A 144,179-nucleotide genomic window follows, 5' to 3' on the forward strand; every position below is an offset into this window, starting at 1 on the left:
GAGATCTCTACCTAGTCTGTGAAATTACACTGAGTGTTAATATGTGGTTTTTTTTTAGTTGAGAGTTCCTTTAAACCACAAAACTGATAATTCTTTTAGTATTTTTCCCCTTTGTCCTTCCAATAGTATACATACTCACATATCTTTTCTTTAAAAAAAAAAAAAAAGCCATATATCATTTTGCCGGTTTAAATTTTTCTTCAAAATAAACTTAAAAGTTCCTTACAATATTGGTGTTGATAAGTTTCAATCTCTGGCTTTTCATTGTGGTTTTTTGCCCTTTCACTCCAGTTACCAAATAGCTTAAAAAACCCCAAAAAACAACACCTTAAATTTCACTTGATTTCATTTAAATTTGTTTTTCTAATTACAGTGTGATTCACTTACAGTTCCACTGAAAATATACAATGGTTACATGTTTTTAATCTACAGAGTTGCCTACAATTAACTATGGCCAAGAGCGACTTAAGTCCTGTTCCATGGGTTTTTCATATTCTACTAGAATGAATAACAGTTGAAACTAATTTCCCTCCATCAGTTCTTTCTGTTGTATATGTGGAAATCCCAGCTCAAGACTGATGATGAAAGTCTACATTCTCAAGTGTTCTCATATCCTGAATTTAGACCATGACTTACTAAGAAATAGAGCTTCCCTGGTGGCTCAGCGGTAAAGAATCTGCCTGCAATGCAAGAGACACAGGATACTCAGGTTCTATCCCTGGGTCCAGAAGGAGAAGGAAATGGCAACCCACTCCAGTATTCTTGCCTGAAAAATCCCATAGATTTAGGAACCTGGAAGGCTACAGTCCACGGGGTTGCAAAAAGTAGACACACAAGTACCTTCTTAAGAAATAGTTCTAGGGCGGAAAAAAGCCCCTTTGAGGTGAGTGAATAGAAGTAGCTCTGCCACCTCCCTGCTTTCCATTCAAGTTCCTTCTCCCAATTCTTTCCACCGTCAGTGTGCAAAATCCTAGCAAGGCTAAAAAAAAAAAAAACCAGCTAAAGAAGGAAAATAATGCCACAATCTGAGAATGGTATTAAAAACCTGTTTCTACAAGAGTTAGCACATGGCAATAGGTGCTAAATAACTTGAAAATGGAAACATCCATTGGGTTAGCAATGACTAAATTGAAATAACAATAGAAAACCTTTTTTGAGAGCTTCCCATGTGTTTAGTAATGCACTGAATGAATGATTGACATGGATTTGGGCTCATTTTATTACTACAATTCTATTAGGCTGGAGCACTCAGTTACTTAATTAAATAGTAATCTAGGTGTTGTAGTGAAGGTATTTTGTAATTGCCCTTTGATCTGCAATCAATTGACTTAAAGAAGATTATCTGTGATAATATGGTTATCTAATTGGTTAAAGGCCTTAAGAGCAAAAAATGGTTTCCCTAAGAAGAAATTCTGCCTCAAAGTTGTAGCATTAACTCTGCCTAATAGCCTGCCCTACAGATTTCAAACTCAAAACTACAGCAGCTACCTGATTTTGCAGACTGCTGGCGCACCATACAAACTTCCAGCTTGCCAACCCCCTTACTCATAAGAGCCAATTTCTTCAAATACTGTCATCTATCCATCTATCTGTCATCTATGTCCTATTGGTTCTGTTTTTCCTGGAGAACCCTAATACAGGTAGACATTTATTTCCCCCCATTTTAAAAACAGAGATGCTGGGGTTTGAGAATAATTTGCTGATTAATAGGTGGTAAGCAGAACCTGAGCTTCAACACAGAAGCTGATTCAAGAGCCCTTGAAAACAACCATCGTACTTGTGATTAAGGAAGATGTTGCTGTCTGGAGGTGTCACTGGAGTCCTGTGCCCAATTTCTACTAATTTTTAAAGGGTCATTCAAGTACAGTGCATCTGCCTGGAGAATCAGATAGCCCAGAAGTTTAAATGAATCTGAGCTGATGAACAGCGCATAAATCCGTTCTTCTCAAGAACACAAGGGGCACAGTGTGCCCCTCCAATCTCGCCACCTTACAACTCTTCACATCTACCTTTTTGCTGCCCAGTTATCCTAGCCAAGGTCTGTCTAGCACACTCAGGGTCCTACTAGCAGAACATAGTCTCCTTAAAGAGACCGTTCTTTGGGAGAGATCACAGGGAAACAGAACAGAGTATTCATTCAAAACCCCCTTCATCTCATGTCTACCTGCTGTGGGCAAATAGCTGGAACTGCTCTAGTGACTGCCTGTCGCTGAAACCAGATGATGTTCTCAAGCTTCCAGACTGGCATCACAATCCTGAAGCCAGATACATTACAGATACATGCACTTGTCACCGGAGCCCAGCATTTCTGGGGGTCATTTTCCTGCAGAACTAAAATCACACATTCTTCAAATTATAGGTGAATCCTAATTCCATGACTCATTAGGGTTGATTAGTTTTTAAAGCAACACTTTTAAAGAAACTTCTAAAAAAATAAACTTCTAGTAAGTCAGAAAAAGACAATTATCATATGATAACAGTTATATGTAGAATCTAAAAAAAGATACAAATGAATGTATTGACAAACAAAAGCAGACTCAGACAACAAATTTAAATGGTTACCAAAGGGGAATGGTGGGATGGGGCGGGATAAATGCGTTTGGGACTAGCAGATGCAAACTACAATATACAAGATAGATAAACAACAAGGTCCTACTGTATAGCACAGGGAACTGTCCTCAGTATTCTGTAATAACCTATATGGGAAAAGAATCTGAAACAATAAATATATGTATAAGTGAATCACTTTGCTGTACAGCAGAAACTAACGCAACACTGTAAATCAACTATACTCCAATATAAAAACAACATGGTAAAGCAACTACAATAAAAATTAATAAAGTAAGTAAAATTAAATAAACTGACTTTAATCCAATAAGTGAAATGGGATTATCAATAAAAATTTTTAAGTAAAAAAAAAAAAACCCAGAAATAGATTCACAGACATAGAAAACAAATTCATGGTTACCAAAGGGGAAAGGAGGAGGAGGGATAAATTAGGAATTTGGGATTAACAGATACACAGTACTATATATAAAACAAACAATAAGGACCTACTGTATGGCCGATAGATATGTACGATATATGCAATATCTTACCATAACTTATCCTACAATGGAAAAGAATCTTAAAGAGAATATATACATATCCAGTTTACTGTACACCTGAAACTAACACAACATTGTAAATCAACACACTTCCATTAAAATAATAAGGAGGCATCTTCTGAGAAGACAGCTTTTGAACAGAAATGTCCAGTTGAGCAAAAAGTTCAGAATGGCCCAGGTTGTAGGGGCTCAAAAAATTAAAGAGGATCTAAGGGAAGTGAGACAGGCTGAAAATAAATTTAACCTAAAATAAATTTAACTGCCTACTTACCAGGAACACAAGAACGTTTACTTTTAGAGAAAGTCTAGGTTACACTGCTGTGGAATCCATGAATTCGCAAATGATAAAAGGAAAAAAGAGAGAGGCCCCTGATGAGCGTGGGTGGTGCAGCTGCAAGACAATGAGGTTTTCGAAAATGCCGCCATTTGTAAAATGAGTTTAAAATAATATTTTGACAAGACTTCACGCCTATAAAGGGTATTAATTAGTTTGGAATGTCCTGCAGTGTTTAGATGCTTTGTATTTTGAACACACGGACTGATTAGTTAATCTGCAGCTGCTTCTGGGTGCTCAGCAATTCTTACTGTCTTGTTGCTAGGAGATGAGGACTTGCCCGAAATCGCCAGAATGATGGGTCCTGTGAAGAGCTGCTGGGCTGTGCCCACTGGCCACAGTGCCACCAAGTGGTCAATCTGTAAAACGGTGGGACCAAGTTTTCCACCGCTCTAAGCGATGGACATTAGAGTAGGCTCCGGGAGTTGGTGATGGATAGGAAAGCCTAGCGTGCTGCAGTCCATGGGGTCGCAGAGTCGGACAAAACTGAGCAAATGAACTGAACTGAATCACAGCTCTCTAAGGTTGGCGCTAGTACTAAAGAACCCACCTGCCAATGCAGGAAACATTAAAAGATGCGGGTTCAATCCCTGGGTTGGGAAGATCCCCAGGAGGAGGGCATGGCAACCCACTCCAGTATTCTTGCCTGGAGAACCCCACAGACAGAAGAGCATAGCAGGCTACAGTCCATAGGATCGCACAGAGTTGGACACGACAAAAGCAACTTAGCACACAAAGGTCATCTCTGTTCCAGAGAATCAGCAGGTTCACTAAACAGGGGGGAATTGTTTATTCTCTTCATATTCTTCCCAACACAGTGAAGACTTTTTTTTCTCCAATGAACGCACCATGCCACAGCCAGCAGGATGGTGAATTTAAAGAATGTTGGACTGGTTGGCAGAAGGCATTGTAGTTTCCCCCTAATTTGACCTCTTTTGGACTTAATTTTCTCTTCTAAACAATGGGGGAGTTTGGGTTAGGTCTCCCAACATCCCATTCCTTCTACTCTACAAGTCTAATTCTTTGCTTTTTTTCCACATGTGGTTTTCATAGAGGAGCATAACCTGGAAGCTGACTCTGGTCCAGAAGCTCTAACAGATCTTGCTTCTGTTGCTTCAAAGTGAGTTTGGCAGGTGGCAGCAAAGCTGGAGGGTGAAGGGAGGCGCTATGCCCACCAGGAGAGGCAGAAGTGCCGACCTTATCTGGCAACTGACTCTGCTCTCCACATGCTTGGTGGAGGCCCAATGGGTAAAATTGTCCTTGCTGAGAGCACTGGCCAGAGCTCCAGCCCTGGCTCCTGGCACCCTGGGGAAACCTGTGAGGAAAGGTCCATGGGAAAGCTGATGGACTCGGAGCAGCAGGCTGGTGGGACTACCGCTTTCACTGAAGATTAGAAGGAGAAATCCGAATCCTACCTCAAAGGCTGCAGCCCTGCCCCTTCCTCTGAGTTTATGGGCACCTGGAATTGGCTCCAGGGAATTGCTCTCCTAGGAACCTTGCTCCCCATCATTGATGCTGCTGCTGCTGCTAAGTTGCTTCAGTCGTGTCCGACTCTGTGTGACCCCATAGACGGCAGCCTACCAGGCTCCCCCATCCCTAGGATTCTCCAGGCAAGAACACTGGAGTGGGTTGCCATTTCCTTCTCCAATGCATAAAAGTGAAAAGTGAAAGGGAAGTCACTCAGTCGTGTCCGACTCCCAGTGACCCCGTGGACTGCAGCCTACTAGGCTCCTCCCTCCATGGGATTCTCCAGGCAAGAGTACTGGAGTGGGGTTCCATTGCCCTCTCACTCCCCATCATTAGCTTTCTTGAATTCCTGTTTTGAGGCCATATGAATCCATATTCATGAGGCACCTCATCATGTGCCTGGTAAGGAGACTGGAGTCGTTTTCTTACTCCCCACAATAGCCTGCCTCCCTGTGACTGGTGCTTGGCAGGTAAATATGAGTTATGGTGAATGTTGTTCTTGTATTGCTGAGTGCATGCATGATAAGTTGCTTCATTTGTGTCCCACTCTGTGTGACTCTATGGACTGTAGCCCTCCAGGTTCCTCTGTCCATAGGATTCTCCAGGCAAGAATACTGGAGTGGGATGCCATGCCCTCCTCCAGGGGAAACTTCCCAATCCAGGGATCGAACCTGCATCTCTTAAGTCTGCACTGGCAGGCGAGTTCTTTACCACTAGTGCCACCTGGGAAGCCCTTGTGTTGCTGGGATTTATGAAAATCTTTATTAATCTGTATATTACATCCAGTTTCCTCCAAATTCAGGATCAAGTGAGACAACAGGATTCCTAAATATTAAACTAAAAAAGTACAGTGAATTAACAACATGCTGAGAAAATATAGCTGAATTATCATAGGTCTTGAGACTTTAGAGCTCTTGCTTTTGTGATTTGATTAACTCTATTTGTTATTATTTGGGGGGATTTTTTTCTAAAAATCTAATCTCAGTAAGACTTTGCATAAGATCCTCTCACTGAATTTCCACCCACTGGGGTAACTCACAGAACGTTAAAGACAGAATAGAGTTTAGTAATCATCTAGTTATTTTCAGTTTAACCGAGACCAAAAATATATACATAAATAAAATTAAAGTAAATCAAATTTTATTTTTTACAATTTAACTTTTAAAAATAAATAAAAGTACTGCAGGGTCTCTTCTATTTTTTAACAACTATGAATCATAAAAGTCAAGGGCCAAGTGACATCAAGCTCTGACTCACTTTGTCATTTTTGAATATCATATGTGGAGGAGAAAGAAAAGGAAGAAAAAATACAAGGTATTCTTTTTATCTTTTGACCTGGTTGTTGAAGGCAGCACCTCCACTTGAACACATCAGCTCTATGATGTTTTGTGGATAGAATATTTTATTGTTCTCATTCTTTGCCCCCCAAAACCAAGCCCAATCATATCTTGTTTCCCTGTGTCTACGAGACAGGATATACCAGTTTGTTTCCAATCTCAGATGTTCAGCACCACAAGCCCAGGAACCCAGCCAAAGCCAAGGAAAAGGTGGGGGCCAGCTCACCAAATTTCTAGGCTCTCCTGTTAAGAACATCATGCTCTCCTAGACCTCAGATTTCCACCCAGGCAGCAGCTGTTAGGCCCACAGAGGTCTGGATGGGCTTGACTGCTCAAGTGTTCCCTAGAGAGACATCTGTCATGTCAAGGAAAGAGCCACAGACCTGCAGCTAGGGGATTGAGTGTGAAAACCAGTTCAGTCACACTCTGACTTAAGCAAGTCCCATAATGCTGAGGTCCGATTTCCTCATCTAGAAAACAGAGATGATCATAAGAACATCACAGACTTTTTTAAGAGGATAACATGAGACAATGCAGGTAAAGTTGCTGAACTACTGATATTATTTGATATTATTATTTGCAATTCTTGTTAACTAGGGTGTGAAAATGCACACCAATCTTGTTTGTAAACCTGTTATTGTTTAAACAAAACATTTTTAAAATGTGCTCGTCCTGGATTTGAAATAATGGAGACCCGACAACCAAAGAAGAAAATCTCAAGTTACCTCGGCCACAGAAGAGTGTGAGCTTGGCGAGGGTATGATCACGTGTCCTGAGAGAGAGATGAGGGACAGGAAGTACTGGCTGGAGAAGCGGCCTCATGTCTACATGTTCAGGAGAGAGAAAAAACTGCTCCTTGCCCTTGCTGTCCCAGAGTTTGGGGGCCGCGCCAGGAAGCCGAAGGTGTCTGCCTGAATGGCAGAGCGCAGAGAAATGGCATCTGCATGACCCCTGTTGGCAGTTTCTGGGCTTGCCCAGCCAGGTTTCCTGCACATTGCTTGCATTTGATTCAGAAGGGAGGTAGGCATCCTGGACACAGCTGAGATGGGCCTGGGTGTGAGGAAAACAGCACGGCGACTTCAAACGCTTCAAGGCATCATCAGCTGGTTTCAAGAGCGAATGAGAATGAGAGACAGAAATAGGCCAACCAATAAGCTTTCTTTCCCTAAGCATCTTCATTAAAATTCAATCACAGACGGCTACCTGGGCAAGTTCTAGTATATTCTAACATATGGAGTGCTCTCCATTAACAGATCTGGACAGAAGGTAATGTAAAAACATATAAAATAACACTTCCTAAATGTTGCTCAGCAGAAGAAATACAAGTCTCTGAGATGTGTCACACAGGAGATTTGATTTGGAACAGAAGCCTATGGTTAACAAAAATTCAGTAGGGAGGAGAAAAAGGAAACAGAATAAAATCAGGTTAAATCATCAATCAAAGACTGTTTATGCTTTTTGGACCTAATAGTAAATAAAAAGTCAGAAAGCATTCTTTTTTTTTTTTTAATGCATGTAACTAATATAGTAAAGGGACCGTTGACCATAAATAAGCTCAAGGTGAAAAGCTTCCTCTAAAACAAAAAGCAACTAAATTAAAAAAGACAAAAACTAAAATCAATAGTGAATGCATTCTACATAAATAAAACATTTCCCTCAGAAAATTGATTGAAAAAATACATAAATAGCTTGTTTTTATAGTTAAATTTTTAACCTCTGCTGCATAATAATAATTGAAAGAATTCTGAGAAATCAGACAAAAGTATTTGGTGGATTTGAATTAATGGGCCAAGCAAGCTTTTTTCCCTTGGCTTCCCTGTCAAACGAATCATAGATCGAGTCTTTGGTTATAGTTCTGGCCGATGAAGGGATTTCTGAGATGCCGACATAGTTTTTTTTGGCCATCCTTGAACTGGTTGTGATAGTATAGGCATTGCTTCGGTAACACTTCATCGAGGACATGCAGAAAGTCTCTTTCATGCCTCTCCTAAAATTGGCATTATAAATGGAATACAGAGTAGGTTTAGAGGCTGAGGAACTAAAGGATATCCACGTGATAGCAGTGAACACAAGGGAACTTTTCTTATAGTCTCGTTCGTGGGGGTGCCACAGCTGAGCGACATGAAAAGGCAGCCAGGAGAGCAAAAACAGCAGATTTAAAATAAGGAACATCTTGATTGTTTTCACTTTTGTCCTTGGGACAATGTTCATGGTCCGCCTCACTGTCCGGCCATCAGTGCCGATTCTCCAAATGTATTTTATGACCTTCTGGTAAAAGAAGATTATGAGGATGCACGGGATCACAAAGCTCACCAAGAAATGGATGACAGTGTAGGCGGTTCCTTCCCAGGAGGAGGGAAGGAAATAGTTGCAGTGGTTGTCCCAGCTGGAGCCATAGAAGAACAACACAGGGGTCACAAAGGTCGCCTCGAAGATCCAGGATGCTGCGATCATCTTCTTGGCTTTCTCTCTGGACACCTTGAAGCTCAGTGGGTAGACGATGGTGTAGAACCGGTCTATGCAGATGGACAGGAGCACATAGATCTGGACACCTGGGGTGAGATACTGAAAGTAACGCACCGCCCTGCACATGGCGCTGCCCAGGGTCCAGCGGCCGGTGGAGAACTGCAGCAGGACAAAAGGCGTGCTGGCCACGCTGACCAGAAGGTCAGCGCATGCCAGGGACACCACAAAGTAATTGGTGGTGGACTGAGTCCTCCTGCTGCGGTGGATGACCAGACACACCAGGGAATTGCCAAAGATAGAAAACAACCACAGGGCCCCAAAGGAGATGCTGGCGGTGGCCACTTCTCCAGGGCTCGGTCCGTACTGTGGATCTGTTCTGTTGCTCCTCCAGCTGTGCTCTGTCAGGTCTCGGCTCGGCAGAGGGGTGGTCGTCTCTGCGCAGCTGTGGTTGTGAACAGGCACCGGCAGTGTAGGAGCAACCAAAGGTGGCTTGCTGTTATCCATTCTGTGAGCAAAAACCATATTCATTTTTCCCCTCTTAGTTCTGGATAAGGAAAGAAGAATGAGGCCTCCTGTTAAAACAGTGTTACAAGGATTGATTCCTAAGGCTAACAATGATTTAGGATGCTTAGGTCAGTTGTCATTTGTCAAGGAGGACTTGTGCGTTGGTAGGAAAACTTGACTACTACCCAGAAAAAGCTCTGGCTCTGCTTCTCTTTCATTTTAGGGCTGTTTCAGCTGAGCCCAGCTCAGGGTCTCCCTGGCCTCCCCTCTCTCCTGACCTTCGTCAAATGTGGTGGAACGCACAGCAAGCCCCAGTCCTCACTGACCCTTGTTCCCTTCACGCGCTGGGGATCACAGAGCGGTAGGGATCTCAGATCTGGCTCACTTTCAGGGTTTACCCCCAAATGAACTGCTGGAATTCTGGGAAGCATATGAGAAGTTCCTGAATGTCCTAACACTAAAGTAGTGAGGCTGCAAGGGAGGAAAACTTGGGCAGATGGAAACACAGATGTCAGCTATGGAAATAGCTAACAGGAATGTGAATGCAGACTGGCTGGCTACTGGGAAGGACCTTGTCCTCACTTACTGCAGAATTCCCATTACAGAAGCATCGTGGGAGTACATGGAGCAAACGTAACACTTTCACGTGAGCCAGAAGTAGCTCATTTAATGACACAAAAACACAGCCTATTTTTCCCCAAATGATGTGCCACCTATTGATGACGTATTTGATGCTGCTGTTGCTACTGTTTCATAAAATGACACCGACTGAGAATGTGCAAGATGTCTCCTAAAGGATGTAAAACCAGGCTGCTAGAAACCTCATGGCATTCAGATAATTATAAGTAATCTACTCTAGCTTTACCCAGCCTTTAACTTTTTCTTACTACTATTCAGTTAGGGGAAAAAAGTTACACTTTTTAACAGGGAAAAACACTGTATCATTGTGAGCCATGCAATTAAAATTGAGGTGACTGTGGCTGCAGCCATCTTGAAGGTTTAATTTGGTCTGAATCTAGTAAGCAGAAAGAGAAAGCACAGCCACTGAATCCATAACAACCAGGGCTGGGGCACAGGGCAGGGCGCCCCAGCAACAGGCTCTGCCTCTTGCCCTTCCCCGGGGGCGGCTGTCACTACACCTCACAAAGAAATGTTTCTGTGGGGTCAAAGGACAGTTCCTAATGACCCATTTTTCCTTGAAGGATATTTGCAGTGATTTGTGGTAGGGAGAGGATGTTAATATATATTGTCCTCACCAAGAAACCCCATTCAACAAAAGTCTGAAGCTCAGGGTGATGTACAAATGGCCAGGTCCATGTTCCCTTCAAGGCTTTTTTTGTCCATGAAGCAGCCCTACTTAATTTCTTAAAGAGAAACATAAGTTAACTAGCCACTTTAATAACTAAAAGACCTTTAAGCATGCCTGGCTGGTTGACAGTAAGTCGTAAGACTAGCAACCATACTTTCCATATAAAAAATTAGGACACAGTCTGAAAACGGGACGAAAGATCTAAAATTAGCACTGTCCTTGAAAATCTGTAATGCATGTGTCATCCTTACAAAATCAAAATCATCTTTTCACCTTTATGTGCGTAAAACCTACAACACTGAAAAAAGAAAAAAAAAACTAAATTTTTTTTTAAAGATTTAAAGTTTAAAAGGACTGATACTGAAGCTGAAGCTCCAATACTTTGGCCACCTGATACGAAGAACTGACTCTTTGGAAAAGACCCTGATGCTGGGAAAGATTGACAGCAGGAGGAGGAGGGGACGACAGAGGATGAGATGGTTGGATGGCATCACTGACTCAACAGACATGAGTTTGAGTGAACTCCGGGAGTTGGTAATGGACAGGGAGGCCTGGCGTGCTGCAGTCCATGGGGTCGCAAAGAGTCAGACACGACTGAGTGACTGAACTGAACTGAAAGCTTAAAAATACAAGAGACAAGCAACATTCCCAGAGAGAAAGGGCTGTTCTAAATTTGTGGGGGAATGCCTGTGGCCTAAATAAAACAGGAGCTGGTGGCACGGGCACTTTTCTGTAGTTCCACACACACTTTGAAGCCTCTGAACTTCCTTCTGCTTCTTTCTTCCTCTCATAGCAAAACTCTGCAGATGAAACTCAAAATCACCACCACCCCCACCACCACTGATGCGCTGCAGGGGCCTTCTTCTGTCCCTTCCTCCTGCAGCTTTACAACAAGTGTGTCTGACCCCCGCCATACACACACACACCTCCACCCACCCACACACACACCCCCACCCACACACACACATACCCTCCGGGAAAGGGGACAAGGGAGGGGCTTCCCTCGTGATCCAGTGGTTAAGACTCCACACTTCCACTGCAGGGGAAGCATGTTTGATCCCTCTCCAGGGAACTAAGATCCCACAAGCTGTGGGGTGTGGCCAAATAAGAAAAAGAAATGGGACAAGACAGCCTGAGGAGTTGTTGAGTCTAGGTCTCACCTGATTGATGGCATGACTTTTCTGATTGGACCTAAAAGTGCTGCACCTCTGTTTACTCATTCAGTACACCAAGAAACTATGCTAGGTGCTAGGAAAACCAATGAAAAGTAAGGCCAGTAAAAGGGTAAATGTATAAATAAGCTGTCTGCCATATTATAATGAAATTCTAAAATAATTATAATTGACAGATAAGGAGCTAAGTGGCAGAGAAAAACAGGGACCCAATTTTGCTTGGAAAAGGGAAGAAAAGGAAAGGCTTCACAAAGGAGACCAAGGTGTAAGCCAGGGACCTGGAGGAGAGGTCCCTTCTTCAGAAAGACAGGGGTTTAAAAAAGAAAAAAAAGTCCCAAACATTCCAAGGGAGAGAGCGAGCATGTGGAATAACTTGGGGGTCATCCTTCTAGGGCTGACCTTTTGGGGGCCCTTTTCCCCTTCAGTTCAGTTCAGTCGCTCAGTCATGTCCGACTCTTTGAGACCCCATGGACTGCAGCACGCCAGGCCTCCCTGTCCATCACCAACTCCCAGAGCTTACCCAAACTTATGTCCATTGAGTCAGTGATGCCATCCAACCATCTCATCCTCTGTCATCCCCTTCTCCTCCTGCCTTCAATCTTTCCCAGCATCAGAGTCTTTTCCAATGAGTCAGCTCTTAGCATCAGGTGGCCAAAGTATTGGAGTTTCAGCTTCAACATCAGTCCTTCCAATGAACACTCAGGACTGATCTCCTTTAGGATGGACTGGTTAGATCTCCTTCTAGTCCAAGAGACTCTTAGAGGTATAGTTTTCTGCAGACCATACTGCGCAGACCATACAGTCTCTAAATGCCCTACAAGCAAACTGACCTACATTTTTCCTGTGGTTACAATGAGAAGTCATATTTTCCCCATTCATGGGCTGAAATGCAGTCACCCGGTGGGTGAGAACATTAACATATGCAGAATGGCTGTGGTTCCCTCTTTCACAGAGCATTTTGTTACTCCTTTTCCCGGTTTGTTTTGCTTTAGAGCCATGCTGGATGTTCCCAGGGAGCTTTACAAAATGCTGATGCTGGGGTCCTTCCCTAGGGATTCAGATTTAATTGCTCTGGGATGCAGCCTGGGCATCAGGAGGTTTCAAGAGTTCCCCAGGTGATCCCCATGTGCAGCCCGGATTAACAATCACTGCTTTAGAATTGCTTCCACATTTCTGTCTTCTCCCATTAACTATGGGGTCCTGGGAAAAGGGCGTTATTCTTTGTCTATGCTCCACAGCTTCCTCTGAAGTTCTTTACATTAATAACCGCTTATTAGCTATTGAATGAATTGACTTCAGAAAGAGAGAGAGCTGAAATACAGGCCTCCTACTCTAGGTGGCTCTGCTAGGAGAATTAAAAGCAGAGATACAAAATCACTGTGTGTTCTCAGAGAGCTGGAACGCTGGTGACCATGGTGACAGGGGGAAACACAGCTCCTGACAAGAGCAGGGCAGGTGAAACTGAAGTCACCCAGGTCAACTCTCGTTTAAGGGCGAGTAAAGGCAGTTTAGGCGACCTCAGACAGCCTCCTGTACCCACTCGCAGAAAACATGGTCTGCCATATTATAACTAACTGAATTCTAGAATTCTAAAGTAAATGTTAAGAAAGCTCTCCCCTGCTCCATTAATTTGGAAATAAATATATCTTTAAGGGAGTATTTCTGAAATACAGAGGCTACGTAATTAGTAGTTGTGTCTGGGTCATCCATATTCAGTAATTTTAGCAACAACAGGAAAGCCATCTTCACCTCTTTCCAGCTCATCCTGTCTCTTCCCAACCAGCCCTGAGACTACCACATGACACAGCGGATTGAGCTGAGACTGAGGGTCCCTATTCATATAAACCTTTCTCTATGTATTTTTTTAATTTAAATTTATTTATTTTAATTAGAGGCTAATTACTTTACAATGTTGTATTGGTTTTGCCATACATCAACATGAATCCGCCACAGGTGTACACATGTTCTCAATCCTGAACCCTCCTCCCACCTCCCTCCCCATACCATCCCTCTGGGTCATCCCAGTGCACCAGCCCCAAGCATCCTGTATCCTGCATCAAACCTGGACTGGCGATTCGTTTCTTATATGATATTATACATGTTTCAATGCCATTCTCCCAAATCATCCCACCCTCTCCCTCTCCCACAGAGTCCAAAAGACTGTTCTATACATCAGTGTCTCTTTTGCTGTCTCGCATACAGGGTTATTGTTACCATCTTTCTAAATTCCATATATATGTGTTAGTATACTGTATTGGTATTTCTCTTTCTGGCTTACTTCACTCTGATTATATAATAGGCTCCAGTTTCATCCACCTCATTAGAACTGATTCAAATGTATTCTTTTTAATGGCTGAGTAATACTCCATTGTGTATGCGTACCACAGCTTTCTTATCCATCTGCTGATGGGCATCTAGGTTGCTTCCATGTCCTGGCTATTATGAACAGTGCTGCGATGAACACTGAGGTACATGTGTCTCCTTCAATACTGGTTTCCTCAGTGTGTATGCCCAGCAGTGAGATTGCTGGGTCGTATGGCAGTTCTATTTCCAGTTTTTTAAGGAATCTCCACACTGTTCTCCATAGTGGCTGTACTTTTATCTATGTATTATCTAAGAGAGGAATTATCCATCTGTTGGGCTCTAAGAGATGTGTTTTAATATACAGGTGGGGAAAATGGTGGACATGAGCTGACATGATATAGAGCTAGGGAGTGAGCGACCTCTGTAATGATGGGGCCTTGCATCTATATATAAAATGATATGTCTGTCACTTCATATTGTAATTTTTATTTTGAGTGCTGTCTCCCCCTGTTGGGTTATGAATTCCTTAAGGACAGGGACTGTGTCTTTACTTCTATATCCCTGCAGCACATAGATATTAATAAAAGTTTACTGAATAAATAAATGGGTAGATATGTTAAGAAAAATTATCCATCATTTGAAAATAAGGCACAGAGAGCATAGCATAATTTTTTAATATCATGCTAGGACACTGTTACATGGGCTTCCCCAAGGATTATTTAATTCTCTGGAAGAATGTATCTGTTCTTGATTTTGCTATTTACAATATGACTAGCACCCAGACATTACATGTAAACATGCAAATTTGTTTAGTAGAAAAAATAACCCCAAAGGTTATAGATTTATTGCCCTGTAGGACAATAACCAGTTTTGTGCCTCCTAGCAATCTTATGCTCACGTTATTTAAAGAAACAAAAAAATAGAAACACCCCCCCAATCCCTATAAATATCCATTTATTCAAATGTTCTTGGAAGCAACCTTATTATCTCATCTGTTCCTTCAGTAATAAGTTAATGAATTTTTGACATTATGTTCATTTCTATGCTTGAATGAGAATGATGATGAATGAGAACCATGACTTTAACCTTTGGAAAACTGTATTTTGATGGGTATATGAATGATTAGATACTAATGAGAGGACCACAGAAGAGAATCAGAGGGGCACAGACGATAAACTTCACAGTTTGCCAGAGGCTATTCCCAGATAAGTGTATCATTGCTGGGTAGGTTTCTTCCAGACTCAGGAAACCCTAACAACTGATTTATTTTTCCCTCCTGAAATTATACAGATTCAGAGATATTCCCATAATACAGGAAGAGTATGGCAAATTAGAATTTTATGTTAAATTTATATATGATTTGGTTGGGAAAAAAATGAATGGAAACATTTTCTGTAGAATTAGCCACACAGCCTGTGGCTAATGAGCAGTGAGATTAACTGCAATGAAGACAGGAGTTATAGTAGCATCAATACCACCAAGAGTTAGTACTTTTTATGTGTGTGTGCTTTTTATCTGTCAGGTATTTCATATGGAGAGACCTTCCAGAGAAAGAGGTAATATTATTAGCCCTATTTTTCAAATGAAAAAACTGACGTTCTTCCCCAAGGTCATACAATTGGAAAGTGCTCACCCAAGACTGCCTTGCTCCAAAGCCCATGCTTTTTACCACCACTGGCACCTCATCTCCCAGGGGAGCCACAATGGGCTGATCTAAATTTGGAGGGTCAAACTGGCTGTACACAGACTTCTCAATCAAACACGAATACAAAATTCCCCCACAGACTCTTGCAACCCACAGATACATCTGTTCAATATGCTAGCTCATAAATATGTGACACAGTGAACATGTGGGGGGAAAAATCACTCCCACTATATACTGCAGGGAGGCTTAGCATCAAAAGTGCCGTAGACATGCTGGTCTGGAAACACAGCCTTTCTTCAGAATAAAGAATGTGAGAGTGTTGAAAATCCATTATCAGATGATTGACTGCTGCCTTTTAAATGTAGAATGAAAGCACAACTCTAGACTTCAGTTTGAATTGAAGTGTAGAAAAAGTCTGAACAATTCAGTATCACCCCAAGTAGGAAATTCTCTTTTAAATTTTAACTGCTGTAATTTAAGAAATATGATGGTGGTAGATATTTTCCTTAAACCTTTCACTGTTTTGTAGGCTTGATTTGCCTACATATGAAATAAGATTGGAACAGAGATGGGCTGGGACTAGCTTGCATGGGGCTCCTCAGAGCACATTCCTTCCCAATTCCAAGTTCAATGACATCATGTTGGCATCATGAATCAGCCAAGGTAGGAACAGTCGCACCGTGAGACTGACAACCACCACAAATAGGCTCTTTCCCTGCAGAGCCAGTAGTTACCAGCCCACCACTTCCAGTAGGGCAGTTCACAGACCAACCTATCCAAAAGTCCTGAACTCACACGCAGCCCTGAATTTACAAATGGCTAAGGAGGTCACACAGGTTCTTTGGAAGCTTCCTGAGTTCCTATCTTGCTTCCTGGCTCTGAGCTATGGCTCTGGTGTGGACACTGAGCTAAGCACTTTATAGAACTATGTAAGGCCCAGGTAGCTACCAGCATGACTGTGGTGGGGGAACAGGAAAACCAGAAAGAGACAAGACATGTCTCTCATAATGTGCCACACAGACAGGGCTGCCAGATGAAACACAGGAAGCCCAGTTAAGCATGAGTTTCAGATAAATAACAGATAATTTTTTAACATAACTATGTCCCGTCCTATATTTTTCTTACCTAAATCTGACAAACCTACACACCTAGAACATAATCTTCTGCTGAGAGACACTTTGTTCCAGCTCACAATATAGGCTTACTGAAAAGCAGATATGTGTACAGGCTTTGAAGCAGACTGAAGTAGGAGTACTATCTCTGTCACTCATTATCCAGTTGTGTGACCCAAAACAAGTTATCTAACCCTCTTGATTCCAGTGTTCTCATCTGTAAAATGAGAATCTGTTCAGTCGTGTTTTTGTGATCCCATGGGCTGTAGCCCACCAGTTTTCTCTGTCAGTGGAATTTTCCAGGCAAGAATACTGGAGTGGGTTGCCATTTCCTACTCCAGGGGATCTTCCCAACCCAGGGATTGAACCTGCATCTCTTGGATTTCCTGCACTGGCGAGTGGATTCTTTACCACTGTGCCACCTGAGAAGCCCAGAAGATGAGGATAATTAGTCCCTATTTCATTTGATTATTATGAAGATTAAATGAGATAGTATATGCTCAGGAGTTAAATGAGTTATTACAAGTCAATCTGTGTGGTACGACACCCTCAGTAAGTGTTATCCTACGATAGTTCTAAAACACACCTAGCTTGGTGTCTGACACATAGCCAGTGCTGAAAATATTAGCACTACTGTTAGCCCATAAAAGTCTTCTAAGCCATATGACAAGCAAATTTTAGTAACCACAGCACACATCACACCCTAGAGTCATATTACTAACATTGGTCACATAATTTAGGATTGTTAAGGATGAATGGCTTTTGTCAAGGGCCTGAATACCTCATCACTGACAACACTGCTTTTAAGGGGAAAGTCACTGAGATCCAAATAAACAAACATAATCTTTCTCCAAGTTCCTTTACGTTGGGGATTTGTGTGTGTATGTGTGTGTATGTGTGTGTGTGTGTGTGTGTGTGTGTGTGTGACATATTTGCCAGATAAGGGCTTCCCTGGTGGCTCAGAGGGTAAAGCATCTGCCTGCAATGTGGGAGACCTGGCTTTGATCCCTGGATCGGGAAGATCCCCTGGAGAAGGAAATGTACAACCCACTCCAGTATTCTTGCCTGGAGAATCCCATGGACAGAGGAGCCTGGTAGGCTACAGTCCACAGGGTCACAAAGAGTTGGACACGACTGAGTGACTTCACTTTCTTTTTGCCAGATGAAACTTTTTCCTATACCCTGAACCAAAATATGTATTGATAATCTAACTAGACTGTGTCTTTCTCAAAAGCATACAGACACTATCCTGCTTAAATTATTTCCTTTAGATAATTCTGAATAATTGCAAAAGAACCTCATAATTCCAGTGAAAATTAAGTTTCTTCTCCACCATCTGAGACTCCTGGCATTGTGATTTATAAGCTTGAAATTTTCCCTAATGCCCTTCTCTCTTTCTTCTGGTTATATAATATATATAAGTATTTCTCCATAATATTTTCAGGTCTGCGCTTTTCAATCTGTTTCCCAACTGAGATCAAGCAGTTTCCTGAGATCAGATGTGGCACATTTTCTCTTTGTTTGAATATTTGTTCTGCTTTCAAGGAGAACATGATTTTTTTTGAACAGGAAAGGGTTTTCAAAAAAGCCTCTTCTAACATCTCAAATGCAGGAGACCTGGGTTTGATTCCTGGGTTGGCAAGATCCCCTGGAGAAGGGCATGGCAACCCACTCCAGTATTCTTGCTTGGAGAATCCCCGGGACAGAGGAGCCTGGTGGGCTACAGTCCATGGGGTTGCAAAGAGTCGGACACAACTGAGCGACTAAGCACACACACAACATCACAAAATATCCCAAAATAATGACATTGCTGGTGAGAAATTCTAGATATCTAGAGTTAAGGAACTATATTCTTCTTTTGGAGAAGGAAGTGGCAACCCACTCCAGTATTCTTGCCTGGAAAATCCCATGGACAGAGGAGCCTGGTGGGCTACAGTTCATGGGGTTACAAGAGTCAGATACGGCTTAGCAACTAAACCACCACCACCACGATTCTTCTTTCATTACCTTTACCTTTTTTTTTTTTTCACATAAATTTGAAAATATTAGAAATAAACAGAGTCAGCATTCTTGGTGTGATTTCCAGAAATCAGGAGGGCTTCTATCCCCTCTGCTTCTCTCACCATTAGAGCAACATTCTTTTAGGGTCAAAGTCCCATTTTAGTATACATGCTGCTAAGTGAGCACCAAAGGTCCACTTAAAATGTAAATGCTTCTTAAAGAGTAAATTTTAAAACTTATTATCAGTAGAACAGTGGTGATATCTGAGAGCCTTTCTATCCTGGAGAGCTATGATCTTAGTGAAAATGAGAACAGAAGAGATGCCAGAAAGCCAACGCCACAAGCAACAGTCAGGATCTGGAGAGAATGAAGGTGGGGTGTCACATTGTGGGAAGGGATGGGTGGAGGCTGAAAGGTTGAAGCTGAAGAAGATAAATGCCATCGACTTGACAGTTTTGTGTGGGTATGGCTGGCACTGGAGAGATATATGACCCACAGAAGTCCAACAGAAAGGAGCCCAGGCTTCACCCACATGGAGGTTTACGTTGATCACAGGGGCAATCCTCCCCAGACTCTCTGTAGACCTAGCTGCAGGAGGAAATGTTAGGTCATACCGGCTCCTCTTTGGGGGAATGTATAAAGGACACGATCCAGTATTTCCCACCCCAGCTGCCACTTAGTACGGATCTATGTGGAAGCCTGAATAACACTTCCTGTCTCTCTACTGTTCTCACAAAGTCTGTGGTCAGATAAAATGCAAAAGAAACAAACAGCAATAAACTTCACCCTAAGAAATGACCACTTTGTTATGACAGTATATATACACAGCAGTCCTCAATCACATGTTATCTGATATTTTTTATCATCTAGGAGAAGCCAGGATTGGGCTAATTGCTGGAGATACAGAGGTAAACTAGAGCTCTCCTCTAGTGGGAGAAATAATATTACATAGCTAAATAAGAAAAAGTACACAATTAATAAATGGTTAGTGCCATGGGAAAAAACAAAGCAAAATGAAGGTTCAGAATGGGCAGGAAAGGGATGGCAAGTGGGTGGTTGGCTGGTCACCCAGTGGCCATTCCCAACACCTCCCCTGCCTTCCTGTCTCCAGAGGCTGACAAGGAAAGATAATCACCTTCCACCAACCCTTGCAGCTAGGGGTGGTCATATCAACATCATCTCCTCTGGCCACTGAGACAAGAGAAAGCCTCCTTGTAGGGTGCTGGGAGGCTCGCGAAAAAAATCTTTCTTAAAAGGAAAAGGGCATGTCGGGAGTGTTCTTTCTTATGAGCCTGGCTATCCCTCACTTTCTGCCTTTGTAAACTGTCACATAATGATACCAGTGCAATTGGTGGTATCTTATGAGGTTAAGGGACGTCCTAAGACTCTCAAAGATACCACGCAGTGCTCTGACATTACAGAGCTGCCAGAACACCTGCCTCCAGACTACTTATTAAGTAGTCCTTGATTTCTTAAACCCTTTTGAGTTTTCTGTTCAGTTCAGTTCAGTAGCTCGGTCGTGTCCGACTCTTTGCAACCCCATGAATCGCAGCACGCCAGGCCTCCCTGTCCATCACCAACTCCTAGAGTTTACCCAAACTCATGTCCATTGAGTTGGTGATGCCATCTAACCATCTCATCCTCTGTCGTCCCCTTCTCCTCCTGCCTTCAATCTTTCCTGGCATCAGTCTTTTCAAATGAGTCAGCTCTTCGCGTCAGGTGGCCAAAATATTGGAGTTTCAGCTTCAAAATCAGTCCTTCCAATGAACACCCAGGACTGATCTCCTTTAGGATGGACTGGTTGGATCTCCTTGCAGTCCAAGGGACTCTAGTTTTCAGTTATTTGCCTCTAAATGCAGGATCTTATTTCAGATAGTCATCAGAGAAGGATTCTCTGAAATGATACTAGAGCTAAAATCCCATTTACAGGAAGCCAGCCATGTGGAAATCAGAATGCATTCTAGGCAAAAGGAAGAATGAGTCCAAAGGTCCTGGGGCAGGAACAAGCTTGTTATGAGGCTGGAGTATCTGAATGTGGAAGAAAATGGTGGTGGTGGTGGTGGTTTAGTCTCTAAGTCGTGTCCAACTCTTGCAATCCCATGGACTGTAGCCTGTCAGGCTCCTCTGTCTGTGGGATTCTCCAGACAAGAATACTGTAGTGGGTTGCCATTTCCTTCTCCAGGGGATCTTCCCCACCCAGGAATCAAACTCAGGTCTCCTACATTGCAGGCAGATGATTTACCAACTGAGCTATGTGCCTCACATAGCTCAAGAAAGAAAATGGGCAGGGATTAGGTCACATATAGCACTGTAGGGCACAGGTGTTATTCTTATTGCAGTGAAATCCACTGCAAGCTTTAAGCAATGGACGAATATGAGTATTACCAGATTTGTGTTTTAAAAATACAACTTTAGCTGCTGTGTGGGTAGCTGAGAGTAGAAGAGGAGAGAACTGTTAAGAGGCTCTTACAATTACCTAGGTACATGATGACCAGGGCAGTAGCAGTGTAAGTGGAAAAAAGTAGATGGATATTGAAAACCTATTGGAGAAAGAGCCACCAAGATTTGCTGATGTGTGACGGGGTAGGGGATGGAGATGATTCTTAAGTTTAGGATGTGAGACGCAGAAAGAAAAAGTTTGGGGAACTGGACATCAGCAATTCTATTTTGGCTGAATTAAATTCCTATTGGATATTCAAGCAGAGCTATCCAGGTGGCACCTGGACATATAAGTTTGGAGAAATGTCCTTCAGATTCTTTGCCCATTTTTATTAATTCATTCATCATTCCATAAGCATATTGTAAGATCATACAATGCGCCAGAATGTACTGTGCTAAGAACTGGATATACAATGGCAAACAAAACTGCGTCCCTACCCTCATGAAGGTCAGAGTCTAGTTGTGGAGGGGTGGAGAGAAGAGTAAGAAATAAGCACAAATAAAGACAGTAAGTTGTGGGCTTCCCTGGTGGTCTAGTGGTTAAGAATCCATCTGCGAATGCAGGAGACATAAGAGACTCAGGTTCGATCCCTGGGTCGGGGAGATCCCCTGGAGGAGGGCACAGCAACACACTCCAGTATCCTTGCCTGAAGAATCCCATGGACAGAGGAGCCTGGCAGATTTATAGTCCATAGGATTGCCAAGAGTCGGACACGACTGCAGCGACTTACCACGTGTGCACAGGAAGATCCCATATGCCGCAAGGTAGCTAAGCTCGTGCACCGTAACTACTGAGCCCACGCGCTAAATCTATTGAAGCCCACACTCCCTAAAGCCCGTGCTCCCCAACAAGGGAAACCATTGCAATGAGAAGCCCACGCACCCCAACCAGAGAGTAGCCCCCACTCTCCAAGACTAGAGAAAGACAGCAACGAAAACCTAGCACAACCCCCCAAAAAGACAGTAAGTTGTTAAAAGTTGTATGAAAGAAAAGAGCTATTTTAAGAGCTTGGCAGGAGGCCCCTTTCTTGGGCTTCGAGACTGGGGAAGTCATGGAGGCAGGAGAAGCAGGGACAGAGGCCAGGGTCCTCTGCAGTAGACTCGCCAGGACTGCTGCTGCAGACAGAACACAGGCCAAGGAAATCCAGTCACCACTGGATCCCCAGCTTCCTTTCAGATCTGAACAATGTTTCAGGCTCCTTGGGGCCTGGCCTTAGGACTGCTCTTGTGACAGGCTGTTGTTCTTAAGGTGACTCAGAATTCTTTGCCCCATCACATGGGGGCAGGGAAGACAGAAAGGAGTAAGCGGGGCCTGGAGGGGCAGAGTACTTCTGGGTACCTCCTTTCACTCTGGTACCACAGAGGGGCTCCCCGTTCTCCCTCCCTACTCCCCATTATGTGCCCATCAGGTGCTCTATAAGCAAAGAGAGGTAAGGAATCCGGGAGGAGAGAGGTCTGACACCCCTCTGAAGGTCACTGCTCCACGGGGTCAGTGGCTGCCCACTGGTAAGTGCAACCGGAAGACCCCACTGCCTGGTATAGAGAGAGGTTAAGTCATTGAGATACTGATGTGCGTGCACTGTGCTCCTTGCTGGGACTTTTTTCCTGTCCTCTGCTGAGAATGAGCCCAGGGCTCAGCACTCTCTAGTCTTAGAGGAGAGTTTCTTACCAGGCCTGAGACAAGCCTGTTTCCTTGGCTTTTGTTTTCTGGATGCTGGGTTCTCTGGTTGGCAGGGGAGGGGGTGGGATTTCTGCAGTTCTGTACAGGGGAGGAGGGAGAAACTAGGACCTCTGAAACAGGAGTGTGGCTGTGCCCCCTGGAGTCCTGCAAAGGGGAGTCCTGGATGGGCACAAGGGATCTTTTGAGGATGATGAAAAGGTTGTGAAATTGGATTATGTGATGGTTGTACAATTCTGTAAATGTTAACAAAAATCACTGAATTGTACCCTTAAAACAAGTGAATTTTATGGCATGTAAATAAAGCAATTAAAAAGAAAAGGCAGGCCTGGGACCCTTGCCTCACTTCCTCACTGTGCTCCAGGTAAGGGACAGGTGGTGATGGAGGTTTGCAGGTAGGGAGGTGGGTTCAAGGAATGGAGTTCCCCAGCTGGAAGAGAGGCCACTGCTCCAGGTCAGGGGTGGGGCAGGGGGCTATACTGATCCAGCAGCTTCACCAACCTTCAAGCACACACACCAGTTCAGGCCATACTTACATCTCTGGCTCTGAGGTGGAGGGACCCACATGCAAGAACCAGGGGGAAGCCTTGGGGAGCTACGGGTGGCCCCCAACTGACAGCCATCAAGGAAATGTGCCCTTAGTCCTACAAGGACGAGGCACGGGATCTACCAACCACAGATAGGAGCTTAGAAGGGGAATCAGCCCTGGGGCCTCTACAAAGAGTGCTGTCCTGTCAACACCTTGAAGCCTTGTGAGACTCTAAGCGGAGAAACCGGCCAAGCCCACCAGACTTCTGGTCTGCAGAACTGTTACATAATCAACGGCTGCAATTGTGTTGGCCAAGTTTGTGTTCGTTTGTGACAGCAGCAACAGAAACATGCAATACAGATTTGTTATAAAACCGAGTGTGAACAACGAAACTCATACCAGCCATTCTATCACCTTCCACAACCCTACCAGTATCTAGGATATCAGAAACCCCCCAAATCTTAAAGAACGTAGTACTTTCTACTTCACCTTTAATGTTAGACTGTAGGCCGAGACACCCAAGCTATAATTCTGATTATAAGCACCGAACGGCAAATTAAGAGACCCAGGTCTTATTTTTATATCAGTGTAAGGACCTCAAGTAAATTAATCTCCCTGAATCTCTGTTTCCATGTCTGCCACAAAAATGAGTTGGTCCAGATGATTTCTGAGGTCATGTTCGCTGTATGAACCAAAACTGACAGGCAGACATCATAACGAGCAACACGCATTCATTTAACTTAAAAGCCACCACTCGCAGCTGGTGGAGAGCGCCTCCTGAAAATGCACTCTGATGGGAGGAAAGGGAATCTGTTAAGGGATGCTGGGGTCCAGTCCAAGGTCACTAGTCTCGGTCTCCAAAGGAGAGATGAATTGTACTGAGGGGTCAGCCTAGCCCTCCTCAGTAGTTACCCTGGATGTGCCAACAATCTCCTAGAGAAGATTCCTCACCAGAAGTGGTCTGGTCTAAGAAAACCTGCCACCTGTGTTTGCTTCCCATCCTGGGTAACACGAGACTTCTTGGGGAGGAGAAATATTTGCTAGAAACCCTGAATGTCCTCTACCAATTTTTCCACCTCTCTTCCTAGAATGGGATCTTTCAAGTTTTGATGAAAATAATTTGGCCAAGGAATTTGCGCCTCAGTAAACTCAGTTTATTACAACAAACATTTTTTGAACAGCTGCTGTGTGCTCGTTGAATTCAAGTTTGGGAGACAAATGTTCAATTTCATTTCCAATCTCTGATTTCAGTACCAACATCTTTAGTCATGAGACTGAAATAGGAGAGATGTGGGGAGGCAAAGACCAGATTCATTACACTCAAAGCAAAGAGCTGAACAGTGGATGCGATCTACAGCCTTTTGAAAAGAAGGTGAAGGATTCATTAAGAACTGAGTATAAGCACTGAATAGTGAGTTACCAAAAACTTCTTTCAGAAGCATTTACATGCTGTCTCACATCAAGTTCACATCAACACTCTGGGTAAATTTTGATCTGCACCACTGTCCTCAATCATGATTTTCCAAGAAAGCTACCCTCAAGCTCATGGAGAAGCTAGATTTGAATGCGCAGCACATGTATTTTTCATGGACAAATTATGCAACTATGTATGTGGTCAGATGTGATTAAAAATATGGTTGAACACGTATTTGCATGTGTTTCACATGGTTAATCACATATCTTAGTGCCATATATTTTTAGACATTTTAGCAGTTAAAATGCTACTGCTATCACTTCTCAGTGCTTATTTTAATCCTCTCTGCATATAAGCAATGACTGACCGAAATCACCAATACCAGCAAATTTCAACTTCCTCTTCGGAGGCAGGTGTGACATTGAGTCCATACATGTGATATACTCCTACAGACACATCCAGAATTATGTGCAACACTTGGCACTCAGACCACAATCTTCAAGCCAAGAAGTCATGTAGTCATGTAGGAAAAAAAAATAATTATGTTGACGTCCTTAAATTTATTATAATAAGTTTTTTTTAAAAAATGAATAACCAGCAAACTTTGGTATTTTATTGAGCTAGAAATTATTTGCAACAGACACCCTTTGCTTAGGACGTATTTTGACACTTTGGTTGATAAGCATTGCCCTGCTATACCATAAGTGTACGCTTGAAATCCCAATTCCTGAAGGCTAAAGGTGCACAGAACCATGGAAAAAGTAATGAGAGAAACACATTCTCCACACTGGGAAATGGTGGGATAAGATAAACCTGTGACAAAAGTCCACTAATGAGCATTTTTCTGGAAGTAACTAATTCCCTCCTATGCTCTTTAAAGCCACTGACATCCCAGGCGGGTTTCATAGCCTGTATCCAAATTCAAAGGTGTATTTCTTTCTTGACATGTAGAAGAAACTACTCAAAACACATTAAAAATATGAAGAGGCTATGTTATCTCAACCACCATACATGGTTCAAAGCACAGGCTCTTAGACTAGTGGTCCAGAGGTCATTTTGCCTCCCAGGGGACGTTTGGCAATACTGGGATGCTCTTGATTTTCACAACTCAGGGAGGAAAGTGTTGATATCTCATAGGTAGAGGCCAGGGATGCTGCTAAACATACTACAGTAAAGAGGACGAATGCTCCATTCCCAATACAGAACTGTCTGATCCAAGATGCCAGTAGTGCTGAGGCTGAGAAACCTTGTTCTCAAGCCAACCTGCCTGGGTTTCAAATCACCTGTTACTTGTGTAAGTTACTTAACATCTACGTGCTTATTGTCTTTAACAGTGAAATTAGAACAGTAACAGTCTCTGCACTTTATTGATTTATTGTGAGAAAAAAATGACACAGAAAGGAGCTAAGAACAATGTCCAGAACAAAGCCAGAGCTTAACAAATGTTTACTTTTGTTATCACTATATGCATTGAAAAAGACGGAGAAGAAAAATACCAAAATTTTAAAATAAGTTGTTTCTAGGTGGCCAGACCACAACTGATTTTTATTTTCATTATTCTTTTATATGTCTTTATATTTTCCAAATTTTCTAGAATTGTATTTATTATTACTCTAGAGGAAAGAATTTTCCTTTGGGACACAGTGGAACCAGAAAGACCTGGATTCAGATGCTGGCTTTATTTGCTGTGTGTGGCTTTGGGCAGATTAGTTATCCTGAGCTTCAGCTCCCTGATCAGAAATTGGATCTAGTAACGCATATCAGAGAGCTTCCATCAAGATTAAACATGACAGTCATTCAGTGCCTTGGAAATATACTGAATGACAGGCTCTGAGAGATGAGCGCTTTCCAAGTTTGGCCCAGGAAAAATGACGCTACAAACAGAGAAATATATTCATGATGGTGACTGCCCTTTTGGTTTTTAAACTGTCCTCTCATCTCAACCCACTGTTTGTCTGGACTCAGAGGAGAAATTGCACCCATACACTGATCCTTGTCTCTATTCCTTCTACCTCCCCACATACACATCCTAGGAAAGGATCTGATAATCTGGTGGGCAGGGCAGACTAGCAGCCGGAAGTTACTGTGAGTGAAGGCAGGACCAGGTATCACTTTCACAAGCTTCACACACCCTCACTATTCCTCTTCGTATTTCTTCTTTCATCTCCAGCCTCCAAGCTGAAAGTGTTCTTAGCAAGGTCTCTCCTCCAGGGGAGCCTCTCCACTTTCTCTCCTGTTTCTGTCTGCTTCTGTTCAGCTGGTTGAGAGGACTGTCCCCTTTTAGATTTGAGAGGGATGAGTGGAAACCCAGAGAGGCTTCTAGATCCAAGCCTCTTGTGTGCACAGCCCTGCTCATCTGAGGAGGCCAGCAAGCGTGCAGTGGGCAAGCAGCACTGGCCCAGCTACAGTGTTTCCAGCAGGGCTGTTTCTCTTCCACAACTCATTCACTCCAGGCTACACTGAAGGCTGGGAGGATGAGTAGACAGGATTAAAGGACACACACCTTATCCACAAACCCCACTCTTCATGTTCCTAATGATCCTTAATCAGATGGAAAAAGAATTGTAGTTTAGTCCTAAGTCATGTCTGACTCTTTTGCGACCCCATGGACTATAGCCTGCCAGGCTCCTCTGTCCATGGGATTTCCCAGGCAAGAATACTGGCTTGGGTTGCAGTTCCTTCTTCAGGGGTCTCCCCAACCCAGGGATTGAACTTGCGGCTTCTGCATTGGAAGGCAGATTCTTTGCCACTGAGCCACTAGCAAAGCTGGGAAAAAGAATAGAATGGGTTATATTTGTTTATGCTATCAGGAGGGGTAACTATTTTAAGCCTAGTTATTAACCTGCTAACAAATTCAAATCCCAAGCAACCTTTAAAGATGCTCCAAGACAATCTCTTGTACTCAGGTCCTAATCACCACGGTATGGAAATGGCAACCTGGCTCAATCCATTCTGACTCTGAAGATCCCATGGTTCTCTAGGGAGGAGTCCTGTAGTCCAGTGGGATGGGATCTTGGTGCAATGTCCTAGGGAATGGGAAGGATGGTTGGTTAGGACAGGATGGCCTGGGGCAGGAACTGATCTTCTCAAGGCATTCTCTCTTGGCCCAAGGTGAACTGTCTCAATGATGCCAGGCCAAAAAAACATCAGAGGAAAATGAGACTGTTCAGGGTGCCTCCACCTAGATGTAAATACAAGTATCAGGAGAACTACATTCTAAATGTAAATAAAATGTCAGGGGGATTGGTAATCACCAGGAAAAAAATTTATGGACTTTCTTGAACTCTATCTGCTCCAAGGTTGGTCTGACTAGCATAAGTAAATTTCAGACATAACTTTGACTGTTGCCAAGTTCTCTCCTACTACACTTTAACCTCCTCAATACCCTTCCCCATAAAAGCATGCAAAACAAAATAGATATGGGACCCCAGAATGCTGTCAAGAGTCTTCAGTCTTCCCATTCTTCATTCACAAGTGCATATTGAGATGATACCATAAACAAACCAGGTGCTAAGTGCTAGAAATCCAGAGATGGAAGAAGTGGGTCCCTTCTGTCCAGAAGCTGACTTCAGATGACTATGATAGTCTTAGGTGTACTTGTTCCAGGGAAATGTAGATTTCAGCAAGGATCAAAGGCTTAATCTAAGAACTAAAGTTCAATAAAATTCAAGGTGTCAGGGAGACACCCTCCTCTTAAAGCAGTTTTCAGTGAAAGCCTGAAGGGAAACACCTTATACCATAAGGAATTTCAGTAATTTTGAATTCCTCCCCCCTTTTCTTTCTCTCTGTATCTTTGACCCACCCAGTAACTTCTCTAAGTTTTCCCACAGCATATAAGAATGAGATGTCATCTTTTCTTGTCAGGGGCCAGAAGGGAAATAACACAGACCAAGAGGAAGTAAACCAGAAATTTTAAAAAATCCCTCTTTTTCCCATAAAACCTAAGATAATTTGCAAAAGAGAGGTCTATTCCCTGTTTTAAAGTATGATAATGTTATTTTAAAGCAATAACTCTAGTCAGTTTGATAAAACATAGTTTGTGTTTATAATTTTATAAGTTTTTAATTTATTTATTTTGAAAACCAGGTAAGTACTGTTAAAGATAATATGGTTAGGCTGGTCTTGTTACTAGGTCCTGAGGACAGAAGAATGTTTCTGGGTTTGATTAAAAAAAATAATAATAAACCATGATGTAATTTTAGATTTCTTTTTTCCCTTTAGATATCATTTGGTCACCATAGCAACACAGTGTTTTACTACCACATATCTATACAGCACAAGGGAAGAGAAGAACAGGCAATTACTTACTGAGTTATTTGGGGGTACAGAATGTGACTAGTGGGATAATTCAAAATTAAATACAGACCTCACTGGGGATCTGTTTTAGCCAGGCAAGCCAATTAAATGGTCTAGTAGTGTCAGCTGAACACAATTTGTAGCCAAATCAACTGTTGACATCATTTGAAATAACGGAAGCAGGGAAGCAACATAGTTCAGTGATTAACAGCATGGACTCTGATGTCAAGTTTTTTCAGTCTAAACCCCATTTCTCCTATTTGATAGCTGTGTGACCTTGGGAAAGTTCCTTAACTTCTCTGTGCCTTAGTTTCTTCATCTCTAAAATGTGGGTACTAATAATAACTCCCACAGAAGGTTATTATACAGATTAAATAACTGAGTGTGCTTAGAATGATGCCTTACACATAGCAAGAACTTTATAAGTATTTGTTAAATGAAGGCAAAATAAAATGTAAATTTGCTAGTTCCTCTCTTTGTGCTGGGTAGAAATAACCAAAAGGATCAAGATTTGAGTGCATGGAAGATTCTTTTAGCCTATAACTCTGGAAGATTCCTTTGAAAACTTCCTGGGAGCCTTCTTGGTAGCTTTTCTCAAAGATATGAGATTTGGTGGACAGCCTACCATCCCTAACAGAGAGCTGAAAACAATCACAAGCACTCCTGGTATCAGGGACATGAGAAGGAAGACGATCACACAGCACAAAGAAACAGCATGCTAGCCCACTCAGGCTCCCTCAGCCACAGCCAATTACTTTGCGAACATGGACACAGAATAAGCAGCTGAAAAAGCATGAAACAGGATTTGATTGTAGTGACATATGAAATCTGGCTGGTGTCAGTAATATTATTTTTTCCCTCTTTCCAGGATTCAAAGAAAAAAAAAATCTGTTTCAGCAGTGAGTGCTTTGTTTTATTCATTATCACTGTATACAATGTCCATCTCATTTTTCTTCAACAGGCAGTTACTGGGGTGAATTATGCATTTTACAGAACTACCTAGGCATCTTTTCTGGATCTGTGACAAATCAAAAGCCCCTAACCAGCATGTAAGCCAAGACAAAATCTCCGAATGGCCTGGAAAACAGAAGGTATCATATCCTCTGAGCCAAATTTCAGCCACGAAACCATGGGGTCTCTAGCACATACCTTCATCTGGACTTGATTTCAGAGACGGTCTCCTTGGGTCGTCTTGGTCAGGATCAGCCCTTGCAGAGGAGTTTGGAGGATGCCATAAACCACCACAGAAGCTTGGAAACACAGTCATATCTGTCCTCTGCCTTCCCCTTGGCTCACAGCCTGCTTCCTGGTAGGAAGACAAGATGACGCCGTGCAGGGTTGACTGTTAAACCATCTTCCCGCCCCCAGCCCCACTCTCCTGGTGCCCCTCCCTTCTCCTTTCCTGGGCTCTGGAATGTGTCACATGGGAAATGGATCATGTGGCTCACGAGGAGAATGTGGCCAGCTTCTCTCTCCCTTCCCCCTCATTTTTCCTTTCAGGAGCACAGAGGCAGAAATCTCCGACCTGATTGGCTCTAACCAAAAATCTCCATATGAAAAGGGGAAGATTCAACCATCCAAACCTCTAGCCTTCTCCACTTTCTTTTTTATTTCTCATCTGAACATTTTATCCTGAACATTTTATCCTGGACATGCAGAATTGCTTGGAAGGGAAAGAAAGGATACTTTCTCCCCAGGCCCTCCCTTTCTTTCTTGTCGTTTGTACTCTAAGTTGGCAAGGTGTTCCCTAAGCTCCCTCCGGAGCCACCTTGGCACATCTGACAAAAATCAAGTGTTCAGCACCACGGACAGCATTATACCCCCTCAGCGCTCATTTGTCTATTTCACTCTCGAGTAAATAAAACCATTTAAAAAATATTTCCCTGAGGTTCTGTGTCTAAATATACACCTGGCCATATATAAGTAGGACTCCAACTTCCCCTACTGTCAACTTACTGTTATTTATAAACAGAAATATAATTTTTACATATCATCAAATGTCTACCTTCCCACCCCCATTCCACCATCCATCCACACCCTTTAAACATGCTCCATGTTTTGGGGGTGGAGAGGAAATTCTCACTACACAGTTTACCATATGCCCATACATCTATGCTCACAGGCACAACCACAGAAATATGTAGGTTTCTTGAGTGTGCATGTTCAGATGTCTTTAGCCCCATCCCTAGGCCTCAGGCAGGGCTGAGTTAAGAGGCAGAAAGCGAGTCTGGTAGGAGCTGTTTTGTGCAGGGTCTTTCCTGCTTCGCTGACGTCCTGGTTGCCATGGTGCTAGGTAACTGCTGAAGGGGATGACTGCGTTCAGAACCAGTCACCATGGGACCCTGCTGACTAAAGAAAGGAAGAGGGAACAGAACTGAATTGCAGAGGAGGGCTTTCAATGAGCATTTTTAGAGCCAAATTTACCTAATGGGCCCCTTCTTTACTGAATTGTTGCTGACCCTAAATCTTGAAAGGATTCTAGGAATTAGTATGGACACTGTGATGATGACTCCCTCCATCTTTCACTGCTTCTTTCCTTAAAAATCTATTTAGGTGCAACAGAATGAAAATGCCAGCTTCACAGAACGACTGTGGTGTGCCATCAGAAAGCAGGGTGGGGGTGAGGGGGTGGGGGGGGGGTGGAAGAACACAGGAAACATACTTCTTGGATTGCGGCTTCTGGCTTTTATGAGGTCATTCATCTAGATCTAACAGTCTTAAGTGGGAGATACACTAGACCTACACCTGAACTAGGAACAATTGTGAATACTTTATGAGTTTACAGGAGAAAAGATAAATATTGCTTAATGTGACTTGCTGGATTATTTTAAATAAAGATAAATTTGAATAATAAGGTCAATCCCTTGCATAACATTTGGACTATCCCAAGTTAGGAACTGAATCTATACATTTGTCTCTTTAGGCATACACATAACCTGTTTGTTTCTAACTCAGAATTCTAAGCATAGCAATTCTGAATACTGTATTTCTATGGGGGGGGTTCAGGTAGAAATACTGACTTTCAATGTGCAGTAATGCAAATTCTGTTAAGAAAAGAGGTAGCATAGAGAAGCTCCAGTATAATTTCATGAAATTGAAGCTCTTTCCTGGCCTCATGTCCATAGCTTAAGACATGTTTACTTCTTTTATTCTAGGATAAGAATCAAGTTAATTCTAGTTTTTCCATGTAAGGCTCAGAGAAATTCAACTCTGTTAATTCTAACACTGGCCCCTTTCAGAAAATTAGTTTATCAGGAAAGCTGGACATGTATTTGAAGAAATTCTTAAGAGAGTTAGTCAGATGGTGACTTAATATCATCTCTCTTTTCTTAGTGAATAATAAGAATAATAATAACAGCAACAACAGAATCAGCTAATTATTTATCATGAGCCATGATCTCATTTAATCCTCCTATCCAACCAGAGAAAAACTTAACTGTATTTTTCTCATTTATTTAATAGACACCTTGGAGGTTTAGCCTGACTTGGTAAAAGAAATTATTGTATTTTTAATAAAACATTCATCACACTGGTAAAAAAAAAATATTGGGAGTGGGGTGTGATGTATTATGTTTCTCAGCAAATTATGGTGGCTCAGACAGTAAAGATTCCACCTGCAGTGCAGGAGACCTGAGTTGGATCCCTCGGTCAAGAAGATCCCCTGGAGGAGGGCATGGTAACCCACTCCAGTATTCCTGCCTGGAGAATCCCCATGGACAGAGGAGCCTGGCGGGCTACAGTCCATGGGGTTGCAAAGAGTTGGACACGACTGAGTGACTGAGCACATCCAACCATAAGACAGGTACTGTTATTAACATTCCTGCTTTACAGATAAGGAAACTTAGGGAGAAGTAATATGCCCACAACCATACCACTAGTTAGCATAGGAGCTAGGACTTGGGACTATTTAGTCTGACCCCAGAGCAGGTACACTATACTATTCTATATCATAAATAATGGATTCATTTAAAATAACTTATTAATTTAACATGACTGATGTGATTCAGTACTATAGGCCTTTGACAAAAGAAATCAGAAAGACTGCTTTAAATCATTTGAGAGCAAAAAAAGACCAAATTATTCATTCTTTTTAGAATGACTGCACATGTACATCATAGCTTAATGATAAAATAATAATTATTTCATAAGGAATCATAATCTGAAATATTAATACTATAAAATGCTATGTAATATACTAATTCTATTAAAAATATATTTATAATCACCAAACTTATTCCCAGCCTTTTTGAAAAAACAGTTGTCTTCCATCCAAACCCATAAAATCCCACAAATCCATAATATTTGCATAACTGGGGTCATATTTTGAAAATAACTTATGTGATTTTTTTTTCTCCTCTGCCTGCCTGGGCAATCAGTTGGCCTTGGGGATAGAGAATGTGGCACTCTTCAGAGTTACCAAAGTGATGGGAAAAAAAGAAGGAATAAATATTCAGCTTCCAAAATTTAAAACAGGAGTGTACAGCAAGAAAATAGGCTTGAAATCCAAGCTACTGTTTTGAAAGCCATTCTCAAAATTCCTTTATTTGTCATCAACCAAATATAGAAGACTTTGCTCAGACTGTCTGGTACCATAGAGTAGGCCTTCAGACTGGGGCAGGCAAACATTTTCCAAAGGGTCCCAGAGTCTGTAGCCAGTTCTATGGGAATTAATTTTTAGATCCTTAACTTCCACAAACTGATCTTCCTGTGAACTGTTGCAGTCGAAATATCATGCTGGTTCTTGATTCCCATCTAGAAGTTTTTCTTCCCTTTTACCACAGACTGGTGAACCTCTCACCCACCTTACCTCAAATCCTACCATGGTGAATTGCTTGGATTTTAAAAAGCCCCTGGGAGCCAAGCAAGGAAACAACTGGAAACATTGAGGATGCTATTGAGATATTAGTTAACTTGAGTTAACACATCCTTTTAAAAAACAAGAGCTCTCCAACTGCTTTAAACAAAGCTGAAAGCAAACCACTATCCAATTGTCCACTGAGAGATTCATTAAAACAGTTCTCTTAAAGGAAAGCTCTATTTACAAAAGAATGCCAGCTAATAAATGCAGAATATAATAGTTAGAACACCATTTTTGCAGGCCCCAGTGTAATAAATGATTCAGGCAAGGACCACAACAGATATTCAAACTATGAGATGAAAAGTTGTTGGGAACAGGTTGTTTGTAGATTATTTATAAACTTTCAATGGTGAGACTGGGAGAAGGGGTCATCATCTTAACCAAGTGACCAAATTTAGCATCACTAGCAATGGTGGGCCACAGTCCATAGGTTCGCAGAGTCGGACGTGACTGAGCACTTACAATGGGACAACCTGAAATTAGTGTCTAACGTAAAGCAATGTAACCTATCCAACATTACTAATGAGTATTCTTTCTAAAAACATTTATCTGAATATAATCAAACCTCTATACAGTGTGCCTCTCAGAGAGGGGAAAGCAGTAGTTGGAAAAACAAATCAAAGACATTATAAGAAAAAAATCAACCAAATTGAGAATATAGAATATTCTGCAAAAGAACTAGTCTGGACTTATCAGAAGCTCATTGTTTTAAAATAAGAAGGGTGACCTGTGACAGATTAAAGAGACTAAAGAAAACCAATTGCAAAGCACGTAATTTGATGAGATGCTGACTGAGGAGGGAGAGTTAAAATATATAGTTAAAATATATAAATAGTTAAAATATATATATATAAAATAGCTCTAAAATATTTTGGGGACAGTTGGGGAAATTTGTCTTGTGATTTGTATTAGATGGTGTCATGAAATCATTATTTCTACTAGGTGTGAGAAAGGAATTGTAGTTAATGGGTGGATTTTCTTATTCTTAGGAGACGTTGAAGAAGTAAGGATGAGGTCAAGATGAATTCAAGTTACCCACATGTGGTTAAACACGAAAACACACGTACATAAATAATCAGAAAGGGAAAGTAACAACGGGCGAATCTAGCTGAAGAGTCTGTGGGTGTTTACTGTACTGTACTTTCAACTCTGTTGTCTGAATGAAAATGGAAATAAATTCTGCTCTGTGGTGGACAAGGACATGCCACACAGAGAGTAAGAGTCTCTCCCTCTAGATCTCAGGTTCAGAAAGAAAGAGATAAAGGAGAATAAAGCAGCCAGTCACTGGACCTGACTCCTTCTAGACCAAAGAAGGATATGAGAGTATTCATTTTCTCTTGGTGACTCTTTCAAATTACTGCAAACAATGGCTTCAAATGACACAAATCTATTGTCTTATGGTATTGTAGGTCAGAAACCCGACATGGGTCTTAGGACTCAGAGTATGGCTGGTGACAGCAGGGCTGTGCTCTCTTCTGGAGGCCACAGAGAGAGAATCTGTTTCCATCCTTGGGCTCGTAACTCCCTGACTCCATCTTCAAAACCAACCATCTTGTATCTCTTTAACCATTACTCCACAGTCACAGAGTAATGGTAACTTTAGCCATTCCAGAGTCACTTGTGACTCTGACTTCAGATTGGAAAGTCACTAGGTTGGATCCACAAGATAATCCAGGATAATCTCCTCTCTCAAGGCCTTAACTTAGTCATATCTACAAAGTCCCTTTTACCCTGGAAGGTAACATGTTCACAGGGTCTGAGTACTAGGGTGAATATCTATAGGTGTCCTAACTCTGCGTACCACAGTAAGTTACCTCCAGGTTGAGAGGAGCACTCAGGGCAAAAGATCTCTGCTTTTGCTCCCCTCTGGAGACAGCTGCCAAGGCCCCTCACACCTCATTCTGAACTTTGCACGGCCATTTGGGCCAATGGCAAATTTTCTACAGTGTACACAGGCATACAGAGCAGCTGACCATCCCAAGCGTTTCCTGTTCCTTTGAAGCATGGATGCTAAACTAACAGCCATGGGCCTGCTGTGGTCAGGTGAACTGACTCGATAGCAAGAGCCAAGGAGAAGCAGTCTCCAAGGGGGAGAGGCTGTTCCTCCCTGGGAGATTTGCCTGAAGCCAAAAATGGGCCATGAATTCATGAGATCCAGGCTTCAGCATCACAGGCCAGCAGGTTCCCCAGTGATCAGGCCAGCAAGGGGCATCATGCAAGAACCCTGCCAGTGCACACACTAGGTCCAGAATGAAGCCAGGGAATACCCCTTACTCGTGAGTCCACAAGGATGTATCTGTTACCCCTCCCCACCCTTCATACAAATGGACGTTATCGTCAGAGAAGATGTCAGGACCTCCTTGGGAAACATTATGAAATAGGACACATTTTTATCCAAAAGCAACCACTTAAATAATGAAATTGATTGAACTATATTTGAGACTGAACTGGACACTTAGTTGGTTTTTCTGTAATCAAACAGTTGGGGTGGCTGTAAAATGTGTCCACAAATTCTTTGATATGCCTCCCTTCAAATGATGACACCTAATAATATTTCTCTTGAACATGGGCCATCCTTACAACCTGTTTCTAGTTAAAATGATGTGGGAGAAGTGATTCTCTGTAGTTCCTGTGGCTAGATCATCGCAAGGACAGTTTCTGCCCGGCTCTCTCCCTCTTGGATTACTCATTCTTGGGGAAGCCAGCCACCATGTCATAAGAACACTAATGCTGTACCGTAAAGAGGTCCACACATGGAAAACTGAGGCCTCTCACCAACCAGCGCCAACCAGCAACAGGGCAGTGAGCCACCCCGATATCAGATCCTCCAGCCCTAGTCAAGCGACTGCAGTCCACACGACATTTTTTGTTGTTGTTCAGCTGGGTCTTCACTGCTGCGCATGGGCTTTCCCTAGTTGCAGCAAGGGAGGGCTCATTTCCAGTTGTAGTACAAAGGCTTCGCATCGCGGTGGCTTCTCTTACACAGAGCACAGGCTCTAGGGTGTGTGGGCTTCAGTAGTTGCAGCATACAGGCTTAGTTATTCTACTTTGCAGTGCAAAAGGCAATGGCACTCCACTCTAGTACTCTTGCCTGGAGAATCCCATGGATAGAGGAGCCTGGTAGGCTGCAGTCCATGGGATCACAACGTGTCAGACACGACTGAGTGACTTCACCTCACTCACTTCATACTTTATCACTGGAGAAGGAAATGACAACCCACTCCAGTATTCTTGCCTGGAGAATCCCATGGATGGAGGAGCCTGGTAGGCTGCAGTCCATGGGGTCGCAAAGTGTCAGACACGACTGAGTGACTTCACCTCACCCACTTCATACTTTATCACTGGAGAAGGAAATGGAAACCCACTCCAGTATTCTTGCCTGGAGAATCCCATGGACAGAGGAGGCTGGCTGGTCATAGTCCATGGGGTCACAGAGAGTTGGACACGACTGAAGTGACTAAGCATACATGTATTTTACGTTGTGGAATCTTCCTGGACCAGGGATTGAACTCATGTCTCCTGCATTGGCAGGTGGATTCTTATCCACTGTACCACTAGGGAAGTCACAGACAACATCCTGACTGCAACTTTGTGAGATCCCAGGCCAGAACTACCTGGTTAAGCTGTTCCCAAATTCCTCACCCACAAAAATGATAAGATAATGCTTATTATTAAGTTCCTAAGTTTGGGGGAATTTTGTTATGCAATAATAGATAACATACCCACATGAAAACTCTAGAAAACAACAAAGAGAACTACTTTTTCTTGACATATTTAAGCAGTAGTGAGTTAAGTAAGTGTCCCTGCTGCATATATGTGTGTTCCTGTTGTGGTAAATTGTGGTTTTATTAATCCCAAGGGCAGGAGGAAAGAGAGAACACAACTAGCCACGTTAGAGAGCTATCTAAGGGGAAAAAAGAAAGCCACTGGGGTGGAGGTGGATTTATTATAAAGATTCTGAAGAAGAACTGCAGGGAACTCAAGAACAGGAAGTGGCAGTCAGACCAAAAATGGGAGTGAAGTAAGGGACAGAAAGCTGTCAGAGCTGAGACAGCCACCAACTCCATCTCTTTCTCTCTTGAGGCTGCTGCTGCTAAGTGGCTTCAGTCATGTCTGACTCTGTGCGACCCCATAGACAGCAGCCCACCAGGCTCCCCCATCCCTGGGATTCTCCAGGCAAGAACACTGGAGTGGGCTGCCATTTCCTTTTCCAGTGCATGAAAGTGAAAAGTGAAAGGAAGTCGCTCAGTCATGTCCGACTCTTCATGACTCCATGGAGTCTACCTACCAGGCTCCTCTGCCCATGGGATTTTCCAGGCAAGAGTACTGGAGTGGGGTGTCATTGCCTTCTTTGTCTCTTGAGGCTACAAGACCTATTCTCTCCCATTTTCTCTCTCTTAGTTGGCAGCATTCACCTGCTTCTCTTTTGCAATCAGCTTGTTCCGATTACTGATGCACAAATAGTGGGCTCAGCTCTCTGCAAGTTACATGACCTTACAAATTCAATGCTTCTATCTAAATGAACCAGTCTCAAAACAGAACTACAGTATGATACAGCAAGCCTACCTCTGGGTATTCTGTTGTTGTCTGGTCACTCAGTCGTGTCCGACTCTTTGCAGCTCCATGAACTAGAACCCCTCAGGTTCCTTTGTCTATGGAATTTTCCAGGCAAGAATACTGGAGTGGGCTGCCATGCCCTCCTCCAGGGGATCTTCCTGACCCAGGGATCAAACCGATATCTCCTGTGTTGGCAGGCAGATTCTTTACTACTAGACACCTTTCCAAGTCCACTTCTGGGTATATACCTAAAGGAAATAAAATCACTGTCTAGAAGAGATGTCTGCATTCCCAAGTTCATAGAAGCATTATTCACAATAGCCAAGATATGTGGAAACAATGTGTCTGTTGACAGATGAATGAGTAAAGGAAATATGATATACAAATACCCTCCCCCCTCACACCCACACACACTGGAGTATTATTCAACCTTAGAAAATTCTGCCATTTGTGACAACATGGATGAACCTTACATTAAGTGAAATAAGCCAGACACAGGAAGACAGATACTGCAGGATCTCATTCATATGTGGAAACTAAAAAAGTTAAATTCATAGTAACAGAGAGTAGAATAGTGGTTACACGGCTGCGGGATTTCGCTACAGGGAGAGAGATACTGGTCAAGGGTACAAAGTTTCAATTATAAGATAAACAAGTTTTTGAGACCTTATGTACACACAGCATGTTGACTACAGTTAATAACAGTGTATACTTGAAGTTTACTGAGAGAGATTTCAAGTGTTCTCACCACACATGCAAAAATGGTAACTATGTGAGATGGGGTATTATTTAGCTTGACTGTGGTCATCACAATGCACATCACAATGTATATATATCACATCACATTGTATACCTTAAAGATACACAACTTTTATTTGTCAGTCATACTTCCATAAAGCTGGGGAGAAAACATATGATCCAGTCTCTCAATATTCTGATCCAAATTCTTAGGAGGCAGTCAGTTTGACTCAGCTCAAGGAGACCAAGATCAAACTAGTCAATCCTAAAGGAAATCAACCCTGAACATCCATTGGAAGGACTGATGCTGAAGCTCCAATACTTTGGCCACCTGATGCAAAGAGCCGACTCACTGGAAAAAGACCCTGATGCTGGGTAAGACTCAGGGAAGGAGAAGAAGGCAATGGAGGATGAGATGGTTGGATGGCATCACTGACTCAATGGACATGAGTTTGAGCAAACTCCAGGAGATAGTGAAGGACAGGGAAGCCTGGCATGCTGTAGCTCATGGGGTTGCAAAGAGTCAGACACGACTGAGCGACTCAACAACAAAGTCAGATATAAAGTGGATCAAATCAGCTGGAGGCACTGGGATGCAGCAGAGTTCTTGTGCTTCTCCCTCAACACGCTCTAACAGATTTGGCAAATATTATAAAAAGGAAGGACAAGGAAAGGGAGGAAGCGGCTGACAGAGGAAATGACGGACATCTTAGTGTGTATTTTTTTTAATTCCATGAACTCTCCACTGCCGAGCCTGCCAATAACCACAATATCCTGGCATCAATAACAGCAGTAGTAAGGTGGTTTCAACTTCTGAATTACTTATATCCCTAGAAACCTACAAGAAAGTACCCTTTCTCTTAGAAATTCAAATTCGTGACCCACACATGCCATCCCGCCCTGTCCAAGTGATTCTCTACTCACTGAAAGGCTACAAAAACAGCCTCGATTCTCACTATTCTCATTTGAAAGTACCGACAGCACGACTTGTGTCGTCAGAGCAGTGGTTCTCAACCCTGGCAGCAAAATGAGGAGCTTTAACAAAATACTGATATCTGGGTTCCACTTCCAGAGATTCTGATTGAATTGTCGAAGGTGAAGCCTGGGCACTAGGACTTTCTAAAGCTCCCTAGATGATTCTAATGTGCAGGCAAGGTAAAGAATCTAGCCTAAGGTTCTCTGAATACAGATGCTACATTGAGCATGCACATTTTGGTGAGGAGATGGCAGGCATAAATGGTGAGAAGCTCAAGGCAGACACTTATTTATTAAATATATACTATAAGTTATGCTAGTAACTCATGCAGTTGTCAACAACATCTTGTTTCATTTTACAGTCATCCTATGAAGAAGACACTACTGTTCTAATTTGACATAGAGGAAAACCGAGGCTCAGAGAGGTCACACAGAGAGACTGTCATACCTTAGCATCAAACTCCAGGTCTGATTCTCAATTCTATACCCTTTCTGTGACACCATACTGAGAGGTCACACCTCTTACCATTGGATCCTACTCCCTAAAACCAAAATACGAAGGCATCAATGCAGAAACCCTATTCTATTGCATGCGTGTATTTTTTTTTCTGGAACATTTTCATGAATAACACAAATGTGGCCCAGTTACTAGGTTACACTAGTGTTAATTGCTCAGTCATGTCTAACTCTTTGTCACCCCATGGACAGTAGCCTGCCAGGCTCCTTTGTCCATGGACTTCTCCAGGCAAGAATACTGGAGTGGGCTGCCATTTCTTAGGCTATACTGTAGGCTGCCAAAATGAAGTGAACTTGCTCTGGGGAGAACTTCTTGATAGGGGACTACCAGGACTGGACCTTTCTTAATGAAGCATTTCCATTCTATTGATTGATACCTGGATCCTTCTCCTTCACTGCTAACTTAAGTCCTGTGGCTTTCTATACTGAGTTTTTCTTACAGATGAAGCTATATTGCTTACCTACAAGCAATTCCTTTGCTGGTCGACTAAAATCATGTATTGCATTGTTCCTCTGCCTTGTACTCCAGACAGTACATAAAAAATCAAAATATATTCAAAATCAAAAGTTGACTAGAGATTGCTGCCAATATCAAAATGGACTCTCATACCAAATGACTCTGGGAGGCTAAAAGCAGAAAGTATGTACTTTTGTAACAAGCTGGTGTCTTGATAGCTCAGTTTCACCACTCCACTCCATGAAATCCACACTGCATCCTGCCTGAGGTGTGGCTGAAGGGACCCACAGGGCGAGGACACTTCAGGTGTGGGTAGTACCTTTCAGACACTTCAGGAAGAAACTGAATGCTCGCGCAGGTGTCCCACGTATCCTGAGAGAGAAAGAGGTCACATTAGTCAGTTCTCCCAAGATGCTTCCAGAATTCCTGACTCCTCTACTTCCTCATCCCAACCTCAGTCCTTGCTTAGGACTCTGGCTTTTAGAATCCTCCTTGTCCCACTCACTTAGGGACTCCCCAGTTTCCACCGTACTCAAGAAGAACTAAATATGGGGGCATTTCTGTCTTTCTGTTTACAAACACTAACATCTTCACACTATCTGATGGGAAACGTTCTCTACTGCAGGAGTTCCCAACCTTCAGGCTCTAATGCCGGATGATCTCAGGTGGAGCTGATGCCATCATGATAGAAATAAAGTTCACAATAAATGTAACGAGCTTGACTCATCCTGAAACCATCCCCTGTCCCCCACCCACTATGGAATAACTGTCTTCCACAAAACTAGTGCCTGGTGCAAAAAAAAAATAGTAGTGTTGGGGAACACTACTCTACTACCAAGAGCCCTGTTTTCCTAGTTTTCCCTCTCCACTGGGCTGTGTAGTTTCTGCCTTCCTTCACCGCTTCTATTTTCCCATCTTCTCCTTCCCTCTGTATTACCTTACTTCACAATCCCTCTTGGTCTCCAGGAAAAAAAAAAAAGTTTTCACGGTCCTTAAAAAATGTATTCGCTCCCAGGGTTATCTTTCCAAATACAGAAAGCCCATCACTCTGGTTTTAAAGCCTGAACGGCCCTCCCATGTCCACTCCTTTACTACTCGATTCGCTGAATTCTCAGAGAATTCACGGCAGACACACAGTAAGGAAAAGAGGGACGACCGTACAAGCATGTGGAGTAGTTACTGCAAAATCTCGAAGAATCTAGTGTTGTGTGCTTGAATCCATCGCGTCAACGTGGATTATCCTCCGACCTTTCTCGACCTCTCAAGCCTAACTAGCTTGACTGTTATTTAACATAAAGTTTCAAAATGTTTTCGCGCTTAAAAGAAAAAAAAAAAGTCAGGCGCACGCGCAACCGCACACAGTTGTGGGGGGCGGGGGTTGCTGTTCGCGCAGGCAAATCTCGCGATGTTTGAGCCAGACCGGAGAGTAGCGTTTTTTTAATGGTGTTGTGAGGCTTTCCCCCCCTCCCCTCCACCAGGTGCAGTGATTTAATGTTGTAATCAAGTTAAAAATATCAAGACTCCACGGCAAGAACAAACGAGGCTAGAAATAGGCAACACGCCAGCGGCTGTTTTCCCTTCTAGGAAGGGCTTCTTGCGACGCCTCGAAGGCCCCACAAGTTCCTCAGAAACACAAGTCAGAAGTATATAAAAACAGAAGCAGCCAACCACTGTATCACCTTAGAGCGGTGTGGAGATTCTTGTTTTTCCACTTTTTACTGTACAAAAAATCCCATTGGCTGCTGGCAAACCAGGCTACACGCCTGTCGCCACTGCGCCTGCGCGAGGCTTTGTTTACTACCTCGGACGGCCGCTGGGTCCCGCCTCAAGAGTCTGGCGTGTAAGGGAATGTTCTGGGGTGTAGTTGTAAGCCGGGGACACGGATGGGAGGTTGATACTAGGACAGGTTAAGTGTAAGCCTGAAACCAGGGAAAATACGAGCGGGAATGAAAGCTCTTAAACACTCAGAAACCGTTGTCTTGTCAGATCTGTCGAACTGAAGGTAATGAAGGTGATAGCGCCACTCTTAAATAACTAAGAAGTGGTAAGCAGCAACTCTAACCCCCAAAGAGGAGGTGGAATTTAGGAACTTGTTAAAAATATGGACTCTGAAATGGAAAAGATGCAAATAACCCTAACGCTTAAGCCCATCTTACTTAAATTTCGAGCAATACCTCCATGGTTAAGAATGTCTCTTGCAGCAGAGTCAAGAAGGCAGCCATGCAAATTTTGAAACTAAAAACTGGCGGCTCTAGAAGCAATAGCCAGAAAAAGCACCAACCAACAAGCAAATTTTTAAAAATGGCTTTAAGTTCCCTTCAGAATCAGTTTCAAATGGATTAGAAGGCTATGATACAAGATGAGAAGATCTGGTGAAACTTTGATTATATTATAGATATGACTAGATCCGTTTGAAAATAAGGCAATGATTTTTGATGGAAGAGTTTCTAATGATGCATTTTAATGTGCTGTAAACTCCTTCAGTTGCTGGTAGATTCAGCTAAACCTAGATCTGTATCTTTGAGTTGTATAATAGCATCTGTATCTTTGATGTTTACAATTTGGACGTTTTATTGGACTATTTGTTAGGTTTCAAATAATGAATTTGAAGACCTTAATTTGTAATAGAAGAAACTTTCTACAAAAGGAAGATGAGATTTTTAGGTCGCATGAAATTAAGTAAGGGAAAAGTATGTACATGTGTGCAAACGGGGCCAAATTTTCAAGGCTCTGGGCACTTCCACCATGGTTCTCAGACTTAACGTTAAAAAATTAACCTCTAGATTTTTCTCTTTATGTTTGATATGATAGTAAAATGCAGTAAATGTAGCAAGTTGGATACTTACTTTTAAGGCAACAATTGGTACCAAAGTCAGAAGGAACTTAAAGTCCTGCTCCATTATCTAGGGTTGCACTCATTTGGTTGAGGTAAGGTGATAGCCAGTTTTCTAAGCAGGATTGAATTGACGTTTTTTTCGTGAAGGAAAAGAAATGTAGATAAGCTGAATTGATTCTTTGTTCACTTATTAAGGTGATTAAGACTGACCCATAAACACTGCTTACTTTGTCAAGGCAGTCAACAACTGTAAAAGAACTGAATGCTTTTATTGCACATGATGAGATGGTGCTAATGGAAACAGAATGGAAATTGGATGAAGAGTTGATACAGAGCTACCAATCCTTTGAGACTACTGGTGTATTTACATGTGATGAAAATGTTAGTGTAAGACCAGTAACTGGTCAAATAAAACTTTTACCTTTGTTCACTGAAAAAAAATCTTTTAATGAGTAAAAGAAACTCACCAGGAATTGGTTACCCATTCAGTCTGTCATGCAACTCAGGAAATAGATTTCCAGAATTTCCACGATCAGTAGCTAAAAACATTATCCATGGAAAAAAAATAGCTATCCATATTATTTATTTAGCAGCATTCTGAGCATGCTCTCCTGTAATTACCTTGACGTTGTAAGGCAGTGAAAAAACTGCTGCCTTTTGTAGTCACATATTTATGTAAACGTGGGTTCTTGAATTATTGTGACCCCAACATAAGGAACTGCTGAACAAGGAATCTTCTATGCATTCCCAATTACCCCAAATTTGTTGAATCAATACAATATAATCTTACTTATTGCTTCCCTTGTGGCTCAGCTGGTAAGGAATCCGCCTGCAATGCAGGAGACCTGGGTTCGATTCCTGGGTTGCGAAGATCCCCTGGAGAAGGGAACAGCTACCCACTCCAGTATTCTGGCCTGGAGAATTCCATGAACAAGAGAGTCCACGGGGCAGCAAAGAGTCGGACACGACTGAGCGACTTTCACTTTCAATCTTATTAACTGAGTGATAGAACTTTTTTCATGACATAATTTTAAAGATTTTAGACATATTAAACGCTACAGCCAAATCGCAGTGTGTGTGCACTGCAGTCCCCTTCATTGGTGAACAAGGGGCTGCCAGAGAGCTGTGCTGCTGCTCCTAGCCCTGTGCTCTTTCCAGTGTCGGGAGTGATTCTAGTACACTGGTCACACCTGAAGAAAGAATATTGCAGTCAGATGGAAGGGAATCGTTAGCAAGGGCGGGGGCGGGGGGGGCATATGGGAGAAAAAAGGGTGAACTTTGGTTGTGAATATTTAGCAGTGCCCATTAAGGACATCTCTGCTACAATACTCTTGCGACAACTAGAGAACTCCACCCTAGGCTCTCTGCCATCCTCATCTTTGCCCGGCTGGCTTCTTTATTTGCATTTACATCTCCTTTCTGTTCTGCCATCCTCAACTCAGTAGTCTTCTGTCACAGTCTCTGGAGAAGGCAATGGCACCCCACTCCAGTACTCTTGCCTGGAAAATCCCATGGACGGAGGAGCCTGGTAGGCTGCAGGCCATGGGGTCGCTAAGAGTCGGACACGACTGAGCGACTTCACTTTCACTTTTTCACTTTCATGCATTGGAGAAGGAAATGGCAACCCACTCCAGTGTTCTTGCCTGGAGAATCCCAGGGACGGCGGAGCCTGGTGGGCTGCCGTCTATGGGGTCGCACAGAGTCGGACACGACTGAAGCGACTCAGCAGCAGCAGCAGCAGTCACAGTCTCAGGATGGCTGCCATAGCACCAAACATCATGTTCTCATATGAAATGTTCAAAGAGAAAGGAAGGGATAGAGGGAGGGGAAAAAAAAGAGGAAAATGCTTTCTCTTTGTGTCCTCCCTTATCAGGGTGAAAAATCTTTCCCATATGACTTAACAGACTTCCCCTCACATCTCATTGCTCAGAACTATGTCATATGACTACCTCTAGCTGGGAGGAAGGGTAGGGAAGTATGTATATACAGAAAAAAAAAAAAAAAAGTATTTTTTTTAAACAGCACACTAGAAATAACAGGACTTACAGAAAATACAAGCTTGGAACAGACCACTCAAAACCTATGCAGTTTTGTTACCTGAGGACCATAAAAGTTACTAGACTAATGAAAAATACCAGCACAATTAAATCTCCTCTGGTGTTCTCAACATCACAGTAATCTTTTAGAGCTCTATTGTCTGTTTTGTCTATGTGAGGCTCTTGAGCGTTTTTTAAGTTTTTTTTTAATGTGCACCATTTTTTAAGCCTTTAGTGAATTTGTTATAATATTGCATCTGTTGTTTATGTTCTGGTTTTTTGGCTTCAAGACATGTGGGATCTTACCTCTCCAACCAGGAATCAAACCTGCACCTGCTGTATTGGAAAGTGAAGTCTTAACCACTGGACCACCAGGGAAGTTCCACTCTTGAGCATTTAAATGTACCAATCCAAATTGAGATGTGATGTAAGTGTAAGATACACACCAAATTTCAAAAACTTCAGTTCAGTTCAGTTGCTGTGAACGACTCTTCAGCCGTGACTGAAGAGTCACGTGACTGACTCTTCAGTCAGCCGTGTCCGACTCTTTGCGACCGCATGAAGTGGAGCGTGCCAGGCCTCCCTGTCCATCACCAACTCCTGGAGTTCACTCAAACTCACATCTATCGAGTTGGTGATGCCATCCAGCCATCTCATTCTCTGTAGTCCCCTTTTCCTCCTGCCTCCAATCCCTCCCAGCGTCAGTCTTTTCCAATGAGTCAACCCTTTGCATGAGGTGGCCCAAGTATTGGAGTTTCAGCTTTAGCATCAGTCCTTCCAAAGAACACCCAGGACTGATCTCCTTCAGAATGGACTGGTTGGATCTCCTTGCAGTCCAAGGGACTCTCAAGAGGCTTCTCCAACACCACAGTTCAAAAGCATCAATTCTTTGGCACTCAGCTTTCTTCACAGTCCAACTCTCACATCCATACATGACCACTGGAAAAACCATAGCCTTGACTAGACGGACCTTTGTTGGCAAAGTAATGTCTCTGCTTTTCAATATGCTATCTAGGTTGGTCATAACTTTCCTTCCAAGGAGTAAGCGTCTTTTAATTTCATAGCTGCAGTCACCATCTGCAGTGATTTTGGAGCCAAAAAAATAAAGTCTGACACTGTTTCCACTGTTTCCCCATCTATTTCCCATGAAGTGATGGGACCAGATGCCATGATCTTCGTTTTCTGAATGTTGAGCTTTAAGCCAACTTTTTCACTCTCCTCTTTCACTTTCATCAAGAGGCTTTTTAGTTCCTCTTCACTTTCTGCCGTAAGGATGGTGTCATCTGCATATCTGAGGTTATTGATATTTCTCCCAGCAATCTTGATTCCAGCTTGTGCTCTTCCAGTCCAGCATTCCTCATGATGTACTCTGCATATAAGTTAAATAAGCAGGGTGACAATATACAGCTTTGACATACTCCTTTTCCTATTTGGAACCAGTCTGTTGTTCCATGTGCAGTTCTAACTGTTGCTTCCTGACCTGCATACAGATTTCTCAAGAGGCAGGTCAGGTGGTCTGGTATTCCCATCTCTCTCAGAATTTTCCACAGTTTCTTGTGATCCACACAGTCAAAGGCTTTGGCATAGTCAATAAAGCAGAAGTAGATGTTTTTCTGGAACTCTCTTCCTTTTTTGATGATCCAGCGGATGTTGGCAATTTGATCTCTGGTTCCTCTGCCTTTTCTAAAACCAGCTTGAACATCTGGAAGTTCACGGTTCATGTATTGCTGAAGCCTGGCTTGGAGAATTTTGAGCATTACTTTACTAGCGTGTGAGATGAGGGCAATTTTGCAGTAGTTTGAGCATTCTTTGGCATTGGAATGAAAACTGACCTTTTCCAGTCCTGTAGCCACTGCTGAGTTTTCCAAATTTGCTATGAAAAAATAATGTTGAATATCTCATTAATAATTTTTATATTGATTATATGTTGAAATAGTTCACCTGTTTCTTTTTACTTTACTTTTTGAAAATATAGCTACTTGAAAGTTTAAAATTGCACATGTTTCTCATATTTCTGCCAGACAGTGCTGCTTTAGAACCTTTAACCCTGGGACATGTGCTTTCCCCTTGGACATATAGGTCATTGAGGACATTTGATTCCAATTGAAAGCAGTTGCATTGAAATTAAAAGTCTGCTCCAGTGTCTCATGCTCTTGGATTGAAAGAATTAATATTGTTAAGAATGACCATACTAGCCAAAGCAATCTGCAGATTTAATGTGGTTCCCTATCAAGTTATCCATGACATTTTTCACAGAACTAGAACAAATAATTTCAAAATTTACATGAAACCATAAAAGACCCAGACTTGCCAAAGCAATCCTGAGGAAAAAGAAAGCCATATGTTTATATCTGAAGTCAAGGTGAATATGTCATGGAGGCAGTGTATATATGTCTATGTGTGTTTAGAGGGATGGGGGTGTGTCTTTCTGAAGAGTAGTTTAGTGGAAAAGGTTCAGGCTTGGATTATTTTTCACCAATTGCATGTGACCAGAGACAAATTACCTTTTATCTTTTTAAAAATATGTATTTATTTACTTATTTGGCTGGGCCGGGTCTTAAATGTTGCACACCAGATCTTGTAGTATGTGGGATCTAGTTCCCAGACTAGGGATTAAACCCCGGGCCCCCTGCATTGGGAGCGCAGAGTTTTAGCCACTGGACCACCAGGGAAGTCCCCACCTTTTTCCTTCATTTCTACTTACTCACTTGTTAAGGATTATAATACTTACTTTGACCGCGCAATTATTAAAAACACTCTGCTGTGATAAACTACATTAATGTTAAATTCAAATTATGTGAGTAATGTATGAAAATGATCTGAAAATGTTCAATAGGTAGAGTCTATGCAGATTTACAGTTCAGTTAAATTTGGTGGGGTTAAAACTCTTCTGTATGCATTTAGAAACGTAGGCTGTAAGTATGGTTATGGTCTGGAATATTTGCCAGATTGGGGCCGAGAGTTCTGGCGTTGTGCTGCCCTCCTGTGCTGTTTAAACAGCTCAGCAGGTCAGTTACATTCCTGCTTCATGAATGCTCTGCGGGGGAATTCTTATTACTTACCCTCTTCTGTCCTCATGTGGTGACAGAGGGCCTAACTATTCTGGATGTTTCTGTTTCTTTGGTGAAGGAAGCCAGATGGAAAACCACCCTGAAACATTTAGGTCAGAAAATCAAATCCCAGGTTAAGGAAAAAGGCAACAAATTGCAAATTGCATTAGATACTAGAGATGTAATTGGTTCACTGATACAGGAAGATCTTAAGCAGATTATTGAGGTTCGGAGAAAAATACCATTATGACAATGTCAGAAAAGGCTTTTTGTCAAGAACAGAAACACAACTCAATGTCCTTTTATTATGCTAAGAATTTACAATAAAGCGATGGTTTTCTAAGCAGAACATTAGCCCGGTGAAATATGAGATTCACAAGCACAGCTCATTCAGTGCTAATTCTCTTAGCACAGCCTCCAAAAGCGATTCCTTTCCAAGAGGTTTAAGGTAATTTATCAACATGACAATTCTCTGGAAAGTTAAGAAAACACACTGAAGGAATGATAGAATGTGAAACCATACAGAGAAACAAGCAGAGGTGGTCAGTGGGTGGCACCTTCTTTACATGCTTAGCTCCCTATCTGCTGGTGCCCAGGCCCCATCCCAGGCCTGCTGCCACACTGGCCTCCTGCTATTAGAACCTAGCCACGCTCTATTTAGATGAGGTATATGTGTGCATATTTTGTTCACGTGGGTATACAGCATGCAGGGACATTACATGACTTACCTTTTAGTCCACTCCTGCCAGGCTTTCATATCCTCCACTTGGCCAGAACTATTCTTATCAAGATCACCAATGACCTTCATGACCAAATCCAATGGTCAGTTTTCAGCCCTCATCTTACTTGACTTACCAGCAACATTTGAACCATTTGATCTCTCTCGTCCTTGAAACATCTTGTTTTACTCGGCTTTTGAGTCACCTCTCTCTTGGCTTTCCTCCACTCCCATCAGTGGCTCCTTTATATTCTCTTCTGTTTAGAGACTTCCCATCGTTTTGATTTCTAAAAATTGTAATGCTCAGGCCTATTCTCTATCTAAACTCACTCCCTTCATGATCTTATCTAGTCCCAAGGCTTTAATATCATCTAAATGCTTAAAATTTCCAAATTTGTGTCTCCAACACAAACCTCTCTCACCTGACTTCCAGACTCGTATATACAACTGCTTACTCAATGTCTCCACTTGGATGTCCATGTCTATCTCACACTTAGCACACTCGAAGCAAAATTTGTTCCTCCCTCAGTCAACCCCATTTCAGTATATGGCCAAACCTTCTTCAGTTGCTTAGGCCAAAAAGTCTTGGGGTCATTACAGACTCTTCTTTCCCATACACTCTACATTTTCAATCATTTGGCAAAGTTTGCTGGCTATATCTTTAAAAACATATCTGTCCACTGACAGATGAATAGATAAAGAAGTTGTGATACATACACACAATGGAATATTACTCAGCTATAAAAAGGAACACATTTGAATCAGTTCCAAAGAGGTAGATGAACCTAGAACCTATTATACAGAGTGAAGTAAGTCAGAAAGAGAAACACAAATATCATATATTAATGCATATATATAGAATATAAAAAGATGGTACTGACCATCCTATTTGCAGGGCAGCAAAGGAGACGAAGACATAAAGGACAGACTTTTGGACACAGTGATGGAAGGAGCGGGGGAGTGATTTGAGAGAGTAGCATGGAAACATATACATCACCATATGTTAAATAGACAGCCAGTAGGAATTTGCTGTATGACAAAGGAAACCCAAAGCCAGTGCTCTGTCACAAACTAGAGGGGTGAGATAGGAAGGGAGGCTCAAGGCGGGTGGTGGTGGGGTGAGGATATATGTATACCTATGGCAGATTCATGTTGATATATGGCAGAAACAATATTTTATAATATTGTAAAATAATTATCCTCCAACTAAAAATAAGATAAAAATTTTAAAACCCAAATATCATAACTTCACACTTTTTCCCACATACATTGCTACCACCCTGGTCTGAATCAGCACGACCTCTTTGGATTACTGCAATGGTCTCCCTACTTCTCTCGGGCTTCTTTGAAGAACTTTCCACACAGCAAAGTGATCAAAATTAGCCAAAGTCAAATCAAAACTCCCCACTCAAAGATGGCTTACCTCAATTGGAATAATATTGAAAGTCTTTATCATATCTTATAAAGTATACATGATCCAGGGCTCTAGTTTCTTTCTGATCTCATCTCCTACCTCCCAGCCCCTACATACTCTAACCTGCAAGTCCCTTTATTGTTCTTTAGCATCCCAGGCATATTCCTCGGGGCTCTTGGATTTGCTGTTTCGTCTGCCTGGAACACAAAATAATGTAGTCCATGCCCTCATTTCATTGAGGTCTCTGTTCAAATGTCATTTAATCAGAGAGTCCTTCCTAATATAGCACCTGTCTCCATTACTCTCTGCACCCTCAATGACACCAGTTGAGCACCTTTAATGGCATGATACCCTATGCTTACTTATTTGTGTATTGTCTGCCTTCCACACTTGAGTATTAACTCCATTCCATTAAGCAGGACTTTGGCTGTCTTTGTTTTCTGCTATGTCCCCAGAGGGTCTGGCATCTGGTAAGAGCTCATTAAAAATTTAATGAATGAAGGAATGAACAAATATTCATGTGAACAGTTATTCAGAGAGTGGTCAGGAACAGAAAATGAGCACTTTCCAGTATTTTTTTAGCTGTAAGTTTGTGTAAACTGAAGACTGAGATGGTCATTGAGAGAGGTTTTCTCCTTCATATCTTCTCAATGAATGTAGTTGAAAATGGTGAGTTGGTGGTGAATATGTTTTTTGTTCTAAATTCCATATTCTACTCATGAAAGTTGTCCATTTATGTTTCAATCATGGAAATTAAGGTTGTGAAACCAGAGTTTGCTATTTCCCCTTCTTATGAAACCAGCAATACTGAATTTTCTTACTATATTTTACTTAAAAATGAGAATTTTTTCTCTAATTAAAAATACCTCATGAATTTTTTTTTTCTCTCAAGTCTGACCTAGCTCAGTTTTAAACCGTTTTTGAGTCGTTTCTTTCAAAGATGCTATTTTTCTTTTCAGAAATTCGAATCTCCTTTTCTCCAGAACCTTCTATTGATGAATAGTAGGTAGACTAAGCCAATGAAACTTCAGTGATAAAATTTACAAACTCACTAAGTCATTGCATCATCTACAAGGGTCAGCACAGTGGACTCTGGACTCAGCTTCTGAAGGGCAGGCACACTGGTCCTAGCGCCTTGCCTGCACCTTTCTGTGGCTTTGGAACACTCAGTCTTCTTAATCTCGGGGCCTCATCTGCAAGAGAGGATAATGGCATTTGTCTTGCCATGGTGGTCTTATGAGGGTCAAATGTGATGAAATCAAAGAAGCTGCTTTCAAATATGTAAAGTATTAATCAGGGATGTCTTGGGTTCTACTAATAGAAACCAGTAACAAACTAGCTTGGAGCAAAATGGAATTGTTTTACAAACACAGGCTGTCCCACGGAACTGAAATCCATGTAGTTGGACCTCCCGAGTTGCAGGATCCAGAAACTGGGGAGTTTAGGGTGCTCAGTGTTATTTGTCTCTCTAAAACCCGGGTCTCAGGACCTCCCTGGTGAGCCAGTGGCTAAGACTCTGCATTGCTAATGCAAAGGGGCCCGGGGTTCAACCCTTGGTCAGGGAGTGAGATCCCACATGCCACAACTAAAGATCCCTCATGCCGCAATGAAGACCCAGTACAGCCAAATGAATAAATAAATAAATGTGAAAACCTACGGTCTCTCTCCTCCTCCTCTCTTTGAATGTCCCTTTCTTTCTTCTGACACTGCAAGCAATCTTTATCTCCATCTCCATCACATATGGGCCAAAGATAGCTTTCTTAAAACTGCTCTTTCAATTCCGAATCTGTATTACCTTATGCATCTCTAACTTACAGTTTACTAACTGAAGTTTTTGAGACCTGGTTTCGAATTTCCAGGAGAGAGGATTTGGTGTGCCAAGTTCAAATCAGATAGCTACCAACTCTCCCCTCTCTGGTCATCTTCAAGAAGCAAATGGGAGCAATGTCATATAATCCCTTAGCAGAAAAGGCTAAGGGAGCAAACTCTCTGAGAAGGTTGTGTGGGGCAGTGAAGAAAAGAGTGTTGCACAGGTCAACTGTGATGAAAAATATGGAGAACATTCCACATATACTTTTTCCCATACTTCTGAAAACTTTATGTGGGATCTGACCTGGTCGTATGATTACTTTTGGCATATTTGTAAATACAGGTCTCAGAGAGTCCTGCCAACCACACCATACCTTTGCATTACGTGTCAGATTCATGTCTCCAATATTATCTCTGTTACCCATTTTTGTGTGGGGCGGGGATTATAATACCTGTTTTTAAAAACTAACTATTATTGTTTGGTTGAGTTGAATCCCCATGGCTGCGTGATGGTTTTCTCTAGTTGCTGCGAACGGGGGCTACTCTCTAGTTGCCGAGCGTGGGCTCTAGGCGTGCGGGCTTCAGTAGTCACAGCACGTAGGGTCAGTGGTTGTGGCGCATGGTTGTAGTTGCTCCGAGGCCTGTGGGATCTTCCTGGACCAGGGATTGAACCCATGTCCCCAGCATTGGCAGGCAGATGCTTAACCACTGGACCACCAGGGAAGTCCCTTTGTTACCCTCTTAAGGAACATAACCTCTTATTCTTTTTTCCCTCAAGGATATAGTTCATTTCAATATATATACTGACTGTAACAAATCAAATTCTCAATCTTCCCTATTCTTTATCTCCCAGACTTTCCCATTTGTATTAGTTGTTGTTCAATCGCTAAGTCATGTCTGACTCTTTGAGACCCGTGCACCGCAGCACACCAGGTTTCCCTGTCCTTCACTGTCTTCTGGAGTTTGCTCTAACTCGTGTCCATTGAGTCAGTGATACTATCCAACCATTCCATTCTCTGTCACCCCCCTTCTCTTTCTGCCCTCCTGTATTAGTTAAGGTTGACTATAAAATGTTATTAACAAATCGACCCAAACTAACATGGTTCAACAAAGTAGAAATTCGCTTTCTCCTCTTGGGTCAAGTCATTGATGGTGGCTCTATCATCTTTAACGTGTGGCTTCCAAGGTTGCAGTGATATTCACCTTAACAGTCCATGGGAGTGGGGAGAGAGAAGCAGAAGGGGAGGGGTCATGTGATAGGTTTTATACACTAGGCTGGAAGACACCTATCACTTTTTCCTACATTCTGCTGGAAAATACCTATCATCAGACCACATCCAACTACAAAGGAGGGTGGGAAATTTAATGTAGCTGGGCAGCTGTATGCCTGGTTACAATTCTGATACTGAGGAAGAAGGTGAGAATGGCATTTGGTGGACAGCAAGCCATTTCTGCTGCATCCTCCCTTTGTGCTACTTCTCTTATTTAATGGCACCATTCTCTCAATTACCCTTAAAGTCATCCCCCATTTCTCCATCTTTCACCAGCCTTCGTATCTGTTCTGACTACCTAAGCAAACCCACATTCATTCCTTGGTTTCCATTCCTTCCTCTGTGCCACAGCTTAAGGCCCTTCTATCTCTTGCTTAGGCTGCCCAGGTGGCACTAGTGGTAAAGAATCCACCTGCCAGTGCAGGAGATGCAAGAGATGTGGGTTCAGTCCCTGGGTTAGGAAGATCTCCTGGAGGAGGGCATGGCAGCCCACTTCAATATTCTTGCCTGCAGAATCCCAGAACAGAGGAGCCTCGTGGGCTACAGCCCATAGGGTCACAAAGAGTTGTACACGACTGAAGCGACTTGGCACACACACACCTCTTGCTTGGGCAACTGCAATCAGCCTTGAAAGTCACCTCCCTATGTCAGTGCCTCCATGCTTATCACAACCACCCTAGACTCTGCTGTCAGATGCCATTTCTGAACCCAAACATCTGACTGTCCAAGACAGCTTGGGGCCCTTTAATTTTTTTAATTAATAAAAAAACATGTATTTATTTGGCTGCACCAAATCAATTAGTTGTGGCACAAGAGATCTTTCAGTTGTGGTATACAAACTGTTAGTTGTGGCATTTGGGGTCTAGTTCCCTGACCAGGGATCGAACCTGGGCCCCCTGCATTGGGAGCGCATAGTCCCATAATTTTTAATTAATTTTTATTAGAGGTACTTCCTTGGTGGTCCTTGGGCTAAGACTCCATGCTCCCAGTGCAGAGGGCCCAGGTTCAATCTCTGGTCAGAGAACTAGATCCTGAGGGTTGCAACTAAAGATCAAAGATTCCCTAGTATCACAACTGAGACCCTGCGCAGCCAAATAAATAAATAACTTAAAAAATTTTATTGGTGTATAGTTGCTTTACAATGTTGTCTTCAACTGTACAGCAAACTGAAATAGCTACACATGTGTATATATATATATATATATATATATATCCCCTCTTTTTTGGATTTCCTTCCCATTTAGGTCACCACAGGACACTGAGTAGGGTTCCCGAAGCTATAGGTAGGTTCTCATTAGTTATCTATTTTATACATGGTATCAATAGTGTATATATGTCAATCCCAATCTCCCAGTTCATCCCACCCCCCCCCCACCCCCTTGTTAGTTTGTTCTCTACATCTGTGTCTCCATTTCTAGACTCCACATCTATGCAGCTTGGGTCCCTTAACTGTTACCTCCACTCCTGGTCAAGGTGGTGATCACTGCATACAAAGTATCTGCAGCTATGCCTTTGTAACTCAGTAGCTCACACCAGACAGCCTCCTGTTCTCTGTTCCAAGCCCTCTTTCTCTGGTCTCATGGCTCATGCTTCTACCCTTTTGCCTCACATCTGTGCTCTGTGCAAAACTCAGTTCCCTTTCGATTAAGGCCATAATGGGATTGTCCACCCAACTTTCATTTGGCTCCGCCCCTAGACTCCGTTTCTCAGGGCACAGGCTTGTTCTTGGTCAGGAGACATGTTTGAACAGTGCTCATGTTATTCTCTTCACCAAAAGCTCCTTTGCTTACTGAATAAAGCAGACTTTTTCACTAGCATGTCACCCCCATGCCTGTCATTGTCTGATCCCAACCCCCAATTACCACCCCTGCCAATACATCTTTATAATTTTTATGGTCTCTCTGGAGTCCTCAGAGCATTTCTCCAAGGGCACTTTCTCATTCTTCAAGATCTGACTCATATCACCTCCTTGACAGCTTCCTCTTTCTCTCTCCTTTGTACTCCATCTTTGAACACAGTTCTTCCATATTCTGCTATCTATGGAGAGGGTGGTCTCCTTATCTAAGATGAAAGTGTTAGTCGCTCAGTCGTGTCTGACTCTCATGGACAGTAGCCCTCCAGGATTCTCTGTCCTTGGGATTCTCCAAGAAAGAATACTGGAGTGGGTAGCCATCCCTTCTCCAAGGGATCTTCCTGACCCAGAAATCAAACCCCAATCCCCTACATTGCAGGCAGATTCTTTACCATCTGAGCCACCAGGGAAGCCCTCTAGGATGAATACTCCCTAAAAGGCAAAAATTGTGACTTCCTCATCCTTTCATTATCCACACTGCTGAGAATACCACCTTGGGGACTACCTTACCCATGGTGAGAGGACATCATTCCAGTGCTTAGAACCTCCTACTGCTTCAGTGGCTCCCCTGTCATTCAATCATGGATTAAAACCCTGTGTAGGCCTACCTCGCTTTGTTTGAGCAGATGTTGCTGCTGTTACTCCCTCCTCTCTCCCCTTTGTTCCTTGAAGACAAAATCACACTTCAGAACTTTTGTGTTTGCTGTTCCCCTGCATCCTCCATTTTAAAAAAATTTTAAGTCTTTTGAATTTGTTACAATATTGCTTCTATGTTTTAGTGTTTTGGTTTTTTTTTTTTTTTGGTCAGGAGGCATGTAGGATCTTAGCTCTCCCACGACCCATGGAACCCCCACCCCCTGCATTGGAAGGAGAAGTCTTAATCACTGGACCACCAGGGAAGTCCTCTGCTGTTCCCTTTATGGGGACACTACATGGCTGCGCTCTCTGGAGTCCTCAGAGCATCTCTCCAAGGGCACTCTCTCCATGAAGCCTTCCTGGACCACACTAGTCACACTGGAACCTCACAACACTCTCTTTCCCCCTCCTCTTGTTATTCTCCATAGTATGTATCACTTCCTTCCGGGGTATGTATATTTCACCCATGTATCACTGTGTATTTTCTGTCTCCTCTCCCCTTACTAGAGTGTAAGCCGTCATCCTAGTGTAAATCTGCTTGTTTACCTCTGTATTCCCAGAGTCTCGGATATCAAGGCACTCAGTAAATATTTGTAGAAAGAAAGAATAAGCAAATTAATAGAAAATGCTCAATAAGTATTTATTAAATTGAATAAAAAGGGTCAGAAACAGACTGTGAAATTTCCAAACTCTAAAAATATGTCGGTTTAGGAGCATAGTGAAATTGAGCGAGCGTCGCCTCACCGTAAACATCCTCGAGGAAGGATTAAAATCGTGTGCTCGAGGTGGGAGGGGCAATGGGGCCAGGAAGCGTGCGCCTTCGCAGAAGTTTTGGGGGCTGCCTGACTTCCCCCCTGCGAGGAACTGCACCTGGGAGGCGAGCTTGCTGAGCCGCCCCGCCGGGACATTCGGCTACCACACAGGTGTTTTCTTTTAAGTAATTTTGGTCTTCGTCTCTCTCCTAAGCTGTTAAAGGACACACACAAATCTTGGGTGGCTTATGAGCCACTTCTGAGCTCTAAGGAGAAAACTACCAAGAGTGAAACTGACAACAAAAACATCACCCAGGACGAGATTCTGGGTCTTGGGGGCAGCCGAGCCCCCTTTTTCAGAGCAGCGCGAGTGTAACTTTCTGTCTTCTCCCTAGGCTCCGCCTTTAGGCTGTTTATTGGAAATTCTTCTCCCGGGCTGTCTTTTAAAGCCGCCGCCTACTGTCCACAGGAGGATGGCGCTCACAGCTCCGGGTTCTCTTCCCTCGGGGACTCCGTCGTATTTTTTTCACGCTTCGTCGCTACTACAGCAGACGCCTGCCCTCTCACTATTTGCCCCGCAGTTCTACGGTGCCTTGACTGTAAACAAAACACTTTAGATCATAGCAAGGTCGGAGTAAGCACAGCCTTTCTGCTGGCAGCCAGACGTCTTAAGGTGGCGTCACCGTGACTCGTTTGGTTTTCAAGATTAACAAAGCGACAAAATGGTGGTCCTACATACTAGTTAAAGAAATATTCAGGGTGCGTAGGGGATGAAAATATCCATTTTTAACTTTTCTGGAAGATATTAATTCCACGAATAAAATCAAACATCTGTGGCAAGGTGTAATACTCTAGGATGTCTCCATTTACATAGATATGGTAGCTATGTACTTATGCATCTGAATTTATGCTCATATAGAATAGAGAATTTTTTAGTCCAACAACTGTGTAAAGATTTCAACAACAATAATCTATAATTTCAGGAGTAGGGTATAAATTATGGTATTGAGACCTACCCTAATTTTTCTGTCCCTTTTCTCCATCTTCTCCAATTCAGTAAATTAAGTGGGGGCATTCGACCTAAAATAAAGAAAGAAAGATGAGACCTTTTACTTAGATGCCAGGTGAAATATTTTCTCTCCATCAGGTAGGAAGTCCGGCCTTTGAAAGCACTGCCTCTCTTGCTGCTCTCTGGGTCTCACCCTGCCCTTTTGGAATCTGCATTTTAGTCATATTAAGTGCAAGGTCATACCAAAGGCCAGTGACAGTCGTATTTAAATATCAGGGACCACAGGCCACATCAAGAAAACAGCTGCAAGCAGCCCAGAGCATGAGAAGGAGCCATTTTGAATCATTTATAGGAGAGGAGGACCTGCAGACTATAGACAGGAGACTCATTCTGGGTGATACCCAGAGAAACTTCTCTTGAGTCTCAGTTTCCTCATTGGTTAAAAGACAAGGTTGAACCACAGGGTTTCCAAGGTTCCTCCTAACTCCTACATTCTGGAGTGTCTGAAGCAAGGCAGGCACACAAAGTGGGCAAATACTATGTGGGTTAAGAAAACAAGTTAAATGTCAAACTCACCTGTAGCATAGATGCCTAAGAAAACTGTAGTGCACAATTGCTGTTGGGCACTGTTAGAACCGGAGATTACTTTCCAGTAAAATGTGTAACTTTGTTCCAGAACAAAAGGAGGATAGGGAGGGCAGTTAAAGACCCTTTGTTTCAGATATAACAGCCTGTGCATCCTGTTTTAACTTCCATCACCTTGCTCAGGAGCACAGTTAGGTAAATTTCAAGTTGCAAAGGGGAGCAGAGAAATGCCGAAATACTGGGTTGACCAAAAAGCTCGTTTGGGCTTTTCCGTAGGATCTCCTGGAAAAATCCGAACGAACTTTCTGACCAACCGAACAATCTCAGACGTGAGGACACGGCTGTGGTTGCTCTGGAAATCACTTCGCAATCCGGACTTTCCGATTCCTTTCACTCCTAGAAGACCCGCCGCCCTTTAAAAGCGTAACTCACTTGCATCTGAATGGTGTTCTGGGTGGGTTCCAAGAAGTTGAGTCTGGTAGGAGAGAAGGGTGGAGGAAGGAAGAAGCTGTTGTGTTTGGCGGCTGGACTCAGGTAGAGGAAACTGCTACAACCCGGCAAAGAATTGAAAAATACAAAGAGGAGACGAGTTCCCACACGCAGCCCGCGTCAGTGATCTGTACTTGGGAGGCAAGAACCTGGCCAGGGGGTTAACCTGGTTTTTTTTTTAAAACTAAATGTGTCTGAGACAGCTACAAAGTTTATTAGGGACTTGAGAGACCAGTTGGCTTTTTGATCTTGCAATCCTTTCTTATTTTTTATTGAGGGAGACCTTGGGTTCAGAATACATGATTAAGACTGCATCTATTCAAGGGTAATTTATAGAAAGACGTCCTCCTAGACGTCTCCCCTAAGCCCCTAGCCTCCCCTAGAAATAGCAAAGACTTCTAGGTTAAGGGTGAACTAACCACTGCTCACCCCCAACTTAAGGCACCCAAGGCCGAGGAGCTCCCCGCCTCCCCCGCCGTGTGAGCGATTGGGGGCCCCCGGGGGAGAGCCCAGCTAGGGGGCCGAGCTCCCACACTGCGTCCCCCCATCCCCCGCTCGGCGAGTGCGGGGAAAACAAGATCGCCAGCCATGGGTACCACCACTGGCGGCCGAGCACCTTGGAGCTCTCCCCGGCTTTCCCGGGCGAGGAGCCGGGGAGGTGCGCAGCGCCCGGGATCAGAACACCCGCCGGCCGGCACCTCTGCCCAGGCCCCTCCCCGGCTCCCGGGCCTTTTGGCGAGCTTGTTTGTCTTATTTGTAATTTCTCCTAGGCCAGCCGGAGCAGGTCTGCTGGCAAGCCGTGCGCCTCCCGCAGTCACGCGACCAGCCCCGGGTCCCGGCCGCGCGCTCGGCGGCGGCTGTGGCGGCGGCGGCGCGCCCGGGAGGCGGGGAGGCGCGGCGGGGCCACCTTAAGGCCGCGCTCGCCAGCCTCGGCGGGGCGGCTCCCGGCGCCGCGACCAATGATCTCCTCCTCTGTTTAAATAGACTCGCGGTGTCAATCATCTTCTCCTTCGTCAGCCTCCCTTCCACCGCCATATTGGGCAACTCCAAAAAGGGGGCTCGTCTTTTCGGGGGTGTTTTTTTTTTTCTTCCTCTCCGCTTTCCTCTGGGCTCACTCTCTCGCCGCTCCGCGACTCCGCGACGCCCGCAAGGTTTGGAGAGGGCGCTCGGGCGGCGGGACCCGCGGGCTCGCGGCGGCCGGGACTCGGAGCGGCTCTGCCCCCTCCTGTCTCGGCGGCGCTCGGCTCCCCTCCCCTCCGCTCCCCGCCCTCCCGCTTGAACGGCCGGGATCGGGGCTGCCTGGCCCCGGGGGGCTGCCCCTCGCCCCCTCCCCCAGCCCCGTGCGCGCCTAGACGCTCGGGCGCTGACTCGGCTCGCGTTTGTTTCTCTTGGCTCCAGGGGCCGGCGCAGGGCTTATAAAGAGGGGCTCGGGCTGGGTCGGGGCGTTTTGTTTTGTTCGGTTTTGTTTGGCGAGAGAGAGAGAGCGCGCGCAAGAGCCTCAGTCGCCGAGACCCCCCACCCCCACCCCACCCCCGGGAGGAAGATGTCAAACGTGCGAGTGTCTAACGGGAGCCCGAGCCTGGAGCGGATGGACGCCAGACAGGCGGAGTACCCCAAGCCTTCGGCTTGCAGAAACCTCTTTGGCCCGGTCAATCACGAAGAGTTAACCCGGGACTTGGAGAAGCACTGCAGAGACATGGAAGAGGCCAGCCAGCGCAAGTGGAATTTTGATTTTAAGAATCACAAGCCCCTGGAGGGCAAGTACGAGTGGCAGGAGGTAGAAAAGGGCAGCCTGCCCGAGTTCTACCACAGACCCCCGCGGCCACCCAAAGGCGCCTGCAAGGTGCCGGCGCAGGAAGGCCAGGATGCCAGCGGGGCCCGCCCGGCGGTCCCTTTACTTGGGTCTCAGGCAAACCCAGAGGACACGCATTTGGTCGATCAGAAGACTGATGCCCAGGACAGCCAGACCGGGTTAGCGGAGCAGTGCCCTGGGATAAGGAAGCGACCTGCCGCAGATGGTAATGACCCTTTCCGATGCCTAAAATGTCTGTGTCTGTCTGCCGCGCTCCTTTCCCTGCTCGAGGGTCTTTAACCGCAGCTTTCTTTTCAGCGAGTTTTGACTTAGCTTTTGGGGCGGAGGCGGGGGGAGCACACTTTGCTACTCTGAGGTGCATGAGTACATGCTATTTATTTAGTTGCCTGCTTGTCTGTTTATGACTTTTAAGTCAGAAGCTTGAGATTGTGTTATCTGATCATTTCTCTAACTGAAAACATCGCGGCTCCTCCCAGCTAGACAGCGGTAGGTATGTGACAACGTTGGGATGTTTATCAACTGCCTCCTCCTTCGCTTTGGAGAGAGAGCTTTGAAGCGTAGAAAATACACTTTCTGTTATGTGAAAACAACTTCATTTTGTGCCCTTAAAGGCCACTGGGAATGACGGACCCAGGATTGTGGGTGGAGGTGGTGGGTTTTTTGTCCCTTGACTCTTGGGCTCACTTCTGTCGGCCATTGTTTTTTTCTAATAAAGATTGTTTGTGTGTGTTCTTTTTAAAATTCCCTCTTGCCCTTAGATTCCTCTCCTCAAAACAAAAGAGCCAACAGAACAGATGAAAATGTTTCAGACGGTTCCCCCAACGCCGGTTCAGTGGAGCAGACGCCCAAGAAGCCTGGCCTCAGAAGGCGTCAGACGTAAACCACTCGGTGGGTTGATGACTTGGAGCAAATAAGTGACACCCCAGTTGGGTTGCAGGAACTCGTGGGCTTTCAAGCCCCAAGATAACCCGATCTCAGTGGTGGCTGGCAGATGAAAACTTGTGGGCTTTTGTTTTATGCTTTGGGAGGACAAAAAGGTAGGAATGGGGAAGACTGGGAATCAGTGGGGAGGTACTATAGTTTTTCCCAGTTTTCACCTCCTGAGATTATTTTCCTTTGAAGCACAACTGATCAGAACAAGTGTCTCAGGCAAGTACTTGTAACCAAGGCTCCGTGAGTAGGAAGGTCAGTTCCCTGAAGGTGCCATCAAAACATCCCCAGAACAATAGGTTCTTTTTTCATCTGACGAAGAGCGGGGGTCTGCCTCCATCCCACTTCATGAGAATTCATCTCCCAGAGGACCACATTGACTCAGTAACAGATTTTGAGCTCGACATGGGCAAAAATGGCAAATAAATGATTTAATTCAAAACTCTGAGGTAAAAGTGAGGCACTTTTCCTCACTGAAAAAGTGGTTCATATCCAGATAATCAAATAGTTAGAAATGTCACAAGAGAAATATGTGACTTGCTTTTGTCTTTACCTTTTTCATATGCTCTCACACTCTCTGGCTTCTGATAAGTTTGGAGGCTGGAGAAGGAACCTGTGTGTTGAAAAAAATAAAACTGAAATGGAAGGCTCAAAAATACTAAGGTTCCTGCGGAATTTCTGATAACACTGAAGTTGCAAAGCAGAAGTTAGAGTGACTCTGCCAGAGTAAGCAATCCAGGAACACGTCAGCATGTGTATGCTAATCATGCTATAACAGGAGAAGCTGGGTACTTGTAGAGGAAATGGAGAGTAGTTATCAGGGCTGGCAGGGGTAGGTGTACCCCCAACATTAGAAGTGGAGATTTTTGCCATTTACTAAAATATGATCAACATGAAAAGCTAATTTGAATAATCAGCCCCCAGCTTTACACGGATTGGTCTTCTTAAGGATCAAACTACACATATTCATAGTTTGTAAACTTCTTACAATAACTGTGTCCTTCTTTCTCTCTCCAAACACACTCACTAGCCTAGCAAATAAAGAGATCCTAAAAAATGTTTACACTAACTTTTAAAATCATTTATAAAAATTTTAAAAAGGATGAAGGTGAGGTTCAAGTTGGTTGTGTTTTTAAATCAGTCTCATATATAGGACTTGGCTACATATACCAGATATTTTTCAGAGCTTATATAAAACAGTGCTATGAAACCTCTACATCACAGCTTCTATATATGAAGTAGGTAAATTGGATGGAAATGATTTCTGAAGTAACCCTAACACCTGCGGCTCTTGGTTTGTGACTTGTGGCATAGGTCATCAGATGAGCAAATCAGACCTGCTGAATTTTGATCTGGCTCCATTCTCACATACCGAGAAGCACTTGTTAGTAAATATTGCCAGTTCAGAGAATACAGGAAATCGTAGTAAGGACCTATTCATAAGCATTCGTGTGTACATTTCTACATATGACTAAGACTAGAAAATTTTGAGGGAAAAAAAAGTGAATAGAATTTTCTTTGGAGAGCCTTTATAAATATCATTGCCAGTTATTTTTCAAACTGAGAAAATTCTGCTACTCTTAAGTGTTATTGGTTTCTGAATTTTCCCATGTCTGTTCTTTCTCATCTTTGACCCCAATTCTCTAGACCAGGGTTTCTCAACCTCTGCACTGCTGACATTTGGGGCCGAATAATTCTTTGTTGAGGGAGGCTGTCCCGGGCATTGTAGAATGTTCTGGCAGCATCCCTGATCTATTGAAGCACATGCCAGTAGAAACCCCTCCTGTCATACCCAGTGTGACAACCAAAAATGTCTCCAGACATTGCCAAATGTCCCCCTGGGGGTGGGGGGGTGGCGAGGGGCAGGCAGCAAAATTACCCACTGTTGAATACTGCTGTTTAGACAAAAGCCTATAGCACAGGGGAGAGTGAAAAGCCAGTGAGAGAAATGTTGGTTGGAGATGACTCTAGTCACCAGCTTTTAGTATGTTCGTTCTTTCCCATTGCTCAGGTATTTCCCAGCTAAAACTAACAAAATAATTCCGGTAATATATTGGCAATGTTATTCTAGTGCCTTTTCTTCTAATTCTTTCTCCTTGTTTCTTTTGCAGAACTAAGAGTATGTTTCCTTGTTTATCAGATACATCACTGCTTGATGAAGCAAGGAAGATATAAATTAAAAATTTGGAATACATATCGCTGACTCCAAGAATGGACATCCTTTACAAGCACTGAACAGCAACAGACTTAATAACACTAAAGTTTTAGGCACTCTTAAATCATCTGCCTCTAAAAGCGTTGGATGTAGCATTGTGCAATTAGGTTTTTCCTTATTTGCTTCATTGTACTACCTGTGTATATAGTTTTTACTTTTTATGTAGCACATAAACTTTGGGGAAGGGAGGGCCGGGGGGTACTGAGGAATTGGCATGGGGGGGTGTATTAAGAGCTTGCTTCGATTTAGAGCAAGGACAAAAATATTTGACTTGCATGAAGAGAAGCAGTTTGGGGGAAGGGTTTGAATTATTTTCTTTAAAGATGTAATGTCCCTTTCAATGAAAACTGATATTTCATTTAAAAAATCATCCAAATTTGAACACTGGCTGCAGATAATTGCTATTTATTTTTACATGAAGTTTTTTTCTCATTTGGGAGCTCTGATGATTCCGTTATGTAGTAGCAAATGGCTTTTTTTTTTTTTTTTAACAACAACAAAAAACTCAGTGCTCCCCACTAGTATCCCTTACAATTGGCATTTACCAGTATTCAGCAGTCTGGTAATCACTCCAGGTACCTCTGGGCACTCTGGCATGTATGTGGGGAGTGTTCTGAATGCTCAGAATTGACCATTTAATTTTTATCAGATTTTTGAGAACATTTCTTAATTTTCTTTTCACTTCAGGGTGTGTAGACACAGTCAAAATAATTCTAAACCCTTGGATATTTTTAAAGATCTGTAAGTAACTTTACAAATAATGAAATAATTTTTAATTTACAGCTTCTCATTCTGTTTCTTAATTTGTCCAAAGGATAGTGGTATTTTTAAAGGAAAGTGCATATAGAGAAAAGCACCCGTGGGTTGGTGAAATGGATACTACATCTTTAAACAGTATTTTTACATTGCCTGTGTATGTGTATGAAACAAAACCATTTGAAGTGTACCTGTGTACATAACTCTGTAAAGACACTGAAAATTATACTAACTTATTTATGTTAAAAAGATTTTTTTTTTTAATCTAGACAATATACAAGCCAAAGTGGCATGTTTTGTGCATTTGTAAATGCTGTATCGGGTAGAGTAGGTTTTTCCTCTTTTTCTGTTCTTCTGTTAAATAATATGGCTATGCTTAAAAGGTTGCATACTGAGCCAAGTATAATTTTTTGTAATGTGTGAAAAAGATGCCAATTATTGTTACACATCAAGTAATCAATAAAGAAAACTTCCAGAGCTATTCGTTGAGTTGAACTGTATGTAAATATACCTTACTAAGCTTGAGGTGTTCGACTTAGCATTCTAGTCATTTCCACAAATGTAATACGATGTGGCAAATACCTAGATAATTCAGGCCTACCACTCAGATGATGTTTATGTAGGACCGAGTGTAGTAGTCACGCTTTTCCACTTAGTTCTGTATGGGTGGACAAAACTTTAGAAGTGGAAAGTGGGAAAGCCACATTTTCATATTAATAAGATGGTAATATTTTTATCTTCTAGAATATGAATGTGTCAGAACCAAAAATTCTTACATAAGTGTAGTCTGATCACACACTTGCAGGATTGAAAATGAAACTAACATGGTGACTTCTCTAAATTCTGCATTTACACACACACAATGTTGTAAGAAGCGAGTTCAGTTGTTCAGACCCCTTAAGCTACACCTCTCTTCCAAAATATTCAGATATATAGGTCCTTTAGCAGGGGGCGTGCATTCCACACTAATTTAGATAGAACAGGTATCCTTCAAATTGAACTGGCCATCACACACCAGTTCCTCAACTTTACATTTCCTGGTTACACTCTATACAACCTAAAACTGGTTAATCTGAATACCCAATCTGAGGGTTTCGGGGTCCCATATCCACATAGCAAAATTATTTTTTATTTAAATAAGAAAAAAACAGCATCTTAAAGTAAGATTTACTAAGATGATCCCTCTAATTTAAAATTCCCTTAGAAAATGTGGCTAAGGTGTAAAAAGTAAATTATTTTTTCTAGGAATCTGCGAATGGTTAAATCGCAAAAATCTGGATTTGGATTAAATAGTTTCTCTTGAATAGATGCATTTAATTTATTGCACCTCAAAGGGGGCTCTAAACAAGATAATTTCAGCTTATTTTGACCCGAAATTGCTTATCCAAAAAAAAAAAAAAAAGGATTGTCTGCGACTGCCGGGAAGGGAAAAATAGGTCCTTTGGTGGCTGGGCCACATCTTCCAAGTTGGGGTATTATTTTAATTAAAGGCTAAAGGTGTTTTTGTGATTCTGTTCAAAACACGAAGGCAGGGTGTTTTTCAGGAAGAGACTGAGAAAGCAAGAAAAACAATTCAAAATGGGGAGGAAGGAGTGGAGAGTCAGGAAATAATGAAATAAAGTCTCTCTGAGCCAAAAAGTACTTTAAAACGTGTTTCTAGCAGATGGGGGGCAAAAATTCTTTTCTAAAAGCTGCTTCTACCCCCCACCCCCGTTTCTTTCCCCAAGAGGCATCGTTAATCCGAATTTTTAGAGATTGCGTTTTAGGAGTACAGGGCCAGAAAGAAGTGGATGCTCGCCGCGCCAGGCACGTTCACAGGAACGCAGCCCCTAAAGTCATCGTGTCGGTCCTTCGCCCGTTCTGCGTCAAGTCTCTAAACGTGTCCCCGAGATTCTGACCGTCCTCTCCCCGACCCCGGACTGCCTGGCCCGCCGCGGGCGTCGCTCCGAGGGGATGCGGCCGCCGGCCCAGGCACCCCCCACCCCGCTACTCGGGCCACCGCGCCGTAGTCTCTCCGCCCTGAGCCGCAGCCCTACGATCGCCCGCCGCGACAGTTGCGGGGTCGGGCTGACCGGAGCCTCGGCAAGAAAAGACTATCAAATCTAGCTCCTCGTCTGCTACCGGCGGCTCCCGCAACTCCCGGATCGCTGCGCGCAGTTCCCGCGCCCCAGGCACCCGCAGGCCGTGAAGGGCGGCTGCGCCTCGGCCCGCGCAGCTGGGCTGGGCGGTTTCTCCGAAACTTGTCTCTCTCATCATCTCCCCTCTGGGCTCAGAAAGAAGCGAAAACCCCCATTCCTCTCCACGATCAGACCCTGTCCATCAGTACCCCGTCAACTCCAGGGCGCTGGGGAGATGTGAGCGGAGGGGAGAACCTTTCCGAATTCGTGGACCCTCCAGGGCAGCAGTCCGCTCCCACCCCCACCCCAGGCTCCAATGATCCGCAGCCCCGCGCATTTCGAAAGCCTTCTCGGCTCGCCGGCGGCCCAGGAGGGCCGTAGCCGCGCGCTAGAGGGGCCGAGCGCCGCTGCCGCTCGCGGGGGTCGCTTCCTCGCTTACACCCGCTCTGCCAAGTCCCCCGGTCGCATCCCCGCTGCCCAATGAAGGGGATCAAGGCAGAGCAGGGAAGAACCAGAAAACTGTGGGTCCAGGGGCGTGATTGCAGACGAAGGGGACCGTGGAAATCTACAGGAGGGGAGCGGGGCGCGCGGCCTTTCAGGCCACGGTGCGCCCACCGGCCGCGCGCCAGGACCTTTCCCGGATGCCGAGGAACGTTGCCTTCGCCATTTCATCTTCACCCTTGTTAGCGTAGACACTTGTTCTTCCGAAGCTTTTTCTGACTGGGAAAAAAAAGTGTTTTAAAAGCTCATCTAGGATCTGCTGTTTTCCAGACTATGAGTTTTTTTTTTTAAGTTTGCCAAGTCTTTCACCTGGGCCACACCCTATGCTCGCTCCCCTCCCTCCCGGCCAAAATTAAGGTAAAAATCCTGCGCAGTGGGAGAGAGCAAGAGGGTCCACGGTCACACTTGACCCTCCCTTCCCCGCGTGTCGGCATGGGGGCGGTGGCACCGCCTGTATCTCGGCTTGCGTGGGGGTGGGGCAGGGTGGGGTCAGCGCCAGCCGGGACCCCGCAGAACCGAAAGTGTAGCCTTCGCACGTCAATTCGAGGCCCCGTGGAGTGGGGGTGGGGGGGATGGTGGTGCTCTCCGCGTACTGGGCCTGTCCCGCGTGGGAACACACACAAGAGGGAGGCAGGAGTCAGTAAGTGAACAGTACAAAAAGGAGTAGAGGCGGGCTGGGCGCGAAACATCGACGCGCCTCAAAAGGAAGACGAAGAAAACGCCGGGAGAAGGGCGCGCAGCCTGGGGACCGCGGGGCCGGGGGATTGCATCATTGCAGCTCCCCCGCCAGAAAAAAATGGGCTCCGAACCGCGGCCACCATCATGGCGCTCGGGCCGGGCCGCGCTTCCCGCGCGCCTTCCCCGAGCGCACGGGGCCACGGGCGCTTCGCATCGAGCGAGAGATTTGCGGACACGTCCCCCTTCCCTCTTTGGCACCCGGCCCCCACCCGCTCCTGTCTTTTGTGTCCTTGTGGACATGTGTGCGTGCCTCCCCGCGAGTGTGTGTGCAGACCCGAGAACTTGCAGATTATTTTTTTTTTCCTCTTTTTTTTTCCCTCCTGTGCTGGTGGTTGTAAACTTGATTGGCATTGGCTGCGCCCACTGACCCCGGCGCCGAGTCCACTGAAGATTTAAGGTGGATCCGAGAGGCTGCAGCTTCGGGCGGAGTCTCGGGCTTTTAGCTAGTTTTGGAGGAAAAAAAAAAAAAAAACCCCAAACCGTGCGCCCGCCGTGTTTTTACGCATCCCCTGCGGTACCAGCCCTGGCGCCCGCCCCGCCCCGCTGGCTCCTCCCTCCTCTCGCTTCTTTCCCATTGGTCCGCGAGTGCAGTTTGAATTTTTTTTTTCCTTGGGACGCTTGTTTTCTTGGGGGGGGGGGGGGGGCGTGTGGAATCCTGCGCCCCAGATCGTGTGATGAAAGCTACCTCGGCGGCCGGAGGTGGGGTGTTGTAGCCGGTTTTGTTTAGGCTGGAGGGAGGTGGGTTGGTGGGCCGAGTTTCTAGTCCCAAAATTTCCTCCTAAGAGCGGTTGACAGTGTGCGCGCGGGTCGGGGGGCGTGGGGCCGCGGTAAACTATCTGGAGACGCTCGGGCTGGGGGGCACAGTGTAGTATAAAAACGTTAATGGATGTGCAGGGCGCGTCGTTTCCCCGGCTGCTGGCCAGTGAGACTGGGAGGCGCTGGCAGGAGCCCTAGAGAAGACGCACCTTTCCCCTGCCTTGGGGAAGCATTGGGAAGGGCGAGGGGTTGGGAGGTGAAGGTGGCCGGGAAAAATAGACCGTCTCATTTCCTAGGAGGCTGTGGAGTGGGGTGGGGTGGGCAGTGGTAAGAAACCGAACAAGTACATCTATAGCAAAAACGTATTATTTCAAAGGTCATCCATTCGGAATCCCTCGAGATTCAGGCAGTGCCATTTTTTACTGAATTTGTGGGGGAAAATTGCTTTCTGTCTCTTTATTTCTAGGGTGTTTTTGAATAAGGAAAATGTTAAAATCGAGATAGAGATTGAGACTGAAAGGGCTTTTGATTTTTGAATCTGAAGTGAATTCTTTCTTTACCATGTAGGATACTGTTATTTGTAATACAGGTCTAATACAAATGATCTCCTTCAATAATTTATAGCCCAGTTGTGTTTTAATGTGAAAATTTTGAAAGTTTATAATAATTTGGGTTATTCTCCAAATTACTGTATTTTCAGATTAGTGAAGTTAGCATATATACAGTTGTTTTCCCTGTTATTTTTGTGGCGGTGTACCTGATGATTTTAACCAGCTATCCAGCCCCAGCCTTCAGTATAACAGTTCCTATTCTGTCCAACCTACAGTCCATTTTTTTTTTTTTTTTAACTACTAAACTTCCCCAATACTTCCTAACCTCACTAACCCCTTAAGGTTAGCCCAGACCACCTGAGCTCTTCAGACCACCATCAACCAATCTCCTTGTGCCCTTAGCAAGGAATTTTTTATGTTAAAATGCCTCCCCCTACCTCACCTCAATAGACAGATTAGCATTAGGAAGCAGTGATCTCGTTCCTTTAAGTACTAGTCAAGCACTAGTCTCCATGGCCCCTTAATAGGGACATCGCGGGAAAGATTCAAATAGCAAGTGAATATTAGGACTAGTGATTTTGTAAGTCTGTTCCAGACCTTTGAGATAGTGTATTTCCCGTCTTAGAGTTTCTGGATTTCTACTAAATTAAGCGGTTTTTCTCGTTCATTACCATTTTCTTTTCTTTCTTCTTCTTTTTTTTAATATGGACCGTTTTTAAAGGTGTTTGTTTTTTTTTTTTGATTTGTCACAATATTGCTTTTGTTTTATGGCCAAAAGGCATGTGGGTCTTAGCTCCCCAATCAGAGATGGAACCTGCACCCCCTACGTTAAAAGGGAAAATCTTAACCTCTGGACCACCAGGGAAGTCCCTCATTACCGTCTTCTAGTGTTATGTTATCCATTGTGATAGCCAAAAGCCATATGTGGTTGTTGAGCACATGAATGTGACTAGTCCAAGTTGAGGTGTGCTATAAATGTGAAATACACTCAGGGCTTCCAAGAATTAGTATGAAAAAGTGTTAAATATCTCATTAATAATTTTTATATTTATTACATGTTGAAATAATCATATTTTTGGTTATTAGGTTAAAATATTAAATTTAATTTCATTTCTTTCTTTTTACCTTTTTTGTGTGTGGATACGCGACAGTTTTAGTTTATAGATGTGACTCATTATGTTTTCATTGGATGTTGCTGTTCTAGACCAACACTCCTGGTAACTTGAAGCCCCATCTTTTGAGATCCGTGGCTGATAATACTGAGGAGTAGGTGGTAATATCTAGCTGTCATTCTCACTTCCCAAGTTAAATCAAGGCCTAGAGTGGCTTCAGGGACCCTTAAAGAAATCTGCCAGCACCCGACACCTACTGTTTAATCTCTAATACGTAGTATTGGTTTTGAGCCCAGACTATGGAAATATGGTACAATTCTGTGGTTCAGTGCTAAAAGAATCCACCTGCCAGTGCAGGAGATTGAGGAGCCTCAGGTTTGATCCCTGGGAGGGAAGGTCCCCTGGAGGAAGAAATGGCAACCCACGGCAGCATTCTGGCCTGGAAAATCCCGTGGACAGAGGAGCCTGGCTGGCTATAGTCCATGGGGGCCGGAAGAGTCAGACACGACTGAGCGACTGAGCATGCACTGTCTGATGAAATCAGACTTGATCACAGCTTTCCACATTATGTAGAGAACCTGAGAAATTCAATATGTTAGACATGACTCTGAAAAAAAACATTTAGACCCCAAATGAAGTCTCTATGAGTAACTTTTCACTAGCTCTTAGCAGCAGAGAGGAGGGTGGTGGGGAGATGAAAGTGTTCTCATTCTAAGATTGTATCTCTATCAGAAGATTTGAACAAATGAAAAGATGTGCCATATTTTGGGGTAGGAATACTCAACATGATAAAGATGGCAATAAATTTATACCTTTGCACTAAATTCTAAGTTCTCATTCTATTTCATTCCATTGTTCAATCAGTTTAAACACTGAGAACCATTTTACTTTAATTACTGTAAATTTAGAATAGTTACAATTACTCATAACACTAATCCTCCACACCCCAACTAGTACCTTTATACTTTTTTTTTTTTTCCCAGAATTTTCCTGGCTTCTTTTCCTTGCCTTTTCTCCCCCACCCAATGGATTTAAAATGAATTTCGTCCAGTTGCAAATATAATTCCTATTGAGTTAAAATATAAATAAAGTGGGATCTTTATTTCCCGCTTCATACCAGATAAATTCCTGAAGGATTAAAAAGCGAATTTTTTTTTTTTAAATGAAGCCATAGACATACCAGAAGAGATCTCAGAGAATTTTTAAAATTTAATCTTGGAATGAGGATGGTCTTTCTAAGTATGACACAACATAAAAAATCTATAACCTGAGTTTCCCCAAAATCATTACATTATTCTGGTTTTGCCTTCTTATTCATAAAATCCAGTGACATAAAAGTGTTCTGTGTGGAAAGCTCACCATAGAAAGTCAAAAGACAGTGACTTGGTGGTGGTAGCTGCACAGCAATGTGAATGGACTTCACTGAACTGTATGCTTAAAAGTGGTTAAGATGGAAAGTCTTATGTTACATTGTAATAACTGTGCGCACAGGCTCAGTCTGTCTGACTCTTTGCAACTCCATGGATAGTAGCCTGCCAGCCTCCTCTGTCCATGGGCTTTTCCAGGCAAGAATACTGGAGTAGGTTGCCATTTCCTACTCCAATAATTAACTATGATAGTAAATAAATATGCAACTCCAGTGGTCCCCCCTTATCCTAGTGGATGTCTGAGGATAGTTCTGAACCCTGTATACACTGCTTTTTCCTAAACTAAGGAGTAGCTGTGCTAGACAGTGGGATGATTTTTGTCCTGGGTGGGATGGGGCCAAACCATTGAGAGATTTCATCATGCTACTCAGAAGGTCCTGCAATTTAAATCTGTGAATTACTTCCAGAGTTTTTCATTGAATATATCTGGACCCCAGTTAACTGAAATTAACTGAAACTGAGAACATTGAAAATCTGGATAAGGAGAGACCACCATCCTGAAAGAATTTTTTTTTTAAATAGTTAATTGCTTTTTAAATTAAAAAAAATTATTTTATTTGGCTGTGCTGGGTCTTTGTAGCTGTGTGGGATTTTCTCTAGTTGTGGTGATAGGGGACTACTCTCTAGTTTTGCACAGGCTTCTCATTCTAGAGACTTCTCATTGTGGTGGCTTCTGTTTCGGAGCACAGGCTGTAGACCATTTGGGTTTCAGTAGTTACGGTTCCCGGGCTCTAGAGTACAGGCTGAGCAGTTGTTGTGCATGGGCTTAGTTGTTCCAGGCATGTGGGATGTTACCAGACCAGGGGTGGAACTAGTGTCTCCTGCATTGGCAGGCAGATTCTTTACCACTGAGCTACCAGGGAAGCCCCTGGAAGAATTTTTAAGTTCATCCATGTCCCACCTAAAAGAATCTCACAAGATTCTGGATCCCATCTTTCTTGAGGCTCTGAAATGAGACTCTTCAGGGTAGAGTTACCCAACTTACTCCCTGCAAGACCATTTTGGAAGTAACTTCACCTTCCCTGGTGGGTCAGGTGGTAAAGAATCCGCCTGCAGTGCAGGAGACCTGGGTTTAATGCCTGGGTTAGGAAGATCCCCTGGAGAAAGGAATGGCAACCCACTCCAGTATTCTTGACGAGTGGACAGAGAAGCCTGGCAGGCTACAGTCCATGGGGTCACAAAGAGTTGATCACAACTGAGTGACTAACACTTTAAACCTTTTATAGTTTCTGTTTCTTTAGCTATATAATGAGGATGCTCATAGTTCTCTCGAAGGATTATTAATACTGTTTGGTGGCATAATGTGTGTGCAGTATTTAGCACAGTACCTGGTATATAATAAATAATAATCATTGTATTAATATATACAATTAATAAGGACAGCCAGTTTTGTTTTGTTTTTTTTGTCCACACCATGTGGCATGCAGGATCTTGGTTCCCTGACCAGGGATCAAACGCATGCCCCTGCAGTGGAAGCTTGGAGTCCTACCACTGGACCACCAGGGAATTCCCCAAGACACCCAGTTCTTATTTTGGATTCTCAAGTAACCACAACCAGCACTATACTAACCTTGTCAATTTATTTTCTCATTTTTAATGACTGCTATTGTTACCCTTAAGAAGAACAAATGATTTTACAGGAGGGTGGTAATTTAATGAACAAAATGAATATATTGTAAAAACTTGTCGAAATGGTAGAGTTTAATGTGGGAGTTCCCTGGTAGCCTAGCGGTTAGAATTAGCTTTCACTGCCATAACCTGTGTTCAGTCCCTGACGGGATAAATGAGATCCTTCAAACCACACACCGAGGCCAGGCCAAAACAAAACAAAAAGGCATTTGTTTAGTTTGAAAAGTGTGTTAGTCACTTAAGTCATGTCCAACTGTTTGCGACCCCATGGACTATAGCCTGCCAGACTCCTCTGTCCACGAAATTCTCCATGCAAGAATACTGGAGTGGGAGAAGGAAATGGCAACCTACTCCAATATTCTTGCCTGGAAAAGTCCATGGACAGAGGAGCCTGGCAGGCTGCAGTCCAGGGGGTTACATGACTGAGCATGTGTGCATGAGGGTGGAGGGAGATGGGTTGGTAGCAATAAAGTGGTAGAACTTTAAAAAAAAAAAAAAAAAAAGAATACTGGAATGGATGGCCATTCCCTTCTCCAGGGGATTTTCCTGATCCAGGGGTTGAACCTGGGTCTCCCTCACTGCAGGCAGATTCTTTACTATCTAAGCCACTGGGGAGGTTTAGGGTCATCATTTATTATCTTGGAAAGGACCTGGTATAGATTTGTTTGTGGTACTAAGTCAGTAACACTCACACCCATACAAAAGACAATGGCAAACTGGAAAAAATGTTGGCAGCCTATATATCGAAGACCTCATTTCCCTGATAAATAATTCCTACAAATCAACAAGAAAAAGCAAACAAAGTAGAAAAGTAAGCAAAGTATGTGACCACAATTTTCAGAAAAGGAAATACAAGAGACTCTTAAAAGACATGCTCAGTTGTAGTTTGAGACTGTTAGGATATGTCATGTGCAGAATAGGTGAGTTTGGGTAAATAGAGTTACAGTTACCATCTCTTGGATGCAAAGTTGACCATTATTCTTTCTTGAGATTTTGACATTTGCTTCCCTCCCTTTTGTCCAAAGCTGAGTGGTTTTTTTCCCAGCTTCACTGAAGATCAAGAAGCAAGGAATTTGCATTTGTGGAAGCCATGACCACCTTTCAAGTTGAGGGAGAAATCCCTCTCATCCAAACCATCTAATTTTTGGCTTTTGGCATCACCTTACTTTGCCCATAGAAGTAGGTGCAATGACCTTTGTCAACATGTTTCATTCATTCTTGATTTTTTTTTTTTTTTTTTTTTTTGGCCACACCACCATGTAGCTTGCAGGATCTTAGTTCCCCAACTAGACACTGAACCTGCAGCCCTGGGCAGTGAGAGCACAGAGTCCTAATCATTAAACCACCAGGGAATTCCTCATTCCTGGTTTTAATGGCTGTATATCATTGGATAATCTGAGTTTCTTAAAAATCGTTGCCTTATTCTGGCTTTCCCTTTACTTTCTCTATTGTTGTAAAAAGATTCAAGCAGAATTTATTATACGATAAATATGAAATATTAAATAAGAGAATGTGCTGTGCTGTGCTAAATCACTTCAGTCGTGTCTGACTCTGTGCGACCCTATGGATTGTAGCCTGCCAGGCTCCTCTGTCCATGGATTCTCCAGGCAAGAATCCTGGAGTGGGTTGCCATGCCCTTCTCCAGGGGATCTTCCCAACCCAGGGATCGAACCCATATCTCTTATGTCTCCTGCATTGGCAGGCAGGTTCTTTACCACTAGCTCCATCAGTAGAGAATATTATGGAATAAATACTAGGATTTAGCTAATCATGTGAATAAAGGGTTAAATCCCTCCTACACACACATATACACACATACATATTGCATTTTATGTTATCTACTGTAGGTTTAGTCTTTTTTTTTTTTGTCAATGCAAAACATTTTAATAGGTGGTCAAATATACAGTTATTAGAATTACCTAAATATCACTTATATAAAAATTGGTATATCACATTAGATGACTCTATAAAAACACAAATCACACATTGACAACGACCCCTGCAGTCCAAGAATACCCGCCTCATCAGTAGTACAAATTACACTTTTTAAAAAAAACATTGTTTAGACATTTAAACCAAAGTAACTTTGACTAGACTAAATACATTCATTCATCAAGTACAATAAAGTTAGCATAGTCACTAACAACACAATTTTAGGTGCAATTTCACATGCGTTCATAAATCTTCCAGTTCAGTTCCCACAGTAAAGTGTCTTTGTGTACGCCATTTTCATTTATATATGGGTGCAGCAGTTCTACACATTTACTTTATAGAAATAATCATATGTGTGACTAAATGTGGGCTTCCCAGGTGGTGCAGTGGTAAGGATCCTGCCTGCCAATGTAGGTGACATAAGAGACTTGGGTTCGATCCCTGGGTCAGGGAAGATCCCATGGAGGAGGGCATGGCAACCCATTCCAGTGTTCTTACCTGGAGAATCCCATGGACAGAGGAGCCTGGTGGGCTACAGTCCATAGGGTCACAAAGAGTGGGACATGACTGAAGCTACTCAGCACACATGCTGCGTGTGCCTAAATAAATATTTACCAGAATGATTGTTGTTAAGTTACATATTAAACTTCAAAAGGAAACAAAAAAAGTAAACAACCAACCAACCTCCCCTTTGATATAGGATTGCAAGATTGATTATTTGATTGGACCAACTATAGAATATACAAAAAAGACACAGATGACAGCTACTAAAACACCCCAGGTGGCTTTATTTGGATGAATAGTGAAAGTTTATAATATTAAACCTGGCACAGAACAATATTTATAGTATGATCCCATTTTTGTAAAAATATTTTTTAAATACCTGGTAGCTCAGACAGTAAAGAATCTGCCTGTAATGCAGGAGACCAGGGTTTGATCCCTGGGTTGAGAAGATCCCCTGGAGAAGGGAATGGCAACCCACTCAAGTATTCTTGCCTGGAGAATCCCCATGGACAGAGGAGCCTGGCGGGGTACAGTCAATGGGGTTGCAAAGAGTCCAACACAACTGAGCCACTAACACGCAGACATGCACACGTGCATAGCCCCATGTCTATGGAGGATTACCTCTTCAGTGTTTGAGAATGAGATTACGAAGCGATTTCGCTGTAGACATTTCATTATTGGTTGTATTTTTTGGAATGGATTTTAACAAGAGAAAAAACATGAAGAGATTTCAAATTTGAAAAAAAAACTATCCTTATAATTCTTAAATGCGGAGTAAGTTTGTAAAAAAAAAAGTTTCTCTTTGTCTCATACAGTCTCTTTTCTGACATTAGCAGGGAACAAGGCATTTCTAGATTCATGTCCTCTCCATTTTTCTATTTAGTTTCAGGTATTGTTAAATCCGTGAATGAGTTATGAGAAGTGTGTGAGTTTGGGTATATGATTTTGCTTCCAGGGCACATCAGCGAGGTATAAATATCATTCATATTAACTCAGGGGTAACTTAACAAGCCATGGAAAATTGAGCCTATTCCATCTTTTTGCCACATGGGATCCCATTGGTAATATTATCCCAAACCTCACATTCCTTGAACTTTGGCACAGTTATGGATTCTGTCTGAAATTCAACAGATCAACTCCCTGCTGTAGTTTACTTACTTAGCACCTAGTGCTGGGGAGATCATTTTAAATTTCATGTGAGTAGACCAGTCTTGAGCTGTCACTCTCCATGGGACTGACCTGGGGCAGAACTTAGAAATCTCACAATACCCGGGATGGGAGATCTCCAAGTTCCGTCTTCATCCGACAGATGAGGACATTTGAATCCATGATTTCCTGTAAAGTGGAAAAGTTAAACATGATGATTTATAGGTTCCTTCTGGCTTACAATTCAGAGATTCCTGTTTCCTAGTCCAGATCACGCTTTCCATCCCTGTGGATCAGGTTATTTTCCAGGAAGCTAGATTCTTGATTTTTTGGCCACAAACCACATATTCACCAGAGTTGAAGGAAAATAGCAGTTCAAGAGTGCAGCCTGAACACTGAACATTTATTTATTTATTTATTTAACCTTTTTATTTTGTATTGGGGTATAGCCGATTAACAAACAAGGTTATGATAGTTTTAGGAGAATAGTGAAGGGACTCTGCCACACATATACATGTATCCATTCTCCTCCAAACTCCCCTCCCATCCAGGCTGCCACATAACATCGAGCAGAGTTCCATGTGCTCTACAGTAGGTCCTTCTTGGTTATCCATTTTAAATATAGCAAAAGAGGAGAGTATGTTTTAAATTAGTTAATTTATTTGGCTGCATCTGGTCTTCGTTGTGGTGCAGCATGCAGGATCTTAGTTCCTCTACCCGAGATCGAACCTGCTTCCCCTGCGCTGGAAGTCCCCTGAACACTGAACACTTATTATTTTACCAGAAAAAGGCATGTGAAGGTACAATATAATGGTTGCTTGGTGGTTCTAAACACTGCTTCACTGCTGCCTGAATATCATGGAGCCTCTTCTAAGGGCCAAGCTTTGTGTCTTCAACATGACAGATAGGAGCCTCGCCCTCATGAAGCTAGAGGAAGCTAGGACAAGGAATCACAACCACAGTTACCTGTGAGTGTTCTGAACAATAAGTGCAATGAAGGGACCTCAGAGCTTCTGCTCTGTGCTCCACACAGAGGTGTCCAGTTGAGGGATCAGACTGGAAGCAGAAGTCCACACACTTTCCCCAGGCCGCCTTGTATTTGCCAAAAAGAAACAAGCCTTTAAAAATCCATCCCTCTGTGTGTGCTTCTGCAGCCCCCTGTGTTGTAGAGGCTGCCCTGTAGGATGCTGTTTGGAACACAGGGTCTCACGTAGTGGTGGGGGCCAGTTGAAAGAAAAGTGGTCCAGGCAGAGCCCTGCCCAAGGCCCCAAATCCAGGAAGGCTTTTGATGATGTGAAAGAAGGTGTTTGTGGCAGGTATGTAGCCAGCAGGGCTAAGTGCTTGGACTGGAGTGATGGGCAAGTCTACATGGTGATGGCCTTTTAATTTTGGACTTTACATCAAGAGCAATGGAGAACCATTGGATAACAGAAGAGAGAGACTTCAATTAAGCTTCAGTGAAACTCTCTCACTTCCTCCTTTTGTCTCATTCTAGTCAAAACTCTTAGTCTCATACTGGGATCATTCCAATAGGTGTGGGGGAAAAAATGGCAGGCTCACACTTTTGTATTTATTTGAGAGGGTGTTCAGCATGCTTGCTAAGTCACTTCAGTCATGTCTGACTGACTCTTTGCGACCCTGCCAACCGTAGCCCACCAGACTCCTCTATCCATGGAATTCTCCAGGCAGGAATACTGGAGTAGGTTGCCATGCCCTCTTCCAGGGGATCTTCTGGACCCAGGGATCGAACCCAGGTCTCCTGTACTGCAGGCAGATTCTTTACCACTGAGCCACTGGGGAAGCCCACTGCTCAACATAAATAGTGTAAACTACGTTTTAAAGCTTTGATCTCAGTAAGTAAAAGAGATGTGAAGTCCTCGTACCATCAGAGCACGTGCTGGTCACAACTGATTTATTTCTGGTTTTGAAGGAGGACCCAAGCAAGTGCTATGGCCTGGTGTTGGGTGATCAACTAACTGACCCCTTCCACTCCACCTTTTGGGGGTTCAGCTTGCATTGTCTTCATTGTCATGATGAGTTGTATGTGTTGTTTTATGGGCCAATCCATGTTTTACCCTCTGCTGGTACAGTTGGTGTGAAGCTTCTAAGCTAGTGAACAGCTAGGGATGAATATGAAGTCATTGAAGAAATGATTCCATATTCCAGCATTTTATTTATTTATCTTGTTGCTCATCTGGACTGAGCAACCAGATCCAGTGTTCACAAATACTTTGGCCAGGTGATTGCTTATTTACATATTTGTTTTTGAAAAGAGACTTCAAAAGAGGGATGATAAAAATGGGCAACTCCCGGGATTGTTTCCCCCGCCCTGCCTTCAATGAAGATCAGTAAAACAGAGACCTCTGCTGGTTAAACTGGTATAATAACCTAGCATTGGTCTGTGGCCATTAAGCTTTCACAGGTATTAGCAAATGGATTCCGCACAGTTTATTCATTATCTCAGCTCCCAACTTGGGTTCTTTTGGAACTAGCTAAGTAACAGCCCCAATCACAGTCGTTTCTGCTTCTGTCTTTGGTGTTAGGCTTCCATATTTCTGAAAAATAATAGCCGTAAGTATCAGCTGCAGCCAAAACCCAGACCTGAAATACCTCCCACATCTTGTCTTCTGTTTCCTTCCTCTCCTGCCTTTCACCTCTCTTCCTCCTCTCTGCCAGTAAAATAAAATACAACACATCTTCACTCAAAAGAAAGAACTGCTGATGGAAAGTGAGAAGGAGGGAACAAAACTCTTATCTCTAGCTCATCCTTCCCTGGCTCTAGAGGCCTGGGGCCCAGGGTTGGGGTTTATATACCTGAGAAGAGCTGTGAATCCCATTAGCATCTTCTGATGGAAACGTGCAACCGTGGGAATGTGAGTTGTGTGTGAATGGAGACCAAGGATGCTGCAGAATGTAGAGTGGAGTTATGTGGAAGGAGAAAGGGGACTGTCTCCATAAGACCTTTTGTTTGTCAACAGTGCAAACCGTGATTTGTACCTGCTGAGTGCCAGGCCCTGAGCCAAGCCAGTGATGTACCTTATTCTGTTTCTTGCTTTTCCTCTCTATCGATGATTTTAACATCTTTCTATGAAAAAAATATAAGCGAAGGACTTAGTACAAGGCCCACATAAAAATAATCTCTGTGTGTGTTTGCTATTTTAGGATTATATTTTTACTCTGGAATAAGGCTACAAGGATTATTCTACAATGCTATTATTCTACATTATTACATTATTATTCTACATTATTCTATAATGCTACAACGCTACAAGCCTTGCACATGAGAGAAGGCCTTCCTGTGCTCACTAGAGTATGCTCTAAGCTCACCTCTAGAACAACATCTCCAGCTCTTTGGAGCAGAGCAGAAGAGGTGCCTCTGGTGTGCCACATTTCTTCTGCACAGTGGCCCCTATCTCCTGTTTTCCCAGATCTAACCTACTCTCACTCCTTTATTCATTCTTGTACTTTCTTTAAAAAAATATTTATTTGGCTGCACCGGGTCTTAACTGTGGCATGCAGAATCTTTGATCTTCATTGCAGCATGTGGGATCTTTAGTTGCCGCATGCAGAATCTTTTTTCCCAGGCCTCCTGCCTTGGATGCACAGTCTTAGCCACTGGATCACCAGGGAAATCCCCATTCTCATACTTTAAATAACCTCTACTGGACTGACTGAAGCACAAGTGTCAGTATCAAGTTATATTATCATGATATGCTAATGTTAGTATCAAGTAATGATCATTTTAATGCTCATTAATGCTTAGCTCGTCTAGCCCATACTTCTCCTCTGAGAAAACCGAGGTCCAGAGAGGTTGTCAGTGGCCCAAGTTTATCCAGTCAGCTGGTGGCTGAGGCAGGGCTGAAACCCAGAGCTCCTGGATTCAGCCCTTCCTGCACTATCCTTGGTCTGCAGTGTACAAAAGATGGTTTTTACCTGTACTTGCTGCTCCTCTCTGGGGTTGCCTGTCACCCGGTCTTCTGGGCTCCCCCAGTCTCCCCTGCTGCACTCAGGGAACCTGGGCCCTTCAGCACAGTCACTAGGCAACTTCTCTGACCAGCTCTGGGGCAGGCTTTCTCCTTTTCCTCAACTGCTCTGGCCTTTTTAGGGCACTAACAAATCACTTGAGTCACAAATTTACCAAAAGGTGTTTGTAGGCTTTTATCCTTCTCGGAAATGTCTCCTGACCTTGGCATTTCTAGGCTGCTGGATAGTGTTGAGTACTTTTGTGTGTGTGTGTATGCTGTAAGTTTCCATATGTTAAAAGTTGTGCATGTGTGCTAAGTTGATTCAGTCACGTCTGACTCTTTACAAGGCTATGGACCGTAGCCCACTAGGCTCCTCTGTCCATGGGATTCTCCAGGCATGAATACTGGAGTGGGTTGCCACGCCCTCCTCCAGGAATCTTCCCAACCCAAGGATCAAACCCCCATCTCTCATGTCGCCTATGTTGACATGCAGGTTCTTTACCACTAGCGCCACCTGGGAAGCCCATGTTAGAAGCTGACTTTTACTTCTTTGAACTCTCCCAGCTCCCTCAGCATACTACAGTAGCTTTTACTGGAATTATAGTCTCTTAACAGTATAAATCAATCTCTCTCTCTCTCCCTCTACATATATTGAGCTTCCCTGGTGGCTCAGATAGTAAAGATTCTGCCTACAGTGCAGGAGACCTGGCTTCGATCTGTGGGCCGGGATGATCCCCTGGAGAAAGAAATGGCAGCCTACTTCAGTATTCTTGGCTGGAGAATCCCACAGACACAGGAGCCTGGTGGGCTACAGTCCATGGGGTCCCAAAGAGTCTGACACGACTGGGCAACTAACACTTTGACTTTGATACACACACACACACACACACACACACACACACACAGGAGCCTGGTGGGCTACAGTCCATGGGTTGAAAAAGAGACATGACTTGGTGACTAAACAACAACAGAAACATATTTATCTGAATCACTTTGCTGTTGACTTGAAACTAACATAACACTGTAAATGAACTATACTTCAATTACAAAAATTAGGAAAAACCCAGAATAATTCTCTACCTGGGGATTTTAGGTACTGTGGTAAACCAGTTATAGAGAGATTTTAAAGAGTTACAATTATACCTTATAGTTTCTAATATGGTGCCCTGGGTATACTGTTACAATCTACTGAAGTTTTGTAACTGATAAATCGCCCTACTTCCGTACTGCTGCCAAATTAATTCATTTGTGGATTGGGCAGTTATTTAAAGAGGGCTCATGAAGTATGCCGGACTGTGTTAGGCCCTGAAGGTGTTTGAAAAGAAGTTTGACATGTGCCTATCTGTCGCCTTCTGGCTGCCTAGAAGGTGGATACAATGGATGCAACTTGAGGAGGCATCCTTTGTTCCTGAGGATAGAAGGTGCATTGTGGAGCAGAAAGATACAGGAACTCTAGGCCATGCCATGCCAGCTCTGCTTCGCTTATCTCCAGAATTCCTTTAAAAGAAAAGAAACTTTTATCTTGTTTAAGCCACTCTTATTTCTGGGCTCCGTTACTAGCTGCCAAATGCAAAGCTTAACTGATATAGAAGTCCTTGAGGAGTTTTGAGGAAGGAATCGATTCTGATTGGTAGCTATGAGAGAGATGGATTTGGGGAGGTGGGGGTTCCGGGGCATACAAAGAGATAAAAGTTGGCTTGGCAGGTGGGGACAGATTGTGGGGAGAGCCTCTGAATGAGGAGAATACACATTGATCTTACACAGGATCATTGATTTTGCTTTTTTCCCAGGACACCTCTGCTCAACTCCAGTTATATAGTTGTTATTTAAATAGGTAGTTATTGAGTCATTTGCATTCTGCTCTTGTCCAGTAGCCTGAAAGCTTGGGAGATTGAGAAGATGGGTACTATTCCGTGTCTTAAAAAGAAACAAGCAAAACTGGAATGGAAAAACAGTATCAGTGTTACAGTAAAGTGAAGTTAGACCACCTTTTCAGAACTCCTGCAGACATTTTCAAGGAAGGGAACTTTTGTTACATGTGATTGTCTAACCAGGATTCAAAATGTATCCACTACTGGATAGCAACTATAAACAATATTTTAAAAATACATCTTGGAGTACTTTGCTGAGAAAAGATAATTTTATGTGCTAAAAATTTCTAAAGGGGGAAATTTATATTTTGTTAACTTACTCTGAGCTTCATGTAATTACATAGTAGCAGCTGCCTCATCATGTAAACTTTTCGCCTTGAGGTTGGGTAGGTAATTTCACACCTTTTAGATTAGAGGACATTTAACTATTGTTTACATGGGTTATAAACATGATAATATAGCTACATAATAACACAGCTTTCCTCTGAACCAGATGTGCTAACAACATCACAATCTCTGTTTCCTTAAAAATGGGTTGGCATTTCCAAAGTTCCTTCTAAATCTGACGTGAACAGGGAATTAGAAGTCATAACGCAAATGCCAAGTTCCCTTAAGGCAGTGGCCTTCAGCCTTTCTCCCCCGGCATGTGAAGGGCTAGTATGCCCAGTATTACCTGAAAATTCTTGCTCATGAATTATGTCTTACCACTCTTTCCCCTCTTTTGGAAAAAATACACCTAAAATGCAAGCAACTGAATAGATATTAGGCTATAGCCTGGACCATTGGTTGTGAACTTCCATACTTTTTTCTACCAACTCAACTTTAATAGTCACATAGGATTATTCCCAGTTTACAGTGGGAAGAAATATTAAAAACAAGTCCAAATGTTAGGTTTTGATTCACACCTCCCTGAAGTGCCTGGGTTGCATTTTGCTACAGCCTGCATGCAGGAAAAAGCCCCCAGTAGTCTGATAAGCAGATGTTTTCTCTCTACAGTTAAATAAATAATAACAGTGGCCAACATTTATGAAGCAGTGTGTGTTAAGGCACTTATCTACGTGATTTCTTTTAATCCTGATGAAATTCTGAGAAGTAGCTTTATCGATGAGAAAGCGGATTCTGGGAGCTATGGCTCGAGGTCACATTAAACCGCTGAAAAAGGCTCAAATTTAGGTCCTGCTGACTCTCAGGCTGTCTTTAGAGGCTTTTTTGTTGTTCTTGTAAATAATCTCAATATGAACAAGGCCAACTGGCTCAGGGTGACACGTGATCCCCAATCATTCTCTTTCACTTTCTGCCAGATTGGAAGACAGTCTTGTGATTAAATATTTCTGGCCAGCAATATCTTGCTGCCTACGGAAAAATGATATTCCTGAATCCTTGATAATTGTTTCACTGGACACAGAAACAAAGCTTGGAATGTCTACAGGAAAACCGCTGTTTCTCTGTACCTGTCTATCCTCCGGCAAGATGGAAAGAACGGTATCACTTTAGAAAGTGGCTTTGGGAAGAAGGAAAACCAGGAATGCTGCTTGGCTATGATTAGTAGACACTTTGGGGGGCAGGCTACGCCTACCACTGGACATTTTAAAATTTGGAAGCCACTTCTTAAAGGATGAAGGCAGGAGAACCAGAGAAGGCCCACACAAGGAGATTGGTTGGCTGCTTTGTTGATTGACTTGAGATAGGAAGGACTTTTACTATGGGCCTGCCTCTGAGCTTCCCAGGTGGCTCATTGGTAAAGAATCTGCCTGCCAATGCAGGAGATGTAGGTTTGATCCCTGGGGCGGGAAAATTCCCCAGAGGAGGAAATAGCAACCCACTCCAGTATTCTTGTCTGGGAAATCCCATGAACAGAGGAGCCTGGTGGACTACAGTCCATGGGGTCATAAAGAGTTGGACACACTTTCACTCTGATTTAAATATATAGTGTACAACATATTATTATGCATTGTATATAACAATTTAATAACATTATATTATTATAACATCGTGTAATAATATAATGATTAATATTATTAAAGGCTTCTCTGATGACTCAGTGGTAAAGAATCTGCCTGCCAATGCAGGAGACACAGTTTCCATTCCTGAGTTGGGAAGATCGCCTGGAGAAGGAAATGGCAACCCACTCCAGTATTCTTGCCTGGAAAATCCCATGGATAGAGGAGTCTGGTGGGCTGCAGTCCATGGGATTGCAAAGAACTGGACACAATTTAGTGACTAAACAACAGCAACAACAGTCTTCTCTTTGCTTCCCTAAGGAACACTCAGTAAGCACTGGATCTGTGGCAGACTGGTTGCAGGAAGCCCTGAGGCTAGTCCTCTGGGCAAAGGCAAGAGCAATATAACCCTAAACAGCCTGAGTGGTTTCAGGTGGTCAGAGTGAGGGGAAAGGAATGGGAGGATGCAAAGCAGTCTCTGAAGAGCAGGTCTTTCACTAGGGGTGGTTTGCTCAGGACTCAGGAATTCTTCAGAAAGGATGCAGGAAGAAGCTACTCCTCAGGAGAGTCCAGGAAGAAGATCAAGGAGAGGACATCTATCTTACCCCATCTTAGTTCAGTTCAGTTGCTCAGTCATGTCCCACTCTTTATGACCCCACGGACCGCAGCACGCCAGGCCTCCCTGTCCATCACCAGTTCCTGGAGTTTACCCAAACTCATGTCCATCGAGTCAGTGATGCCGTCCAACCATCTCATCCTCTGTTGTCCTCTTCTCCTCCTACCCCATCTTGGGTTCCATTAATTTGCTAGACCGGCTCACAGAACTCAGGGAAACATTTCACTTACCAGGTTGCCTGTTTATTATAAAAGGATGTAACTCAGGATTAGCCGAATGGAAGAGATGGGACAAGGTCGGGGAAAGGGGGTGGAGCTTCCACACCCTCTGCCAGCATGCTCCTCTCCTCAAATTTCCATGTGTTCACCAACCTGGATGCTCTCTGAATCCTATCTTTTGGGGGTTTTATGGAGACCTCATTACAAGGGCATAATTGATTACATGATTGGCCATTGGTGATTGATTCAGTCTGGGGTTGGAGGGGTAGAAGGGAGCCTCTCCCCTCCCCCATAGGTCAGGGGAGTGCGACTGAAAGTTCCAACCGTCTGGTCACACAGTTGACTTCTCTGGCAACCAAACCCCTTGTGGCTCAGCTGTTACAGAATTCGTGTGCAATTCAGGAGACCTGGGTTCGATCCCTGGGTTGGGAAGGTGCCCTGGAGAAGGGAATGGCTACCCACTCTAGTTTTCTGGCCTGGAGAATTCCATGGACTGTATAGTCCATGGGGTCCCAAAGAGTGGGTGGCAACTTTTAAAAATATATCCCTACCTGTTCACTGTTATACCTCCACATCTATTCCCATCAGTCCTTGCTCTCTCTCTTAATTTGCATAGTATATTCATAGACATTCCTCCATTCAGTTTTAGCAGCTGGAGCATTGTATTTGTTTTCCTTGGTGTTTCTGTTCTGGTTGGAGGCTACACATTATTCTTTACTTGAGGAACACAAGAGAACAATTCGAAAGTGAGGGGGGCGTATTGTAACACTGCTTAATAATCTGATACAACGTGGCCCATGCTCAGAATTCGAAGCATGTTTTCTTCATGACTGGTGTGTTAGACCTGCTTCCTAGAGCCAGTGCCTCATTCCTGAGCACAATGAAAGTGCTTCAGTCGGGTCCCTCAGTCGTGTCCAACTCTTTGCCACCCCGTGGGCTATAGCCCACCAGGCTCCTCTCTCCGTGGGATTCTCCAGGCAAGCATACTGGAGTGGGTTGCCATTCCTTTTTCCAGGGGATCTTCCCAACCCAGGGGTCAAACCCCGGTCTCCTGCATTGCAGGCGGATTCTTAACCGGCTGAGCCACCATGAGAACCAGGCCATGTTGGTGTGATATAGCTGCATTAGTGCTTGGCATAATCTATTCCGTGGTCATATGACCAAGTCATTAAGAGAGCTAAAATAACATGTCCATGGTGCTCATACATGGTGCGCCCGGGTCTCCCGCATTTCAGGCAGACGCTTTACCGTCTGAGCCACCGGGGAAGCCCATACATGGTGCAAGGAGGCCCATTTGTACAAAGTTCAGCAAATATCTATCTGAGAAGGAGTTTTGTTATGTCCGTTTTCTTTTTTCCCTTTTCTTTTAGGTTTCAATAAAAACGTATTGAGGGCTCCCCTGGTGACTCAGTGGTAGAGAACCCGCCTGCCAATGCCGGAGACACAGGTTCCATCCCTAGTCTGGGAGGATTGCACATGCCTTGGGACAGCTAGACCTGCAGGCCACAACTATGTAACCAGTGCTCTAGAGCCCACGAGCCACAACTATTAAGCCCATGCATTGCAAGTATTGGAGCCCATGCACCCTAAAGCCTGTGCTCTGCAGCAAGAGAAATCACTGCAGTGAGAAGCCTGCACACCACAGCTAGAGAGTAGCCCCCATTCACTACAACTAAATAAAGCCCACACACAGCAACAAAGACCCAGCGCAGCTATAAATAAATACGTAAATCTTTACAAAAATGTATTGAGCACCTACTGTATGCTAGGCATTAGGTAAAAAAATACACACGCACATTATTTAAGCCTTCCAGGAACTCAGAGCTGTGTGGTTTTGTGTGTGTGTGTGTGTGTGAAATCACAGTATAATTAGTTACGAACACTAAAATAGATTTGAACAACCTGCTGTGAGAGTATGCAACGGGAAAAGATAACTCTGCAAAGGTTTGGCTGAGGAAATGTGATTTTAAGTATTGGAGGATTGGTAGGAATTGGCCTGGTCAAAACCCAACAAACAAAAATGTAGAAGGATAGTCCACAGGGCTGAACAGAATCCACAGAGGCACTAAGGCATGGAGGAAGATGATTGGGAAACATGATGCATAGGCTGGTGTTATTATGCTTGGGGTATGTATTCTAAAGTGAGTAGGAAGAGCTGTTCCATAAAAGAGGGAGGGGCTGATCCTGGAAGAAAGGAGGAGAGCTGGACAAACAAAATGAGCAACATCCACCACCTTGCCCACCATGCCTTGTCAGTTTCACAGAGCTCCTGCGAAGATCCTGTTTTTACAGTTAAGAAAACTGTAGTTCTGAGAAGTTGTGTAACTTGCTCAAGATGACATGTTTCAAGTGATGGAGATTTTTGGATTAAAAAAATAGATTTACCTGTTAACCAAAGCTAGAGTAATTGGGAGAGTGATGTATATTGAAAGGATAGACACAAAGACCAATGGGACAGAATACACAGTCCAGAAATAGATCATCCCTATATTGTCAACCTGTTTTTAACCAAAAAGCAAATCCAATTTAATGTAGGAAGGATGGTCTTTGCAATAAATGGTGTTGAAACAAGTAACAACCATATGGGAAGAAAATGAGGAGGGGGAAGGAAATAGGGAAGGAGGAAGAGGAAGTAGAGAAGGAGGAGGGAAAAAAAAACCCACAACCAATAATACCTTTTATCTTGTGCAAAAATCACCTCAAAATGGATCACAGATCTAAATGTAAAATTTAAAACTATAAAACTTCTAAAGAAAACATAGGCGAAAAATCACTGTGACTTTGGATGAGGGAAAGAATTCTTAAATATGGCACTGAAGTAATGATCCATGAAGGAAAAAATCCACAGTTGAATTTCATAAAAATTAACAACTTTTATTGTGTGAAAGACACTGTTAAGAGAATGAAAAGACAAACCACAGGCTAATAGAAATATTTTCAAATCACATACCTGACAGAAGACTTATGTATATAATAAATGAGAACTTTTAAAACTTCCTATAGGAAAACAACCCACTTAAAACTGGGCAAAAGATTTCGAACAGGTACTTCATGAATGGTGAATAAACGTATGCACATATTCTCAACATCATTAGTAATTATGAAATTGTAAATTAAAACCACAGTGAAATAATACCACACGGCTGTTAGAATGGCTATAAACCCAACCCAAATCAAACTGAAACAAATCAAAAAACTACATGCTGGCAAGGGTATTGAACAACTGGAACTCTCATACATTCCTGTTCCTGGTAGGAGTGCCGAACAGTACGGTCACTTTGGGAAAGAATTTGGCAGTTTCTTATAAAGGTGAACATACACTTACCAAATAACCCAGTAATCCTAGGTGTTCACCCAAGCAAAATGAATACTTAAGTTCACACAAAAAGACTGTACATGATTGTTTATTGCAGCTTCATTCATAATCACCCAAACTGGAAACCCAAATGTCCATCAACAATTGAATGGATACACTGTGGCACATGTATACAATGAAATACTACTCAGCAATAAAAATGGAAAAACTATTGATAGATACAATAACATGGGTGAATCTCAAATGCATTTTGCTATGGGCAAGGAGCCAGATCCAAATATGATCTGCAGATCATATGGTTCCATTTAGGCAACTTCTTCAGAAAGCAGAAATAAATTAATGGATCAGTTGCTGGGGGCTTGGTGTGACGAGATGTGCTGGCTACACAGAGGCAACACTAGGAGATTCCTTGAGTTAATACAACTCTTTTGTACCTTGGTATCGATGGAGGCATACTGCTCCTTCACTTCTGAGTCAAGAGAAAAGATGCACACATTTTTGCAGTCTAGGGAGCTAATAGTAAAAAATTTTAACTTCTGTTTTTTTATTATATCGAAATAGTCATACCTACCCATTGACTTCTCTCCAAGGGCTTTTGACCTCTTGCAGCACAAGTTGGAAATTTCAGAGTCATTGACAAACCTAGAAAATTCCATCACAGATAAGATGTGGCATGGAGAATAATGGTTGGTCTATGGGTTTCCCAGGTGGTGCTAGTGGTAAAGAACCTGCCTGCAGGAGGCATAAGAGACTTGGGTTCAATCTCTGGGTCGGGAATACCCTCTGGAGGAGGGCATGGCAACTATTCCAGTATTCATGACTGGAGAATCCCATGGATGGAGCCTGTCAGACTACAGTCCATAGGGTCGCAGAGTTGCAACTGAAGTGACTTGGCATGCATGAAAATATGTCTATATTCTAATCCTTGGAACCTATAAACATGTTACCTTAAGTGATGAAAGGGTCTTCATGTTTCATGATTAGTGTTGTGGATCTTGAGATGGGGAGAAGAGCTTGGATTATCCAGGTGGGCTCAGTATGATCAAATGAATCCTTAAAGGAAAAACAGAGAACCTTTTCAGCTGTGGTCAGAGGTTGACATGACAGTAAAAGAGTGGTCCCTCCCTCTTTTGCATCCTTGCTCTGTTTTTCTCCACAGTACTTCTCACCACGTGGTAGGCAGAGTGATGACTCCCCAAAGATGCACGCATCCTAACCCCCAGATTCTGTGCTTACGTTTCGTCACATGGCAAAAGGGAGATCAGGTTGCAGATGGAATTAAGTTTGCTATTTTGCTGACCTTCAAGTAGGAAGATTATTTTGGGTTATCCAGGTGGACCCAGTGTAATCACAAGGGTCCCAAAATGTGGAAGAGGAAGGCAGATGAGGTCAGAGTGAAGTGATGAGAGGATTCAGTTTGCTCTCGTTGGCTGTGAGGATGGGGGAAGGGTCATGAGCCAAGGAATGCAGCAGTCTCTGAAAGCTGGAAAAGGCAAGGAAAAGAATTCTCAGGACTTCCCTAGTGGTCCAGTGGCTAAGACTCCACGCTCCCAATACAGGGGGCCCAGGTTCCATTCCTGGTCTCGGAATTAGATCCCACATGCCTCAACTGAGAGTTTGCATGCTGCAACTAAAGATCCTGCATACTGCAACTAAGACCTGGTGCAGCCAAGTTAAATAATAATTTATTTTATTTTTTAAAATGAGAATTTCCCCATTCAACACCTTGATGTTGGCCCAATGAGATGGGTGTCAGACTCCTAACAAGAGACTAAGTTTGTGTTGTTTTCCAGCCACCAAGTTTGTGGTAATTTGTTACAGGGGCAATAGAAAATGTATTATTCTTAAGCATAACAAGAAAATATTGAGTAGGGAGTACTTGGTTTCCTGGTCCCTCAACCTTCAACTGTGAGCAGGGTATCTATTTGTCCACTTTCAGAATCATTGCCACTGGGATCAGTTCTAGGGCTGCAAACTTAACAGGATGTTTAGTTTTTTAGTTTATTTATTTGTGGCTGCGCTGGGTCTTCATTGCTGGGAGCAGGCATTTTCTAGTAGCGGCAAGTTGGGGCTACTCTCTCGTCATGGGCGTGCTTCCCGTTGTGGTGGCTTCTCTTGTTGCAGAGCGTGGGCTCTAGGGTGCACGGGCTTCAGTAGTTGCAGGACATGGGCTCAGTAGTTGTGGCTCATGAACTTAGTTGCCCCTCGGCATGTGGAATCCTCCCAGACCAGGAATCAAACCTGTGTCCCCTGCATTGGCAGGCGAATTCTCACTAGGGAAGTCCCGTGATGTTTATTGAGTTTAAGATTTACTGAGTATTAAATTAAACCATGCCCATTGCCAGTAATATTACTGAAAATCCTTTCCCACCTCCTGTTCACAGGTGGTGTGGCCTCACTTGAACCCAGTTTTAGGTCACGTCTGCTCTGCATCAAGAGTGATGCTCCTGATCTGAAGTTTTCCCTTCACCGGCTACCACTGCGAACTGGTCCCTACCTAGACCCATGCTGGCTTCACTCTGACATAGATTTATCTTCCCTCCGCTCTTGGCTGGCTTGGAATTTTGCTTTATGCCTGTGTGACATGGGGAAAATGTTTTAAAAGGGTGTCCTGGCAATACCTCCCTTCTTGTCTGCAAGGAAGAAGGAATGCTTTGTGCACTCCGCTCACTAGAGGGCCTTTGTTGAAATAAGCAGGGTGATTGGCAGTGAGGAGAATTAAAATGCTGAGAGGAGACCGAATTGTTTTACCCACCAGAGAATGAGGAAGAAAATATTATTAGTATCTTAAGAGGAAGTAGAGATGGGTGAATTCTAAGCTGTGGAGCTTTTGAGGAAAGAAACTCAAGGAATATTTCAAAGGAAGGTTTTCTCTGTAACATGTAATGTCATCTCTTTAGGGCTTCCCAGGTGGCTCTGTGGTAAAGAATTCCCCTGCAATGCAGGAGATGTGAGTTCAATCCCTGAGTTGGGAAGATTCCTTGGAGAAGGAAATGGCAACCCACTCCAGTATTCTTGCCTGGGAAATCCCATGAACAGAGGAGCCTGGTGGGCTACAGTCCATGGGGTTGCAAAGAGTTGGACATGACTTAATGGCTAAACAACAGCAGCAACAACAGTCTTCTCTTTGCTTCCCTAAGGAACACTCAGTAAGCACTGGATCTGTGGCAGACTGGTTGCAGGAAGCTGAGGCTAGTCCTCTGGGCAAAGGTAAGAGCAAGATGACCCTAAATAGCCCGAGTGGTTTCAAGTGGTCAGAGTGAGGGAAAGGGATGGGAGGATGCAAAGCAGTCTTTGAATAGCAGGTCTTTCATTCGGGTGTTTGCTCAGGACTCAAGAATTCTTCAGAAAGGTTTCAGGAAGAAGCTACTCCTCGGGGGAGTCCAAGAAAAAGAGCAAGGAGAGGGCATCTGTTAGCCCGCTTCCTCCCATTTCCCTTTCCCTTGGCCAAAGTTCACCCTAGGAAGACCTAAGTCCTCTGATCTCCCAGGTGGCAGAATCTGGCCACTCTGTGACCATTTGGGAAATTAACTTCACACCATGTGGTGTGGCCACTTCATTCAAATCTGGAAGTGGGGAGTGACTCTAGTTGGTTTTGTCAAAGTAGGCTTTGCAGCACACCCTCATCGCCTTGTGGTGGGTGCAAAAAGAAAGGAGAGGAGGGGTAATGGAGGGAAGCTGAGAAGGCTAAAAACATTTGTGTCTGTAACTGAGAAAAAGTTGTATTTAAATCTTTCTTAAAATTAATTTGTTTTGGATTGTAGTTGCTTAACAATTTTTTTTTCCTGCTGTATGGCAAAATGAATCAGCTATAAGTATACATATAGCCCCTATTTTTGAATTTCCTTCCCATTTAGGTCACCACAGAGCACCGAGTAGAGCTCCCTGTGCTATACAGCAGGTTCTATTTAGTTCTCAGTTTTATACATAGCAGTGTATGTATGTCAGTCCCAATCTCCCAATGCATCCCATCCCCTGCATCCCTTAGTGTCCATATGTTTGTTCTCAATGACTTTGTCTCTATTTCTACTTTGCAAATAAGATCATCTATACCATTTTTTGTGTATGGATGTACGAGTTGGACTCTAAAGAAAACTGAGCACCGAAAAATTGATGGTTTTGAACTGTGCTGTTGAAGACTCTTGAGAATCCCTTGGACAGCAAGGAGATCCAACTAGTCCATCCTAAAGGAAATCAGTCCTGAATATTCATTGGAAGGACTGATGCTGAAGCTGAAACCCCAATACTTTGGCCACCTGATGTAAAGAACTGACTCATTTGAAAAGACCTTGATGCTAGGAGAGATTGAAGGTGGCAGGAGAAGGGGATGACAGAGGATGAGATGGTTGGATGGCATCACCAACTCAATGGACATGAGTTTGAGTAGGCTCTAGGAGTTGGTGATGGACAGAGAAGCCTGGCATGCTGTGGTCCATGGGGTGTCAAAGAGTTGGACACGACTGAGGGACTGAACTGAACTGAATACCATTTTTCTAGATTCCACATATATGCATTAGTATAGGATATATGTTTTTCTTTCTTTCTTCACTTTGTCTGACAGTCTCTAGGTCCACCCACGTCTCTACAAATGACCCAATTTCATTCCTTTTTATGGCTGAGTAATAGTCCACTGTATATATGTACCACATCTTCTTTATCCATTCCTCTGCTGATGGACATTTAGGTTTCTCCCATATCCTGGCTGTTGTGAATAGTGCTGCAATGAACATTGGGTTGCAAAACTTGTATTTAAATGTTGCTACAAATTGTGAATTGTGTTTTTAAGTGCAAGCGTTTTCATAAAGGCACAGAAAACTATTTGAAAGAGTAGGAAATCATTTCCTTATGCTGCCAGAGAAATCTAAACTTTAGACTTCCAGATTATAACTGTAGCATCCCCAGCCCACCAGGTAGCAGCTTCTACCATCTTGTTTTTTTTTTTTTTTCACCCAAGTCATACATACTTATATTTTACTCTTTAAAAGAAAATGTAAACACAGCCTTGCGGGTGAAGGGAGTTGCATTAGTGTGACACCTGGCTTTTTTGGGGCCCTTTCTTAACTCTGCCCTGAACTGAAGGAGGGCATGGTTTAATTGGCAGATTTGTGGGGAGTAAAGTGAGCTTGCTCAGCTCATTCTTGTTCCCTTCCCTCTTTGGCACCAGCCAGCATGAGGTCTGCTCTGCGAGCAGCTGACCCTCCCATCCCCATCAAGACAAGTGTACTTTGATCAGAGTTGCTGGATCCTACTCTAGGACTTGGCGTCAGGAAGCTCTTCTCTCATAGTAAACCGAATCCTGCAACCCAGCTTTATCAGGAATTAAGTGGTCATTTGGTTTTCTTCTTCCATTCTGTTATCTCATTTTTTAATTTGCGTTGAACTCAGAAAAGGAGGAAGGGTGCTTTCTACTGGACCCCCCTTCAGTGTTCCCACGTTTGAGGCACTGACTAGAAAACTGATAAGTGAGAAATGAGAAGAGTCAGGGAGAAGCAAATGAAAACACCTGCAGTGATCAAGGCTTCTGGAGTGGCTGTAGATTGGTGTTGGTCCTGGGGTCTCGTTCTTGAGTGTGTGCAGGACATCATGATTGTTTGTTTGTTTTAATTGAACATTGATTTACAGTGTTCTGTTTCATTACCTCTGTACAGCAAAATGATTCAGTTATGCACACACACCTTGGTCACCTGATGTGAAGAGCTGACTCACTGGAAAAGACCCTGATGCTGGGAAAGATTGAAGGTGGTATGAGAAGGAGGTGACAGAGGATGAAATGCTTGGATGGCATCACTGACTCAATGGACATAAGTTTGAGCAAACTCCAGGAGACAGTGAAGGACAGGGAAGCCTGGAGTCCTGCAGTCCATGGGGTCCCAAGGAGTCGGACCTGACTTAGCAACTGAACAACAGCAACAAATATGTATACGTATATATATGTACATAAGATTTTTTATATGGGCCATATTTTTAAAGTCTTTGTTGAATTTGTTACAATATTGCTTCTGTTTTATGTATTCCTTTTTTGCTGTGAGGCATGTGGGATCTTCACTCCTGTACGAGGGATAGAACCCAAACTTCCTTCATTGGAATGCAAAGTCTTAACCACTGGACAGCCAGGGAAGTCCCTATACATTCTTTATTTATATTCTTTTCCATTGTGGTTTATCATAGGATATTGAATATAGTTCCCTGTGCTATGCAGTAGGACCTTGTTGTTTTTCCATTCAATTCTCTCTCTCTCTCTATATATATAAAAACTTACATCTGCTAACCCTAGCCTTCTTCTCCATCCTTCCCCCACCCCCCTCACCCTTGGCAGTCACTAGTCTGTTCTCCAAGGACATTTTGCTCTTGGCACTTTGTGTAGGCATATATTGGACCAGGTAGTTGTTTTTTTTCATGATGGTGCAGTTGGCTTTTAAGAGCTGTGGCTGGGGAAAAAGACCTTGGAAAAGCCACTCAGAGGTTGTAAGTGGCCTTGGCAGGGGCACAGGAACCAGGAGAGGAACTTAGCAGGGGCCAGCGAGCTGAAGAGGCCTTAATAAGCAGTTACAGCTGGGGCAAGGATTCAATTATAAGGAGAAAGAAATAGTCCCTTCATACACTCTCCTTTTAGATATTAAAGGAGTGGGAAAATATTTGCCGTTTTTTAAACTGCGGGGCAGCTGGGTTCTCTCTGGACTACAGAGCATTAGTGAGGGATTGGTTTTCAGTGTGCTAGTGCTAGGCCTAGGTAGGAAAGATAAACAAACAGCTCGACTTTAAATTCTGCTTTTATGTTGTTTTGAACCATCTTCAAGGGCAAAAGAGGGCGGGGTGGATGGACCTAGTTTGAATTCCTGTGGCCCAAGCATTATTCCCTCTATTTTTGTCCTCAAGGCTACTAGAAACTAGTTATTTAGATACGATAGAGAAATCCTTCCCAGGTAATGGTTTACCTGTGTAGTCACTCCGTCGTGTCTGACTCTTTGTGACCCCATGGACTGTAGTCTGCCAGACTTCTCTGTCCATGGGATTCTCCAGGCAAGAATACTGGAGTGGGTTGCCATTTCCTTCTCCAGGGGATCTTCCCGACCCAGGGATCGAACCTGTGTCTCTTACACCTCCTGCATTGGCAGTTGGCAGGCAGATCCTCTACCACTAGCACCATCTGGGTCCTTCTGTATGTTCTACTAAATCTGTCTTAGGGAAAAAAGGTACATCACAGACTCAGCTGGCATTATTATTTTCTAACTGGGAGGCCCTGTAAGAACTATCCCCATTCCAAAGAGATGCAGCTTAACACATTATTGACTGGGGGATTTTTTTGCAGAAACGAACACCTGTGGCTGGTATTTGTTGTGTAAGTGAATATTGAAACATTAAGGTATTAATACGTCTCTGGTCAATGAATTGTTAAATTGCTAGATGATCTCTGACTCCACTCAGGCATTGAAATCCTCTCCAGCTGAGAGCAGAACAGCAAGATGGGGGGATGAATTTTGGACTTTAATTTCTTTGAATTTTAACTCATAAAAGAAAGAAAATTTTATATTGAGCTTTACTTTCTTTGAACTTTAATATCTCATGATTTTGATTTCATTTTTTGGATGTTAATTTCTTCCTAGAAATTTAGTAAAGGGAAGAGGTTTATGTTAAATTTTTTTTCCCCTCAACATTATTGGCATTATGTTATTGTATTGAAGTTTCTGTTTTTTATTTTTTTTTAGGTCTTCTTGGTTTATTAAAATCATGATTCTGAGAAGAAAGACTATGAAAAACATGGTTATAAGAAAAACTTTGATGTTCTTATTTTATTGAGGTATAATTAACATGACATATTAGTTTCAGATGTACAACCTAATGATATGATACTTGTAGACATTGTGAAATGAACCCCACAATAAGTCTAGCTAACATCCATTGCCACATGTAGTTGCAAAATTTTTTTTCTTATGATGAAAAAATTTAAGATCTATTCTCTTAGCAACTTTCAAATATGCAATACAGTGTTAACTATGGGTTTCCCTGGCAACTCAGTGGTAAAGAATCCACCTGAAAATGCAGGAGACATGGGTTCAATCCCTGGATCAAGAAGATCCCCTGGAGAAGGCAACCCACTCCAGTATTCTTGCCTTGGAAATCCCCCAGAGGAGCCTGGCAGGCTACAGTCCACGGGGTGGCAAAAGAATTGGACACAACCTATCAACTAAACAGCAACAACAATTATTAACTATAGTCACTGTGTCATATACACACCCTTAAGACTTAGCTTTGGAAGATTGTATCTTTGTCTTCACCCATTTCACTCAACCCCTGCCTTGGCAACCACCAGTCTCTTCTGTCTATAAATTCATTAAAAACAATTCTACATGTGAGTGAGATCATATGGTATTTGTCTGACTTATTTCACTTAGCGTAATAGTCTATTTATCTCCCATTTTAAAAATTCATTCATCCATTGGTGGACCCTTAGGTTGCTCCCATGTCTTGGCTATTGTCAATATTGCAGTAAACATGAAGTGCATATGTCTTTTCAGGTTAGTGTTTTGTTTCCTTCAGATAAATACCTGGATGAAATTACTGGATCATATGCTAGCTTTATTTTTAATTTTTTGAGGAACTTCCATACTGTTTCCCACAGTGGCTGTACCAGTTTACATTCGTACCAACAGTGAGTGCATAAGGGTTCGAATTCTTCAATATCCTCACCAATGCTTGTTACTTCTTGTCTTTTTGGTAAAAGCTGTTCTAACAGGTGTGAGGTGATATTTCATTGTGGTTTTAATTGCATTTCCCTGATGATTATTTCCAAGTTTCCTTTTGCATGTTGTTATTTGACTAGTATAATTTTGTTATTTAATCTCATTGATAATCCTCTGATATGCTATATGGACTGCATTGATAGGCATAATAAAAAGTAATAGAAAAGTGAATGAAAACTTAGCCTTGGATACTGAATGGCATTAAACCATTAATTTAATTAATAGGGAACTCTTTTGGAACTTTTCATGAGCAAAATCTCTTTCCTACCAGTGTCCCTGGGAGCAAACAGTTGGCATAAGAGGGCAATGAAGCTTCTGTCACAGACTGAATAATGGTTCCCCAATGTGTTCACTGGAGTAGGAAATGGCTCCCCACTCCAGTCTCCTTGCCTGGGAAATCCCAAGGGCATAGGAGCCTGGTGGACTGGAGTCCATGGGATCGCAAGAGTCAGACACAACTTAGCGACTAAACAACAACAAAACATGTCCACATCCTGACCCCCACACCTGTGAATATGTTACCTTATACAGCAAAAAAGGACATTCTAGATGTGCTTAAGTTAAGGATCCTGAGGTAGGGAGGTTATTCTGGATTACCTGGTTATCCCAAGGTCATCACAGGGGTCCTTATAAGATAGATGGGTACAAGCGGGCTCAGAGTCAGAGAAGAAGGTGATGCGATGACAGAAGCACAGATGGGAGTAATGAGCTTTGGAGATGGAGGAAGAAGCCGTGAGTCGAGAAAAAGAGGTGGTCATAGAAGCTGAAAAAGGCAAGAAAACAGACTCTCCCCTGAGGGCCTCCACAAGGAGCCAGCCCAGCCAACACCCTGACTCTAGCTCTGCGAAATGGGTTTTGGACTTTTGACCTCCAGAGCTATAAGAGAATAAATCTGTGTTTGTGGTAATTTGTTACGGTGACACCAGGGCATGAATACATCTTAGGTGGGAAGACGTTTAGTACCTCTCCTGTGTTTTTGGAGAGGGTGACTTAATCTGATTGGTAAATTCTGGAATAATAAATAGGGCATCATTGGCTTCATTCTCCTTCCTCTTTGGGTGCCAGTCAGCTCAAGAAAGCACAGTTCTATTTCTTGCAAGATAGGATGCCATCCATGTGATAAAACCTGTCCGCGTGGTGCGGCTGGACCTGGATGGTTGAGGTTATATAATTCTGTGGTTCAGTATTAGTAAACTCATTTATTTGGCTTTTGTGCTAAGCTACATTCCCCAGTAGCTGGATCAGAGTGAGGTGATATCTTGGTCAGGCAGAATCTATCTATGAAAACAATGACTTACGTAAAACTGATACGCAGGATCTGTAGGGAAAAGATGAACTCATATCAGCGATGCTGGGACAGCTCATTATACATAATTAGACCTCTAGCTCAGATCATATACTCAAAATGAATTCCAGATAAGAATCCAAAATTAAAAGCAAGTTTTAGAAGAAAAAAACAAAATTTTTATGATTATGCCTTTTAAGGTGAGAGAAAGCCCAGAACCCAAACTACAAAGGAAGAAGTTGATCGTTTCAACTACAGTAGAATGAAAAAAAGTCTGTTTATTAAAAGACATCATAAAAATTGATTGTAACAAGTTAAAATGTGGAAGGAGACATTTATAACAAGGATTAGTATCCAGATTTTATAAAGAACTCCTACAAATCAATAAAATACAAATAACCTATTGCGGAAAAAGAGGCAAAAAATTAAAAAAATTCACAAAAAAAGAAAAACCAAATAACAAATCATAGGATGATGAACTTTATTAGGAATCATAAAAAGGAAAATAAAAACAAGTGATTCAATTTTTCAGCCAGTTTGGCAAAAATAAAAGTGAAGAAACCAATTGCTGGTGAGAGTATGGAATTACAGTTGGAACTATTATGTACCCCCTGGAAAGAATATAAATTGGTATTATGACTTCTTTTTAAAAAATATTTATTTGGCTGTGTCAGGTCTTAGTTGCAACATGTAGCCTCTTTAGTTACATCATGTGGGATCTAGTTTCCTGACCAGGGATTAAACCCTGGCCGCCTGCATTGGGAGCATGGCATCTTACCCACTGGACCACCAGGGAAGTCCTGATACATCTACTTTAGAGAGCAATTTGGTAATGTCTAGAAGGGTTCTTAAAAAATCAATTAAAAAAATAGAAGGGTTCTTAATGCACATAATCTAGGGCCTAGGATTCCACTCAGAGGCATGTACTTTGAAGAAACTGTTAGCATAGTAAGTCAACAAGACTTGGACAAGAATGCTCACAGCAGCGTGTGCTGTGCTGTGCTTAGTTGCTCAGTCGTGTCCGACTCTTTGTGACCCCATGGATTGTAGCCTGCCAGGCTCCTCTGTCCATGGGATTCTCCAGGCAAGAATACTGGAGTGAGTTGCCACACCCTTCTCCAGGGGATCTTCCCAACCCAGGGATCAAACCCAGGTCTCCCCCATTGCAGGCGGATTCAGAACAGCATAGTAAAAGCAAAAAAAAATCAGAAACATATTAGAAATATTCATCAATAGGAAAATAAGTATTTAACTTGGAGTCTCTTAATAAAAGACTACTACAAAATAATCTGATTAGATTATGATTAAACTGAACAATCGGGATCAATCCCTGGGTCGGGAAGATACCCTGGAGTAGGAAATGGCAACCCACTCCAGTATTCTTGCCTGGAAAATTCCATGGACAGAGGAGCCTGGCAGGCTATAATCCATCATATCACAAAATAGTTGGACAGGACTCAGTGACTACACAATGTGTCAATGTAGGTGCACCATTGTAATACCACCATATTTGGTAGATGTTGATAGCAGAGGAGGCTGTGAATGTGCATGCTAAGCCATGTCTGTGTTCTGTATAGTAACACATTTAATAAAGTGAACAATTATTGAAGACTACCTAAATTTTTAAAACCAAATCCGCAAGAAGTAGAAAACCTGACCAGGCTAATAACCACAGAAGAAACGGAATGGTTGTCTAAGAACTACCCACCAAAAAGGCACACAGCCTAAATGTTTTACAATGAGTTCTCCCAAATAGTCTGCTGCTGCTGCTGCTGCTAAGTCGCTTCAGTCGTGTCCGACTCTGTGCGACCCCATAGACAGAAGCCCATAGTCTAGGAACAGATAATTCCCATGCTCTCTAAGCCTTTCCAGAGCACAGAATGAAATGGAAAGCTATGTGATTCATTTCATCAGCCCGACTTAACTCTGATACCAGCGAGGACAAGGACAGCATAAGAAAAGAAACAGACCCAATCACGTATGGAACTCAGAAAAATCACTCACTCAAGAAGTAGATTTAATTTAGATGTATTCTGAATGAATAATGCATCATGACTGAATAGATGCAAAAAAAGTCTTAATGAGAATGTGACTAATTTACTATGTTAACAGATTCATTCAACAGATGTTTATTGAGCTCCTATTACCTGCAAGGCACAGTTCTGGCAGTGGGCAGTAAACCAACAACCTTTTTAAAAAATTTTTTTAATTTAAATCAACTTTGTTTACAAAAACAGTATTGTAAGAATCACAATTCTATAACATTAGGGAGAGTAATCTGCTTTACTTAAAGTCTATCAATTTAAATATAAATCACATCTGAAACAGTTTCATATCAACACTTAGACTGGTTTGACCAAACAACTGGGCACCAGAACCTAGCCAGGTTGACCCATAAAACTAACCATCACATCCCTCATTCATTAATTCATGGACCTTTGTTGTCAAGGGATTCAAGGGGACTTCTTCCTTTTGCTTCTCCAGAAAGCATGTATGGACCTTCCAGAATCCTCACTAAAGGATTTCCCCCTGGCCTACCACATCCTTCAGCAGCAAGGAGAAAGACCCATCCACCAAATGTTTGCTTCCCTTTATTCCCCCATGTCCTATGTCACCCCACTGTCCGTTTATTCTGACAGTGGCTTCTCTTTCAGGCTGAGTCAGCTTTCAGTCAAACCATCTACTGAACTAGAGACCTCTTTTTAAAAATCTCCTTTCAAAATTAATTTTGAATTGTGGCTCATTTTTAATTTAGGGAATTGCTATTACTTAAGGGATCATGTGTGTGTGTGTGCTCAGTCGCTCAGTCATGTCTGATGCTTTGCCACCCCATGGAATATAGCCTGCCAGGCTCCTCTGTCCATGGAATTCCCCAGGCAAGAATGCTGCAGTGGATAGCAGTTCCCTTCTCAGGGGATCTTCCTGACCCAGGGATCAAACCCAGGTGTCTTGTATTTCAGGTGGATTCTTTACCGTCTGAGCCACCAGGGAAGCCCATACACAAAGGAAATAATGAGCAGATAATCCATACAGGAGTATATGGGGGAGGGGGGGTTGGAAACCAAAACAAAAGTCACCTTAAATATATGAAAGATGCTCAGTTTGCTCATAATCAAGGAAGTGTGTTTTATGTTTCTATTTTTGAACTTTTTATTTTGTATTGGGGTACAGCTGTGTGATAGTTTCAAGTAAACAGAAGAGGGACTCAGCCATACATATAAATATACATGTATACATTCTCTTAAATGTATCTCTGTATCTTAAAACTGCAGCATAAAATTGTATAGTATGGATGTACTGACATTTAACCATTTTCAGACTGGTGGAAATTTAGATTATTTTTAGCTTATTACATACAGTGCTCAATGACTGTCTTGACTTCTTGAATCTATGTCTGCTTCTGAGATATTAAATCTTGTAAACTTAAACCTAGAATGTAGCAGCAAACACCTTGTTATCTGGGCTCCAGATGGAAGTAGCACATTATGTGAATGTACTCTGAAACTTACCATCAGAATGTTCTTTGGATTTTATTCTTAATCATGTGCTTAATCTAATACACTTAGAGACTACTGGAACTTTTTCTGGTCAGATTAGTTCAAACAGTCAGAAATTGTTCTCTTTCCTTGAAATAAAGCTGATTGAAGGATTACATTGTCTGAATAGCTGTAGGATTCAGAAACTCCTTTACAAAGACTTACTTTATTTTTAGGTTTAAAAATATCCATGATTTCTTTTGGACTAACGATCTAAACATGCATGTTTTACCAGAGCCTTACTTTTTCATTCATCATAGCTATCGCTTGTTTGTTGCTCATTAAATATAAGTATGCTCTAGGGAGAGGAAATTGTTGACTCTCTGCCCAGGAGGGAGAGAAAATATTTATCAAGTTTAAAGTTAGTATGTCTTTTGTTGCAGTTAATTCCAATTTTAGGAATCTCTCTTACAAACACACTCACCAAGGGTATACACACATATACACATACCCACACACATATACACATACCCACACACATATATGCATACCCACACTCATATACGCATACCCACACACATATACTCATACCCACACTCATATACGCATACCCACACACATATACGCATACCCACACACATATACACATACCCACACACATATACGCATACCCACACACATATACGCATACCCACACTCATATACGCATACCCACACACATATACGCATACCCACACACATATACACATACCCACACACATATACACATACCCGCACACAAGGATGGTCACTGCACCATTGTTTGTAGTAAACAGTGCAATTGAAAATATGACAGGGACTTCCCTGGTGGCACAGTGGATAAGAATCCACCTGCCAATGTGGGAGACACAGGTCCAATCCCTGGTCCAGGAAAATTCCACATGCTGTGGGGCAACCAAGCCCGAGTGCCACAATTAATGAGCCTGTGTGCTGAACTACTGGAGCCCACGTGCCTGGAGCCCGTGCCCGACAAGAGAAGCCACTGCAACAAGAAGCCTGTGTATCACAATGAAGAGTGGCCCCTGCTCACTGCAGCTAGAGAAAGCCTGTGCGCAGCAACGAAGACCCAGCACAGCCAAAAATAAATAAATATTAAAAAAAGAAAATGTGATAAATGTCCATCAATAAAGGAAGGGTTAAATAAATCATGACTTGTCCATAGGATGAGTGATGGCTACATGTATCACCTTAGCAGAACATTTGTATAAGAGAGGGTCCCAGAAGGAAACAGGACTCAGCCTAGATGGTTCAGTGAAGAGCTTTTAAGGAAGAGTTTACTTACAAAGGTTGGGCAGTGTTAAACAAACAAAGGGAGGAGGACGAACCTACAGACTAGCAACAGTGGAAAGTTACTACATTCTAGGGCTTAAGGCACAAGGGAGAGAACATTCTCCCAGAAAGAGTCATAGAGAATAGACTTGCAGTTGCCAAGGGGGAGGGAGTGGGGGAGGAAAGGGCTAGGAGTTTGGGATTAGCAGTTGTAAACTATTATATATTGGGCTTCCCAGGTGGCTCAGTGGTAAAGATCCGCCTGTCAATGCAGGGCACTCGGGAGATGAGATTTCTATCCCTGGGTCAGAAAGATCCCCTGGAGGAAGAAATGGCAACCCACTCCAGTATTCTTGCCTGAAAAATCCCACGGACAGAGGAGCCTGGTGGGCTACAGTCCATGGGGTCTCTAAGAGTTGGACGTGACTAAGCAATTGACTGAGGACTAAGGACTGCCAAGTGGGGAGGGGGAGGAAAGGGCTAGGAGTTTGAGATTAATAGATGTAAACTATTACATGTGGGTTTCTTAGGTGGCTAAGCAGTAAAGAATCCACCTGCTGTTCAGGAGACCCAGGAGAGGTGGGTTTGATCCCTGGGTCAGGAAGATCCCCTGGAGGAGGAAATGGCAACCCACTCCAGTATTCTTGCCTGGAGAATCCCATGGACAGAGGAGCCTGGCGGGCTACACTGCATGGGGTCCCAAAGCGCTGGGCATGACTGAGCGACTAACACTTTCATGGTTGTTTACAGTGTTGTGCCTATCTCTGTACAGAGATCGGGTCCCTAAGAGTCAGACATGACTGAGTGACTGAGCACGAACAAACTATTACATATAGGATAGATTAAACAATGAGGTCCTACTGTAGAGCACAGGGAACTATAGTCAAAATCCTGTGATAAACCATAATGGAGAGTATACAAAACGAGGACTTCTCTGGTGATCCAGTGGTGAAGACTCTGAGCTGCCAATGCAGGGGGCGTGGGTTCCATCCCTGGTTGGGGAACTAAGAACCCCCACCACCACCATGACACAGATTACAGCCAAAAAAAAAAAAAAAAAAAAAGAATGCCTAATATGTATGACTGAGTCACTTTGCTGTACGACAGAGATAGGCATAACATTGTAAACAACTATGAAAGTGAAAGTGTTAGTCATGTCCAGTGCTTTGCGACCCCATGGCCCACCAGGCTTCTCTGTCCATGGGATTCTGTAGGCAAGAATACTGGAGTGGGTTGCCATGCCCTCCTCCAGGGACTCTTCCTGATCCAGAGATTGAACTCGGGTTTCCTGAACTGGAGGCAGACTCTTTACTGTCTGAGCCACCAGGGAAGCCCTAAATCAACTATACTTTGATTAAAAACTAAAATAAAAAATAATAAAAGGAGTGTGGTGAAATTTGGAACATAGAGGCAGGGCGACTCAGTGAAACTATAGCCCATGGGGGAATCTGTGACAGTTGTCCGTCCGTATCCATGGGGGATTGGTTTCAGGACCCCCTAAGGTTACCAAAATCTGCAGATGCTCTTGTCACTTACAGCTGGTTCTCTGTATTCACAGGGATGAGGAACCTGTGGGTATGGAGGGGCTGCCTGTACTGTAAAAGACAAAGCTGAAGCGAGGGAAAGCAGGGAAGGAATACTCTGATTTACTTCTTTCCCATTAGGCTCTCATCTCTTGCTGGTACCTCCCTTGGGTTGGACACAGTCAGCTGTGATGGAGTGTATGTGGGGCAACCTGCTGGGGCACAGAGCAGGCAGAGAGAAAGGGCAAAAACTAATATATGGAGATAGGGAGTGACTAGCACGATATTTATGTCATACTTTTTCAGTGGAAAAAATGTTGCCCAGCAATCCAGAAACACTAAGTTATTTTGTAAAAGAAAATCATAACCACATATTTATATAATTGTGAACATTATGAAGAATGCATAGGAAACAGTAAACCTTGATGCCACTTCTGGAGGGTGAAAACAAATGGAGAGGGAAAACCTAACTTTCTATGTTCTTATACTATGTGAATTTATTACAAGAAGTATTTCTTTTGTGATTAGGAAAATGAAGTACATGTTCCATGAAAAGAAAGTGCTGTTATGCCTAAGATGAAGACAAAGGTAAAGGAAGCCTACTGCTGCTGCTAAGTCGATTCAGCCGTGTCCGACTCTCTGTGACCTCATAGACGGCAGCCCACCAGGCTCCCCCGTGCCTGGGCTTCTTCAGGCAAGAACCCCTACATGGCTATGAAACAGTTAGTTCACTTAAAGTGAAAGTGAAAGTGTTAGTCACTCAGTCCTGTCCAACTTTTTTCAACCCCACGGACTGTAGCCTGCCAGGCTCCTCTGTCCAGGGGATTCTCCAGGCAAGAATACTGGAGTGGGTTGCCATTTTCTTCTCCAGGAAATCTTCCCAACCCAGGGATGGAACCCAGGTCTCCTGCATTGCAGGCAGAATCTTTACTGGCTGGTACTGCATAAACACCTCCAAAAATCTGTTATTATTATTTTTTAATGTTAAAGAGTCAAATTTATATGCTGTAGTGTTGGTTAGTTGAGTTCTCTGTTGCAAAGATCAGAAAGCAAATCAAGATCATTTGAATAATAAAAGGGGAGTTAAAAAATAAGGATACAGGATGACTCATGGAACAGAAGGATGGCAAGAAATAAAAGTTTAGACTTTCTTTCTGTTTGCCTTTCAGGTCTTGTCTCTTTATTTATTTATTTTTTCTCAACAAACAAACTTTCTCTGCTCTGCAAGTGTGTGTGCTAAGTCACGTCAGACGTGTCAGACTCTGTGTGACCCCATGGACTAGGGTCCCCATGGACCCACCAGGCTCTGTCCATAGGATTTCCCAGACAAGAATACTCAAGCTACCTAAGACAGTTTCAAAAAGGGCAAGAACATTATAAGTTGATAAGTTAAAAATCACTTTTGGATGGCCCCATAGCTGAAAAATACAAATATTTCTGAGAGAGCCTCAGAAAGTCTATGGTAATATGCTGATTTAAAAAATCAGCTAATAAATAATATACTATCAAAATAATAAAGTACAAATAATAAAGTATAAACAGTTGAACTATTTAAAAGTCATCAGAAATCACAAGTAGTCACTGGTTTGGAAAAAGGTACCAATAACTCATGTTTGTACCCAAATCCCTAGGTCTCAAAAGGACTCAATGTTCATTTTCTAATTTAATCAAGAAAACTTTTTAAGGTCTCAGGGAGGTTCAGTGATTTGCCTAACACCACACAGGAGATGTAGACTCAGGATTCAAGCCCCACGTTATCACTGTATACACAGAGGTCTATCTTATAGAATCTGTTTTCCCTATTTTTCAAAGGTGGTTTAACTTTTTATTTTAGCATAGAAAAACCTGAATGAGGCTTGAAAAACTTCTAATCTAATTCTGAGAATATAAAGAAATACTCTGTTGTAAAAACAAACCCAGGAAATTAACATGTAATACTGTACTACTGACTAAAATACAGATTTTGTTCAAATTTCAAAAAAAAAAAATGGGTGGGTTGTACTGACATCGATTCTGGTGATGTTCTATTATAGTTTTGCAAAGTTTTACCATTAAGGGAAACTGTGAAGGATAGTGAATTTCTCTGTGTTCTTCCTTACATGTGAACGTATATTTTTCTCAGAATAAAAATTTTAACTTAAAAAAGAAAGTAAAGGCAGAAATGCTTTTCAAATATTATAATAATATTTTATTTATTTGTTTGGCTGCACCAAGTCTTATTTGGAGCACACAGGAGCTTTTGTTGCAGCATATGGGATCTAGTTCCCTGACCAGGGACAGAACCTGGGCCTTCTGCATTGGGAGCACAGAGTCTTAGCCACTGGACCACCAGGGAAGTCCCAGAAATAATTTTTAAAGTGCTAAATTTAGGGGGAAAAGTAGACTACAAAAAAGTTATTTTCTCATCTAATTCAAAAGCAAATAAAGTTGAAAACGCTCAATAGTAACCATTTATGTTTTAAAAAGCAAATAACTAGAACAAAAACAATCAACTTTCAGAGTATAGCAGCATACACTCTTGCTTCACTGTAATGTCTGATGTGAAATGACTGAATTCTTCTTATTAAAAATAGGCTTTAAACAAAGTTAAAAAGGAAGACCAATATCTAACATTCTCTCGCCTGTAAGACACATGCTAAAAATGAAACTATTCAAATATCTGAGATTTGAGGGGGCCCTGAAGATTTCTGATGCCTCTCTACATATAGAACAAACAGGTGTTAGGATCCAGGTTGCAATGATTGTTATGAATGCCTGAGAACTTGGGAGAAAATGACTAAGTCTAGGAAAGGAAGAGACCAAGGTAATAGTTTGCCCGTGTCCCGGGAGATAAGAGAAGCTTTAGGTTACCAAAGGGATGTAGGCTCAGCTGTAATCTTTGTGGCACCAGAGGAAAAGGCACGTGGTAAAGAAGTTATACTATAATAGAGCCTGTGGGGCCAGTGCTTCTATATGAATGATGTAATGTATGTTTCACCCACATGATGCCAGGTGTTCTGTGCAAGTGTGCACACCTGTGAAGGAGGAAGTGGAACAAACTTAAATTGGCTTCAGTTGATCATATTAGCAAGGTTACAGCAGTCAAAGAGCTCCCATTGTCAGATTTGTCCAGAAGAACAAGCAAGTAAAATTTTCCAGGAAAATGTGATTATGATAGATTCTTCCTTTAAAAATAAAAATGTTACTATGAGGCAATGATTTTCAAAATTATATTATCTTGAATTTAAAAAGGTAAATTGATAAGTAAAATAGAATAGAGTTTCTAGAAGTAGATGTAAACAACAGTAATAAATCAAGGAAAGAAAAAGACAAAGACAGCAATAACTCATCTATAGAAAAGCATATTACTGGCTAACAAACACATGAAAAGATGCTCAACATCACTCATTATCAGAGAAATGCAAATCAAAACCACAATGAGGTACCATTTCACGCCAATAAGAATGGCTGCTATCCAAAAGTCTACAAGCAATAAATGCTGGAGAGGGTGTGGAGAAAAGGGAACCCTCTAACACTGTTGGTGGGAATGCAAACTAATACAGCCACTATGGAGAACAGTGTGGCTGCTGCTGCTGCTGCTGCTAAGTCGCTTCAATTGTGTCCGACTCTGTGCGACCCCATAGATGGCAGCCCACCAGGCTCCACCATCCCTGGGATTCTCCAGGCAAGAACACTGGAGTGGGTTGCCATTGCCTTCTCTGAGAACAGTGTGGAGATTTCCTTAAAAAATTGGAAATAGAACTGCCATATGACCCAGCAATCCCACTGCTGGGCACACACACCGAGGAAACCAGAATTGAAAGAGACATGTGTACCCTGATGTTCATTGCAGCACTGTTTATAGTAGCCAGGACTTGGAAGCAACCTAGATGTCCATCAGCAGATGAATGGATAAGAAAGCTGTGGTACATATACACAGGAATGTATTCCTGTGTATTCCTGTGTAATATGGAATATTACTCAGCCATTAAAAAGAATACATTTGAATCAGTTCTAATGAGGTGGATGAAGCTGGAGCCTATTATACAGAGTGAAATAAGCCAGAAAGAAAAACACCAATACAGTATACTAACGCATATATATGGAATTTAGAAAGATGGTAACGATAACCCTGTATTCGAGACAGCAAAAGAGACACAGAGGTATTGAACAGTCTTTTAGACTCTGTGGGAGAGGGCAAGGGCAGGATGGGAGAATGGCATTGGAACATGTAAATTATCATATGTGAAACGAATTGCCAGTCCAGGTTCAATGCATGATACAGGGTGCTCGGGGCTGGTGCACTGGGGTGACCCAGAGGGATGGGATGGGGAGGGAGGTGGGACAGGGGTTCAGGATGGGGAACACATGTACACCAGTGGTGGATTCAAGTCAATGTATGGCAAAACCAATACAATATTGTAAAGTAAAATAAATTAATTAATTTTTAAAAATTTTAAAAAAGAAAAACATATTACTATTTTAAAAGGGATTAATCTGGAAAAAAATGAGCTTAACTCTCATCTTAAAAGTGAAAGTGTTAGTCGCTCAGTTGTGTCCAACTCTTTGCAACCCCATGAACTGCATTGCTTGTCAGGCCCCTCTGTCCATGGAATTCTCCAGGCAAGAATACTGGAGTGGGTTGCCATTCCCTTCTCCCAGGGGATCTTCCCAACCCAGGGATTGAACCCTGGGTCTCTTGCATTGCAGGCAGATTCTTTACCATCTGAGTCACCAGGGAAGCCCCAACTCCCACCATGCACTGTAACAAATTCCACTTTCAGCGGCTGTGAAGCTGGGGAGGTCCTGGCCAGCAGACAGATGTCAGATCTCATTGTCTTCCCAGCCTTTTAACCCTCCCCTGAAACCCCTCAATAAAATGGTTTGATTCCCCCCAAAATAAATAAATTTCAGGTGACTTGCCTCCTTTGTATCCCTTCAGCCTCATTCCTGGACACCCACAGCATCCACTTTATGCTCAGCCATAGAAAAGTGCCTATGCTATGCTATGCTAAGTCACTTCAGTCGTGTCCGACTCTGTGCGACCCCATAGACGGCAGCCCACCAGGCTCCCCCGTCCCTGGGATTCTCCAGACAAGAACACTGGAGTGGGTTGCCATTTCCTTCTCCAATACATGAAAGTGAAAAGAGAAAGTGAAGTCGCTCAGTCATGTCTGACTCTTAGCGACCTCATGGACTGCAGCCTACCAGGCTCCTCCGTCCATGGGATTTTCCAGGCAAGAATACTGGAGTGGGGTGCCATTGCCTTCTCCGAGAAAACTGCCTAAAGCATCCTAAATGCCATACCACACCTTTGTCCGTTCTGTTCCCTTAGCTTGCTCTCCTCTCCCTCCTAACTTCTGTGCAAATAACCACTTCTGTTTCACTCTCAAGTTTCAGCTCAATAGCAGTGCTTCTAGAAAGTCGTAACTAGTGCTTCATAGGACTCTGTGCTTCTTTGGTGCACACACCTCTGGCACTTTCCACATAGAATTGAAATGATCTCTTCTGTATTTTTCTCTCCAGTGGATTGTCTTCATTCTGGATGGCAGACATGGTATCTTACTCAGCTTTTTATTCTCAGAATCTAGCGTGGTGTCTGACACACCCAGGTATTTGATACATGTTTGTGGAGCTGAAATAAACCAAACAAATTAAGTAGTCTTTGAGTAGTCTCATAGCCTGCAGCTGGAATTCTTACAAAGCTTATTGCATTATATCAATAAATTGGTTTTTTGGAAAGCAATACAACAACATGCAACAAAAACCACGAAAATGTTCATTCTCTTTTACTTGGTATTTTCCTGTTTGTGAATACTCCCCAAAGAAATGATCCCAAGGGGGAAAATTTACACAGATGTTCCCGGTAACTCTAGTTAAACTAGTGAAAAAAACTGGAGGCAATCCAAGTGTCTAATAGGGAAATGACTAAGCAAACAATGGGATTATAACAGAGCTATTAAAAATGACAGAGGTGAGGACTATGTCAACATGGAGAAGTGTGTATCTGCAGGAACGTTAAGTAGAGAGAAGAACACAGGCCAGTGTTTAAACACGAATGGTTAAGGATGTGTGTGTACATTAATGATCAGAGGCTAGTCTGGAGAAATTGAAAATGGCTGGAGCTCAATACTTTCTTTCCTGTGTAATTCCATAAGTTTCTGGCATTAATAGTTTAGATCTCCTGCAACATAGATATCTATTTTATTAATTAAAAAAAGTTAAACATTTTTTTTGGCTGTGTAGGTCTTAATTGCTGCACTCAGGATCTTCATTATGTCCAGCAGGATCTTTCAGTATCTTTCATTGCCCACACAGACTCTCTAATTGTGGCATGGCTTAGTTGCTCTGAGGCACATGGAATCTTAGTTCCTTGACCAAGGATTGAACCTGTGTCCCCTGCATTGCAAGGCAGATTCTTAACCACTGGACCATAATTCTCGTCAAATTATTATGAAAATAATGACACTTCTTTGAGAGAACAAAATACTTCACATTCAGCAAGTGATTTGAGTCTAATTATGTGCTATAGCACTTACATGCTCATGCAATTTACCAAAAAAAAAAAAAAAAGAAAAAGAAAAAAAAAGTGGGCAAAGATCCTCAGGCAGTGGTGGTATTATTTTAACTTACTTTTGTTTATTTGGATAACTGTACCTTGGACTACAAGGAGATCCAACCAGTCCATTCTGAAGGAGATCAGCCCTGGGTGTTCATTGGAAGGAATGATGCTAAAGCTGAAACTCCAGTACTTTGGCCACCTCATGCGAAGAGTTGACTCATTGGAAAAGATTCTGATGCTGGGAGGGATTGGGGGGAGGAGGAGAAGGGGACAACAGAGGATGAGATGGCTGGATGGCATCATTGATTCAATGGTCGTGAGTTTGAGTGAACTCCGGGAGTTGGTGATGGACAGGGAGGCCTGGCGTGCTGCGATTCATGGGGTCACAAGGAGTCAGACATGACTGAGCGACTGAACTGAACTGAACACATTAGGACCTAGTACAAAAGAAAGTCTGAAAAACCTTTGGCCTAAATCTCACATTCACAAATTGTCTCTATTTTATACTTTTGATATCGTCTCCGAAAAGGGTTCTATGCACAGTCACTGATACATCAAGAAAGGCTAAAAGAAAAAAAGTCATCACTGGGGACTTCTTTGGTGGTCCAGGGGTAAGACTCCATGTTCCCAATGCAGGGGGCCTGGATTAGATCCCTGGTCAGGTAACTAGGTCCTGCATGCCACAGTGAAGACTGAAGATCCCTTGTGTTGCAACTAAGACTCAGCACAGCCAAATAAATAAATATTAAATTAATAAAAAATTTATTTATTTTTAATTGGAGGATAATTGCTTGCAATATTGTGTTTGTTTCTGCCATACATCAGCATGAATCAACCATAGGTATACACATGTCCCCTCCCTCTTGAACTTTCCACCCCATCCCACCACCCCTCTAGGTTGTCACAGAGCACCAAGTGTGAGCTCCCTAAATTTGTGTCACACTGCCAGTGTAATGTACTATTTTATACATCAGTGATTATCTTATGAATAGAGAAATAGTGATTTGTAAGATCTGTCATATGGCAAATAAAAGAAATAAACCACACATTTTTATATCTCATTTTAAAATTTCTTTTTATTGATTTTATTTTGATTGAAGTATAGCTGATTTACAGTGTTATGTTCATTTCTGCTGCAGCCACATGGATGGCCTGTCATACTGAGTGAAGTAAGATAGAGAAATATCATAGGTACTGTTTGTATGTGGAATCTAAAAAAAAGGGTACAAATGAACTTATTTACAAAAACAGAAACAGAGTCACAGATACAGAAAACAAACTTATGGTTACCAAGAGGGGAAAGAAGAGGGGATAAATTGGGAGACTGGGACTAACATATACACACTACTATATATAAAATAGATAACTAATAAGGACCTACTCTATAGCACAGGAAACTCTACTCAATACTCTGTAATGCTCTATATGGAAAGAATCTAAAAAACAGTGGATACATGTCTATGCATAACTGATTTACTTTCCTGTACAGCAGAAACAAACACAACATTATAAACCAACTAGACTCCAATAAAAATTAATTTAAAAAATTTCTGCTCTACAGCAAAAAGTGATTCAGTTATACATAGACTGGGTTGGCCAAAAAGTTCGTTTGAGTTTTTCCGTAAGATATTATGGAAAAACCCGAAGGAACGTTTTGGGCCAGCCCTATATATACATTCTTTTAAAAAATATTCTGTTTCATTTTGGTTTCTCATAGTATACTGAATATAATTTTCTGTGCTATACAATAGGACCTTCTCGTTTATAAAATTTCTTCTTTAAAAAAAAATTCACTGAGACCCTTAAAAAAATAGAGGTGGCCCAGACCTTTCTAGAACCCTGGGAGGCCCAGAACATAGTTATCACTTTATTTTTAAAATGTGATAATTTTAGCTGGGGGCCCCAGACTCATGAGTTGTTAATAACTTAACTGTGTAAACACCTGATTCACAAACTGCTGTCTACTAGCCATACTGTTTCTGCTGCCATGTAACCAGTGGCCAGAGAACTCACAGCCTCTACAGAAGTGGTTCACAGCCCTGGCTGCACGTGTAATCTGAAGGTCAGCCACCATTTTCAATGTAACGTGTCTGGGGTGATGGGTTACAGGTGCCCAGAAAACAGGTTAAAAAAGAAGTTTGAGGGTGCAGTCCCCAAGATGTTGGGGGAACCGCCTCAATAATACTTTTGATCAAAATACCTTCAATTATTCCTCAAATTTCTTATTGTGCTTAAATATATGAAAGTAAATAAATACTGAGCCAAAAGTATTATGTTCATGTGTCCATTTTTAGAAATAATGTGAAGTACCAGATTTTTATAGGCGGTAAAACAACAACTAACTCAAACTGTCAAATGAATGAATTCTTTTATTTCCATTAAAAAAAAAAAAACCCAAAGAAAACGGATTTATAATAGAGAAAAACGAATTCTTGGATATTGGCTGAGGTCAGTACTGCCCATTCTCCTGGACCTTCTCCTCTACATGCTGCTTCTGTACTATGATTATTGATGCTCTGAAGATGACGATCCTCTCTGTATCCCAGCAACATTCACCCATTCATGAAATATTTATTTGTGTTCATCTAAACCCCAAATTGATGCTTTTGAACTGTGGTGTTGGAGAAGACTCTTGAGAGTCCCTTGGACTGCAAGGAGATCCAACCAGTCCATTCTGAAGGAGATCAGCCCTGGGTGTTCTTTGGAAGGAATGATGCTAAAGCTGAAACTGCAGTACTTTGGCCACCTCATGTGAAGAGTTGACTCATTGGAAAAGACTCTGATGCTGGGAGGGATTGGGGGCAGGAGAAGGGGATGACAGAGGATGAGATGGCTGGATGGCATCACCGACTCGATGGATGTGAGTCTGAGTGAACTCCGGGAGTTGGTGATGGACAGGGAGGCCTGGTGTGCTGCGATTCATGGGGTCGCAAAGAGTCAGACACAACTGAGCGACTGAACTGAACTGAAACCCCAAACACGGCTTCCCTGGTGGCTCAGTGGTAAAGAACCTGCCTGCCAATGCAGGAGACGAGGGTTCGATCCCTGGGTCAGGAAGATCCCCTGGGAAAGGAAATGGCAACCCACTCCAGTAATCTTGCCTGAGAATCCCATGGACAGAGGAGCCTGGCATGCTACAGATACCACTCAGTGACTAAACAACAACAAAACCCCAAACACAAGAAAATATCCAGAGAAGCTGGAGGAGCAAATGGGAATTGAAGAATCAGGGTACATTGTCTCACTCCCTGCCTACTCTACCACCGCCTGCCCGCCTGCCCAATTCACCCTGCTTCACATTCCATTTGGAAATGACTATGTCTATGGGTTCAGTGGAAGACATCTTCCCACCTCTTACCTCAAAAGCACAGGCAGGCACTGAAAGTGTCTGACTGAGGGTTATGTTTATCCTTTGAGGAGCTGTAACCAGAATTTTTGGACATGGGTCAGATTCAGAAAAAGCAAGTTCAAAAGGCCCATGATTGTGAGTAGCAAAAAACTGGGTTGTGTTCCTCAATACCATGTCTACTTATAAAGGTGGGGGACTTGTGTTCAAGAAAGATATGGTTGCTAAGGCTTTCCAGACAAACCAGAGAATTCAGACAATAATTCGTATCTGGGAACCTGTGGCAGGAGTCTTCCTGGCTGAACGGCCAACACCTATCTGAATGTCCCAGAAAGCATTCACAGACGCTATCCTTGTTTTCCTCTCCTGAATGATCCAGAATATTGCCCTTCAGCCGGTGCTTCACTCTGTGGGGGTAGAATGCACTCATATAACTATTGGCTGGGCTACAGTGGTTGCTTCCCATGAAAACCCAGGAAACAGAATCCCCGCTGCTATTGAAAGTGTATAATTAGCTCCTCGTGCAGCCTGACCCCACTGATTTTTCTGACGCATTTGGCCCGAGGTGTGCCCTTTCTGAGACCTCCAAGAGCTTCTCTGCAGCTGGAGATGCTCAAAACTGCACGCAGCACTTCCTGTGGGCGTGGCTTTGCATTCTGGTGGTTGCGCGCCTACTGAATCACGTGTTTCAAAGGCTCAGATTCACGATGCTTTTTTAAAAAAATACGGGAGTGGACTGAGTGGCTCGTTCAGATAATAAGAGTCTCTTCCCTTTTTCTTTTTAAAAAGTGGTTGTGTACTGGTGGCCTCCCAAGAAACACTATAATTGGTCAGCCTGGGGTGCGTTTTATGTCCTCTCAGATAACGTCATTAGCTATTTTCAGGAAAGGGAAGGCAGAGTATGCCCGCGGGACAATGACAGCAGTTGTTTCAAGTTGGGGAAGAGCCTGTGGTTCTTTTCCTGCGTTTGGGGGAAAGCGAACACACAATGTTCATTTCCTAAATACGGGATGTGCTGCGAGGCTGGCGGGTCATTTTCCACCATGTCATATCCTTCTGGATGAAGGCAGCAGGGGCCAGGACAGGAAACGGCAAATTCTCAGAATAAGACAAGGCTTTCCCAGGGCCGTCATTGGCTCTCTGGAACTATAAAGCTTGCTCATCCAGAAACAGCCTCAGATTCTTCTTTCCTGGAGATAGCCAGAAGTGAGTGGTAAGTGGGGAGACCAGAGGGATGCTATCTGAAAAAACAGCCACTGGACTGGTAATACTGGGGTTGTATCCTTGGTCCGTAATATATTTGGAGTAACTTTGCCTCGTTTTTGCTCAGAGGTGTTTTTATCTGGCAGTTTGTCAGTGGTGGGTACAATTATGGAGGCATGCTATAAAATTAAGATCTAGGCGTCTAGAGACCAAGATTCTACACTGGGCTCTGTGAAGTATCAGCTGCAGGTAGAACTTGTCTTTCAATTTCCTCACCTTCCACATGAGAAAAATGATTTCTGTTCTGATATCTCACAGTAGTGAAATGTTGGATTTCTATCACTTTGTCACTTTTGAGAAGTTCCTAATAATGAAAAGTACAATGCCTATGAAGGGAGAAATCTTTGGCAACTGGAAAGGATGTACTTTTACTCAGGATGTACAGTTTTCTCTGTTAGTCATCTTCAATTGGCTTCCGTTCAGCTCGGTACGGGTAGCCCTCAGTGAGCTGTTCAACAAAAATTGTGGCCCCTTTTACAATTCTGTTCACTTGTTACTCATTTTTAAAGGGAGCTTTCATCATAAAGGGACATACTGGTGCTAGTGTAATTTACTTCTAATTAAGCATGTATCAAAGAGTGAGATTTCTGAAGACCTGATGAGCTCTAGTTAAAAGAAATAGTGATTCTAAGATAAGAGCTGGGAAAAATAACAAGCAGAAGAGTTGCTTCAGGTGAGCATCTAACTTAGAAAAATTAGTTTCTTACATTTGATAGATGCTTTTTGAATTTTTCGTGATTTGTCTTTTTCACTCATCAGAGAGGGGAAAAAACTATTGCAAAACTCTTAAGATCTTAGTCTTCTTGTAAGGAAAGGGCTTTGTAAAGGGATACAACCTACTGCTTGCCACATGTCATCTTTCAGAGATGAGGGCTCAGTATTCCGTGCCCGTTCAATCCTGGGTGGCTCTTTCTGATCCCATGGATTGTAGCCTGCCAGGCTCCTCCATCCATAGAATTCTGCAGGCAAGAATACTGGAGTGGGTAGCCCTTTCCTTCTCCAGGAGATCTTCCCCACCCAGGGATTGAACTTGCATCTTCTGCATTGGCAGGCTGATTCTTTACCAGTTAGTCACCTGGGAAGCCCTTCAGTATTGCAGTAGACTTATAATATTAATAGCTGCTGCTGCTTCTGCTAAGTCGCTTCAGCCTTGTGGGACTCTGTGCGACCCCATAGATGGCAGCCCACTAGGCTCCTCTGTCCCTGGGATTCTCCAGGCAAGAATACTGGAGTGGGTTTCCATTTCCTTTTTCAATGCATGCATGCATGCATGCTAAGTCGCTTCAGTCGTGTCCAACTCTATGTGACCCTATGGACAGCAGCCCACCAGGCTCCTCTGTCCATAGCATTCTCTAGGCAAGAATACTGGAGTAGGTTGCCGTTTCTTCTCCAACACTCCCTTATTTAACAGATTTAAAAAAAAAAAATCAATCCTTGGCATTCCCTGGGAGAAAAGTGGACGAGAGCATTATTCCTATTGGCTTACTCGGATTTAAGGTCCTGGGAAGTGGAGGACTCGTCCCAGATGACAGAACGGGTCTTTGAGAACCTGACATATGACTCACTGGAAAATGACCCTTTTTCCCCTTGGGTGGCCGTAGCTGTTGCGCTCGACTTCGGGCTAACCGCGTGTCTCATCCCCGCAGGACATGGAGAGGCCGGCGGCCCGGGAGCTGCAGGGCGCGGATGCTCTGCGACGCTTCCAGGGGCTGCTGCTGGACCGCCGCGGCCGGCTGCACGGCCAGCTACTGCGTCTGCGCGAGGTGGCCCGGCGCCTAGAGCGCCTACGCCGGCGCTCCCTGGCGGCCAACGTGGCCGGCAGCTCGCTGAGCGCGGCGGGCGCTGTGGCCGCCATCGTGGGACTCTCGCTCAGCCCCGTCACCCTGGGGGTCTCGCTGCTGGCCTCGGCCGTGGGGCTAGGGGTGGCCACCGCCGGCGGGGCCGTCACCATCACGTCCGACCTCTCCCTGATCTTCTGCAACTCCCGGGAGCTGCGGCGCGTGCAGGAGATCGCGGCCACCTGCCAGGACCAGATGCGCGAGATGCTGAGCTGCCTCGACTTCTTCTGCCGCGGGCAGGGCGGCGGAGACCGCCAGCTGCTGCAGTGCGGGAGGAACGCCTCCATCGCGCTGTACAACTCGGTGTACTTCATCGTCTTCTTTGGCTCCCGCGGCTTCCTCGTCCCTAGGCGGGCCGAGGGGGCCACCAGGGTTAGCCAGGCCGTGCTAAAGGCCAAGATTCAGAAACTGGCCGAGAGCCTGGAGTCCTGCACCCGGGCTCTGGACGAGCTGAGCGAGCAGCTGGAGTTCAGAGTCCAGCTCTACACGAAGAGCAGCCGCGACCACGACCTCAAGATCTCGGCTGACCGGCCCACGGGGCAGTTTTTCTGAAAACATCTTTTCCCATCTAATGACCGAAGCCAGAAAATCATCCCCATGGGATGCTCCATATTTGTATCTCCCTCAGGAAAACACGAAGTTGGGCTAGGAGCTGAATGCAAAGGATGAGAAAAACTATTAGAGGATGGGGGGTGGGGGTGTGTTCTCCCAACTCCTCTTTACCCATCACTGACATCCTGCCAGGGGCTGAGTGCTAGGGACTTCTACCTGCCTGATCCTGGTGGGATATATGACCTGAAAAGTATTTTATATTTTATCATAACCGTTCAGTCTTCACACCCTTCCTTGGGCACTCCTGATTTAAAGTTGTTGCCACGTGCCTGTCCCTGCCTTGGCGGGTGATTTGAGCCGAGGCTGGAGAGCGGTGCAGACACTCCCACCCTCTGGGTCCTCTTCGAGCCCCACTAGGCTTTGAGGTCCTCAGAAACACCCGTGAGAAGAGACACTAGCTTTAAAACCTCTCTGGCAGAGTTTCTGAGTACGAAGAACTCCAGAATCTAGAGCTAATCAGACTCTGTCTGAACTGTGTAGGAGGGTTCAGGACCCAAGGGAGGCGCCTCCCGCTGATATGCGCCCCCTCCTCTCTCAGCGTGCCCTGCTCACAGATCCAACCTGGGGATGGAGTGGACCTTCCTAGCTGACTTCATAGCCAGACCTCCAAGGTGCTCTGAGAGGGGAAATCCACTAAACCGTCACCTAAGTCCCGCCCCCTTGCGGAAGAAATTGAAGGAAGGGGAAATGGTTAACAGCTTCGTATACTGACTTCATACTGTAGAGAAGGGAGCAATGGCTTTTGAGTTAGTCCTGGGTTTATTCTGTGTGAAACTTGGCTTCCTAGTCTGTAAAATGGATGCTAAAACCCCACCTTACTGGGAAGTATTGAGTAAGATAAAGCCAAGCACAGTGTCTGGGTGGTAAAGAGTGGTATCTGGGCTTGTAGCATCACCTAGGAACTTGGTGCTGCTGCCGCTAAGTCGCTTCAGTCGTGTCCGACTGTGTGCGACTCCATAGACTGCAGCCCACCAGGCCCCGCCTTCTCAGAAAGGCCAATTCTTGGACTCAGCTCTAGACTTAAGGAGTCAGCAACACAGGTGGGGCTCAGCAAGCTGTGTTTAAACAAGCCCTTGGGGGTAATTTGATGCCTGCTGAAGTTTGAACGCCATTGCAATGGGTGTTAGTTTGTAATCCCCTGATGAGCGTTCTCTAAGTCTATAGCCTCTCTAGGGGCTGCTCCGTCTTTAGTGTCATTCACAGACGGTCAAGGACAGGTTGTGTCCCAGAAGTAAAAGAAAGAATGTGCGTGGGGGCCGTTGTTTCAATGCTTCCTGGAGCAATTTCCCACCAGTTGAACTAAGAGATGTAACAGAATCAGCCCGTTAGAGGGCAGTGTTGCCTGCTCATTGTAGAAATTGGTACAGAAAGGAATGTGAATTTAATGAAAATTGACCTTTATTACCTTTTCTAAAAACCTCCAGACCATGTTTTTTAATTATTATTTATTTTAAGTTTATTATTTAATTACTGTTTATTATTAACATTTAATTTTATTTAACCACATTAGAAAATAATAGGAATAGCAAGTTTCCAAATGGGAGACTACTGAGATTCTTTTCAGGAGACTTAGCTGAGTTTGCCTTTCTAAGGTGGGCCATGAGCTGTAAACAGTATTGTGTTCCTTAAATAAGTCTCCTTCAGAGGGAAATTTTTTCCCTAGTGTTTTGAATGATCCTTTTAAGTAAATGAGGGTAGTTCTTTTTTTCTCTTGGATTTTTTTTTTTGTTTTGGTTGCTGTTCTTGTTATAAGTATATGAGGGAAGTACTGAATAAAGAGACCAGGAGCTAAATTTAAGCCTCATAAATGGAGGCTTGACTTGTCAATATAGAAATGATGTAAGCATATCTATCCTGAAGGTAACTGGCCAGCAGATAACACTTGACCTGAAAGGCCCTCCCTATTTAGTTCAGGGGAAAGAAAACCCAAGTAGAGGCATATGAAGGAAACACTAGGAAGCCTGATGTCCTGCGAAGTTGGGTCTTAGGAGCAACAAAGTAGCTTGTGTTATGATGGTGATGTGTTATATTTTCACTTTAGAACCTGTAAGAAATCTGTAAGCTGTCTCTAAGAAAATACTTCCAATTTCTTCAATTTCTATTGCTACCACTGTATTGCTGAAAAATATGTTGAAAAGTCTTTGGGATCACACATATACCCAAGCTAGGTCGAATTATGTAATTATCTAATGTGTTTAAATTTACCCAGTTGATCCCCCATGCTTACCAATGATGGCAGTGTTTCTGAGGAAGTGTAATTTCAGTGCTGGGAGAGGAGTTGGCGTGTCTATATTTTTATTTTTCCTAAAATGGCAATTGATTTGTATCTTGATTTATTTTGAAATTGGTACCTTAAAAAAAAAATGGTGTCAAATTTCTTAGGTTACCTTGCACAGATGCTAGCATTTTAGATCACCAGAATGTACTTCATATTGTTATATTATGTTTGAAGGTACAATCACTACCTAACTCCATCTTGTATTAAAGCTTAAGTTTGAATTATTCTTCCAAATGCCTGAGCTGTTCCTTAGAAATAAACCGGGCACTTTTGGAAGCAGCAGCAACAGAGACCATTTCATATCATTAGGGTATTTTGACTGTACCAGTGTCTTAAGCTCCTGAAATTATTATTTTAGTGGCCCACTGTACATCTAAGGAAGGGTGTCTACTTTGGAACAGTACTTTGCACATTATAGGAGCATAGTAAATGTATTTGAATAATTTAATAAACTTTAGCTCTATTTAGGAGTTTGTTTTGATAGTGAAAGATCATTCATCCTCTTTTGTGTCTGTTATAGAGATGGGAGCCTCTACCAGGATTTAAGTCAAGTTTAGTTAAATGGATCCTAGAGACAAGTATTTTATTTATTTCTTTTGTGGGAATGTGAATAAGGCTTTTTCCTTAAGGCCATCGTTCTGTAAACAAACAGACTGAAATGGTATGTTGTAAAGGCAAGGAGAGAAAGGGGTATTTAGATTACAAGTGTACTTCAGAACAATATCCGAGTTGGAAAAATAAACACGTTCATATTGAAGGTTTAAGTGCTTCTGTTGGTTTCCGGGGTTTACAATCGTTTGGATTATTTTCTTTCACAAGAAAGGAGTTTCTTTTGGTTCTGCATCTCAAGAATTCAATAAAACTACATTCTACTCTATTAAAAAAAATAATCCTTAACAGACATTCTGATCCTAATCACTTTGATGCGTTTGTCCTCAGGTGCCTGTCATTTCCAATGTGGCAAATGTCAGTGTCCAAAGTATTTACTGGGAGGAAAAAGAGAAAAGTGATGTAGAAGCCACCCTAGATATGTCAAGCAGTTTGTCAACTTGATATATTACACAGTCAATGCCTTGGTATAAAGTGCAAGTAGAAGGAACGGAGACACTGAGATAAAGATATTGTGCAGAGAGAAATGGGATACATTTAAATTCAGCAGTTTGTAACCTCCTAATTTTTTTCCCCACTGTAGCAAAATCAGTCCTCTCCCTGTATTGAAATAAATTGCCCATTTCTCTTTCTTTTCAAAAAAATGTTTATGATTTTTAATCTTTTTATTTTATTGAAGTAGAGTTGATTTACTCAAACTTCTTGATATTCCTCTAATTAGTTACCTAATCTCATGTTTGCCTGTGTATAAATTAGTAACTTTGAGGAAAGGTAGAGGTTTAATCATTTTTACTTAGAATATTCAGCATCAAACTGTATAAATCAATTTTTAAAGATTAATCAATTCATGTACAGGAATTCTCTTATCTAAAAATAAGACTTCCAGCAGTTTCAAACCTTTGAACATAACTACAACCTGAGAAGTAATTGAAAAGAATGCTTGTTGTTCAGTCTCCTAGTCGTGTCTGACTCTTTGCGACCCCATGGACTGCAGCATGCCAGGCCTCCCCGTCCCTCACCACCTCCCGAAGTTTGCCCAAGTTCATATCCATGGCATCGGTGATGCCATCCAGACATCTCATCCTCTGACACCGTCTTTCCCCTTCTGCCCTCAATCTTGCCCAGCATCAGGGACTTTTCCAATGAGTCATCTGTTCACATCCGATGACCAAAATACTGGAGCTTCAGCATCAGTCCTTCCAGTGAATATTCAGGGTTGATTTCTGTTAAGATTGACTGGTTTGATCTCCTTGCTGTCCAAGGGACTCTTAGGTGTTTTCTCCAGCACCACAGTTCAGTTCAGTTCAGTCCAGTTGCTCATGCGTGTCCGACTCTTTGTGACCCCATGAATCGCAGCATGCCAGGCCTCCCTGTCCATCACCAACTCCCGGAGTTCACCCAGACTCACGTCCATCGGGTCAGTGATGCCATTCAGCCATCTTATCCTCTGTCATCCCCTTCTCCTCCTGCCCCCAATCCCTCCCAGCATCAGAGTCTTTTCCAATGAGTCAACTCTTCACATGAGGTGGCCAAAGTACTGCAGTTTCAGCTTTAGCATCATTCCTTCCAAAGAAATCCCAGGGCTGATCTCCTTCAGAATGGACTGGTTGGATCTCCTTGTAGTCCAAGGGACTCTCAAGAGTCTTCTCCAACACCACAGTTCAAAAGCATCAATTCTTCGGTGCTCAGCCTTCTTCACAGTCCAACTCTCACATCCATACATGACCACAGGAAAAACCATAGCCTTGACTAGACACCACAGTTAGGAGGCATTAATTCTTTGGCACTCTGCTTTCCTTACGGTCCAGCTCTCACAGGCACATCAAGCTTCAGAAAACCCAAACAGTAGAGAGGGGTAGAGAGCGAGGACAAGAGACAGCCTCTACATCAGGATGGCAAAACTTTCCCAGAAGTTTCTTCACCTGGCAAGTCACTAATTTTAATTGTGCAAAGCAGGCTGGGAAATATAGTACTTTTAGCTAAGAACTAACTGTTCCCCAAACACCTAGGTTTCTGTGTAATTAACGAAAAGGAGGATGGACATTGGTTGAAGAGGCCAACAGTCCAAACAACGAGCCTATAGTGGTTGCTGCAGTCTGTTGAGAACTATTGCTGGAGGTAATCTCATTATCTGAGTGCCAACCTGAAGCCCCACCTTGGAAACACCCCTGGGTCCGGATGTTGCACTGTTAATGACTGTGCAACAACAACAAACAAAAGAGGGCTGTGTTGGCAGGTTGGATCCTGGCTGTTTGCAAAGGCCAGCCATAAGCTTGGATTCTATCTTTGCTGAAGCATATGGTATTCCTGTCATAACAAGTATCCTTTTAGTTAACTGCAATAAATCTTTCCTTGTTGAGTTGACAGGGGGTTGGGATGTTGTTACTTTTTGCTCCTGGCAAACTCCTAAGTGGGAAAGTAAACCCTGCTGTGGTTCCGACTAGGACAAAGAGTGAGTCCTAAAATATGGAAATAATCTCTTAGCAAACAACAAGTTGCTAGGAGAGGGGGAAGTGTGCTGATGAAGCCCTCAGGGCCCAGAAATGAATATTAGGGACCTTCAGCATCCTCAGACTCTGACTGGCATTAGCACAGGGTGGTGGAGAGCAGGCCCTGCCACATGGTCCTGCCTGCACAGGTAAAGCTTGTCCATATGAAGCTCACCGGCAATGAGTGATGTTTACTCCCATTTATATTAACGTTTCCAACGTAACCCCACGGGGTGGGAGTGCAGGCAGGTCTGCAACCTGATTTTCACCAGAACTTTAGCAGTGAGTCACGGCCAAGGCTTCTGCCTCCCAAGTGTACAGGGCACCCATAACAGGACTTGTGCCAGCACTTGTGTGGATCCAGTTGCTAAATTAAACAAAACAGCTGTAATTGGGAGAAACTTTTGGTGTAAATGGAATTGGAGATGGGTAGTGATATCTAAAATCTTTCTTTTAGGGCCCAGATTTCTTTTCCCAGTTTCCCTGGTTGACATGGGGACATTTAGTAAAATTGACCTTGTTACTTGGCTTCCCAGGTGGCGCTAGTGGTAAAGAACCCGCCTGCCAATGTAGGAGACATAAGAGACGGGAGTTTAATCCCTGGGTCGGGAAGATCTGCTGGAGGAGGGCATGGCAACCCACTCCAGTATTCTTGCCTGGAGAATCCCATGGACAGAGGAGCCTGGCAGGCTACAGCCCATGGGGTCGCAAAGAATCAGACATAACTGAAGCGACTGAGCAGGCATGCACACAAGACCTTATTATAAACCTGCCCTGAACTTATTTGCAAAACAGAAACAAACTTACAGATACTGAAAACAAACTTATTGTTACCAAAGGGAAACTTGGTGGGGGGCGGGGGCAGGGGTGGTGGGGAACGGATAAATCAGGAGCTTGGGATGAACATACACTACAGTATATAAGATAGATAACCGACAAGGACCTACTGTAAAGAGGAAACTACTCAGTATTCTGGGATAACATATGAGAAAAGAATCTAGAAAAGAATGAATATATGTACCTGTATAACTGAATCACTTTACTGTACACTTGAAACTAATACCACATTGTAAATCAACTATACTCCAATAAAATAAAAATAAAAAACCTGCTCCGTCAAAATTTCATTAAAGGACAATACTTTGCTAAATGCTTAAGTAAATGACATTTAGATAACAAAGTTATAAAATAAATGTGGATTTTTGAAAATAATAATCATAGTTAAAATTTGTGGAAGATTTACTAAGTAGTGTCCTAAGTACAATTTGATGTGGATTATCACATTTACAAAAATCTTTTGAGGTAGGCACTATAATTACCCCATATTATTAAAGAAAAGAAAGAACTGGAAGGTTGTACAGCTAGCAAAGGCTGCCCCAGGATTTGAATCCTGGCAGCCTGACTCCAGGGTTATACTCTTAGTTCTTCTGAGAGTAAGTTTATTCCTAATATAAAATAAAAACTAACAAGAGTGACAACATTAGTTGCAAGTCTGACAGGTTCATTCATTTAGAAAACATTTATTGAGTGTTCACCTTGTATCTCCCACTGCCATTTGTGAGCAATACAGACAGGACTCTAGATGTTATGGCCCTGACAATCTGTGTGGGGTATACTCTGGTTTTTCCAGTAGTCATGAATGGATGTGAGAGTTGGACTATAAAGGAAGCTGAGCACCGAAGAATTCTTGCTTTTGAACTGTGGTGTTGGAGAAGACTCTTGAGGGTCCCTTGGACTGCAAGGAGATCCAACCAGTCCATCTTAAAGGAAATCAGTCCTGAATATTCATTGGGAGGACTGATGCTGATGCTGAAACTCCAATACTTTGGCCACCTGATGCGAAGAACTGACTCATTTGAAAAGACCCTGACACTGGGAAAGATAGAAGGCAGGAGGAGAAGGGGAGGACAGAGGATGAGATGGTTGGATGGCATCACTAGCTTGATGGGCATGAGTTTGAGTGAGCTCTGGGAGTTGGTGATGGACAGGGATGCCTGGCGTGCTGCAGTTGATGGGGTCGCAAAGAGTTGGACACAACTAAGTGACTGAACTGACTAATACCCTGATGATGCCAGTAGGTTAATCAATAAGAAATTAGGGGAATTCCCCAGTGGTCTAGTGGTTAAGACTTCGACCTCTCACTGCAGAGGGCCTGGGTTCAATTCCTGGTCAGGAAACTAAGATTCCATAAGCCGCATGGTTTGGCAAATAATAAATAAATAAACAACCATGGGATTCTCCAGGCAAAAATACTGGAGTGGGTTGCCATTCTCTTCTCCAGGGGATCTTCCCTACCCAGGGATTGAACCTGTGTCTCTGGCATTGCAGGCAGATTCTTTACTGTCTGAGCCACCAGGAAAACCCCTAATAAATAATAAAATATATTTTAAAAGAAATTAGAACGTAGTTTTTCAAATGGCTAGTATTTCCTAAAAGCAACGTGGGCCAATTTGAAAATGATGAAACTTCAGCTCTGATTGTAAAAATTTGTGCATAGGTATTTTGTAACCCTCCTCCAGTTGTCCAAAACATGGCAAGATTCTTGTGAATACAACACCTGAAATAAAAGGATGTGATTAATAAGAGCATTTTGCTAGCTACTGATATGCTGAGACAGAAGGTGTGGGCTGGGACCACACAGACATGAATAAAGGAATTACTGGTTCAATAGACCTTTTCAGATCTTGCATAAAAACCTCTGAAAATGAAACTTCTTGTCGTCATTCCATCGAAACTATCACTGAAACTGCTTGTCAGTTTTCTTCCTGATAGGGGTGTGTACTCAAGTTCTGTATGGTGGCTATTGACTAAAAAGGCTAGACACTTGTGGGTGAGTAGACAAGTGTGTGTAGGAATAAGATTCTAATAGTAATAAAATAATGCATTATATAATCTATGCTCGTCTGTGTCTGCCTACTTTTAGTCAGCTTTCTGTTTGTGAGAGTCACTTATGTTATTTGGTTGTAACTTGTTTATTCTCATTACTTTATAGTAGTCCGTGTGACTACTGTTTGGTTTTTGTTGCATTTGTGTAGGCAAATACCTGAAGTATATAAGAACAATTCATTGTGTTGATGCAAATTCATGGAAAAAGCCCTTAAAAGTACCCAATGTCTCTAATTCTAACTCTGTACATACCATGATGCAAACCTCCAATGTGTAATAAGAGACTCTACATGACTCTATCCATCTGAAAGGAGAACCCTGGGCTGATGGTCTAACAGTTCTGCTGCCAAAGATTTCCTTCTGCAAGTTAATAAACGAAAGTCTAGAAAAAAAATAATCGTAATAAAATTACTCAAAATAATAATGCTTTGTCTTCGAATGATTTGTTTTTAACACAGTTTCCTGAGATTTTGCATGGAGAACACTATTGTTGGATTTTCACTCTTCTTTTTCCAACAACCATTTTTTATTAATTTTCAAGACCTTTCAAGGAAGGCATTTCTGTTGGTTTTTCTGTTACTCAAAGGACCTTTCTTTGATGTTTGAGTACCTCAGGCAATTCACATTCTACCATCATCTAATATGGTCCAGTGCTTAGGACTCCATGCTTCCACTGTTAGGGCCCAGGTTTGACCCCTGGTCAGGGAACCAAGATCCTGCAAGCTACATGGCATGGCCAAAGAAGAAAGAAAAGTACTGGAGCAGGACTGGGCTTGAAGTCTTGGAAAATCTGAAGCAGATATCTTAAGATTGATGTGGCCATATAGAAAATTTTACTAACCTTTTACATTGTATTGATTCATTTTATTTTTACTGGTGCTGGGTCACTGTTGCTGTGTGGGCTTTCTCTAGTTGCCATGAGCAGAGGTACTCTTCTTGGCAATGTGTCGACTTCTCGTTGTGATGGCTTCTCTTGTTGTGGAACATGGGCTCTTGGGTGCATGGGCTTCAGTAATTGCAGCACATGGGCTCAGTAGTTGTGGCTCCCGTTCTCTAGAGCACAGCTCAGTAGCTGTGGAACACGGACTTTGTTGCTCCAAGGCATGTGGGATCTCCTGGAATCAGGGATCAAACCTATGTCACCTGCATTGGCAGGCAGATTCTTTACCACTGAGCCACCAGGGAAGCCCTCCTAACCTTTTAAACTACAATTTAATTTACATTTAAGACTTCCTGCCCCTAAGGAGAATTTTAGAGTATATTGAATGTTTTAGGTGGCATTGTAAAAATGTGAAGTAGTATCAGAAAATGACTTTATCTTTCATTTATTTCAGATTTATTTGTATTTCATGGAAAGATTCGCCTTCTTTTTAACAGACAATAAAGAAAAAAGAAAAACATGCAGACGGTCAGATAATAGGACTTTTACTTTTTCTAACTTTTCTGTAGTTTCTGTAGACATTGTTGACTACTTAGTTCTTAGAAGACTCTGAATACACACCCCAGAGATGAGTTTCTGTGATGTTTGTTTCATTTTAACAGTGGGTTATGAAAGGTGATGTTGTGAAGGGCTAAGATGAACTTAATCCTGTGGTTTTAATGGAAAAAATAATGAAGTAGTTTATGGACTTTACAAAAAGGGCCAGATCTAGAAGTCTGAGGGTGGCAGTGGCGAGGGCTAGGGGGACGCTTGGGAGGGGGAGGAAGGTAGAACGCAGAGGGTGAGCAGCAGCAATAAGCAGGATGGGCAGTGACTAGGGGAATGTCCTCCATGGAACTACAGGTTTTCTGGCTTTGAGTGACCAGGAGGGAAGAATCAGAGCACCACACACCAACCAACCAGTTTGCAGGCGCTTCGATGGTGAGAAACAGAAGCAGCAAGGAAAGATAGTTGAAATTGATGTCTTACTTTCATAGGCTCTTAAACCTGTGTGGTTGGCATAAAAAATAGAATACGTGCCCAGCCTTAGGTCAGCACTAGTCTGCAGCTGAATCATAAATCTATGGTGCTGACAATGAACTTCCTGACCTCCGATAGCCTTCCTCTCCTGGGAGGCCTCCTTTTAAAGGCGTGTTATCTGAAAAGGAGAAGACTTTAGAGTGACCCGGGGTACCCAGTCCCTCCTCTCCAGTATGACCAGTTCTGTAAGCTTTGTTAAGTTGCTGATCCACATTTACCTCTCAGAACAGGACCAGGGGACATTCGTGTGCAAGAGTTGCCAAGAGAGGTTTTTCTTTTCCACCGTCAGATTGAACCTTGTCACTACACAACTGCCTTACACTTGGAAAGCTGCTCTTCTGTCCGCACCAGGGATGAGCAGTCTTGGCCCAGGGTGATAACCTGCTCCAGAAGCCCAATTAGTTTATGATATCCTTTACGCACAAGCCTATGGCTTTTCCGTATCACAGTGGCTGGCTCATCTGTCCTTTCTCATCCCCTTGCATACACACTACGGACAACATGGATATTCCTCCATTCAACAAAATAGTTACTGGGGAAGTATTTGCCAACTATTTGCTAAGTTTATTTCTAGGCACTGAGCCTCACATGCACAGGTGCTCAGTCGATAAATTGTGTCCAACTCTTTGCAACCCCATGGACTGTAGCCCACCAGGCTCCTCTGCCCATGGAATTTTCCAGGCAAGAATACTGGAGTAGGTTGCCATTTCCTTCTCCAACTGAGCATAGAGTAGTGAACAAAAACAGTCAAATGTCTTGACTTTGTATACTAGTGATGATAGGGAGCACAGACAGAAAAAAAAATAAATGTCTGGTTTGTGAGATGGTATGTATTTGTTTACGATCGCTGCTGTAACAAGTTGTTGCAAGCTTAGCAGCTTAAAATAACACAAACTAATTTTCTTACAGGCAGAAGTCCAATGTGGGTCTCACTGGGCTAACATAAAGTAGCTGACAGGCCTACGATTCTATCCGGAGGATTTCAGAGAGGATTCGTTTTCTTGCCTTTTCCACCTTCTAGAGGCTGCTGCATTCTTTGGTTTGTGACCCTCGTCCACCCTCTCCAATGCCTGAAATGATCAATTGAATCTTTCCCTACTGTGCCACTCTGACCTTCTGCCTTTCTTCCACTTTTAGGGCCCTTTGATTACAAAAAAACCCCAACCAACCAACCAAACCCCCTGCCCCCAAATACATTCCCTCAATGAGAGGAAAAGTAGGGCATGTTTATCAGATGGGCGTGGTTAGTTGTACTGGAAAACTTGAAGCTTCCTTCATTTCCCCATGAAATAGCAAGTGAAATCATGGAAGTGACAGTGGAAGAGGAGCACTGGATGGTTGAGAGGACGTTCAGGAGAGAGAGGGAGAGAGTGGGCTGAGGAAACGCCCTGGGCTTGCCAGGCAACATGAAAGACAGCTTACAGAGGGGCGGTATGGGGCAGGTGTTTTAATGATGTATCATTAGGGAAGCACACTTCCTTTCCCTCAGCAGATTGGCTAGTCAGGTTTCTTCCATTCAAAGAGTAGAAGCTCTTTCAACCAGTTAAGCAGAAAGGAAATTTATTAATTTGTGTTTAGCCTTTATGGCATCTGGTCCCATCACTTCATGGCAAATAGATGGGGAAACAGTGGCTGACTTTATTTTTCTGGGCTCCAAAATCACTGCAGATGGTGATTGCAGCCATGAAATTAAAAGACGCTTACTCCTTGGAAGGAAAGTTATGACCAACCTAGACAGCATATTAAAAAGCATTACTTTGCCAACAAAGGTCCGTCTAGTCAAGGCTATGGTTTTTCCAGTGGTTATGTATGGATGTGAGAATTGGACTATAAAGAAAGCTGAGTGCAGAAGAATTGATGCTTTTGAACTGTGGTATTCTGTTGAATTGAACTGAGAAGACTCTTGAGAGTCCCTTGGACTGCAAGGAGATCCAACCAGTCTCTCCTAAAGGAGATCAGTCTTGGCTGTTCATTGGAAAGACTGATGTTGAAGCTGAAACTCCAATACTTTGGCCACCTGATGGGAAGAGCTGACTCATTTGAAAAGACCCTGATGTTGGGAAAGATTGAGGGTGGGAGGAGAAGGGGACAACAGAGGATGAGATGGTTGGATGGCATCACCAACTCAATGGACATGGGTTTGGGTGGACTCCAGCAGTTGGTGATGGACAGGGAGGCCTGGTGTGCTGCAGTTGATGGGGTTGCAAAGAGTCGGACATGACTGAGTGACTGAACTGAACTGAACTGATTGTTTGTTAATTTTTTAAAGCATAATGAGGAAGAATCTCCAAGAAAGTGAAGGTCAAGTTTGGGGGCCTTGCAGTCAAGAACAATGCCCAAACCTGGAGATCAGCACGCCAGCAGAAACTCCACTGCTGCTGCCACTAAGTGAGGACGCCTTGGAGTGCATGTTCCTTACACACGCTGGACACTAGACCCTTTGCCACGGCTGCCCCCTCAAGCTGGACACCTATGCCAATGCCAGGATCCACTTCTTTGTATTGCTCCGGAGAGGTGTGTCTGCTCGGTAGAGACACTTAGGTGCAAAGGTGGGTGGGAGAGTGAATTTCTGTTTTCTAGTGGGCTTGAACTGGGAGAATTTTGCTCATTGCAGGAAAACTGTTCAAAAGATGTCAGGCTATCACCAAGCATGAGAAATCGTCCAGGATAGCAGCTAACGTTTTATTTTATCTATTTATTTTGAACATTTAGACATCAAACCCTTTTACTTAAATTCAAAGGCTTCCATTGGAAAGTGTGGCTGGAAGCTGCCATGTACTATACTTATTATTTCATTGTGGCAATGATATCTGGATTGACTTTTTACTTATGTACTTTTGGCTGCACTGGGTCTTCGTTGCAGTTCATGGGCTCTTCCTTGCCACACGTCGGCTCTGTAGTTGCGACTTGAGGGCGTTAGAGCACAGGTTTAGTAGTGCATGCGGTTAGTTGCCCTGCAGCACGTGGGATCTTCCCCAACCAAGGACTGAACCCGTGTCTCCTGCATTGGTAGGCGATTCTTAACCACTGGACCACCACCAGAGATGTCCCAAGGAATCTCTTGCTGCTGCTGCTGCTACTGCTAAGTTGCTTCAGTCGTGTCCAACTCTGTGCAACCCCATAGACGGCAACCCACAAGGCTCCTCTGTCCCTGGGATTCTCCAGGCAAGAATACTGGAGTGGGTTGCCATTTCCTTTTCCAAAGGAATCTCTTAAACACCTCCATTTCTAGCAATTTGTTTTCTAAAAAGTTGTGTATGCATTTAAAAGAACACTTGTATGAAAGGAATACCAAACAACCAGGAAATCAGGAAATGAGTCAAAGTTGCCTTTCCTTTATCACCCACTCCATAGTAAGAATTGACCTTGAAACTCTAGCCTTTGTGGTTTATAAGAACTATAACATTTGAATTTCCTGCTTGTTGTTGACTTCAGGTTAAACCCTCTTTCCCCAGATTTTATTTACATCTTGGTATATCTATGACATCATCATTTTAACTCCCCAAAACCTCAGACATCAGGTTTTTTCAGGTGCTGGACGTGAAAATCTTTTATCTTAAAGACTTAAGGATGGTAGTGGACCAAGGGTTTCTGACTAATGTTCCAGGGGCCAAATGACAAGTTAGGTAGAGAAGCTGGCTTTACTGCCACGTTGAGCTGTTCCTGGCCACTGAGGATGGGGTGGTGCCTGCCGTAGGAGTGGCTGCAGCCTGCCTTGTTAAATGACCACACTCCAAGGTCAGTTTCTCCAGTTTTTTTGTGTGTGTGTGATTCAGAAATTCCCTATGATTCATCTAATTAGCAAATAAATAAACTCAGGGGATACTCATGCCAAGCATGCTCACAGGAGACTAATCTACAAACCATTCTCATTTATTCATTGAACAACAATTTACTGAATGCCTGTTCTGTGCAAGGCGCTGGGAATGGCAATGACCACCAATGAGTCACTGCTCTCCTAATGTTTAAATCTACCAAGAAATCAGACAATGATAAAGTTCATTTTCAACAGTGGTGGTAGTGATGGAAAGGCAGGAGAAGTAAAGGGACTCAAGATAAATTTAGGCAGCTGAGTCTACAGCACTTGCTGATGCGGAAGCTGAGAGATGCAGAGAGAAACAAGTGTGGAAGAGAAAGCCAGATGCTCATGTCTTAAAGTTCACTGGAATATGAAAGTGAAAGTGTTAGTCGCTCAGTTGTGTCTGACTCTTTACAAGCCCACCAGTCTGTAGCCCACCAGTCTCCTCTGTCCATGGAATTCTCCAGGCAAGAATGTTGCAGAGAAGAAGCCAATCCTGACTGCATATTAGAACTGCTTCTTAGACTTGCTTTTCATTGCTTTTGTTATTCTAATCATACAGAACAGCCTGCCTCAGAGAATCCTGGCCTCTGGTAAACTGAAGTACCTTTGTTCAGAACACTATCCGCCAGTAGGTGGCAAGGAAGAAGTTAGCACATCCCTTGCCAGAGGCTGGTCATTCTGGGAGATGTTTGCAAGATTAATGGCCTTTTTACTTTGCTTCCTCATCTCGCCCCATCTCTGATCTATCAAAGAACCTGGCATCCAGACCCCAACAAGATGGTGATTTTGAGGCACTAGCCTGCCATCTTCTCAGTCAGCTGGTTCCCTGATTAAAGTCTCTTCCTTGCCTCAAACTCTGGTCTCTCGGATTCATTGGCCCATCGTGTGGTGAGCAGATAGAGCTTGGCCTCAGTAACAAGAATACTGGAGTGGGTAGCCGTGCTCTTCTCCAGGGGATCTTCCCAACTCAGGGATCGAACCCAGGTCTCCTGCACTGCAGGCAGATTCTTTACCGTCTGAGCCACCAAGGAAATAAGGCCCTAAATATTCAGGTCCCCACGTATACCTCCATCATCATCATAAATCATCATATTATAATCTCTATAAGTTTCATTTGATTTTTCTCCAGTGCAAAGCTTAGCCTGGTAGATTATTTCTGCCTGTAAACAGCTCTCTACACAGACAGTCAATGATGCTCATCTTCCAAATTTCAGTTTAAAAGTCCCTTCTAGGGGGAGAATGTCCTTGCTTCGCAGAGGAAGGCCAGTTCATCCCATCATATATTGCTGTCGTATCTTGCATCTCACTTTTGATTCCTTCTTTTGTTTCTGTACTTCCTGCTTGATTGTGAAGATTTATTTATTTACTTACTTTTGTTATTTAAAACATAGGCTGTCTCCCCTCACAGGAGTATAAATTTCATGCTTACTTCCAGTTCCTAGTGTGTGGTCCACGGTCTGCCATAGTGTTTGAGAATGTTTGTTAAACATAAAGAAAGACATACAGTTTTTCTATATTTTAAAAAACTTTTGAAACTATAGGCAAAAAGAAGAAGGAAATAAATAAATAACCAGGACTAGTTATCTTTTTTTTTCTCTAGACACAAATTGATTAGATAACAAAGTATTTTATATGTCATTTTTTTATTGATTCCATGGAGACTGAAATCGTCTCTCTCTGTCTTCATTATTACATCATTAGTGTCCTTTCTTCCCTTGGACATATATATCCATAACAGAATTATAGAATTCATAAGTTATGGGGACTTCCCTGATGGCCCAGTGGTTAGACCTCTACGCTTCCACTCCATGAGGCATGGGTTTGATCCCCGGCCTGGGAACTAAGATTCTTCAAGATGCCAGAGATCTTCAAGATTTTTTGGGGGACAGCCAAAAAATTTTAAAAAAAAATTGAAGAATTCATAAGTTAAAGATAACTTTTTGATAGATTAAATTTTGCATTGCTAGCTTCCTGATGAGTATAGAGCACTGTGTTAGAGCAAGCTTTCTCCAAAATAGACTACAGGGTATGTAGCTCCTGGGAAGAGCTTGAGCAGAAACTGATTAATAACAGATTCTTGTTTGAATGAAAAGCTTGTGTTACTTTGGTCCAGAGGCCACCTCTATCCTTGCAAGCTCTCACCCCGCAGCAGCCCATGTCACTGGCCTGTTGAAGGCTTCCCTGTGGTCCTCACACCCTTCCCTTATCCACCAGGTGCAGGAGCCACTGTGCCTGGGAGCCCACTATACTTTTAGAGGCCCACATAAACGTTTCATTTCTTTTAAAATATCAAATGAAAAAGATACCTTTTAAGTCAAATAAAATATTTTAATATATAATATTAACATGTTTATCTTAATACAGCCATAAACTATAGTTTTTAATATATATTTTTGCATGTGTAGAGGAAGAGGTGCATGAAGGCCTGGAAAACCTTTCGGAGGGAGAGGGATAAATTAGGACTGTGAGATTAACAGATACAGGGGAAGGAGAGGGCGGGATGAATTGAGTAAGTAGCATTGACGTATATATACTATCATGTGTAAAACAGACAGCTAGAGGGAAGCTGCTGTGTAACACAGGGAACTCAGCCTGGTGCTCTGTGATGACCTAGAGGGGTGGGAAGCAGATGGGAAGGAGATAGAGGTTCAAGAGAGAGGGGTATATATATATATATGTGTGTGTGTGTATAATGATGACTGATTCAAGTTGTTGTACGGCAGAAACCAACATACATTGTAAAGCAGTTTCCCTCCAATTAAAAAAAAAAACCATATACACGCTGCTATATATAAAACAGGATAAACAACAAGGATCTACTGTATGGCATGGGGAACTAGAGTCAATATCTTGTAATAACCTACAATGGAAAAGAATCTAAAAAAGAAAAAAATATATATATATACATATACATATAAAACTGAATCACTTTGTTGTATACCTGAAACTAACCCAAGATTGTAAGCCATCTGTACTTCAACCGAAAAAATTGAAAGCAAAGAAAAAACCTCTCGGGGGAAGGGAGGTGGGATCAGTCACTTTGACCTCTCCTCCTGGAGCCAGTGTATTGTTTCAGGGCTGCTTTGCCCCTTATTTTGAGTGTTTATTGGGATTTCCTCTTTAACGTTTCTCATTGTTCTGAAAGTACAGGATATGACACGGTTCAGTTACTAGAACGGACCTCTATTATTTCTATGACCAGAATGTGAATATCCAAACTACTCCAGACTTAGTAGGAATAGTCAAAAGCCCACAGTCCTCTTGACTGGACCCGCCTGTGCTCACCCTGTTGATCTGACATGAACTCTGTCATCAAGGTGGGTGCTGGCACCAGAGGAAGTTTGAAAAAGAGCCCATATCTGAATTATCCAAGAACACACAGAAGTGTACTTGCGTATGTATGGCTGAATCCCTTAGTTGTCCACCTGAAACTATCACAACATTGTTAATCGGCTATACTCCAATACAAAATAACAAGTTCAAAACAAAACAAAGAAGAACACAGAAGCGCTTTTCCCTTGGGTAAAGAGGGCAGAATTTGCTATGATAATAGCAGCTTGTTGGTTTGAATCCGTTTCCCTTTAGAGGAGCCCCAGAAAAGACCCTGATGCTGGGAAGGATCGAAAGCAAGAGTAGAATGAGATGGAAGATGATGAGATGCTTAGACAGCATCACTGACTCAATGAACATGAGCTTGAGCAAACTCTGGAAGATGTTGAAGGACAGGGAAGCCTAGTGTGTTGCAGTTGATGAGGTCACAAAGAGTCTGACGCAACTTAGCAACTGAACGACAGAGCCCCAGAAATCTTGTGTGATTTTTGTTGTTGCTGTTCCTGTAACACATTTTAACAAAACTTGGATAACTTTAGACCCTGTATTATATACAGTCCTCTCAATCATTTCCATCTGGGTCCCCTTTCCAGGCCTCTTTGCTCTGCTGTCTCGAACTTTCCAATACAGTCTTCCACCTTCTCCCAGAACTTTTAATTCCATTCCATTCGCCTACGTGAAATCAGCATGAGCCTCAGGGAAGTAAAGTAAATCCTTCTCTCTTTGCTTTTACAGAAAAATCTGTATGGCAGAGGAATTCTGTGCTGGGAAAAGTTGCTTGTTATCATGGAAAATGATGTTTCTGAAAGTCTCTTCTTCAACAAACAAAGGTGTCAGGACTGCCGCAAAGGGTCCCAGGTCCCAGGTCCTAGCCTGTCTAATACTCAGGTGAATTTTGTTTTTTCATAACAGGAGGAGTGTTGCCGGCCAAAACCTAGGCCTTCTCTGCCCACCGAAGCCGAATAAGAAATACAAAGACAGAATTTGGAAGAAATAGAAAGGTGGCTTTAATTCTCAGCCAGCAGAGAGGGGAACACAGTAGGTTCTTGTCTCAAAAACTGTGCCCCACTCCATGAGGAGTCTAGGGCTTCTATAAGAGGAGGGCGCCCGGTCAGGAGTTGGCGATGGGGAACAAAGTTATTAGGATCTTGATTTCTTCCTCTTGCATTGTTTCAATGACAGTCATAGGCTGGCATAGTAATCCAGTAATTGAATCTGGTATTTCGGTGTCTCTGCTGCCTTCTTTCTGATATGTAAAAAGAACTATAAGGGGAAGAGTGTTGTAAGGGTAAACACCAGATACAGGATTTATTTAGCACAGAGTCAAATGAAAGCCTGTCCAACTCTTTGTGATCCCATGGACTATACACATACAGTCCATGGAATTCTCCAGGCCAGAATACTGGAGTGGGTGAAAATGAAAGTGAAGTTGCTCAGTCGGGTCCGACTCTTTGCGACCCCACAGGCTGTAGCCTACTAGGCTCCTCCGTCCATGGGATTTTCCAGGCAAGAGAACTGGAGTGGATTGCCATTTCCTTCTCCAGGGGATCTTTCCAACCCGGGGATCGAACCCAAGTCTCCCGCGTTGCCAGCGGATTATCAGCTGAGCCACAAGGGAAGCCCAAGAAGATTAATCGAGTGGGTAGCCTATCCCTTCTCCAGCAGACCTTCCCACCCAGGAATCCAACCAGGGTCTCCTGGATTGCAGTCGGATTCTTTACCAATTGAGCTATCAAAGAAGCCCAACTGCCTGCAAGGCGGGAGACCTGGGTTCAATCCCTGGGTCCAGAAGAGTCCCTGGAGAAGGGAATCGCAACCCACTCCAGTATTCTTGACTGAAAAATCCCATGGATAGAGTAACCTGGCAGGCTGCAGTCCACGGGGTCGCGGAGAGTCAGACGCGACCTAGCGACTGAAAAAAGAAAAAAAAAAAAAAAAAGGAGGGCTGACTGCAGACCCTGGTCATCAAGTCCTTCTGCTTTTGGCTCAGTTCCACAAGTCCTAACGTTTATATCCATCCTTTTTTTTTTTTTTTTAATATATGTCAGTTCAGTTCAGTCACTCAGCCGTGTCCAACTCTGCGACCCCATGAATCGCAGCACGCCAGGCCTCCCTGTCCATCACCAACTCTCGGAGTTCACTCAGACTCACGTCCATTGAGTCGGTGATGCCATCCAGCCATCTCATCCTCTGTTGTCCCCTTCTCCTCCTGCCCCCAATCCCTCCCAGCATCAGAGTCTTTTCCAATGAGTCAACTCTTCGCATGAGGTGGCCAAAGTACTGGAGTTTCAGTTTCAGCATCATTCCCTCCAAAGAAATCCCAGGGCTGATCTCCTTCAGAATGGACTGGTTGGATCTCCATATGTACTTGTCCGTGAAGCCCCGCCTGCCTGGCCGGCTGGGGCAAATCCCGGCCAAACCCTCAGCGGGGCGCCCACAACACGCCGCCGCCGCCGGAGAGAGCTAAAACTACGTTTCCCAGAATCCTGTGTCCGCCGACCCACTTCCGGAGTTCGCGGACGGCATGGCGGCGTCCGTGGAGCACGATTCTGCGGAAAGCATGGAGGCGCCCCAGACGGCGGTGGGGGTGGAAGAAACGAAAACATTTAAAGACCTGGTAAGAGTGGATGATCCCAGCTTCCCTTTGTTCTTCCTGCGCCAGGCGCGGGCAGAGTCCGGTTGCCTTCCATCTAGGCCTGTGGTGTGCGGGAGCAGCCGGGGCCTAGCTCAGATTTCCCCCAGGGTACCCGAGGCTCAGGTTCAGGACGAGGGCCCGCCCTTAACTCCGAGTTTGGGTGGTGGGAAGGAGGCCGGGCCCAGGAGCCCCATTTGCCCATTTCAGCTCCACTTGGTGTGGCAACGCTGTGTTTGTGCAGGATATTGTCCAGTGCGACCTGTCCGATTTGGGTTTAGAATTCCGATGAGCCGGGTTTGAATTCTGACCCATAACTAGATGCAAGTTCTCTCGGTTCCTGACCTTCCACCTCTGTAAATTGAGGATTATGATAAGTATCTTATAGAACTGTGAAGATTAAATGAAGTAACCCACATAAAGAACTTCTTGGCTTGGTCCCTGGTGAGTGGAGAGTGATGACAGCCTTGAGTTGCTGTCCCAGTACTCAAAATTAAGGAGGAGACTGAGTCAGGTCAGTTCAGTTCAGTCGCTTCGTGGTGTCCAACTCATTGGGACCCCATGGACTGCAGCATGTCAGGCTTCCCTGTCCATCACCAACTCCCGGTGTCTACTCAAACTCATGTCCATTGAGTCGGTGATGCCATCCAACCATCTCATCCTCTGTCGTCCCCTTCTCCTCCCGCCTTCAGTCTTTCCCAGCATCAGGGTCTTTTCCAATGAATCATTTCTTTGCATCAGGTGCCAAAGTATTGGAGTTTCAGCTTCAGTATCAGTTCTTACAATGAGTGTTGAGGACTGATTTCCTTTAGGATGGACTGGTTGGATCTCCTTGAGTCCAAGGGACTCTCAAGAGTCTTCTCCAACACCACAGTACAAAAACATCAATTCTTCGGCTCTCAGCTGTCTTTATAGTCCAACTCTCACATCCATACGTGACTACTGGAAAAACCATAGCTTTGACTAGATGGACCTTTGTTGACAAATTAATGTCTCTGCTTTCTAATATGCTGTCTAGGTTAGTCATAACTTTTCTTCCAAGGAGTAAGCATCTTTTAATTTCATGGCTGCAGTCACCATCCACAATAATACCTTTTGAATCAAAATGTAGGAGATGCACACGTCACTAGCAAGGCTGCCCTGACAGTCGTTTAGTTGTGTGAGAGGCGAGTATATGTTGTTCTTTGCTAAACTGTGTTTTTCTGAATTCTAAGGGTGTAACAGATGTGTTGTGTGAAGCTTGTGACCAGTTGGGATGGACAAAGCCCACAAAGATCCAGATTGAAGCTATTCCTTTGGCCTTACAAGGTAGGTTGAAATTAAATATGTGGTCTGTTTCAGGTTCAGTGTAAAGTTGCACATACTCAGTTAAATACTTACCACATTTGAGAGCTATTGCTTTGCCTACTTCAAGTGAAATAAAGTATGGTCAGTAAAGATAAAAAGTTTGTGGCTTTTTGAAAAATAATTCTGCGGTGTTAATGAGCTTACTTTCTTCAAGGTGGTTTGTTGTCTTTTGTCTTTCCAGCATTTCTTTCTCAGTTTCTTCTGGTTCTTTTCCTTTGCCTTGCAGTGTTAATTCTCGCTTCATCCTTTTTTACCCTCACTGTTAAAACTCTACTAAGATTTCTCATCCAGTCCTGAAGCTTTAATGCTGTCTGCATCAGTGAGTTTCAGCCAGTGCTCATTAGAATCACCTGTGGATCTTTTAAAACTCTAGTGATTTCCGGGCTCCAGCCTAGACCTCCTGAATTGGAATTTCCAGGTGTGGGACCTAGGCATATACAGATATAAAACTTGATGGTTTACTCTGATGTGTCTGCCCCTGGGGGAGCACCACTGGTCTGATGCTCTTGCCTCCCACATCTGTATTTCTAGCCCATATTTTTTTGGATGAACTCCACAAACAAGTTTGTCCAGCTGGTTTTTAGATACTTCTTTCCAGGCTTACTACAGGAATCTCAAGTTCCCTGTATCCAAACCAGAGTCTTTATTTTTCTCACCAGAACTCATTTCTCTGTAGCCTGTATCTCAGTTTATGGCCTTTGACTTTCCCAAGGTAGAAACCTCTGTGCCAGTCAGATTTTCTTTCATTACTTTCTGTCTTTTATTTTTATTTTATTGAAATATAGTTGATTTACAGTGACTGTTCATTTTTGTTTTGTTACTTTCTGTCTCTCACTTCACCTGGCCTCCGTTCAGGCTACCATCATAGCTCCCCTCCTATCCTCTCTGAGGTATCATTTTCCTGTGCTTTCCCCATTTTGGCCCTTGAGGTCACTTTAGAGTGTAAGGAAGAGAGTCACGTTCAAGTTGCATCAGGGAAAATTTCTAGGTAGGAATCCTTAGCAATCAAGTGTGGTGGTCATTACTTGAAGGAAAGCTTTCCCCTGGGTGCCGAGACATCGATTCAGTGTCCCAGTCTCTGGTCCAGGCCAAAGATCGCTGCCTTGGGGGCTACAGCGAACCTAGAGACTGGTTTTGGCTTGGGAATTAATTGCCAGATCTTCTCAGTTATGGCTTGATTGACAATAACAGACCATTCTTAAGGAATCTGGCATTCTTCCCTCAGAAGGAGCAGTATAAACAGTGATTACTGTTAAGCTCCTTGGCTTCTCCTTATGCCATCAGGCCTGGGGTTTATCTTCTTAAAGAGTCATGTCATGTCATGTGTTAGTCTCTCAGTCACGTTTGACTCTTTGTGACCCCCGGACTGTAGCCTGCCAGGTTTCTCTGTCCATGGGATTTTTCCAAGCAAGAGTACTGGAGTGGGTTGCCATTTCCTTCTCCAGGGGATCTTCCCAACCCAGGGATAGAACCCAGGTCTCCCGTATTACAGGCAGCTTCTTCACCATTTGAGTCACCAGGGAAGTCTTAAAGAGTGTTGATACTCAAAGGTCATGATACTCCCTGCCTAAAATCCTTCAGTTCCTCTGTCTTAAAGGAAGACATCCAAACTCCTTAGCATGGCTGTGGGTTTCCTCATTCTTCTCCTTTTTCCCCCCTTGACTTCTGTGTTCTGGCCATGTTGTACTTTTCCCTCTCCTTACTCATCCTGTGTTCTTTAAAGCCTCTTTCCTCACACGAGACTGTCCTTTCTTTGCTGACCTCCAGATTTAATTTGCTTTTCACCTCTGTTAGCCTTTCCTGACTCCTTCCTTTTTCACCCTGTCCTACAGGGACCTATCATATTATTATGTATTGTGTGGATTTTGAGCTTATTCAGGACAGAGACCGTGTCTTCTGTCTGATCAACCTCCTCTTCCCCTCAATTCATCAAATATTTATTCATGGTCTGTGTTGTGCCCAGCATCTAGTCGTATTCCCACCAATATGGGAATGGTGCAGAGAGCATTTCTTTGCTATTATGTATATTCTTTGTCTTCTAGGTCGTGATATCATCGGGCTGGCAGAAACCGGCTCTGGGAAAACCGGCGCCTTTGCTCTGCCCATTCTCAACGCATTGTTGGAGACGCCCCAGCGTCTCTTTGCCTTAGTTCTCACCCCCACTCGGGAGCTGGCCTTTCAGATCTCAGAGCAGTTTGAAGCCCTGGGGTCTTCGATTGGGGTGCAGTGTGGTAAGTGTTGGGAGGAAAGGACTCTTCACAGTTTCTTCACAGGTTGAGCATGAATGTGAAAGGGAATGAAAGGAAGTGTTGTTAATGTAAGTTCACCGACCTAAAGAGCTGATTGGCTATTTTAGCTTCAGGGAAAGTTGTCGTTGTAAGGGAAGAGAAATGAAAGTAGAAATCTGGCATTGGCTTTAAAAGATGTTCAGTGCATTATGGAAACAAAATTAAGGATCTCTTTTTAATATTCTTTTTATTTCTTTAGCTGTCATTGTAGGTGGAATTGATTCAATGTCCCAATCTCTGGCCCTGGCCAAAAAACCACATATAGTGATAGGTGAGTAACTGACACCGGTAAAAGGTGCTGGTGAGGATGAATTTCAGAAAAATCTACTGATGCTATGTGTAATTTATTTGTGCGGAAAGTGTTCGAAGAGTGACTGTCTGTAACCCTGTTTAATGGTTTTTTGGTTTTTTTTTCTTAAATTTCTGGAATTCCGATTAGGAGGGGGAGGTCACTCCCTTTCTGTCCTTTTTCTTAAACATCTCCTCAACCTTTTTTGTTAGCAACTCCTGGCCGACTGATTGACCACTTGGAAAATACGAAAGGTTTCAACTTAAGAGCCCTCAAGTACTTGGTCATGGATGAAGCAGACCGAATCTTGAATATGGATTTTGAGACAGAGGTGAGCTCTTAACATCTTTCCTCCTCTTGGAACTTCTCAGGTGCCCCGTTTCAAAGTCTGATTCATAGCTCACTTGCTTTTTGGAGCACTTACCATTGCCAGTTAATTTAACATATCTGCTGCTTTTTTATTGAAAGATGGTTGATTTACGATATTATATTGCTTTTAGGAGTGCAACATAGTACTTCAGTATTTCTGTAGATTATGCTCCATATACTCCATTTAAGATTATTACAGAATAATGACTCTGTGTCCCTGAGCTGATACAATATATCCTTGT

General features: G+C 43.1%; 4 protein-coding genes and 2 long non-coding RNA genes across 23 annotated transcripts in view; 3 read left to right on the top strand and 3 right to left on the bottom strand.

Annotated features, from left to right (window-relative positions):
* Window positions 1-6,292: 6,292 nt before the first annotated feature.
* On the bottom strand, window positions 6,293-43,194 carry GPR19 (G protein-coupled receptor 19). 17 transcript variants are annotated; one of them, XM_044941170.2, is made up of 5 exons: window positions 42,377-42,637; window positions 41,535-41,587; window positions 30,264-30,420; window positions 27,689-27,844; window positions 6,293-9,255 (listed from the first exon to the last, which is right to left on the bottom strand). In XM_044941170.2, exon 5 carries the CDS (start codon window positions 9,237-9,239, stop codon window positions 7,998-8,000), a length of 1,242 nt encoding a protein of 413 aa, XP_044797105.2. In that variant the 5' UTR covers window positions 9,240-9,255; window positions 27,689-27,844; window positions 30,264-30,420; window positions 41,535-41,587; window positions 42,377-42,637; the 3' UTR covers window positions 6,293-7,997. The 17 variants fall into 17 exon arrangements, 14 of the variants coding, with proteins under 14 accessions (XP_044797105.2, XP_044797106.2, XP_044797103.2 ...); XM_044941171.2 differs by having other exon boundaries at window positions 41,407-41,587; XM_044941168.2 differs by having other exon boundaries at window positions 42,153-42,637.
* A 14,261-nt stretch (window positions 43,195-57,455) lies between these two features.
* LOC102405932 lies at window positions 57,456-60,528 on the bottom strand. Of its 2 annotated transcripts, XR_006550392.1 has the most exons (4): window positions 60,289-60,528; window positions 59,616-59,730; window positions 58,606-58,669; window positions 57,456-58,186 (listed from the first exon to the last, which is right to left on the bottom strand). It is a non-coding gene; the product is annotated as an uncharacterized LOC102405932 (long non-coding RNA). The 2 variants fall into 2 exon arrangements; XR_003108707.3 differs by lacking the exon at window positions 60,289-60,528 and having other exon boundaries at window positions 59,616-60,282.
* Window positions 60,529-60,705: 177 nt separating this feature from the next.
* Window positions 60,706-65,867, top strand: CDKN1B (cyclin dependent kinase inhibitor 1B). Its single transcript, XM_006075661.4, has 3 exons — window positions 60,706-61,690; window positions 62,244-62,373; window positions 64,527-65,867. Exons 1-2 carry the CDS (start codon window positions 61,216-61,218, stop codon window positions 62,363-62,365), a joined length of 597 nt encoding a protein of 198 aa, XP_006075723.1. The 5' UTR covers window positions 60,706-61,215; the 3' UTR covers window positions 62,366-62,373; window positions 64,527-65,867.
* A 2,071-nt stretch (window positions 65,868-67,938) lies between these two features.
* On the bottom strand, window positions 67,939-69,436 carry LOC123333205. The gene is made up of 2 exons (XR_006550393.1): window positions 69,111-69,436; window positions 67,939-68,223 (listed from the first exon to the last, which is right to left on the bottom strand). It is a non-coding gene; the product is annotated as an uncharacterized LOC123333205 (long non-coding RNA).
* Window positions 69,437-116,837: 47,401 nt separating this feature from the next.
* On the top strand, window positions 116,838-122,693 carry APOLD1 (apolipoprotein L domain containing 1). Its single transcript, XM_006075663.4, has 2 exons — window positions 116,838-117,158; window positions 118,855-122,693. The coding sequence occupies exon 2, from the start codon at window positions 118,858-118,860 to the stop codon at window positions 119,596-119,598; it is 741 nt and encodes a 246-aa protein (XP_006075725.1). The 5' UTR covers window positions 116,838-117,158; window positions 118,855-118,857; the 3' UTR covers window positions 119,599-122,693.
* A 16,778-nt stretch (window positions 122,694-139,471) lies between these two features.
* DDX47 (DEAD-box helicase 47) overlaps window positions 139,472-144,179 on the top strand; it is a 13,434-nt gene continuing 8,726 nt past the window's right edge. The window contains exons 1-5 of the mRNA XM_006075664.4: window positions 139,472-139,629; window positions 140,859-140,952; window positions 143,034-143,222; window positions 143,479-143,550; window positions 143,781-143,899. Of these exons, the coding sequence (XP_006075726.3) occupies window positions 139,537-139,629; window positions 140,859-140,952; window positions 143,034-143,222; window positions 143,479-143,550; window positions 143,781-143,899 (567 nt within the window). The 5' untranslated portion in view covers window positions 139,472-139,536. The remainder of the gene's footprint in view (window positions 139,630-140,858; window positions 140,953-143,033; window positions 143,223-143,478; window positions 143,551-143,780; window positions 143,900-144,179) is intronic.

Source organism: Bubalus bubalis, chromosome 4 (assembly GCF_019923935.1).
Source record: "Bubalus bubalis isolate 160015118507 breed Murrah chromosome 4, NDDB_SH_1, whole genome shotgun sequence".
In the NCBI taxonomy this organism is placed as follows: domain Eukaryota; kingdom Metazoa; phylum Chordata; class Mammalia; order Artiodactyla; family Bovidae; genus Bubalus; species Bubalus bubalis.

Bases quoted from the DNA above. Each gene is read 5' to 3' on its own strand.
- GPR19 (XM_025283282.3), bottom strand. The intron at 9,256-41,534 runs GTACTACCCACA...TTCCTTATCCAG, and splicing joins CTTCCTGAAGTGTCTGAAAG to AACTAAGAGGGGAAAAATGA.
- CDKN1B (XM_006075661.4), top strand. From the start codon at position 61,216: ATGTCAAACGTGCGAGTGTCTAACGGGAGCCCGAGCCTGGAGCGGATG. The intron at 61,691-62,243 runs GTAATGACCCTT...TCTTGCCCTTAG, and splicing joins GAAGCGACCTGCCGCAGATG to ATTCCTCTCCTCAAAACAAA.
- APOLD1 (XM_006075663.4), top strand. From the start codon at position 118,858: ATGGAGAGGCCGGCGGCCCGGGAGCTGCAGGGCGCGGATGCTCTGCGA.